Below are 144,179 nucleotides of genomic sequence, written 5' to 3' on the forward strand. Positions count from 1 at the left end.
GTTAGTCATGTTAGCACAGCCTGCTAGGGTTAGTCATGTTAGCACAGCCTGCTAGGTTAGTCATGTTAGCACAGCCTGCTAGGGTTAGTCATGTTAGCACAGCCTGCTAGGGTTAGTCATGTTAGCACAGCCTGCTAGGGTTAGTCATGTTAGCACAGCCTGCTAGGGTTAGTCATGTTAGCACAGCCTGCTAGGGTTAGTCATGTTAGCACAGCCAGTTCTTAACTGACTGTGCTAGTTAAAGGCTAAATTATATATATATTTTTTATGTTAGCACAGCCTGCTAGTTTAGTCATGTTAGCACAGCCTGCTAGTTAACATGAGGCTATGATACTGCACATAACTAATCAATCACAGATAGATCTAGACTTGAGAGAAGACTTGAAATAGACAAGATGGCGGTGTACACGTTGTTGGATTACTTCATGGAGCAAAAAATATATATTTTAACAGCATTTTAAAAAAAAAATTATAACGGACACCCCTGTACTTGGATACAGACATGTTATGAGACTTCCACGAATCGAGGACGACGATAGTGTCGCTGAAGCCAAGCTAAGGTTGGTCAAACATTTTACACTGTTACTCCCAGTAATGGATACCAAAATAATATTTGGTTAAATCCCATGATCTGGTGTAACACTCTGTAGCTTAGACAGTTTAGAGCAATATCACTATAAGTCTATCACCTTTGCCCAGACAGAAGGCAAACAAAGATTTAAAAATAAATAAAAACAACTGCCAATTGCCGCCAACTGCTGGCGACTCTGCCTGTCGTTTCATGTCCCATATTTTATAGTCTCACGTGTAAACTAGTCACAACAAGGCAGATGGAACCTAAACCATGAGGAGGGGGGGGGGGGGGGGGGGGGGAGTACACATACATTCTGCTTCAGACAACAATTCTACTGACAGATGACAACTTTCACTACATTTGTTAAAGGGGCAATCCAGGATTAATACATTATTATTTTTTATTTTTTTAACTTTAAAATGTGTGATATGGATGTTCAGTGCTTGGCTCTATAGCTCTGTCTAGGAATATGAGAGTAGTTAAATTTATCCCGTCTCATCCCTCAACTGTATATCGAAACAAAAGAGGTTTGTTGTTCGAATTTCAGATTGCCCCTCTGTCATTCTATGTACTTTCTACTAGTAACTCTCTCTATGGGATCTCAGCCAGTTACATCCTTCCCTCTAAACCAGACAGCCTTAGGGAACCAGTCTGTCATTTCCCTTCATGAACAGTAGAGAAACTGTCAGAAGGGGCCCTAAAAATGGTCAAAGACTCCAGCCACCCAAGTCATAGACTGTTCTCTCTGCTACCGCACGCCAAGCTGTACCGATGGACCAAGTCTGGAACCAACAGGAACCTAAAAACAGCTTCTACCGCCAAGCTTTAAGATTGCTAAATAGTTAAAATAGTTAACCAATAGCTACCCGGACTATCTGCATTGATCCTTTCTACACTCTTTTGACTCGTCACATACTGTTGTTACGGTTTATTAATCTGTCCTGTTACCTAGTCACTTTATCTACCTCCAGTGACCTCATAACCCCTGCACGTCGACTCGGCGCTGGTACCCCGTTCATTTAGCCGATGTTATCGCTACTCGTTGTGTATTTATCCCTGGTGTTATTTCTCTTTTCCTCTCTGTTTGGGAAGGACCCATCAGGAAGTATTTCACTGTTGGTCAACAACTGTTGTTTATAAAAGCGTGTGACAAATAACATTTGATTTTGATTTGTACTTGTCCCGTAACACTGACTACAAGAAGTCACATACAGTAACATTGATACACAATGTATTTTTTTTTCTCTACAACATATACTTGTGCATGCATGCAGCACAACTGAGACAGTATGCTGGTTTATGACTCATAACCAAAATGACTTCACATGTAGCCTATGCCTAGTAAAAAGTATATTTTTTTATATACAGAAACGAATTTGCAAAAACATATAATATGTGGCTAACGTTAGCTAGGTGGCTAACGTTAGCTAGGTGGCTAACGTTAGCTAGGTGGCTAACGTTTGCTAGGTGGCTAACGTTTGCTAGGTGGCTAACGTTAGCTTGGTGGCTAACGTTAGCTTGGTGGCTAACGTTTGCTAGCACTAGGGGTTAGGGGTTAAGATTATGGTTAAGATTAGGGTTAGTGAAGGGGTAACTAAAAGGGTTAAGGTTAGGGGAACAGTTAACTAACATAAGTAGTTGCAAAGTTGCAAGAAAATAAAAGTAGTAAGTAGTTGCTAATTAGTTAAAAATGATCAAATTGTCCGTGATGAGATTCGAACATGCAACCTTCGGGTTGCTCGACGTTTGCGTTACACGCACGCCGCCCATTCAGCCTTCTTTTAGCTTGCCTTAAAAGTAACCTTATATCTTATGTAATCATACCAAAACGTAACAAATCATACTAATTTGAGAGTCCCGGATTTAAATGAACTATGTTACGTCTATCATGAGACCAGTCTGAGACAACACTAAACCCTGTTTATCCTATCCAACAGATAGCACTGTAGGCCATGTGTAGCCTAGTCTGTGGTTTCCTCACAAGCGATAGCATACAGTAATCTATATGTGACCCCACAGAGGACTCTGGCCCCACAGAGGACTCTGGCCCCACAGAGGACTCTGGCCCCACAGAGGACTCTGGCCTCTTAGCCAATTAGGTAACACATGCAACTCTGGAAGGACAAATTAGGGCTTAATTGTCAGGAACGGGGCCTTGATTTGTTATAACACGACTTGTTATGGCTGTGGGTATGTAGAAAGTGTTTAAAAGTCTTGAGTATGGTTACACGCACACAATAATGATATATTTGTAGAAAGTCAGATTGATATAATGATTCAATTAAAACAGTTACATGCTTTGCGATTTCCCTAATAATGATGTTTACATGGAGACATCTGAGATCAGGCTACCTGATGGCACTCTGATAAATGCAGAAAATCACCAATCAAAATAAACATTCTACCACAGCGACCATGTTATTTTGTGAACCATATTTGATTCTGAGTTCGGACATATTAAGTTGGTATGTGGAAAACTAGCTCTATTACATTCAGTTTTTCCGAACTCACGACACTCGCACTAAAGAAAGCCCCATAGTGGAGGTGTCATGATACCCATAAAACCTTGCGGTCAAACAGGGAAATAGTTCCAATCGTTCATCCACCATTCATTTTGCTTTAAACTGCAAAACTGTTCTTTGCACCCCATGAACAAAAATGTGTCGAATTGCATGAAATACACTTTAGACCTGCTAAATGCCCTCCAACAAGATGGATGTGAACAGTTTGTGTCATGAACAGCGCTTTGTGCCCATAGAAATAGACGTGGCGTGTGCGCAGCGGGGCGCGGGATGTTCCCCAGAGCTGGATGGGGGAGATCAAGTGAAAAAGTTTGGGAACACCTGCGCTTGAAAGGCTTGCTCGGTTCTAGCACATGCGCAGATCAAACACACCGCTCGATCACAGTTTCGGGTGTTTACGTGTCTTTATAATTCGAAAGATTTAGAAAATCTGGTGTTTTAATCGGGATATGCTAACTTCGATTTTGCTCTTATGCGGATTAAGATAAACATAGTATGGTGTTTACATTACTATTATATAATCTCCCTAATGCCATAATCACTATCGATTTATTACTATGCATGTAAAGGTACTCACGACAGAAGTCCTTGCACGGGATCGTTATCTGTGGAATAAAATGAAGTGGGCCTGTAACGGGAGACAGACAGTGCGAATTGCCTTAGACCAAAGAAAGAAATGGTGTCTTTAGAAGTCTATTGATCCAACATACATATTTTGCCTAGAAACATTACATCATGTATTATGTCTGAGCATCTTATCTGCACGTCAGCCCTGGCTGTCCGATTGCTTCACTGCAGAGAAAAACACTGCAATGTTGCAGACGGAAATATCACTATAAAAAGAGGAAGGAGACCAATGCATTCTTATTGGGATGTTCTAATCATCTTTCAATGGACATAACACCTGTTCGTAAAATGGGAGATTGGGAGATAGGAAACGGTCTCTATCCTTGCGCTATAGACCCTGTGCAGAATGTAAACATGACTCTCTCTCTCTCTATCTATCTCCCCTTGCGAGATACAAAACAAGGAGGGGCTCAAGGCAGTCTAGGGGAAAAGACAAACAGCGAAGCCCAACGCAGCTCCTGGAAAAACTGCAAAGCCAGCTAGCACGCAAACAGAAACAGAACAGCCTATGCAAACTGTAGTGACAACTTGATAAATATAGTCCAACATCGTTACCTGATTTGTCAATTAGCAAGCATTTCATTTAATTATATTTATCCTTGTAATTCTTCATATCTCGTTCATATTTTCGGTGCGGCATTATCGTCAGCTGTTCCAATGTGGAATATTCCGTGGATTTCACCACTACTATAAAGAAAGGTACAAACATTATACCTTGTATTCCAAAACGCCCGAAACCAACATCCTACACGGGATTTCTGACTAGACGCCGCCAAATTGTAATCACAATATACTCCAGTTGATTGTACATGGCCGGTAGAAAACCCCGACACTTGTTTTGGGTTTGGCAGTAAACGTTTTACCCCCATTTGGGCGCATTTGAGAGAGCGCACTCCATCCTGTCTACTTTACCGTAATGACAGTATGAGTGTGACCGGAAAAACATCCCCAATGTCATGTGTCGGCGGTCAAGATCACTTGTATATAAGTAGGTCATTGGCCTCTAAAATCGAAGGGATTTTTACTTTATATTCCCATTTGTTTTAGTTTGTATGAATTCAACATCACTATCATGCACACGATGGTCATTAGTATCCTTCCAAGACTGTGGTAGAACAACCCTATAGTATTAAGCTACACAACACACACCCCAAAAGCACTACACTATACACATCCCTATAGAACTACACTACACACATCCCTATAGAACTACACTACACACATCCCTATAGAACTACACTACACACATCCCTATAGAACTACAATACACACATCCCTATAGTACTACACTACACACATCCCTATAGAACTACACTACACACATCCCTATAGTACTACACTACACACATCCCTATAGAACTACACTACACACATCCCTATAGAACTACACTACACACATCCCTATAGAACTACACTACACACATCCCTATAGAACTACACTGCACACATCCCTATAGTACTACACTACACTACACACATCCCTATAGAACTACACTACACACATCCCTATAGTACTACACTACACACATCCCTATAGAACTACACTGCACACATCCCTATAGAACTACACTACACTACACACATCCCTATAGAACTACACTACACACATCCCTATAGTACTACACTACACACAACCCTATAGTACTACACTACACTACACACATCCCTATAGAACTACACTACACTACACACATCCCTATAGAACTACACTACACACATCCCTATAGAACTACACTACACACATCCCTATAGAACTACACTACACTACACACATCCCTATAGAACTACACTACACACATCCCTATAGTACTACACTACACACAACCCTATAGTACTACACTACACTACACACATCCCTATAGAACTACACTACACACATCCCTATAGAACTACACTACACACATCCCTATAGTACTACACTACACACATCCCTATAGAACTACACTACACTATACACATCCCTATAGAACTACACTACACACATCCCTATAGAACTACACTACACACATCCCTATAGAACTACACTACACACATCCCTATAGAACTACACTACACACATCCCTATAGAACTACACTACACTACACACATCCCTATAGAACTACACTACACACATCCCTATAGTACTACACTACACACAACCCTATAGTACTACACTACACTACACACATCCCTATAGTACTACACTACACACATCCCTATAGAACTACACTACACTACACACATCCCTATAGAACTACACTACACACATCCCTATAGTACTACACTACACACATCCCTATAGAACTACACTACACACATCCCTATAGAACTACACTACACACATCCCTATAGTACTACACTACACTACACACATCCCTATAGTACTACACTACACACATCCCTATAGAACTACACTACACTACACACATCCCGCTAGTACTACACTACACACATCCCTATGGTACTAGACTACACACATCCCTATAGAACTACACTACACACATCCCTATAGTACTACACTACACTACACACATCCCTATAGTACTACACTACACACATCCCTATAGAACTACACTACACTACACACATCCCTATGGTACTAGACTACACACATCCCTATAGAACTACACTACACACATCCCTATAGTACTACACTACACTACACACATCCCTATGGTACTAGACTACACACATCCCTATAGAACTACACTACACACATCCCTATAGTACTACACTACACTACACACATCCCTATAGTACTACACTACACACATCCCTATAGAACTACACTACACTACACACATCCCGCTAGTACTACACTACACACATCCCTATGGTACTAGACTACACACATCCCTATAGAACTACACTACACACATCCCTATAGTACTACACTACACTACACACATCCCTATAGTACTACACTACACACATCCCTATAGAACTACACTACACTACACACATCCCTATGGTACTAGACTACACACATCCCTATAGAACTACACTACACACATCCCTATAGTACTACACTACACTACACACATCCCTATGGTACTAGACTACACACATCCCTATAGAACTACACTACACACATCCCGATAGTACTACACTACACACATCCCTATGGTACTAGACTACACACATCCCTATAGAACTACACTACACACACCCCTATAGTACTACACTACACGACACACATCCCAAAAGTACGACACTATACACATACCTATAGTACTACACTACACACACCCCTATAGTACTACACTACACAACACACATCCCTATAATACTACATCACACAACACACATCCCAAAAGTACGACACTATACACATACCTATACTACTACACTATACAGATCCCTATAGTGCACTACACTACACTACACTACACTACACTACACACATCCCTATAGTACTACACTACACACATCCCTATAGTACTACACTACACACATTCCTATAGTACTACACTACACTACACACATCCCTATGGTACTACACTACACACATCCCTATAGTACTACACTACACTACACACATCCCTATAGTACTACACTACACACATCCCTATAGTACTACACTACACACATCCCTATAGTACTACACTACACACATCCCTATAGTACTACACTACACTACACACATTCCTATAGTACTACACTACACGCATCCCTATAGTACTACACTACACTACACACATCCCTATAGTACTACACTACACACATCCCTACAGTACTACACTACACACATCCCTATAGTTCTACACTACACACATCCCTATAGTACTACACTACACACATCCCTACAGTATTACACCACACACAACGTAGGTAGTTGGGATTAGGATCCGTCTTGTTTGAGATTTATCTTTGACTTCCCATAATGCTTTGGCTCATTGGGCATACACAGAGGGGGGGGTGGGGGCACTCAGGAGATTCATGGTTCATCCCTGGTTTGTAACACAGTGTGTGCTTTTGACCTATACCTCCCTCTAGTGGACAAGTAGGTAATAACTTTGTCTTTCATCCGCTCATCTCAATGTGGGAGTGTGTGAGATGAGTTGAAATAGGTCTTACTTGTAAAAGTCTCATTATCCAGGAAGTACCATTGAGGTCACAATACATGTTTTACAATAGGATTTGGTCAAGACTAGAGGGCCCATGATCATGAATAGCTAGGCCTTTATAAAGCCTTAAATTACATAGTTATAACTGTAGGCTATAGGTCACATGAATAGCTAGGCCTTTATAAAGCCTTAAATTACATAGTTATAACTGTAGGCTATAGGTCACATGAATAGCTAGGCCTTTATAAAGCCTTAAATTACATAGTTATAACTGTAGGCTCTATATAGAATGAATAGCTAGGCCTTTATACAGCCTTAAATTCCATAGTTATAACTGTAGGCTATAGGTCACATGAATAGCTAGGCCTTTATACAGCCTTATATTACATAGTTATAACTGTAGGCTCTATATAGAATGAATAGCTAGGCGTTTTTTTCAACCCCAAATGATTGGTTGCATGTTTAGATGTATTTGGTCTTTAGGTAAATACTAACACAGTGTACTGATCATCGTTTTGATGTCTTCACTATTCTACAATGTAGAAAATAGTAAAAATAAAGAAAAAGCCTTGAATGAGTAGGTGTGTCCAAACTCTTGACTGCTACTGTATATTCACTATATTACAAATGTAGCATAAAAATGTAGTAGCATAATAAACTACATACATTTATTTATGTTTATTAATTTATAAGTTTAATCATTCATGTGGAATTCCCTATAGAAAGGGTAGGGTTGATCCAGGCAGTCTGGAAACCAGGTAGATTAGGGTTGATCCAGGCAGTCTGGAAACCAGGTAGATTAGGGTTGATCCAGGCAGTCTGGAAACCAGGTGGGTTAGGGTTGATCCAGGCAGTCTGGAAACCAGGTGGGTTAGGGTTGATCCAGGCAGTCTGGAAACCAGGTGGGTTAGGGTTGATCCAGGCAGTCTGGAAACCAGGTGGGTTAGGGTTGATCCAGGCAGTCTGGAAACCAGGTGGGTTAGGGTTGATCCAGGCAGTCTGGAAACCAGGTGGGTTAGGGTTGATCCAGGCAGTCTGGAAACCAGGTGGGTTAGGGTTGATCCAGGCAGTCTGGAAACCAGGTGGGTTAGGGTTGATCCAGGCAGTCTGGAAACCAGGTGGGTTAGGGTTGATCCAGGCAGTCTGGAAACCAGGTGGGTTAGGGTTGATCCAGGCAGTCTGGAAACCAGGTGGGTTAGGGTTGATCCAGGCAGTCTGGAAACCAGGTAGATTAGGGTTGATCCAGGCAGTCTGGAAACCAGGTGGGTTAGGGTTGATCCAGGCAGTCTGGAAACCAGGTGGGTTAGGGTTGATCCAGGCAGTATGGAAACCAGGTAGATTAGGGTTGATCCAGGCAGTCTGGAAACCAGGTGGGTTAGGGTTGATCCAGGCAGTCTGGAAACCAGGTAGATTAGGGTTGATCCAGGCAGTCTGGAAACCAGATAGATTGTGTTGTGTGACAAAACTGCACATTTTAGAATGATCATTCTGTTTAATCAGCTTCTTGACATGACACATCTGGTCAGGTGGATGGATTATCTTGGCAAAGGAGAAAGGCTCACTAACAGGGATGTAAACAAATGTGTGCACAACATTTAGAGAATTAAGCTTTTTGTGCGTATGGAACATTTCTGGGATGTTTTATTTCAGCTCGTGAAACATGGGACCAACACTTTACATGTTGTGTTTATATTTTTGTTCAGTATAATATCATTGTACACTGAGTGTACAAAACATGAATAAAATCTGCTCTTTCCATGATAGACTGACCAGGTGAATCCAGGGCAATGCTATGATTCCTTATTGATGTCCACTTCAATCAGTGTAGATGATAAATACGGGTTAAATAAGGGTCAAATAAGGGTAAATAAGGGTTAAATAAGGGTTAAATAAGGTTAAATACGGGTAAATAAGGGTAAATAAGGGTTAAATAAGGTTAAATAAGGGTCCAATAAGGGTCAAATAAGGGTTAAAAAAGGGTTAAATAAGGTTAAATAAGGGTTAAATAAGATTAAATACGGGTAAAATAAGGGTAAATAAGGGTTAAATAAGGGTCAAATAAGGGTAAATAAGGGTTAAATAAGGGTAAATAAGGGTTAAATAAGGGTCCAATAAGGGTCAAATAAGGGTTAAAAAAGGTTAAATAAGGTTAAATAAGGGTTAAATAAGGTTAAATACGGGTCAAATAAGGGTTAAATAAGGTTAAATAAGGGTTAAATAAGGGTTAAATATGGGTTAAATAAGGTTAAATAAGGTTAGATAAGGGTCAAATAAGGGCTAAATAAGGATTAATAAGGGTTAAATAAGGTCAAATAAGGGTTAAATAAGGGTTAAATAAGGTTCAATAAGGGTTAATTAAGGTTAAATAAGGTTAAATAAGGGTTAAATAAGGGTTAAATAAGGTTAAATAAGGGTTAAATACAGTTAAATAAGGTTAAATAAGGGTTAAATAAGGGTCAAATAAGGGTTAAATAAGGGTTAAATAAGGTTAAATAAGGGTTAAATAAGGTTAAATACGGGTTAAATAAGTGTTAAATAAGGTTAAATAAGGTTAAATAAGGATTAAATAAGGTTAAATACGGGTTAAATAAGGGTCAAATAAGGGTTAAATAAGGGTTAAATAAGGTTAAATAAGGTAAGTTAAAATGGGTAACTAGTATTTGTAACTAGTATGGGTTAGTTAGTTAGTAGTGGTTATCTTGTATGGGTAACTAGTATGAGTTAGTTCGTATGGGTAACTAGTATGGGTTAGTTAGTAGGGGTTATCTGGTATGGGTAACTAGTATGAGTTAGTTCGTATGGGTAACTAGTATGAGTTAGTTCGTATGGGTAACTAGTATGGGTTAGTTAGTAGGGCTTATCTGGTATGGGTAACTAGTATGGGTTAGTTAGTAAGGGTTATCTGGTATGGGTAACTAGTATGAGTTAGTTTGTATGGGTAACTAGCATGAGGTCGTTCGTATGGGTAACTAGTATGAGTTAGTTCGTATGGGTAACTAGTATGAGTTAGTTCGTATGGGTAACTAGTATGAGTTAGTTTGTATGGGTAACTAGTATGAGTTAGTTTGTATGGGTATCTAGTATGAGTTAGTTCGTATGGGGTAACTAGTATGAGTTAGTTCGTATGGGTAACTAGTATGAGTTAGTTCGTATGGGTAACTAGTATGAGTTAGTTCGTATGGGTAACTAGTATGGGTTAGTTAGTAGGCGTTATCTGGTATGGGTAACTAGTATGGATTAGTTAGTAAGGGGTTATCTGGTATGGGTAACTAGTATGAGTTAGTTCGTATGGGTAACTAGTATGAGTTAGTTCGTGTAGGTAACTAGTATCGGTTAGTTAGTAGGCGTTATCTGGTATGGGTAACTAGTATGGGTTAGTTCATATGGGTAACTAGTATGAGTTAGTTCGTATGGGTAACTAGTATGGGTTAGTTAGTAGGGCTTATCTGGTATGGGTAACTAGTATGGGTTAGTTAGTAGGCGTTATCTGGTATGGGTAACTAGTATGGGTTAGTTAGTAGGCGTTATCTGGTATGGGTAACTAGTATGGGTTAGTTCGTATGGGTAACTAGTATGAGTTAGTTCGTATGGGTAACTAGTATGGGTTAGTTAGTAGGGCTTATCTGGTATGGGTAACTAGTATGGGTTAGTTAGTAGGCGTTATCTGGTATGGGTAACTAGTATGGATTCGTTAGTAAGGGGTTATCTGGTATGGGTAACTAGTATGAGTTAGTTCGTATGGGTAACTAGTATGAGTTAGTTCGTATGGGTAACTAGTATGGGTTAGTTAGTAGGCATTATCTGGTATGGGTAACTAGTATGGGTTAGTTCGTATGGGTAACTAGTATGAGTTAGTTCGTATGGGTAACTAGTATGGGTTAGTTAGTAGGGCTTATCTGGTATGGGTAACTAGTATGGGTTAGTTAGTAGTCGTTATCTGGTATGGGTAACTAGTATGGATTAGTTAGTAAGGGGTTATCTGGTATGGGTAACTAGTATGAGTTAGTTCGTATGGGTAACTAGTATGAGTTAGTTCGTATGGGTAACTAGTATGGGTTAGTTAGTAGGGCTTATCTGGTATGGGTAACTAGTATGGGTTAGTTAGTAGGCGTTATCTGGTATGGGTAACTAGTATGGATTAGTTAGTAAGGGGTTATCTGGTATGGGTAACTAGTATGAGTTAGTTCGTATGGGTAACTAGTATGAGTTAGTTCGTATGGGTAACTAGTATGAGTTAGTTTGTATGGGTAACCATAAATAAAGTAAATATTTCCACAGCTACAGAACGAAGCTGAAGGCAGTTAAAGCCATGGTGATGACCGTGTGAAGATCAAAAAGACCTGTCGTGTCTGGAACCATCATCCGTGATGGGGGGAGTCCCTCCACTCATAGGGGGCATCTCAAAGGGCCCCCTATTCCTTACGTAGTGCACTAGTTTTGACTGGGTGTATCACAAATGTAATAGTAACACATCATTTTTTTAAAAAGCATTCCATCCTATCTATGCTTTCACAAAAAAAGAAAGTGTTGGAAACAGGTTATCAAGTAATTTCACATGTTAAAATCTGCTAAGGGAAGTAGGGAAGTAGGGTAGCCTAGCTGTGTTCTGTCCCTGTATTAGTGTTTTAGGGCTAACCCTGTGCTCAACCTGAACATCGACACAGCCGCAGACCTGGGCTTCGACGAGGAAGGATCTAACGCTGACAGAGTCAGGGCGGAAACCACCCGATGATGATTTTATTAAGTTACCAACGTGCGGACCCCGTGGACTGGTAGTAATGCCAACGGGCGTAACATCTGACGTGAACACTACACTACAGAGACACGTGAACATGTGTATTTACGCATCGCCGATAAATCCAGCATGTACTCTGATTTTCCAATCATGCAAACCGAAAACAGTGTTACAAAACGTCTGTACTGGTAATGTTCTGGGATAATGTCCTTCATTTTGTTTAATTATTGAGATATTTGTGGTGACGTTAATTAAGACGTCATCATTATGGCCTCCCTTGTATGACCTGTGACAGGCATTTTTTTTTGGGGGGGGGGGGGCAGTATCACTGACCTGTGACAGGCATTTGGGGGGGGGGGGCAGTATCACTGACCTGTGACAGGCATTTGGGGGGGGGGGCAGTATCACTGACCTGTGACAGGCATTTTTTGGGGGGGGGGGGGGGGGGCAGTATCACTGACCTGTGACAGGCATTTTGGGGGCAGTGTTACTGACCTTTTTTGGGGGCAGTACCACTAAGCTGTGACTGCCATCTTGGGATCTCAGACCAAACTGCGGGGTCATAAAATGGACTTCCCTCAGCTCTTGGAAAAGGATTGGTCAAACTCTGTGATAGAAAGACAATCTGTCTTTTGAGATGAAATCAAGCTCAATCAAATATTTATTGTTGTTGTTGTTGTTGTTGTGTTGATTCACTCATTTGCATGCTTTTTTTTTTTTTTAATCGAGGGAATATTTCCATGTGACCGTTTCTCACAACAACCAATAATACGGTGATCTTTAGATCAGTCGGTTGGCCAGAAGTTTTCTTTTGACAAGATTCCCAAATGTCTTCATTAATCCATTGTTTTGTTATTAGTTGAACAACATCACACCTAAAAAAAATAAAGGATATCGAAATCATTAACCTTTTGGATGAAAAGCCAAAAAAATAAACAATTTTCATTGTGAATCACTTTATTATTTTTCTAAATATGTAAAGATTTGATATTTAAAACATTTTGCTTTGCGATGGTATGTTTATATATTCATTTCATTCCGTGTTTTTCCGTTATTATGAAACTAAGCACTAAGTATTTAAAATCCTGTGTTTGTTATCTAATCTAATAAACACAACAAAACAATCTAGAGGGTTAACTTAAACACATGGAAATGTACATAGTATCACATCACAGTCAATAAGATAACTATCACCAAATGCGATTATCACTGAAGCTGACAATGCATACATTTTTAGCCGTAGGAATTATTACTTTTAAAAATGACTCTGATTGAACGTATTTTTAAAAAAAAATTTTTAAAGTAACATTTTCACGATAACACGAAGAGATAATGCAATTAACACAATAACCTTAAATTAGCACTATGTACCAAACAATCACAACATGACAACCATCATTTAGGAAAAATAAAGAAAACAAATTAAAGACCACATTTAAAAAAAAGAAAAAAGGCTGCCCAAATTTATTTATTTTTACAAAAAAAAAAAAAAAAAAAAAAACGAAGAAGAAAGTTTTTAAAGTCTTGAAAAGTTAGTGACGTGAATGGAATGTTTCGTTCTCGAATGCAACGTAGATTATAATCTGTTGACACAAGCCTCCCTGGCATTCATGACTTAGTTCCTCTTGCAGGATCTCACAAACAGTGAAAAAAAAAGGGGGGCGAGCGATGTGTTGGATAACCAAAAACACAACGCGTTACAAAGATGTTATTTGGCTTATAATAACTGTTATATGGAGGGTTGAACTAAGAGACGACCAAAGTAATGTAGTCAATCAATCATATAATTAGAGATACTTTAGTTAACCTACAGTCCTTATGTCACTGTGGTAGTGTAGGTATCCTGTTGCCCACTGACTGAGAGAAGTAGCCATGCAGTAGTCGTGTGGTAGACAAGATAAGGTAGTTAGACGTCACTGGGAACACGTATCGTCCTCTATCTGTTTTACTACAAAACATAGAAACCCACCATTTTCACATACTGTATGTTGATGTTGGGGTGGTGCTGGATATGAGCAATATGAATTTGAACAATTTTGAAGTTTCCCTTTAACGTCCTGAGTTTGAGTTTGAAAGGTTAGTTTTTAAATAATATTCTTAGAATGTTCTCTGAATGTTACTAATATTTTCTTGTGTTTTTTTTTTTTTTTATGGAACGTTTTCTTAATGTTCTCTGAACAATTTGAGAACATGATTTTAAATAAAATCACGAGGAAAACCTGTAGGAAACGTAATGCTGAAGTACTGATATTCCCACAGAAGAAAGTTGTTCCTTAACGTTCTCTGAACTATTGCCAATGTCAAACCAGTTTGAGGACGTTCCTAGAACATTACCAAAATTTAAATGAAATGTAACCATGTTTGAACTTTTAGGAAACGTTCTGTTAAACTAATGAAATACCAAGAATATAAAGTTTTTTTGGTCAAGTTCTTTAAATGTGCTGAGAATGTTCCAAAACCAACCAACTATCCTGCAACATTCCCAGATAGTTGTGGGAATGTTGTATGCAAAATAACCATAGGACAACCACGTTCTCACCAAGCTCTAAGAAACATATGGTTCTCAGAACGTTATGTGTTAGCTGGGATGTAGTTAGAAGATTAACTGCCTTGTGGGGCAAGGGTTAACTGTCTTGTGGGGGGTTACCTGCATTGTGGGGGTTTAACTGTCTTGTGGGGGGGGGGGTAACTGTCTTGTGGGGGGTTACCTGCGTTGTGGGGGTTTAACTGTCTTGTGGGGGGTTAACTGTCTTATGGGGGTTAACGGTCTAGTGGGGGGTTAATTGTCTAGTGGGGGGTTAACTGTCTTGTGGGGGGGTTAACTGTCTAGTGGAGGGGGGGGGGGTTAACTGTATTGTGGGGGGTTAACTGCGTTGTGGGGGTTTAACTGTCTTGTGGGGGGTTAACTGTCTTATGGGGGTTAACGGTCTAGTGGGGGGTTAACTACCTTGTGGGGGATTAACTGCCTTGTTGGGGGTTAACTGCCTTGTTGGGGTTTAACTGTCTTGTGGGGGGGTTAACTGTCTAGTGGGGGGGTTAACTACCTTGTGGGGGATTAAATGCCTTGTTGGGGTTTAACTGCCTTGTGGGGGTTTAGCTGCCTTGTGGGGGTTTAACTGCCTTGTGGGAGGTTAACTGTCTTGTGGAGGGGGGGTTTACTGTCAGGTGGGGGGGGGGTAACTGTCTTGTGGGGGATTAACTGCCTTGTGGGAGGTTAACTGTCTTGTGGAGGGGGGGTTTACTGTCAGGTGTGGGGGGGGGTAACTGCCTTGTGGGGGTTTAACTGCCTTGTGGGGGTTTTACTGCCTTGTTGGGGGTTAACTGTCTTGTGGAGGGGGGGTTAACTGTCTTGTGGGGGATTTACTGTCTTGTGGGGGATTTACTGACTTGTGGGGTTTAACTGCCTTGTGGGGTTTAACTGCCTTGTGGGGTTTAACCGCCTTGTGGGGGGTTAACTGTCTTATGGGGGATTAACTGCCTTGTGGGGGGGTAACTGTCTTGTTGGGGATTAACTGTCTTGTGGGGGATTAACTGCCTTGTGGGGGTTTAACCTTGTGGGGGTTTAACTGCCTTGTGGGGGATTAACTGCCTTGTGGGGGTTTAACTGCCTTGTGGGGGATTAACTGCCTTGTGGGGGTTTAACTGTCTTGTGGGGGATTAACTGCCTTGTGGGGGGGTTAACTGCCTTGTGGGGGGGTTAACTGCCTTGTGGGGGTTTAACTGCCTTGTGGGGGATTAACTGCCTTGTGGGGGTTTAACTGCCTTGTGGGGGATTAACTGCCTTGTGGGGGGGTTAACTGCCTTGTGGGGGGGGTTAACTGCCTTGTGGGGGTTTAACTGCCTTGTGGGGGATTAACTGCCTTGTGGGGGTTTAACTGCCTTGTGGGGGATTAACTGCCTTGTGGGGGGGTTAACTGCCTTGTGGGGGTTTAACTGCCTTGTGGGGGGTTAACTGCCTTGTATGGGTTTAACTGCCTTGTGGGGGTTTAACTGCCAGGTGGGGGTTTAACTGCCTTGTGGGGGTTAACTGCCCTGTGGGGGATTAACTGCCTTGTGGGGGATTAACTGCCTTGTGGGGGTTAACTGCCCTGTGGGGGATTAACTGCCCTGTGGGGGATTAACTGCCCTGTGGGGGATTAACTGCCTTGTGGGGGTTAACTGCCCTGTGGGGGATTAACTGCCCTGTGGGGGATTAACTGCCCTGTGGGGGATTAACTGCCTTGTGGGGGATTAACTGCCTTGTGCGGGGTTAATTGCCCTGTGGGGGATTAACTGCCTTGTGGGGGATTAACTGCCTTGTGGGGGTTAACTGCCTTGCTAAAGGGATAAATGACAGATATTTTCACCTTGTCAGCTAGGGGATACGAACTAGCAAGGAAGGAATGGGTGGTAGTGTAGTTAGCCTTCAGTCCAATGGCAGAAGAAGGAGGAATTGGGTGGTAATGTAGTTAGCCTTTAGTCCCGTGGCAGAGGAAGGAGGGAAGGGATGGTAATGTAGTTAGCCTTTAGTCCCGTGGCAGAGGAAGGAGGGAATGGGTGGTAATGTAGTTAGCCTTTAGTCCCGTGGCAGAGGAAGGAGGGAAGGGATGGTAATGTAGTTAGCCTTTAGTCCCGTGGCAGAGGAAGGAGGGAACGGATGGTAATGTAGTTAGCCTTTAGTCCAATGGGCGAGGAAGGAGGGAACGGGTGGTAATGTAGTTAGCCTTTAGTCCAATGGGCGAGGAAGGAGGGAACGGATGGTAATGTAGTTAGCCTTTAGTCCAATGGGCGAGGAAGGAGGGAACGGGTGGTAATGTAGTTAGCCTTTAGTCCAATGGGCGAGGAAGGAGGGAACGGATGGTAATGTAGTTAGCCTTTAGGCCAATGGGCGAGGAAGGAGGGAATGGATGATGCTCCTGCAGTGTCACTCAGTAGAATGAGCTCGGGAGCAACAGTTGGGCTGCTGCATGTTCTTCAACAGCAAACGGAAAGGGTTCCTCCGGCGCCTGCCTCTCTTCCCCTCCCGCTCCCCTCTCTTCCAGGCCAAGCCCTTACCCAACAACCCCTGGGTGGTCCCAGAGGCTGGTGGAGGGTTGGAAGTCAGGGGCATGGCAGCTGGGTTTAGGGGAGGAGGGGTGGTGGGCAGGGGCATGGGCATGGTGGCTGGGTTGAGGGGAGGAGGGGTACAGGGCAGGGTCATGGCGGCTGGGTTTAGGGGAGGAGGGGTGGAGGGCAGGGGCAAGGCGGCTGGGTTGAGGGGAGGAGGGGTGGAGGGCAGGGGCATGGCGGCTGGGTTTTGGGGAGGAGGGGTACTGGGCAGGGGCATGGCGGCTGGGTTGAGGGGAGGAGGCAGGGCAGGGGAGGGATGCTTTCTGAGCTTCTCAACCTGCTTCTCCAGGTGTTTCTGTATGGCTGAGCCCAGGACGGCTACCTCTACCACCGCTCCATACACCTCCCACGTCATCCCCCTCTCGTCCCACCTCACCTCCTGCACCGGCTCGTCTGACCTCTCCTCTTGCTTTGTCTGCTCCTCACCCTCTTTTGCTTTCACTTCAGATTTGTCTTCCCTTCTGTCCTCCTTCGTCTCTTTTGTACTCTCCCCCCTCTCTTGTTTCTCTTTCTTCTCCTCCCCCTCGCTCTCCTCTTTCTTCTCCTCCCCCTCTCTCTCGCTGAGCTCTGCGAAGGCTGTGGGGGTGGCGGGGGCCGTTTTTGGTGTCATGGGTGCCGTGGAGACAGAACGGAACTCCACCTGCTGGCCCACCTGCAGCTCAGCATCCTTAGTCTCCGCACCCGTCCTCCTAGAGGATGCTGGGAAGAGGAAGGCGTCGGCGCCAGCCCCCTGGGGTGGGGTCATGGGACTGGTGGCTACAGACTGGTACTGAACCACCTCCAGACACCTAGAGGATGCTGGGAAGGGGAAGGCGTTGGTGCCGACCCCCTGGGTTGGGGTGATGGGGCTGGAGGCTACAGAGTGGTGCTGTTCTGTCTGGTTGGGTTGGGCAGTTCCACTGTTGTCCACTAGGCTGTGCAGTTCTGTCTGGATGGGTTGGGCAGTTCCACTCCTGTCCACTAGGCTATGCAGTTCTGTCTGGGCAGTTCCACTCCTGTCCACTAGGCTGTGCTGTTCTGTCTGGATGAGTTGGGCAGTTCCACTCCTGTCCACTAGGCTGTGCTGTTCTGTCTGGATGGGTTGGGCAGTTCCACTCCTGTCCACTAGGCTGTGTTGTTCTGTCTGGATGGGTTGGGCAGTTACACTCCTGTCCACTAGGCTGTGCTGTTCTGTCTGGTTGGGTCGCTCCTCACTAAAGCGGAGCTTCGATTCCTCTCCTATTTGTTCAGGGTGCTTGTTTTTAGTCATAGATTGTGGTGATGTCATCTGCTTCGTTTCCGTTCGGATGTCTTCACCGGAAGGAGGGAGAGAATCTTCCCGTCTGTTTCCGTGTGAGTCGGGGTTCACGACCGTCTCTGCGCTTTCTGGTTGAGCTACGTCGTCACTTCTCCCATCGTCCAGGCTGTTTTGGGGCACCGGAGGAACGACCTTCGCCCCCTCAATGTTGTCTACCTCCACAGACGCCTCAGGCTCAGTGGAGTGAATAAATGACATCATCTCCTCCCTTCTCTCCTCCTCCTCCTCCTCTTCTTCCTCCTCCTCTTGTTCCTCCTCCTCTTGTTCCACAACTCCGATGCTGTCATGCTGGGTGACCAGAATGGTAATCTCTTGATCGACAGTGTCCCCAGTCGCCCCATGTCGCCCTCTCCTTTTAACCTCCTCTGGTTCACCAGCGTAGTTGTGACAGAGTCCGTCAGTCTGAGGATCTGAGTAAACAGAGCTATCTGGAGGGATGTTGGACTGAGACTTTGTCTCTTCAGCCACCTCCTCTTTCGGAGCGCTACATTTCAGTACCGGAGCTAACATCAGACGAGGAGTAACTACAACAGGGTCCGATGTCGTTTCCCTCTCGTCCCTCCCCTCTTTCTCTCTCCTCTCCTCCGTCCTCTCCTCCCCTTCTCTCCTGTTGAGCTCTGGGAAGGCAGAGGGGATGGTGGGGCTGTTGTTGTTTTTTGGAGTCATGGGTGCAGTGGCGACAGAACGGAACTCCACCTGGTGCACCACCTGCAGCTCTGCGTCCTTAGTCTCCGCACTCGGCCTAGAGGCTGCTGGGAAGGGGAAGGCGTCGGCGCCAGCCCCCTGGGGTGGGGTCATGGGACTGGTGGCTACAGAGTGGTTTTGTACCACCTTTAGACTCCTAGAGGATGCTGGGAAGGGGAAGGCGTCGGCGCCAGCCCCCTGGGGTGGGGTCATGGGACTGGTGGCTACAGAGTGCTGCTGAACCACCTTTAGACTCCTAGAGGATGCTGGGAAGGGGAAGGCGTCGGCGCCAGCCCCCTGGGGTGGGGTCATGGGACTGGTGGCTACAGAGTGCTGCTGAACCACCTTTAGACTCCTAGAGGATGCTGGGAAGGGGAAGGCGTCAGCGCCAGCCCCCTGGGGTGGGGTCATGGGACTGGTGGCTACAGACTGGCACTGAACCACCTTTAGACTCCTAGAGGATGCTGGGAAGGGGAATGCGTCAGCGCCAGCCCCCTGGGGTGGGGTCATGGGACTGGTGGCTACAGACTGGCACAGAACCACCTTTAGACTCCTAGAGGATGCTGGGAAGGGGAAGGCGTCGGCGCCAGCCCCCTGGGGTGGGGTCATGGGACTGGTGGCTACAGACTGGTACGGAACCACCTCCAGACTAACCTGGGTCTGCATGTGCTCTCTGTGTCTCTCTGTCTCTCTCTCCTTCTCTGTCTCTGTCTCTCTCTCCTTCTCGGTCTCTCTCTCTTTCTCTGTCTCTCTCTCCTTCTCGGTCTCTCTCTCCTTCTCTGTTTCTGTCTCTCTCTCCTTTTCTGTCTCTCTCTCCTTCTCTGTCTCTCTCTCCTTTTCTGTCTCTCTCTCCTTCTCGGTCTCTCTCTCCTTCTCTGTCTTTGTCTCTCTCTCCTTCTCGGTCTCTCTCTCCTTCTCTGTCTCTGTCTCTCTCTCCTTCTCGGTCTCTCTCTCCTTCTCTGTCTCTGTCTCTCTCTCCTTCTCGGTCTCTTTCTCTTTCTCTTCTCTGTCTTTTTTTATCTCTTCATCTATCCCTTTCTCTTTACCTAACTCCTTCTCTTTCTCTCTCTCTCCATCTTTCTTTCTGACATCCTCTTTCCCTATCTTCTCCACTTTCTCTCTCTCCTCCTCCTCCTCCTCCAGGGAGAACTCTCTGTGTGAAGCCTCACACTGTGGGTGGTGGTTATTCAGATATTTTTGGGGTAAGTAGAAGTCCTCTTCTGTTGCATGGCCCTGTACTGAGGGGAGTATTTGAACAGTGGGTGTTCCAAACTCAGCACTCCCTGTAATCTGAGTGCTTTCCACCACAGGGTGTGAGTCCAGCTGAACAGCAACATCACCTGAGTCCACTGCTCTAATAGCTGTGATAGGTATGATAGTTGTGTCTCCGTGCTCCAACGACTCCCCATCCAACCCCACACCAATCATAGTGTGCATGTGACGTTTTGGCTGACAGTCTTGATTGACAGACTGGTGACTGGTATCCATACGAGGCTCCTCAGGGGCAGTGGTGATGTCAGAGGTTCCTGTGCAAACAGCTGTGATGTCAGAGGTTCCTGTGTACACAGAGGTGATATCAGAGGATTATGTGCACGCAGAGGTTATATAGGAAATATTTACAGCAGTACAGTGATGCTCTACGGATACCATTTCAGCTTTGATGCATGTGAATCAAATACCATTTCAGCTTTAGGGCATGTGATTAAATATATCATTTCAGCTCTAAGAATTGAATCAAGATGCCATTTCAGCTCTAAGAATTGAATCAAGATGCCATTTCAGCTTTGAGGCATGTGATTAAAGATACCATTTCAGCTCTGAGGCATGTGAATCAAGTTCCCTTTCAGCTCTAAGCATTTAATCAAGATGCCATTTCAGCTTTAGGGCATGTGAAACAAGATGCCATTTCAGCTTTAGGGCATGTGAAACAAGATGCCATTTCAGCTTTAGGGCATGTGAAACAAGATGCCATTTCAGCTTTAAGGCATGTGAATCAAGTTCCCTTCCAGTCAGTCAACTTTGGTATAACATACCTACGGGGAGTCGCATTCTCGCGACCTCGGCTGAAGGGGGATCAAGGGGTATATCAATCTCCCCAAGGGTGAGAGTGACATGTTGGTTCACTGTCCACAAGGGGGAGCCCCTCACCCATAGGTGTCTCATTGCTGCGATTCATTGCTGATTCCTGCCTGTAGCTCACCAGTCCCTATGAGGCGTCTAGTGATACAGGTTCTGGGCTCCATCAAGGATTTGTTTTGGGTAGCGGAGTCGAGTGAACTAGCAGGGTTGGACACGGCCACGCTGTTATCCCACACGCAGTCTCTGTGGTTCACATGAGCCCCCAAATCAGCTGTGTCTCCAGTTCAAAGCTTTTCATTCCTGGGAATTAAATTAAAGTATGAACGAACGTTGCAACAAAAGGTGTCTGTCCCTTTCCCAGCTAGGTTACAAGGCGCATTGTCTCCAGTAACTATGACTGGTCGGTAGGGTAACGTCTACTTTTAATGCGTGCGCGATCCAGCACTGGCTGCCGGTCCTCATCTTACCGCCTAAACCGAGTGAGGCTCCTTGTGACCCATAGTGACCCATAGTGACCCAGAGTGACCCATAGTGACCCAGAGTGACCCATAGTGACCCATAGTGACCCAGAGTGACCCATAGTGACCCAGAGTGACCCATAGTGACCCATAGTGACCCAGAGTGACCCATAGTGACCCAGAGTGACCCAGAGTGACCCATAGTGACCCATAGTGACCCAGAGTGACCCAGAGTGACCCATAGTGACCCAGAGTGACCCATAGTGACCCAGAGTGACCCATAGTGACCCAGAGTGACCCATAGTGACCCGTAAACACATTTTTTTCCCAACAGTATTCACCTCTGTTAAAGTTCACCTCTGTTAAAGTTCACCTCTGCGAGTTCAGTGAAAAGTGTTATTTCTCCATGTTCAGACACACGGTTGTCAAGTGGTGGAAATGGAAGAGGAACCAATCTCTCCCAGTCCACAAGGTGGCGTCCCTAACCTTCAGCGCGTCTTGCTGTCAGCTCCGACCAATGGCTCCCTTCTCACTGTCAGCTCCGACCAATGGCTCCCTTCTCACTGTCAGCGGACACTGGTGTGGATTGCACTATATGTCAATTACCCAGAGTATCTGGCGCTCAGGCACTACCCCCTGTTTTTGTTGGACCGGCTTGTGCAGGTTAGAATCAACAATATGTCAGAGGTGGCATGCTTCAACAGATGGGGGGAGACTGTTTCTCTGTCTCTCTGGAGTGAAGGCTGATCTTATAACCAGGTGGGACTCTGTCTCTCTCTGGAGTGAAGGCTGATCTTATAACCAGGTGGGACTCTGTCTCTCTCTGGAGTGAAGGCTGATCTTATAACCAGGTGGGACTCTGTCTCTCTGGAGTGAAGGCTGATCTTTTAACCAGGTGGGACTCTGTCTCTCTGGAGTGAAGGCTGATCTTTTAACCAGATGGGACTCTCTCTCTCTCTCTCTCAGGAGTGAAGGCTGATCTTTTAGGTATGGGACACTTTTGGCCGTGCCAAAGTAAATCTTTACCCATCGCGAGAAGTGCAGTGTTGACTTTTTTTTCTCGATGAGGGACCCGAGTGACCCGTTGGGAACGGAAGCTCTCGCGCACCAGTGGCCTCAGAACCTCCTTTACGTGTCTCCGCCAGCGGTACTGATTTAGCCCCCGTTAGAGAGGGTGCACCAGGAGGGCTTGTTGTCCCAGGCGCACGGGCAGTTTTACCATTGATTCTTGTGGCTCACCGTTGGCCCAGGCAGCCTTGGTTAGCGGACCGTTGGCGGGGACCATTGGAAACTCCCGTTGCGCAGCAACCTATTGTCCCAGGCACACGGGCAGGTTTGGCAAATGAGGTCAGAGATTTGGTTCCTTTGGGCCTGGCCCCTAAGAGGGCCAATCTGATGGCTAGAGGATTACCTCTGAATGTAATTTGACCAACTTTTTGTCTGTTTTACTAATCCAGTTTACGGCAGGGTATCTCTCTAAGCACTGGATCGTGGGGGCTATCTCCCTGGGATATAGGAGAAAGAGGCCAGGGTTAGCTAGTGGTGTATGCGCCCACTCCACCAGGGGTCTGGCAGCGTCTTGGGCGTTGTTTAAAGGGTTGACTATAGGAGATATTTGTGGTGCAAAGAGTTGGGTATCACCACACACCTTCTCCTTTATCTCGTGGATCTCACTGCTCTCAGTATAGCCCACAGGGTGCTTACTGATGGGACAGGGGAACTGCTGCATCTGGCCAAGTCAGGTCTGGGTGGTCTGCTGTACCTGGAGGGGTCTGGGTGGTCTGCTGTACCTGAAGGGGTCTGGGTGGTCTGCTGTACCTGAAGGGGTCTGGGTGGTCTGCTGTACCTGAAGGGGTCTGGGTGGTCTGCTGTACCTGGAGGGGTCTGGGTGGTCTGCTGTACCTGAAGGGGTCTGGGTGGTCTGCTGTACCTGAAAGGGTCTGGGTGGTCTGCTGTACCTGGATGGGTCTGGGTGGTCTGCTGTACCTGAAGGTGTCTGGGTGGTCTGCTGTACCGGAAGGGGTCTGGGTGGTCTGCTGTACCTGGAGGGTTCTGGGTGGTCTGCTGTACCTGAAGGGGTCTGGGTGGTCTGCTGTACCTGGAGGGTTCTGGGTGGTCTGCTGTACCGGAAGGGGTCTGGGTGGTCTGCTGTACCTGGAGGGTTCTGGGTGGTCTGCTGTACCTGGAGGGTTCTGGGTGGTCTGCTGTACCTGAAGGGGTCTGTGTGGCCTGCTGTACCTGAAGGGGTCTGGGTGGTCTGCTGTACCTGAAGGGGTCTGGGTGGTCTGCTGTACCTGAAGGAGTCTGGGTGGTCTGCTGTTCCTGGATGGTACTGGGTGGTCTGCTGTACCTGAAGGGGTCTGGGTGGTCTGCCATTTCATTTAGTATCCGTTGGGGTCGGCTTGGGGCATGATTATATTATCCCATAGAATGTTCGGTCGAAGTTAACTGACTAAAATGGAACGTAACATTATGACTATACCTACTGTTCCCTTCAGGAGGGTTATGAGGTAAAACGACTATAACTACTGTTCCCCGCAGGAGGTTATGAGGTAAAACGACTGTGACTACTGTTCCCTGCAGGAAGTTATGAGGTAAAACGACTGTGACTACTGTTCCCTGCAGTAGGATTGAGATACAATTATTATAACTACTGTTTACTGCAGGAGGGTTATGAGGTAAAACAACTATAACCACTGTTACCTGCAGGAGGGTTATGAGGTAGAACAACTATAATGACTGTTCCCTGCAGGAGGGCTATTAGGTAAAACAACTATAACCACTGTTACCTGCAGGAGGGTTATGAGGTAAAACGACTATAACTATTGTTTCCCTGCAGGAGGGTTAAGAGGTTAAATGACTATAAATACTGTTCCCTGCAGTAGGATTGAGATAAAACGACTATACCTACTGTTTCCTGCAGGAGGGTTATGAGGTAAAACAACTATAACCACTGTTCCCTGCAGGAGGGTTATGAGGTTAAATGACTATAACTACTGTTCCCTACAGGAGGGCTATGAGGTAAAACAACTATAACCACTGTTACCTGCAGGAGGGTTATGAGTTTAAATGACTATAACTACTGTTTCCCTGCAGGAGGGTTATGAGGTAGAACAACTATAATGACTGTTCCCCGCAGGAGGTTATGAGGTAAAACGACTGTGACTACTGTTCCCTGCAGGAGATTATGAGGTAAAACGACTGTGACTACTGTTTCTTACAGGAGGTTATGAGGTAAAACGACTGTGACTACTGTTGCCGGCAGGAGGGTTATGAGGTAAAATGACTATAATGACTGTTCCCCGCAGGAGGTTATGAGGTAAAACGACTGTGACTACTGTTCCCTGCAGTAGGATTAAGATAAAATGATTATAACTACTGTTTACTGCAGGAGGGCTATGAGGTAAAACGACTATACCTACTGTTTCCTGCAGGAGGGTTATGAGGTAAAACAACTTTAACCACTGTTACCTGCAGGAGGGTTATGAGGTAAAACGATTATAACGGCTGTTACCTGCAGGAGGGTTATGAGGTAAAACGATTATAACGGCTGTTCCCTGCAGGAGGGTTATGAGGTAAAATGACTATAATGACTGTTCCCTGCAGGAGGGTTATGAGGTAAAACGACTATAATTACTGTTTCCCTACAGGAGGGTTATGAGGTAGAACAACTATAATGACTGTTCCCTGCAGTAGGATTGAGATAAAATGATTATAACTACTGTTCACTGCAGGAGGGCTATGAGGTAAAACGACTATACCTACTGTTTCCTGCAGGAGGGTTATGAGGTAAAACAACTTTAACAACTGTTACCTGCAGGAGGGTTATGAGGTAAAACGATTATAACGGCTGTTCCCTGCAGGAGGGTTATGAGGTAATTTGACTATAATGACTGTTTCCTGCAGGAGGGTTATGAGGTAAAATAACTGTAACTACTGTTCCCTGCAGGAGGTTATGAGGTAAAATAACTGTGACTACTATTCCCTGCAGTAGGATTGAGATAAAATTATTATACCTACTGTTTCCTGCAGGAGGGTTATGAGGTAAAACAACTATAACCACTGTTACCTGCAGGAGGTTTATGAGTTAAAACGACTGTAACTACTTTTCCCTTCAGGAGGGTGAGGTAAAACAACTATACCTACTGTTTCCTGCAGGAGGGTTATGAGGTAAAACAACTATAACTATTGTTTCCCTGCAGGAGGGTTATGAGGTAAAATAACTGTAATTACTGTTCCCTGCAGGAGGGCTATGAGGTATAAATCTAGAATCTAGAATTGGCTTCCTATTTCGCAACAAAGCATTCTTCATTCATGCTGCCAAACATACCCTTGTAAAACTGACCATCCTTCCAATCCTCGACTTCGGCGATGTCATTTACAAAATAGCCTCCAACAAATTGGATGCAGTCTACCACAGTGCCATCCGTTTTGTCACCAAAGCCCCATATACTACCCACCATTGCGAACTGTACGCTCTCGTTGGCTGGCCCTCGCTTCATACTCGTCGCCAATCCCATTGGCTCCATGTCATCTACAAGACCCTGCTAGGTAAAGCCCCCCCCCCTTATCTCAGCTCGCTGATCACCATAGCATCACCCACCTGTAGCACGCGCTCCAGAAGGTATATCTCTCTGGTCACCTCCAAAACCAATTCTTTCTTTGGCCGCCTCTCCTTCCAGTTCTCTGCTGCCAATGACTGGAACGAACTACAAAAATCTCTGAAACTGGAAACACTTATCTCCCTCACTAGCTTTAAGCACCAGCTGTCAGAGCAGCTCACAAATTACTGCACCTGTACATAGCCCACCTATAATTTAGCCCAAACAACTACCTCTTTCCCAACTGTATTTCATTTATTTATTTATTTTTCTCCTTTGCCCCCCATTATTTTTATTTCTACCTTGCACATTCTTCCACTGCAAATCTACCATTCCAGTGTTTTAATTGCTATATAGTATTTACTTTGCCACCATGGCCTTTTTTTTGCCTTTACCTCCCTTATCTCACCTCATTTGCTTACATTGTATATAGACTTGTTTATACTGTATTATTGACTGTATGTTTGTTTTACTCCATGTGTAACTCTGTGTCGTTGTATCTGTCGAACTGCTTTGCTTTATCTTGGCCAGGTCGCAATTGTAAATGAGAACTCAACTTGCCTACCTGGTTAAATAAAGGTGAAATAAATTTAAAAATAAATGTAAAAAATGACTATAATTACTGTTCCCTGCAGGAGGGCTATGAGGTAAAATGACTACAACTACTTTTTCCCTGCAGGAGGGCCTGAGGTAAAAACGACTGTAACTACTTTTCCCTGCAGGAGGGCCTGAGGTAAAACGAATGTAACTACTGTTACCTGCAGGAGGGTTATGAGGTAAAACGACTGTAACTACTGTTACCTGCAGGAGGGCCTGAGGTAAAACGACTGTAACTACTTTTCCCTGCAGGAGGGTTATGACGTAAAATCGACTACTGTGTAACGGCTGTCGTGGGTTGAAGAAGGAGTAGACCAAAGCGCATCATGGTACGTGTTCATATTTCCTTTAATTAACTGAACCCTAAATACAAAAGAACAAGAGAATAAATGAAAACCGAAACAGTCCCCCGTATGGTGCAAACACTGAAACGGAAAACAATTACCCACAACCCATAGTGGGAAAACAGGCTGCCTAAGTATGGTTCTCAATCAGAGACAACGATTGAAATCTGCCTTTGATTGGGAACCATACCAGGCCAAAACACCAGGAAATATAACACACAGAACCAAAACATAGAATGCCCACCCCCAACTCACGCCCTGACCAAACTAAAATAGAGACATAACAAAGGAACTAAGGTCAGGACGTGACATAATGTTATAGTCGTTTTACCTCATTACCCTCCTGCAGGGAACAGTAGTTATAGTCGTAACGTTACGTTCCCTGTTATAGTGATTCTGACATTCCTTTTAATATGTAATCTGTAATATGATTACATTGGTATTTACACGTGGAAATATTTCTTGCCAAACGAGCTGTATCGAAGATACAGAGACTGAAGGTCTCTGGAGTGTTTTTTTGTTGTTGTCCTAAATGACAAGCATTAAAACACATGTACTTATTATCGTCAGATACAGCTCTTCACAATACGCTAGAATTTGGTGAGAATATACATGCATTTTTTGGTAGGAATGATGTCTTTCAAATCTTTATTGTATCTTCAAAAAAATAACCTATGCGTCTTTACGATTCCAATCTTAGTTGACGTCTACATTTCTTAAACCTCCCACGTAGCGCATCATTCTTTGAGACATGCGAAGAAACGCACTCAGATGTCATAAAACCAAGACCTTATAGAGTCAGTGCAGAAAAGAAAACCGCTCAAACATGCACACGAGAGAAAACACGAGAGGAAACATGAACATTTGTCCTCGGAATATGACGCTGGAATCACAACACGGTGGAATCTCCACAGCCTACAGCTAATGATACATACCTCAGCAGTCCAACAGAGAGAGGACTCTTCCCATGGTCCACAGTGCAGGTCTCCTATAACAGCCACATCTCGTCTCTGTGAATCAAACTACGTAGCTCTTCCTTTTTCCCCCTCCTGCGTGTTGTTCATAGATTATGATTGCAGTGAGCTAGAGTTTGTGGTTCCAGAAGGATCTGTTTCTGCGTTTGTTTGGCAGGCAGACAGGCAGGCAGCCATGCAAGAGGCAGGCAGGCAGGAGGCAGGCAGGCAGGCAGGCAGGAGGCAGGCAGGCAAGAGGCAGGCAAGAAAGAGGCAGGCAAGAAAGAGGCAGGCAGGCAGGAGGCAGCTCTCCTTGTTATCTGCTGTGTGTGTGATAGTGTGTTGTATTGAAAAGGTTCTGATAGCCAGTTTCCCTGGAAACCGGTGTTCTACGTTCTGGCATGAAGTGAGTTTAAAGGTAACGACGAGAGAGCAGTTCTCTTCCTCATCAAGAGCAAATGATAGTCATTAAACCTCTGTTCTCATAGCAACGCCAAGGCTTTCATCGTGACAGGGCTATATTACAAAGAAATACAAGAATTAAAAAGTTACATCATTTATCTATGTATATGTATGTACGTGTGTATGTGTGTATGTATGTATGTATGTATGTATGTACAGTATGTATGTACAGTATGTATGTATGTATGTATGTATGTATGTATGTACGTGTGTATGTGTGTATGTATGTATGTATGTATGTATGTATGTATGTATGTATGTATGTACAGTATGTATGTATGTATGTATGTATGTATGTACAGTATGTATGTATGTATGTACAGTATGTATGTATGTACTGTATGTATGTATGTATGCATGTATGTATGTATGTATGTATGTACAGTATGTATGTATGTATGTATGTATGTATGTACAGTATGTATGTATGTATGTACAGTATGTATGTATGTATGTACAGTATGTATGTATGTATGTATGTATGTATGTATGTGTGTATGTGTGTATGTATGTATGTATGTATGTATGTATGTATCTATGTATGTATGTACAGTATTTATGTATGTATGTATGTATGTATGTATGTATGTATGTATGTATGTATGTATGTACAGTATGTATGTATGTATGTATGTATGTATGTATGTACAGTATGTATGTATGTATGTATGTATGTATGTACAGTATGTATGTATGTATGTACAGTATGTATGTATGTATGTATGTATGTATGTATGTATGTATGTATGTATGTATGTACAGTATGTATGTATGTATGTATCTATGTATGTATGTACAGTATTTATGTATGTATGTATGTATGTATGTATGTATGTACAGTATTTATGTATGTATGTATGTATGTATGTATGTATGTACAGTATGTATGTATGTATGTACAGTATGTATGTACAGTATGTATGTATGTATGTATGTATGTATGTATCTCTCTCTTGTAACAGTGGGTTATTAAGACCAATCTAAACCACCAGGTCAGAGTGTATGTCCTGTACTGTACTGTATGTGTGTGTGGGTATATGTATGCATGATCATGCGTGTGTGCTTGCTTGTGTGTATGTTTGTGTGTGTACATATACACTGTGAGGTAACCGTAGCCAAGGAGACCTCGTTGATGACGCCCAATAGCCAAGCAGCCCTGCATCCTTCCTACCGTGTGCTATAATTCACTCACTTCCTTCAATCCCACCTTCTTGGAGAGAAATAATCACAACAGCTGGATGGACACACACACACACACACACACACACACACACACACACACACACACACACACACACACACACACAGGTGGCTGGTATTAGGGCTTTTGTTTGTATGTATGTATGTATGTATGTATGTATGATTTAACTTCCTGACTGATGTCTTGAGATGTTGCTTCAATATATCCACACAATTTTCCTTCCTCATGATGCCATTTATTTTGTGTAGACCAGTAGACCAGTCCCTCCTGCAGCAAAGCACCCCCACAACATGATGATGCCACCCCCATGCTTCACGGTTGGGATGGTGTTTTTCAGCTTGCAAGCCTCCCCCTTTTTCCTCCAAACATGACGATGGTCATTGTGGCCAAACAGTTCTATTTTTGTTTCATCAGACCAGAGGACATTTCTCCAAAAAGTACGATCTTTGTTCCCATGTGCAGTTGCAAACTAGTCTGTCTTTTTATGGCGGTTTTGGAGCCGTGGCTTCTTCCTTGCTGAGCGACCTTTCAGGTTATGTCGATATAGGACTTGTATTACTGTGGATATAGATACTTTTGTACCTGTTTCCTCCAGCATCTTCACACGGTCATCTGCTGTTGTTCTGGGATTGATTTGCACTTTTTTCACCAAAGTACGTTCATCTCTAGGTGACAGAACACATTTCCTTCCTGAGCGGTATGATGGCCGCCTGGTCCCACGGTGTTTATACTAGCGTACTATTGTTTGTACAGATGAATGTGGTACCTTCAGACGTTTGGAAATTGCTCCAAAGGATGAACCAGGCTGATTTATTTTGATTTTCCCATGATGTCAAGCAAAGAGGCACTGAGTTTGATGGTAGGCCTTGAAATACATCCACAAGTACACCTCCAATTGACTCAAATGATGTAAATTAGCCTATCAGAAGCTTCTAAAGCCATGACATAATTTTCTGGAATTTTCCAAGCTGTTTAAAGGCACATTCAACTTAGTGTATGTAAACTTCTGACCCACTGAAATTGTGATACAGTGAATTATAAGTCAAATAATGTGCCTGTAAACAATTGTTGGAAAGATTACTTGTGTCATTCACAAAGTAGATGTCCTAACCGACTTGCCAAACTGTCGTTTGTTAACAAGAAATTTGTGGAGTGGTTGAAAAACAAGTTTTAATTACTCCAACCTAAGTGTATGTAAACTTCCGACTTCAACTGTAGGTCCTGAATGGCAGGAAGCTTAGCTCCAGTGATGTACTGGGCCGTACGCACTACCCTCTGTGGCGCCTTATGGTCAGATGCCGAACAGTTACCATGCCATGCGGTGATGCAACCGGTCAGGATGCTCTCGATGGTGCAGCTGTAGAAATTTTTGAGGATCTGGGGACCCATGCCAAATCTTTTCAGTCTCCTGAGGGGAAAAAGGTGTTGTCGTGCCCTCTTCACAACTGTCTTGGTGTGTTTGGACCATGATAGTTTGTTAGTGATGTGGACATCACCAACGACCCGCTCCACTACAGCCCCGTCGATGTTAATGGGGGCCTGTTCAGCCCTCCTTTTCCTGTAGTCCACGATCAGTTCCTTTGTCTTGATCACGTTGAGGGAGAGGTTGTTGTCCTGGCACCACACTGCCAGGTCTCTGACCTCCTCCCTATAGGTTGTCTCATCATTGTCGGTGATCAAGCCTACCACTGTTGTGTCGTCAGCAAACTTAATGATGATGTTGGAGTCGTGCCTGGCCACGCAGTCAGGGGTGAACAGGGAGTACAGGAGGGGACTTAGCACACACCTCTGATGGACCCCATTGTTGAGGATCAGCGTAGCAGATGTGTTGTTGCTTATCTACCCTTACTACCTGGGGGCGGCCCGTCAGAAAGTCCAGGATCCAGTTGCAGAGGGAGGTGTTTAGTCCCAGGGTCCTTAGCTTAGTGACGAGCTTCGTGGGCACTATGGTGTTGAACGCTGAGCTGTAGTCCATGAACAGCATTCTCACATAGGGGTTATTTTGCCCAGGTGGGAAAGGGCATTGTGGTGAACGATTGAGATTGTGTCATCTGTGGTTCTGTTTTGGCGGTATGAGAATTGGAATGGGTCTAGGGTATCCGGGAGGATGCTGTTGATGTGAGCAATGACCAGCCTTTCAAAGCACTTCATGGCTACAGACGTGAGTGCTACGGGGCGGTAATCATTTGGGCAGGTTACCTTCGCTTCCTTGGGCACAGGTTCGTCTGAGGGCTCGTCTGAGGGCTCGTCTGTGGGCATGGCGGGATTTCTTCTAAGCATCCGGATTAGTTTCCCGCTCCTTGAAAGCAGCAGCTCTAGTCTTTAGCTCGATGCGGATGTTTCCTGTACTCCATGGTTTCTGGTTGGGATTTGTACGTATGTTCACTGTGGGGATGACATCATCGATGCACTTATTGATGAAGCTGATGACTGAGGTGGTGTACTCCTTAATGCCATTGGATGAATCCCGGAACATATTCCAGTCTGTGCTAGCAAAACAGTCCTGTAGCGTAGCATCCATGTCATCTGACCACTTCTGTATTGAGCGAGTCACTGGTACTTCCTGCTTTAGTTTTGCTTGTAAGCAGGAATCAGGAGGATATAATTATGGTCAGATTTGCCAAATGGAGGGTGAGGGAGAGTTTTATAAGCGTCTCCGTGTGTGGAGATGCATACAAACATCCAATGGATTTGGATACGGCTTTAGAGCAGATTTCTGCAGCATTAGTAAAGATGTGATCAATATACAGTATGTGAAGGATTTAATTCCTGTGCTGTTTGTAAATACCCTGGTAAATTGACTGATAACCTGAACCAGGTTGCAGGCACTAGTTACAGTTTGAAACTTTTTCTTGAGTGGGGCAGCTTGATGAAAGTCCGTCAATATTTAGGTCACCCAGAGAATATACCTCTCTGTTGATATCACATACAGTGCCTTGCGAAAGTATTCGGCCCCCTTGAACTTTGCGACCTTTTGCCACATTTCAGGTTTCAAACATAAAGATATAAAACTGTATTTTTTTTGTGAAGAATCAACAACAAGTGGGACACAATCATGAAGTGGAACGACATTTATTGGATATTTCAAACTTTTTTAACAAATCAAAAACTGAGAAATTGGGCATGCAAAATTTTTCAGCCCCTTTACTTTCAGTGCAGCAAACTCTCTCCAGAAGTTCAGTGAGGATCTCTGAATGATCCAATGTTGACCTAAATGACTAATGATGATAAATACAATCCACCTGTGTGTAATCAAGTCTCCGTATAAATGCACCTGCACTGTGATAGTCTCAGAGGTCCGTTAAAAGCGCAGAGAACATCATGAAGAACAAGGAACACACCAGGCAGGTCCGAGATACTGTTGTGAAGAAGTTTAAAGCCGGATTTGGATGCAAAAATATTTCCCAAGCTTTAAACATCCCAAGGAGCACTGTGCAAGCGAAAATATTGAAATGGAAGGAGTATCAGACCACTGCAAATCTACCAAGACCTGGCTGTCCCTCTAAACTTTCAGCTCATACAAGGAGAAGACTGATCAGAGATGCAGCCAAGAGGCCCATGATCACTCTGGATGAACTGCAGAGAGCTACAGCTGAGGTGGGAGACTCTGTCCATAGGACAACAATCAGTCGTATATTGCACAAATCTGGCCTTTATGGAAGAGTGGCAAGAAGAAAGCCATTTCTTAAAGATATCCATAAAAAGTGTCGGTTAAAGTTTGCCACAAGCCACCTGGGAGGTACACCAAACATGTGGAAGAAGGTGCTCTAGTCAGATGAAACCAAAATTGAACTTTTTGGCAACAATGCAAAACGTTATGTTTGGCGTAAAAGCAACACAGCTCATCACCCTGAACACACCATCCCCACTGTCAAACATGGTGGTGGCAGCATCATGGTTTGGGCCTGCTTTTCTTCAGCAGGGACAGGGAAGATGGTTCAAATTGATGGGAAGATGGATGGAGCCAAATACAGGACCATTCTGGAAGAAAACCTGATGGAGTCTGCAAAAGACCTGAGACTGGGACGGAGAATTGTCTTCCAACAAGACAATGATCCAAAACATAAAGCAAAATCTACAATGGAATGGTTCAAAAATAAACATATCCAGGTGTTAGAATGGCCAAGTCAAAGTCCAGACCTGAATCCAATCGAGAATCTGTGGAAAGAACTGAAAACTGCTGTTCACAAATGCTCTCCATCCAACCTCACTGAGCTCGAGCTGTTTTGCAAGGAGGAATGGGAAAAAATGTCAGTCTCTCGATGTGCAAAACTGATAGAGACATACCCCAAGCGACTTACAGCTGTAATCGCAGCAAAAGGTGGCGCTACAAAGTATTAACTTAAGGGGGCTGAATAATTTTGCACGCCCAATTTTTCAGTTTTTGATTTGTTAAAAAAGTTTGAAAAATCCAATAAATGTCGTTCCACTTCATGATTGTGTCCCACTTGTTGTTGATTCTTCACAAAAAAATAACGTTTTATATCTTTATGTTTGAAGCCTGAAATGTGGCAAAAGGTCGCAAAGTTCAAGGGGGCCGAATACTTTCGCAAGGCACTGTACACTATCAAGCATTTCACACATGTTATCCAGATACTGACTGTTAGCACTTGGTGTAGCTTCCCACCAGCATGGGCTTTAGGTGAGGCAGATGAACCTGTGGAGTGGTTGAAAAACAAGTGATGATAGTTATATTACTTCAACAGTATTTAACATTATCCAGATACTGACTGTTAGCACTTGGTGGTCTATAGCAGCTTCCCACCAGAATGGGCTTTAGGTGAGGCAGATGAACCTGTAGCCATATTACTTCAACAGTATTTAACATTAGATCCTCTCTAAGCTTCACAGGAATATACACAGCAACACCCACACAATCCTGTCTCTCCTGTAGATGTTGAAACCATGTCTTGCTACCGCTGTATCATCAAAGGTATGATCTAAGTGAGTTTCAGAGATTGTCAGAATATGAATGTCATCTGTTACTAGCAACTTATTAGCTTCATGAACCTCGTTTCCTAGGCTACACATGTTAACGCGGGGGCTATTTTTGAGCACTTTTCTTGGATGCTTGATTGTTGTGTTTGTTTCACTGAGCGGTTCATCAGCAGTAGACATGACGGGGACATTTATTTATATTTGAGCCGATAGTGCAGGGTGAGCATCACACAGTGGACAGACGTCCTACCAGGGCACATCACCTCAGTGCTAACAGCATAACTCTGGTTCATAGGCTCATGATTACAGCATACAATAGCTGTAGGATTAACTAGGGGCATTCGGGAAGGGGGGGGGGGGGGGGTTAGAGGGACATACATTAGGTTACTTACGTTATGACTGCCAACGTCCCTGGGACAATGTACATATGCCGCAGCACTACGACAACTCAGTGACGCAATGGCAGGGCTTGGGTCACTGATAAGTCATTGTCTCAATGCAGCCTTGAAATGTGGGGCTCCAGGAGCCAAGATCATCTTGATAAATTAGTCTCAGCTTTACCGATAAGAACTAAGCCAAGCTTTCATATTGTTACAGGTAACAATAAATTGCAAAGGCAGCATTTTGTATTTATTTTGTCTTGTTCCTGCCTGCATCCTCTGGTATTTTCTTTCTGGAAGTGTGCACATTTTAAACAAGCTAAGGTTTTACCGATAAGAACTAAGCCAGGCTTTTTTCATTGTTACAGGCATCAGTACATTGTGTAGGCAGCGGCAGCAGCGTTTCTTGGGGGGCCACAAGCTTGGCCGGAACGCCGTGTTCCAATGTTGGCACAGTCAAAATCCTCACTATATCACTTTCCAAGGCCTCAGCCAATCCCTGGCCGCCTCACAGCTCTCTGAATTCTGTTGCTTAGCAACCGGCGCTGTGATAGGAGGGAGGTGTGTGTGTGTGTGTGTGTGTGTGTGTGTGTGTGTGTGAGGAGCGCTGAAGTAAACAACTCAGATAAAATGCTCATCAGGAGTCTGATGCCCAAAAGACAGTTAACATAGTGATGATAGTTATCATAGTGATGATAGTTATGATAGTGATGATAGTGCTGATAGTGCTGATAGTTATGATAGTTATGATAGTGCTGATAGTTATGATAGTAATGATAGTGCTGGTAGTGCTAATTGTTATGATAGTGATGCTAGTTATAATAGTGATGATAGTGATGAAGGTGCTGATAGTTATGATAGTGCTGGTAGTGATGATAGTGATGATAGTTCTGTTAGTTATGATAGTGCTGGTAGTGATGATAGCGCTGATAGTTATGATAGTGATGATAGTTATGATAGTGCTGATAGTGCTGGTAGTGATGATAGTGCTGATAGTGCTGATAGTGCTGGTAGTGATGATAGTGATGATAGTGCTGATAGTTATGATAGTGATGATAGTGATGATAGTTATGATAGTGCTGACAGTTATGATAGTTATGATAGTGCTGGTAGTGATGATAGTACTGATAGTGCTGATAGTTATGATAGTGCTGGTAGTGATGATAGTGCTGATAGTTATGATAGTGCTGATAGTGCTGATAGTAATGATAGTGATGATGGTGCTGATAGGGCTGATAGTGCTGGTAGTGATGATAGTGATGATAGTGCTGATAGTTATGATAGTGATGATAGTGAAGTTAGTGCTGATAGTGCTGATAGTTATGATGGTGATGATAGTGATGATAGTGATGATAGTGCTGATAGTTATGATAGTGCTGATAGTGCTGATAGTTATGATAGTGATGATAGTGATGATAGTGAAGTTAGTGCTGATAGTGCTGATAGTTATGATGGTGATGATAGTGATGATGTGCTGATAGTTATGATGGTGAAGATTGTGATGAGTGTGCATCTATTAAACACACTTAGCATACAAATAATTGTATATATATATATATATATATATATATATATATATATATATAAATATCACTGTATGTCCCTTTCTGAATTGTTGATAATGTCAACAGTTTATTTGCATGATAAATGCATTAAGTGAAGTGTTTAATGTAGTGAGATACAGTGCCTTCAGAAAGTATTCATACCCCTTGACTTATTCTACATTTTCTTTTGTGTTACAGCCGGAATTCAAAATAGATTAAATATATTTTTTTCTCACCTATTTACACACGATATCCCATAATGAAAAAGTGAAAAAATGTTTTTAGACATTTTTGAAAATGTATTGAAAATTAAATGCCTGTGCTTAGCTCTATTCCATACATTTTTGTCCTAAAACATCTCTCTAGTCCTTGCCAATGACAAGCATACCCATAACATGATGCAGCCACCACCAGGCTTGAAAATATGGAGAGTGGTACTCAGTGATGTGTTGTGTTTGCCCCAAACATAATGCTTTGTATTCAGGACATGGAAGTTAATTTTTTTTGTAAAATGTTTTGCAGTTTTACTTTAGTGCCTTCTTACAAACAGGATGCATGTTTTGGAATATTTTTTATTCTGTACAGACTTCCTTTATTTCACTCTGTCATTTAGGTTAATATTGTGGAGTAACTACCATATTGTTTTCTCCTATCACAGCCATTAAACTCTGTAACTGTTTTAAAGGTCACCCTTCCCCGAGTGGTTTCCTTCCTCTCCGGTAACTGAGTTAGGAAGGATGCCTGTATCTGGGTGTATTGATGCAGCATCCAAAGTGACATTTATAACTTCACCATACTCAAAGGGTATTCAATGTCTGCTTTTTTATGTTTACCCATCGACCAATAGGTGTCCTTCTCTGAGAGGCATTGGAAAACCTCCCTGGTCTTTGTGGTTGAATCTGTGTTTGAAATTCACTGCTCGACTGAGGGACATTACAGATCGTGTGGGGTACAGAGATGAGGTAGTCATTCAAAAATCATGTTAAACACTATTATTGCACACAGAGTGAGTCCATGCAACTTATTATGTGACTTGTTAAGTACATTTTTACACCTGAACATATTTAGGCTTGCCATAACAAACGGGTTGAATACTAATTGACTCAAGACATTTCAGCTTTTACATTTTTAATTAATTTGTAAAAATTGTTTAAAAAAAAAACATAATTCCATGTTGACATTATGGGGTGTTGTGTTTTTATTGTGACACAAAATCTAAATTTAATCAAATTTAAAAAATGAATGCTGTAATACAACAACATGTCTCTCTCTCTGTAGGCTCTGTCCCCTGTTGCTATGGTAGTGTACAGTATGTGTTGCTGTAGATACCCTTGCTATGGTAGCTCTGTTCATACAGGTACAGTAGCTAGTCTTTGTGTGAGGTTCCTGTGAAAGGTGAATATCTCTGATTCAAGAGAACTCATGTCTTTATTATCTTTGGTAAAAAAAATAATCAGATATAATGAAACACTAGGAAAACAAAAAGAAAGCGTCACATTGTGGAAAAGAAGCCGTTTGAAAACAATTTCAAGAACATCTTTCAGTGTGGAACGTTTGTTCTGCGTTGTGTACGATTTTAAAAATTTTTATTTTCTTCTGGCGTAAGGATTTGTATTAAATAGCACCCTATTCCCTTAGTACTGCACTACTTTCAACAGGTAGTGCAGGATAGGGTGCCAGGATAGGGTGCCACTTATGAAGATTTCCCTCTGTAAAGGAAAGGCTGGAGGGATCATTTAGTCCCCAGCTTCTGTCCAAACTCCTTGATGGTGTCGGTTGCCTTGTCTGCTGCCGTTCCAATGACCGCATGTGTCTGTCGGCTGGCCTCTGTGGCCGCTAGAGAGAGAGAGAGAGAGACAGAGAGAGAGAGAGAGAGAGAGAGAGAGAGAGAGAGAGAGAGAGAGAGAGAGAGAGAGACAGAGAGAGAGAGAGAGAGAGAGAGACAGAGAGAGAGAGATAGACAGAGAGAGAGAGAGAGAGAGAGCGAGAGAGAGAGAGAGAGAGAGACGAGAACACCTTAGTGTATTACATGGTCCTGTTGTTAGAGGTAAACAGATGTCTCATCAATGCCTCAACGGGGTTTTTTAAAATGGATAAACTACATGTGTGTGTGTGTGTGTGTGTGTGTGTGTGTGTGTGTGTGTGTGTGTCTGTATGTGTGTGTGGTGTGTGTGTGTGTGTGTGTACTGTACCTATGTTGGTTGTTTCCTTGGAGGACTCTGCCACCTGCTGTACAGTTTCCTGAGCTGCCTGGACTGAACACAACACAGTAGCTATGTTATAACAGGTTATATGACAGGTTCTGTCAGCTGTCATCACATGACAGGTTATGACAGGTTATGACAGGTTATGACAGGTTATGACAGGTTCTGTCATCACATGACAGGTTATGACAGGTTCTGTCATCACATGACAGGTTATGACAGGTTATGACAGCTGTCATCACATGACAGGTTTTGACAGGTTCTGTCAGCTGTCATCACATGACAGGTTATGACAGGTTATGACAGGTTATGACAGGTTATGACAGGTTATGACTGTTTTTAGCAGGTATGCCGGTATGTTTCAAACAGTGTTACTCAACATTCTCCTTCAACAAGACTGAACATTAGACAGGGGTTATAGTGAATTTTGTATATTGTTCTTTCCACTCACAACAGGATTTTCGCAGACTGCTGTATCAAGTAGGATTTTCACAGACTGCCTTATCAAGTAGAATTTTCGCAGACTGCTGTATCAAGTAGGATGTTCACAGACTGCTGTATCAAGTAGGATGTTCACAGACTGCTGTATCTAGTAGGATATTCACAGACTGCTGTATCAAGTAGGATTTTCACAGACTGCTGTATCAAGTAGGATTTTCACAGAGTGCCTTATCAAGTAGGATTTTCACAGACTGCTGTATCAAGTAGGATATTCACAGACTGCTGTATCAAGGTGGATTTTCTGTCTCAGGAGAAATGATATACAAAATAAATCCTCTAACTTCACAGATTAAAAGATAGATGATTTCAAGGCTTTATAAGGCAAATACAACGTAATGGTTTTTGCATTCACTGACTTGAGACAGAGATAATGAATATTATCCAGACGACCTGTTGAACTTTAAGAGGTTATGATGCGAGATCTATTTCCTGGGTCACCCAGTTCGAAACATCAAGCAAATCCCATCAAGTTAACGAGGTAGCTGTTCAATGGTATTTATCTAATTGCCTGCACAGCAGAAGGAGATAGTTGGCATCCTTTCTACACGGATACTACTAAGTTACTAAAGTTAAGTTCTCCGACACCGTCTAACGAAGAGAACAGCTCTAGCGTCATACCATTACCTGCATGCTCTGTGACTCCCTTGGCTGCTGATTGAGTGGAGCCCTTCAGCCCTTCAAAAGATTTCTTAAAAGAGGCCATGATGTTTTTCAATCTCTCTGTCTCTCCCTGGTCCTCTGTCTCCTTGGAGGCTCTTGTCCTCTGTCTCCTTGGAGGCGCTGGTCCTCTGGTTCTGGTCCGGACAGCAGCAGTGGTACAGTAGAGCGGGTTAGAGAGGGGCAGTACAGAGAGCACTGGTGCAGAGAGGGGGAGGTTTAATACCCTCTGTTAGTGGCCCGGGGCTACTGGATGTTCCGGATGGATTAACCAGACTAAACCTCACTACACAGCCTAGATTACACAGGCATCCCAGCTATGACAGGGCCCCACCTCAGCAGATTCTAAACACTCTGTTGGTCTGTCTGCTAGCACAGAGGCACAGACACCCATAGTCACACCATACAGAATGGGAGAAAGGGATGTAGAGACAAAGAGAGAGAGATTGTGTATGACAGAGACTCACTGATATGACAGACAGAGAGAGAGAGAGAGAGAGAGAGAGAGAGAGAGAGAGAGAGAGAGAGAGAGAGAGAGAGAGAGAGAGAGAGAGAGAGAGAGAGAGAGAGAGAGAGAGAGAGAGAGAGAGAGAGAGAGAGAGAGAGAGAGAGAGAGAGAGAGAGAGAGAGAGAGAGAGAGAGATAGATAGATAGATAGATAGATAGATAGATAGATAGATAGATAGATAGATAGATAGATAGATAGATAGATAGATAGATAGATAGATAGATAGGGAGGGGGCGGACGGACGGACGGACAGACAGGGGGGCGGGCGGACACAGACAGACAGACAGACAAATAGATAGATAGATAGATAAATAGAGGGTGTGTGTGTAAAGAGGTCTGTACTTCCTGGTTTGAACATTCTAATAAACAACCCACACTTAGTTTCTTTTTTCTGACGTTTTTATTTACAGAAGGTGTGTTAGTTTGTCTGCATTGACACATAAACCTTTATATTGACAAGTCCTGCACTTTAAAGCACATATTGATCTGACAACCATTATGATTTCAAGACATAATATATTGACTTTAACTTGTTAAAATCTTCAGTACACACACACACACACAAACACACACACACACACACACACACACACACACACACACACACACACACACACACACACACACACACACACACACACACACACACACACACACGTAGTTTATCCATTTCTAACAGATAGTTCCACCAAGAATGATTTCACAAGCAACTATAAAGATACAATGTATAAAACTCTGACTTAAAAATACATTAAATTAATATAAACGTGCTCCAAAAGTAAATCCAAAAGAGAGAACCCACAAACAGACATTGTACACACTTATAGAATGTTATTGGTAGTAGTCATATCTATATCTGCAATCGGATTAATTATTTTCTAACGCCCCCAACGTTGTTGTTGGAAGATGAGAAAAATACACCTATTATTATCTCACATTTATAAATACAGAAAACACACAAAGAGTCACACGCATAGAAATAGAGTCCAGTCTTGAATGGGGAGGCCTGTTCTATGGATCGTATTTCTATGGTCACAAGCCATATAAGGCCTGGTCCGGGGGTCTCGTTTCCATTGGGAGGGAATCAAGGAAACGAGACTCGAGACAGCGGGCGGCTCTTCTACACCTCAAGAAACAACTACACGACCCAACACATTACAGCGGTAACATGACATTTACAATATAGCATCGATTATCAGAAAAGATTCGTCTTGAAGAGGAGGAGGAATGTTTTGTCTCAGGTGGAATTCTTGTTTGTGGATTTTGTACATTTTTTTTTTTTGCAACGGGATCAGATTTGTTTTGTTGTCGTAGTTTCAGCATCTGTTCTTTTTGTTTGAATACATGTCGGTATTGTGCTGCTGGTTGGATGGAGAACTGGACTGGTGGATTTATGCCTCTTGTTCGTAGTCCTGCTCCTGCTCCTTGGAGAGAAGAGAGAGACACAGAGCTCAGAGAGGGAGACAGTATTTAAATAGAGAGGAGAGACAGAGCTCAGAGAGAGGGATACAGTATTTAAATAGAGACAGACCTCAGAGAGAGGGAGACAGTATTTAAATAGAGAGGAGAGACAGAGCTCAGAGAGGGAGACAGTATTTAAATAGAGAGGAGACACAGAGCTCAGAGAGAGGGATACAGTATTTAAATAGAGAGGAGAGACAGAGCTCAGAGAGAGGGATACAGTATTTAAATAGAGACAGACCTCAGAGAGAGGGAGACAGTATTTAAATAGAGAGGAGAGACAGAGCTCAGAGAGGGAGACAGTATTTAAATAGAGAGGAGACACAGAGCTCAGAGAGAGGGATACAGTATTTAAATAGAGAGGAGAGACAGAGCTCAGAGAGAGGGATACAGTATTTAAATAGAGACAGACCTCAGAGAGAGGGATACAGTATTTAAATAGAGACAGATCTCAGAGAGAGGGAGACAGTATTTAAATAGAGAGGAGAGACAGAGCTCAGAGAGGGAGACAGTATTTAAATAGAGAGGAGAGACAGAGCTCAGAGAGAGGGATACAGTATTTAAATAGAGACAGACCTCAGAGAGAGGGAGACAGTATTTAAATAGAGAGGAGAGACAGAGCTCAGAGAGGGAGACAGTATTTAAATAGAGAGGAGAGACAGAGCTCAGAGAGGGAGACAGTATTTAAATAGAGAGGAGAGACAGAGCTCAGAGAGAGGGATACAGTATTTAAATAGAGACAGACCTCAGAGAGAGGGAGACAGTATTTAAATAGAGAGGAGAGACAGAGCTCAGAGAGGGAGACAGTATTTAAATAGAGAGGAGAGACAGAGCTCAGAGAGGGAGACAGTATTTAAATAGAGAGGAGACACAGAGCTCAGAGAGGGAGACAGTATTTAAATAGAGAGGAGAGACAGAGCTCAGAGAGAGGGATACAGTATTTAAATAGAGACAGACCTCAGAGAAAGGGAGACAGTATTTAAATAGAGAGGAGAGACAGATCTCAGAGAGAGGGAGACAGTATTTAAATAGAGAGGAGAGACAGAGCTCAGAGAGAGGGATACAGTATTTAAATAGAGACAGACCTCAGAGAGAGGGAGACAGTATTTAAATAGAGAGGAGAGACAGATCTCAGAGAGAGGGAGACAGTATTTAAATAGAGAGGAGAGACAGATCTCAGAGAGAGGGAGACAGTATTTAAATAGAGAGGAGAGACAGAGCTCAGAGAGGGAGACAGTATTTAAATAGAGAGGAGAGACAGAGCTCAGAGAGGGAGACAGTATTTAAATAGAGAGGAGACACAGAGCTCAGAGAGAGGGATACAGTATTTAAATAGAGACAGACCTCAGAGAGAGGGAGACAGTATTTAAATAGAGAGGAGAGACAGAGCTCAGAGAGGGAGACAGTATTTAAATAGAGAGGAGACACAGAGCTCAGAGAGAGGGATACAGTATTTAAATAGAGACAGACCTCAGAGAGAGGGAGACAGTATTTAAATAGAGAGGAGAGACAGAGCTCAGAGAGGGAGACAGTATTTAAATAGAGAGGAGACACAGAGCTCAGAGAGGGAGACAGTATTTAAATAGAGAGGAGAGACAGAGCTCAGAGAGAGGGATACAGTATTTAAATAGAGACAGACCTCAGAGAGAGGGAGACAGTATTTAAATAGAGAGGAGAGACAGAGCTCAGAGAGGGAGACAGTATTTAAATAGAGAGGAGACACAGAGCGCAGAGAGGGAGACAGTATTTAAATAGAGAGGAGAGACAGAGCTCAGAGAGAGGGATACAGTATTTAAATAGAGACAGACCTCAGAGAGAGGGAGACAGTATTTAAATAGAGAGGAGAGACAGAGCTCAGAGAGGGAGACAGTATTTAAATAGAGAGGAGACACAGAGCTCAGAGAGGGAGACAGTATTTAAATAGAGAGGAGAGACAGAGCTCAGAGAGAGGGATACAGTATTTAAATAGAGAGGAGAGAGAGACAGAGAGAGGGAGACAGTATTTAAATAGAGAGGAGAGAGAGACAGAGAGAGGGAGCCAGTATTTAAATAGAGAGGAGAGAGAGACAGAGAGAGGGAGACAGTATTTAAAAAGAGAGGAGAGAGAGACAGAGAGAGGGAGCCAGTATTTAAATAGAGAGGAGAGAGAGACAGAGAGAGGGAGACAGTATTTAAATAGAGAGGAGAGAGAGACAGAGAGAGGGAGACAGTATTTAAATGGAGACAGACCTCAAAGAGAGGGAGACAGTATGTAAATAGAGAGGAGAGGGAGACAGAGAGAGGGAGACAGTATTTAAATAGAGACAGACCTCAGAGAGAGGGAGACAGTATTTAAATAGAGAGGAGAGAGAAACAGAGAGAGGGAGACAGTATGTAAATAGAGAGGAGGGGGAGACAGAGAGAGGGAGACAGTATTTAAATAGAGACAGACCTCAGAGAGAGGGAGTGTCTGTGTCCCTATAGAGAGGCCGTGTCTGTGTCCCTATAGAGAGGCAGTGTCTGTGTCCCTATAGAGAGGCAGTGTCTGTGTCCCTATAGAGAGGCAGTGTCTGTGTCCCTATAGAGAGGTAGTGTCTGTGTCCCTATAGAGAGGTAGTGTCTGTGTCCCTATAGATAGGCAGTGTCTGTGTCCCTATAGAGAGGCAGTGTCTGTGTCCCTATAGAGAGGTAGTGTCTGTGTCCCTATAGAGAGGTAGTGTCTGTGTCCCTATAGAGAGGTAGTGTCTGTGTCCATATAGAGAGGAAGTGTCTGTGTCCCTATAGAGAGGTAGTGTCTGTGTCCCTATAGAGAGGTAGTGTCTGTGTCTCTATTCCCTTTATAGGGAGCAACCCACAGGACACTGGTGACACCTTAATTGTGGAGGACGGGCTCATGGTAATAACTGGAGTGGAGTCTGTGTCCCTATAGAGGACAGGCTCATGGTAATAACCGGAGTGGAGTCTGTGTCCCTATAGAGGACAGGCTCATGGTAATAACCGGAGTGGAGTCTGTGTCCCTATAGAGGACAGGCTCATGCTAATAACCGGAGTGGAGTCTGTGTCCCTATAGAGGACAGGCTCATGGTAATAACCGGAGTGGAGTCTGTGTCCCTATAGAGGACAGGCTCATGGTAATAACCGGAGTGGAGTCTGTGCCCCTATAGAGGACAGGCTCATGGTAATAACCGGAGTGGAGTCTGTGTCCCTATAGAGGACAGGCTCATGGTAATAACCGGAGTGGCGTCTGTGTCCCTATAGAGGACAGGCTCATGGTAATAACCGGAGTGGAGTCTGTGGAGTGGTAAAGAATATATCGAACACGTGGTTTCCATGGTTTCCAGGTGTTCGATGCCATTCCATCTGCTCCGTTCCATTCTCCTGTGTCGCACACAGAGTGATCAAACCAGACCAATCACATCAAGTCCAAAATGAAGACAATCAGGCAATAAGGACACAATGTTCTCTTTTTAACCTGACAGGGAAAAATGGTCATTACACTACAGTATAACAAGTACAATGTTAGCGACCTTAACACAACACCAAGCTAAGATCTTCAGATCTCTTGACAGTGCTCTGGAGCCCAGTTAGCTCTGGAGCCCGGTTAGCTCTAGAGCCCAGTTAGCTCTGGAGCCCGGTTAGCTCTGGAGCCCGGTTAGCTCTGGAGCCCGGTTAGCTCTGGAGCCCGGTTAGCTCTGGAGCCCAGTTAGCTCTGGAGCCCGGTTAGTCCTGGAGCCCGGTTAGCTCTGGAGCCCGGTTAGCTCTGGAGCCCGGTTAGTCCTGGAGCCCGGTTAGCTCTGGAGCCTGGTTAGTCCTGGAGCCCGGTTAGCTCTGGAGCCCAGTTAGCTCTGGAGCCCGGTTAGCTCTGGAGCCTGGATAGCTCTGGAGCCTGGTTAGCTCTGGAGCCCGGTTAGCTCTGGAGCTTGGATAGCTCTGGAGCCTGGTTAGTCCTGGTCGAGTTAGTTAGAATATGTTCAGCTTGAATCCTGTGGCAATACTCCACTCCATCCACCAGAGGGAAGCACTAGCTAATGTAAACTATAACAGCTGCTCCAAGGACACAGTAGAGACAGACATACTTTTTATTTATTTAACTAGGCAAGTCAGTTAAAGAACAAATTCTTATTTACAATGACGGCCTACTGGGGAACAGTGGGTTAACTGCCTTCTTCAGGGGGCAGAACGACAGATTTTTTAAAACTTTTTGTCAGCTCAGGGATTCGATCCAGCAACCTTTGGGGTTACTGTCCCAACACTCTAACCACTAGGATACCAACAGCCCCATATAGCAGCATCCTCTCATTAGCATACTAGCGCTAATATCTTCATGTCAACAGAATGTCATGTCTGGTACTCACATAATGATGCCTTAAGGGCATTTATCTACGGAAAAGAACGCGTGGATATGGATGGGACATTACACCCACATCCTCACTACGACTATGTGGAAGCAAGACAAAGAGAAAATACGTCATGTTTACAGCAACGCAGGGAATCCTCTGATACTACCCATAATGCTTTGCAACTCTTGACATCACCACCACTGGAGGGAGGGGGAGAGAGAGGGGGGGAGGGAGAGAGAGAGAGAGAGAGGGAGAGAAAGAGGTGGGAGAGAGAGAGAGAGAGAGAGGGGATAGAGGGGGAGGGAGAGAGAGAGAGAGAGAGAGGGAGAGAGAGAGGGGGAGAGAGAGAGAGGGGGGGAGAGAGAGAGAGAGGGAGAGAGAGAGAGAGAGAGAGAGAGGGAGAGAGAGGGAGAGAGAGAGAGAGAGAGAGAGAGAGAGAGAGAGAGAGAGAGAGAGAGAGAGAGAGAGAGAGAGAGAGGGGGGAGAGGGAAAGAGAGAGAGAGAGAGAGAGAGAGAGAGACAGAGACGTGCAGATGTGGAGACGGAGGTTACGAGAGCGATGGGGGGGATCGTAGAGAGTGAGAAAGAGTGATATATGGAGGAGGGAGAGACAAGGATGGAAAGAAAGAAAGAATGAGCTAGAAATGGAGGAGAGTGTGTGTTGCTTCTCCATGACATGAGGTTATACATTCTAATATCACAGGAGTCACTTGCGTTAAACAGTAGAGAGTTTAAATGTAATCTTCTTTTCTATAATTGATTTCTATGATCAGAAGGACATCACAGTTAATAAACCACTGAATTGGTTCTGAACCGTTCGTTTAAGATTGCTCCACTGAGAGTATTTGATTCGTCATTGGTTCCCTGCTGATTCTCAGGTTTCAGATGATTCGATTCGGGACAGTGTGTTTTGCCCTTGAGAGCTGACTTCCCAAAATAACCACCAGTCTCAGTCTATGACACACACACACACACACACACACACACACACACACACACACACACACACACACACACACACACACACACACACACACACACACACACACACACACACACACACAGACCATACAAAATATTGGAGGTGTTATGTCCACCTGTCTATCGGGCATTTTAATTGACAAATATCTCTCTCAGGTCAAAACCTATTGAAAGAAACAAAGCGCCAACTCACACAGAGTGCTACTGGTTAGATTCCCCAGTTCTACTGGTTAGATTCCCCTCTACTGGTTAGATTCCCCTCTACTGGTTAGATTCCCCAGTTCTACTGGTTAGATTCCCCTCTACTGGTTAGATTCCCCTCTACTGGTTAGATTCCCCAGTTCTACTGGTTAGATTCCCCAGTTCTACTGGTTAGTTTCCCCTCTACTGGTTAGATTCCCCTCTACTGGTTAGTTTCCCCAGTTCTACTGGTTAGATTCCCCTCTACTGGTTAGTTTCCCCTCTACTGGTTATATTCCCCAGTTCTACTGGTTAGTTTCCCCTCTACTGGTTAAATTCCCCTCTACTGGTAATTTTCCCCAGTTCTACTGGTTAGATTCCCCAGGTCTACTGGTTAGATTCCCCTCTACTGGTTAAATTCCCCAGTTCTACTGGTTAGTTTCCCCTCTACTGGTTAGATTCCCCAGTTCTACTGGTTAGTTTCCCTCTACTGGTTAGATTCCCCAGTTCTACTGGTTAGTTTCCCGTCTACTGGTTAGTTTCCCCAGTTCTACTGGTTAGATTCCCCTCTACTGGTTAGTTTCCCCAGTTCTACTGGTTAGATTCCCCTCTACTGGTTAGTTTCCCCTCTACTGGTTACATTCCCCAGTTCTACTGGTTAGATTCCCCTCTACTGGTTAGATTCCCCAGTTCTAATGGTTAGATTCCCCAGTTCTACTGGTTAGATTCCCCAGTTCTACTGGTTCGAATCTCCAGTTCTACTGGTTAGATTCCCCAGGTCTACTGGTTAGATTCTCCAGTTCTACTGGTTAGATTCCCCTCTACTGGTTAGATTCCCCAGTTCTACTGGTTAGTTTCCCCAGTTCAACTGGTTAGTTTCCCCTCTACTGGTTAGATTCCCCAGTTCTACTGGTTAGTTTCGCCTCTACTGGTTAGATTCCCCTCTACTGGTTAGATTCCCCAGTTCTACTGGTTAGATTCCCCAGTTCTACTGGTTAGATTACTCAGTTCTACTGGTTAGATTACCCAGTTCTACTGGTTAGATTCCCCTCAACTGGTTAGATTCCCCAGTTCTACTGGTTAGATTACCCAGTTCTACTGGTTAGATTCCCCAGTTCTAATGGTTAGATTCCCCAGTTCTACTGGTTAGAATCTCCAGTTCTTCTGGTTAGATTCCCCAGGTCTACTGGTTAGATTCCCCAGTTCTACTGGTAAGATTCCCCTCTACTGGTTAGATTCCCCAGATCTACTGGTTAGTTTCCCCAGTTCAACTGGTTAGTTTCCCCTCTACTGGTTAGATTCCCCAGTACTACTGGTTAGATTCCCCTCTACTTGTTAGATTCCCCTCTACTGGTTAGTTTCCCCTCTACTGGTTACATTCCCCAGTTCTACTGGTTAGATTCCCCAGTTCTACTGGTTAGATTCCCCAGTTCTACTGGTTAGATTCCCCTCTACTGGTTAGATTCCCCAGTCCTACTGCTTAGATTCCCCAGTTCTACTGGTTAGATTCCCCAGTTCTACTGGTTAGATTCCCCAGTTCTACTGGTTAGTTTCCCCTCTACTGGTTAGATTCCCCTCTACTGGTTAAATTCCCCAGTTCTACTGCTTAGATTCCCCAGCTCTACTGGTTAGATTCCCCAGTTCTACTGGTTAGATTCCCCAGTTCTACTGGTTAGATTCTCCAGTTCTACTGGCTAGATTCCCCAGTTCTACTGGTTACATTCCCCAGTTCTACTGGTTAGATTCCCCAGTTCTACTGGTTAGATTTCCCAGTTCTACTGGTTAGATTCCCCAGTTCTACTGGTTAGATTCCCCAGTTCTACTGGTTAGATTCCCCAGTTCTACTGGTTAGATTCCCCAGTTCTACTGGTTAGATTCCCCTCTACTGGTTAGATTCCCCAGTTCTACTGGTTAGATTCCCCAGTTCTACTGGTTAGATTCCGCAGTTCACTGGTTAGTTTCCCCAGTTCTACTGGTTAGATTCCCCAGTTCTACTGGTTAGTTTCCCCTCTACTGGTTAGATTCCCCTCTACTGGTTAGTTTCCCCAGTTCTACTGGTTAGATTCCCCTCTACTGGTTAGTTTCCCCTCTACTGGTTAGATTCCCCAGTTCTACTGGTTAGTTTCCCCTCTACTGGTTAAATTCCCCTCTACTGGTAATTTTCCCCAGTTCTACTGGTTAGATTCCCCAGGTCTACTGGTTAGATTCCCCTCTACTGGTTAAATTCCCCAGTTCTACTGGTTAGTTTCCCCTCTACTGGTTAGATTCCCCAGTTCTACTGGTTAGTTTCCCTCTACTGGTTAGATTCCCCAGTTCTACTGGTTAGTTTCCCGTCTACTGGTTAGTTTCCCCAGTTCTACTGGTTAGATTCCCCTCTACTGGTTAGTTTCCCCAGTTCTACTGGTTAGATTCCCCTCTACTGGTTAGTTTCCCCTCTACTGGTTACATTCCCCAGTTCTACTGGTTAGATTCCCCTCTACTGGTTAGATTCCCCAGTTCTACTGGTTCGAATCTCCAGTTCTACTGGTTAGATTCCCCAGGTCTACTGGTTAGATTCTCCAGTTCTACTGGTTAGATTCCCCTCTACTGGTTAGATTCCCCAGTTCTACTGGTTAGTTTCCCCAGTTCAACTGGTTAGTTTCCCCTCTACTGGTTAGATTCCCCAGTTCTACTGGTTAGTTTCGCCTCTACTGGTTAGATTCCCCTCTACTGGTTAGATTCCCCAGTTCTACTGGTTAGATTCCCCAGTTCTACTGGTTAGATTACCCAGTTCTACTGGTTAGATTACCCAGTTCTACTGGTTAGATTCCCCTCAACTGGTTAGATTCCCCAGTTCTACTGGTTAGATTACCCAGTTCTACTGGTTAGATTCCCCAGTTCGAATGGTTAGATACCCCAGTTCTACTGGTTAGAATCTCCAGTTCTACTGGTTAGATTCCCCAGGTCTACTGGTTAGATTCCCCAGTTCTACTGGTAAGATTCCCCTCTACTGGTTAGATTCCCCAGATCTACTGGTTAGTTTCCCCAGTTCAACTGGTTAGTTTCCCCTCTACTGGTTAGATTCCCCAGTTCTACTGGTTAGATTCCCCTCTACTTGTTAGATTCCCCTCTACTGGTTAGTTTCCCCTCTACTGGTTACATTCCCCAGTTCTACTGGTTAGATTCCCCAGTTCTACTGGTTAGATTCCCCAGTTCTACTGGTTAGATTCCCCAGTTCTACTGGTTAGATTCTCCAGTTCTACTGGCTAGATTCCCCAGTTCTACTGGTTAGATTCCCCTCTACTGGTTAGATTCCCCAGTCCTACTGCTTAGATTCCCCAGTTCTACTGGTTAGATTCCCCAGTTCTACTGGTTAGATTCCCCAGTTCTACTGGTTAGTTTCCCCTCTACTGGTTAGATTCCCCTCTACTGGTTAAATTCCCCAGTTCTACTGGTTAGATTCCCCAGTTCTACTGGTTAGTTTCCCCTCTACTGGTTAGATTCCCCTCTACTGGTTAAATTCCCCAGTTCTACTGCTTAGATTCCCCAGCTCTACTGGTTAGATTCCCCAGTTCTACTGGTTAGATTCCCCAGTTCTACTGGTTAGATTCTCCAGTTCTACTGGCTAGATTACCCAGTTCTACTGGTTACATTCCCCAGTTCTACTGGTTAGATTCCCCAGTTCTACTGGTTAGATTTCCCAGTTCTACTGGTTAGATTCCCCAGTTCTACTGGTTAGATTCCCCAGTTCTACTGGTTAGATTCCCCAGTTCTACTGGTTAGATTCCCCAGTTCTACTGGTTAGATTCCCCTCTACTGGTTAGATTCCCCAGTTCTACTGGTTAGATTCCCCAGTTCTACTGGTTAGATTCCGCAGTTCACTGGTTAGTTTCCCCAGTTCTACTGGTTAGATTCCCCAGTTCTACTGGTTAGTTTCCCCTCTACTGGTTAGATTCCCCTCTACTGGTTAGTTTCCCCAGTTCTACTGGTTAGATTCCCCTCTACTGGTTAGTTTCCCCTCTACTGGTTAGATTCCCCAGTTCTACTGGTTAGTTTCCCCTCTACTGGTTAAATTCCCCTCTACTGGTAATTTTCCCCAGTTCTACTGGTTAGATTCCCCAGGTCTACTGGTTAGATTCCCCTCTACTGGTTAAATTCCCCAGTTCTACTGGTTAGTTTCCCCTCTACTGGTTAGATTCCCCAGTTCTACTGGTTAGTTTCCCTCTACTGGTTAGATTCCCCAGTTCTACTGGTTAGTTTCCCGTCTACTGGTTAGTTTCCCCAGTTCTACTGGTTAGATTCCCCTCTACTGGTTAGTTTCCCCAGTTCTACTGGTTAGATTCCCCTCTACTGGTTAGTTTCCCCTCTACTGGTTACATTCCCCAGTTCTACTGGTTAGATTCCCCTCTACTGGTTAGATTCCCCAGTTCTACTGGTTCGAATCTCCAGTTCTACTGGTTAGATTCCCCAGGTCTACTGGTTAGATTCTCCAGTTCTACTGGTTAGATTCCCCTCTACTGGTTAGATTCCCCAGTTCTACTGGTTAGTTTCCCCAGTTCAACTGGTTAGTTTCCCCTCTACTGGTTAGATTCCCCAGTTCTACTGGTTAGTTTCACCTCTACTGGTTAGATTCCCCTCTACTGGTTAGATTCCCCAGTTCTACTGGTTAGATTCCCCAGTTCTACTGGTTAGATTACCCAGTTCTACTGGTTAGATTACCCAGTTCTACTGGTTAGATTTCCCTCAACTGGTTAGATTCCCCAGTTCTACTGGTTAGATTACCCAGTTCTACTGGTTAGATTCCCCAGATCTACTGGTTAGTTTCCCCAGTTCAACTGGTTAGTTTCCCCTCTACTGGTTAGATTCCCCAGTACTACTGGTTAGATTCCCCTCTACTTGTTAGATTCCCCTCTACTGGTTAGTTTCCCCTCTACTGGTTACATTCCCCAGTTCTACTGGTTAGATTCCCCAGTTCTACTGGTTAGATTCCCCAGTTCTACTGGTTAGATTCCCCTCTACTGGTTAGATTCCCCAGTCCTACTGCTTAGATTCCCCAATTCTACTGGTTAGATTCCCCAGTTCTACTGGTTAGATTCCCCAGTTCTACTGGTTAGTTTCCCCTCTACTGGTTAGATTCCCCTCTACTGGTTAAATTCCCCAGTTCTACTGCTTAGATTCCCCAGCTCTACTGGTTAGATTCCCCAGTTCTACTGGTTAGATTCCCCAGTTCTACTGGTTAGATTCTCCAGTTCTACTGGCTAGATTCCCCAGTTCTACTGGTTACATTCCCCAGTTCTACTGGTTAGATTCCCCAGTTCTACTGGTTAGATTCCCCTCTACTTGTTAGATTCCCCTCTACTGGTTAGTTTCCCCTCTACTGGTTACATTCCCCAGTTCTACTGGTTAGATTCCCCAGTTCTACTGGTTAGATTCCCCAGTTCTACTGGTTAGATTCCCCAGTTCTACTGGTTAGATTCTCCAGTTCTACTGGCTAGATTCCCCAGTTCTACTGGTTAGATTCCCCTCTACTGGTTAGATTCCCCAGTCCTACTGCTTAGATTCCCCAGTTCTACTGGTTAGATTCCCCAGTTCTACTGGTTAGATTCCCCAGTTCTACTGGTTAGTTTCCCCTCTACTGGTTAGATTCCCCTCTACTGGTTAAATTCCCCAGTTCTACTGGTTAGATTCCCCAGTTCTACTGGTTAGTTTCCCCTCTACTGGTTAGATTCCCCTCTACTGGTTAAATTCCCCAGTTCTACTGCTTAGATTCCCCAGCTCTACTGGTTAGATTCCCCAGTTCTACTGGTTAGATTCCCCAGTTCTACTGGTTAGATTCTCCAGTTCTACTGGCTAGATTACCCAGTTCTACTGGTTACATTCCCCAGTTCTACTGGTTAGATTCCCCAGTTCTACTGGTTAGATTTCCCAGTTCTACTGGTTAGATTCCCCAGTTCTACTGGTTAGATTCCCCAGTTCTACTGGTTAGATTCCCCAGTTCTACTGGTTAGATTCCCCAGTTCTACTGGTTAGATTCCCCTCTACTGGTTAGATTCCCCAGTTCTACTGGTTAGATTCCCCAGTTCTACTGGTTAGATTCCGCAGTTCACTGGTTAGTTTCCCCAGTTCTACTGGTTAGATTCCCCAGTTCTACTGGTTAGTTTCCCCTCTACTGGTTAGATTCCCCTCTACTGGTTAGTTTCCCCAGTTCTACTGGTTAGATTCCCCTCTACTGGTTAGTTTCCCCTCTACTGGTTAGATTCCCCAGTTCTACTGGTTAGTTTCCCCTCTACTGGTTAAATTCCCCTCTACTGGTAATTTTCCCCAGTTCTACTGGTTAGATTCCCCAGGTCTACTGGTTAGATTCCCCTCTACTGGTTAAATTCCCCAGTTCTACTGGTTAGTTTCCCCTCTACTGGTTAGATTCCCCAGTTCTACTGGTTAGTTTCCCTCTACTGGTTAGATTCCCCAGTTCTACTGGTTAGTTTCCCGTCTACTGGTTAGTTTCCCCAGTTCTACTGGTTAGATTCCCCTCTACTGGTTAGTTTCCCCAGTTCTACTGGTTAGATTCCCCTCTACTGGTTAGTTTCCCCTCTACTGGTTACATTCCCCAGTTCTACTGGTTAGATTCCCCTCTACTGGTTAGATTCCCCAGTTCTACTGGTTCGAATCTCCAGTTCTACTGGTTAGATTCCCCAGGTCTACTGGTTAGATTCTCCAGTTCTACTGGTTAGATTCCCCTCTACTGGTTAGATTCCCCAGTTCTACTGGTTAGTTTCCCCAGTTCAACTGGTTAGTTTCCCCTCTACTGGTTAGATTCCCCAGTTCTACTGGTTAGTTTCACCTCTACTGGTTAGATTCCCCTCTACTGGTTAGATTCCCCAGTTCTACTGGTTAGATTCCCCAGTTCTACTGGTTAGATTACCCAGTTCTACTGGTTAGATTACCCAGTTCTACTGGTTAGATTTCCCTCAACTGGTTAGATTCCCCAGTTCTACTGGTTAGATTACCCAGTTCTAGTGGTTAGATTCCCCAGATCTACTGGTTAGTTTCCCCAGTTCAACTGGTTAGTTTCCCCTCTACTGGTTAGATTCCCCAGTACTACTGGTTAGATTCCCCTCTACTTGTTAGATTCCCCTCTACTGGTTAGTTTCCCCTCTACTGGTTACATTCCCCAGTTCTACTGGTTAGATTCCCCAGTTCTACTGGTTAGATTCCCCAGTTCTACTGGTTAGATTCCCCTCTACTGGTTAGATTCCCCAGTCCTACTGCTTAGATTCCCCAGTTCTACTGGTTAGATTCCCTAGTTCTACTGGTTAGATTCCCCAGTTCTACTGGTTAGTTTCCCCTCTACTGGTTAGATTCCCCTCTACTGGTTAAATTCCCCAGTTCTACTGCTTAGATTCCCCAGCTCTACTGGTTAGATTCCCCAGTTCTACTGGTTAGATTCCCCAGTTCTACTGGTTAGATTCTCCAGTTCTACTGGCTAGATTCCCCAGTTCTACTGGTTACATTCCCCAGTTCTACTGGTTAGATTCCCCAGTTCTACTGGTTAGATTTCCCAGTTCTACTGGTTAGATTCCCCAGTTCTACTGGTTAGATTCCCCAGTTCTACTGGTTAGATTCCCCAGTTCTACTGGTTAGATTCCCCTCTACTGGTTAGATTCACCAGTTCTACTGGTTAGATTCCCCAGTTCTACTGGTTAGATTCCGCAGTTCACTGGTTAGTTTCCCCAGTTCTACTGGTTAGATTCCCAAGTTCTACTGGTTAGTTTCCCCTCTACTGGTTAGATTCCCCTCTACTGGTTAGTTTCCCCAGTTCTACTGGTTAGTTTCCCCTCTACTGGTTAGTTTCCCCTCTACTGGTTAGATTCCCCAGTTCTACTGGTTAGTTTCCCCTCTACTGGTTAAATTCCCCTCTACTGGTAATTTTCCCCAGTTCTACTGGTTAGATTCCCCAGGTCTACTGGTTAGATTCCCCTCTACTGGTTAAATTCCCCAGTTCTACTGGTTAGTTTCCCCTCTACTGGTTAGATTCCCCAGTTCTACTGGTTAGTTTCCCTCTACTGGTTAGATTCCCCAGTTCTACTGGTTAGTTTCCCGTCTACTGGTTAGTCTCCCCAGTTCTACTGGTTAGATTCCCCTCTACTGGTTAGTTTCCCCAGTTCTACTGGTTAGATTCCCCTCTACTGGTTAGTTTCCCCTCTACTGGTTACATTCCCCAGTTCTACTGGTTCGAATCTCCAGTTCTACTGGTTAGATTCCCCAGGTCTACTGGTTAGATTCTCCAGTTCTACTGGTTAGTTTCCCCAGGTCTACTGGTTAGTTTCCCCAGTTCAACTGGTTAGTTTCCCCTCTACTGGTTAGATTCCCCAGTTCTACTGGTTAGTTTCGCCTCTACTGGTTAGATTCCCCTCTACTGGTTAGATTCCGCAGTTCACTGGTTAGTTTCCCCAGTTCTACTGGTTAGATTCCCCAGTTCTACTGGTTAGTTTCCCCTCTACTGGTTAGATTCCCCTCTACTGGTTAGTTTCCCCAGTTCTACTGGTTAGTTTCCCCTCTACTGGTTAGTTTCCCCTCTACTGGTTAGATTCCCCAGTTCTACTGGTTAGTTTCCCCTCTACTGGTTAAATTCCCCTCTACTGGTAATTTTCCCCAGTTCTACTGGTTAGATTCCCCAGGTCTACTGGTTAGATTCCCCTCTACTGGTTAAATTCCCCAGTTCTACTGGTTAGTTTCCCCTCTACTGGTTAGATTCCCCAGTTCTACTGGTTAGTTTCCCTCTACTGGTTAGATTCCCCAGTTCTACTGGTTAGTTTCCCGTCTACTGGTTAGTTTCCCCAGTTCTACTGGTTAGATTCCCCTCTACTGGTTAGTTTCCCCAGTTCTACTGGTTAGATTCCCCTCTACTGGTTAGTTTCCCCTCTACTGGTTACATTCCCCAGTTCTACTGGTTCGAATCTCCAGTTCTACTGGTTAGATTCCCCAGGTCTACTGGTTAGATTCTCCAGTTCTACTGGTTAGTTTCCCCAGGTCTACTGGTTAGTTTCCCCAGTTCAACTGGTTAGTTTCCCCTCTACTGGTTAGATTCCCCAGTTCTACTGGTTAGTTTCGCCTCTACTGGTTAGATTCCCCTCTACTGGTTAGATTCCCCAGTTCTACTGGTTAGATTCCCCAGTTCTACTGGTTAGATTACCCAGTTCTACTGGTTAGATTACCCAGTTCTACTGGTTAGATTCCCCTCAACTGGTTAGATTCCCCAGTTCTACTGGTTAGATTACCCAGTTCTACTGGTTAGATTCCCCAGTTCTAATGGTTAGATTCCCCAGTTCTACTGGTTAGAATCTCCAGTTCTACTGGTTAGATTCCCCAGGTCTACTGGTTAGATTCCCCAGTTCTACTGGTAAGATTCCCCTCTACTGGTTAGATTCCCCAGATCTACTGGTTAGATTACCCAGTTCTACTGGTTAGATTACCCAGTTCTACTGGTTAGATTCCCCAGTTCTACTGGTTAGATTACCCAGTTCTACTGGTTAGATTCCCCAGTTCTAATGGTTAGATTCCCCAGTTCTACTGGTTAGAATCTCCAGTTCTACTGGTTAGATTCCCCAGGTCTACTGGTTAGATTCCCCAGTTCTACTGGTAAGATTCCCCTCTACTGGTTAGATTCCCCAGATCTACTGGTTAGTTTCCCCAGTTCAACTGGTTAGTTTCCCCTCTACTGGTTAGATTCCCCAGTTCTACTGGTTAGATTCCCCTCTACTTGTTAGATTCCCCTCTACTGGTTAGTTTCCCCTCTACTGGTATCATTCCCCAGTTCTACTGGTTAGATTCCCCAGTTCTACTGGTTAGATTCTCCAGTTCTACTGGCTAGATTCCCCAGTTCTACTGGTTAGATTCCCCTCTACTGGTTAGATTCCCCAGTCCTACTGCTTAGATTCCCCAGTTCTACTGGTTAGATTCCCCAGTTCTACTGGTTAGATTCCCCAGTTCTACTGGTTAGTTTCCCCTCTACTGGTTAGATTCCCCTCTACTGGTTAAATTCCCCAGTTCTACTGGTTAGATTCCCCAGTTCTACTGGTTAGTTTCCCCTCTACTGGTTAGATTCCCCTCTACTGGTTAAATTCCCCAGTTCTACTGCTTAGATTCCCCAGCTCTACTGGTTAGATTCCCCAGTTCTACTGGTTAGATTCCCCAGTTCTACTGGTTAGATTCTCCAGTTCTACTGGCTAGATTACCCAGTTCTACTGGTTACATTCCCCAGTTCTACTGGTTAGATTCCCCAGTTCTACTGGTTAGATTTCCCAGTTCTACTGGTTAGATTCCCCAGTTCTACTGGTTAGATTCCCCAGTTCTACTGGTTAGATTCCCCAGTTCTACTGGTTAGATTCCCCAGTTCTACTGGTTAGATTCCCCTCTACTGGTTAGATTCCCCAGTTCTACTGGTTAGATTCCCCAGTTCTACTGGTTAGATTCCGCAGTTCACTGGTTAGTTTCCCCAGTTCTACTGGTTAGATTCCCCAGTTCTACTGGTTAGTTTCCCCTCTACTGGTTAGATTCCCCTCTACTGGTTAGTTTCCCCAGTTCTACTGGTTAGATTCCCCTCTACTGGTTAGTTTCCCCTCTACTGGTTAGATTCCCCAGTTCTACTGGTTAGTTTCCCCTCTACTGGTTAAATTCCCCTCTACTGGTAATTTTCCCCAGTTCTACTGGTTAGATTCCCCAGGTCTACTGGTTAGATTCCCCTCTACTGGTTAAATTCCCCAGTTCTACTGGTTAGTTTCCCCTCTACTGGTTAGATTCCCCAGTTCTACTGGTTAGTTTCCCTCTACTGGTTAGATTCCCCAGTTCTACTGGTTAGTTTCCCGTCTACTGGTTAGTTTCCCCAGTTCTACTGGTTAGATTCCCCTCTACTGGTTAGTTTCCCCAGTTCTACTGGTTAGATTCCCCTCTACTGGTTAGTTTCCCCTCTACTGGTTACATTCCCCAGTTCTACTGGTTAGATTCCCCTCTACTGGTTAGATTCCCCAGTTCTACTGGTTCGAATCTCCAGTTCTACTGGTTAGATTCCCCAGGTCTACTGGTTAGATTCTCCAGTTCTACTGGTTAGATTCCCCTCTACTGGTTAGATTCCCCAGTTCTACTGGTTAGTTTCCCCAGTTCAACTGGTTAGTTTCCCCTCTACTGGTTAGATTCCCCAGTTCTACTGGTTAGTTTCGCCTCTACTGGTTAGATTCCCCTCTACTGGTTAGATTCCCCAGTTCTACTGGTTAGATTACCCAGTTCTACTGGTTAGATTACCCAGTTCTACTGGTTAGATTCCCCTCAACTGGTTAGATTCCCCAGTTCTACTGGTTAGATTACCCAGTTCTACTGGTTAGATTCCCCAGTTCTAATGGTTAGATTCCCCAGTTCTACTGGTTAGAATCTCCAGTTCTACTGGTTAGATTCCCCAGGTCTACTGGTTAGATTCCCCAGTTCTACTGGTAAGATTCCCCTCTACTGGTTAGATTCCCCAGATCTACTGGTTAGTTTCCCCAGTTCAACTGGTTAGTTTCCCCTCTACTGGTTAGATTCCCCAGTTCTACTGGTTAGATTCCCCTCTACTTGTTAGATTCCCCTCTACTGGTTAGTTTCCCCTCTACTGGTTACATTCCCCAGTTCTACTGGTTAGATTCCCCAGTTCTACTGGTTAGATTCCCCAGTTCTACTGGTTAGATTCCCCAGGTCTACTGGTTAGATTCCCCTCTACTGGTTAAATTCCCCAGTTCTACTGGTTAGTTTCCCCTCTACTGGTTAAATTCCCCAGTTCTACTGGTTAGTTTCCCCTCTACTGGTTAGATTCCCCAGTTCTACTGGTTAGTTTCCCTCTACTGGTTAGATTCCCCAGTTCTACTGGTTAGATTCCCCTCTACTGGTTAGTTTCCCCAGTTCTACTGGTTAGATTCCCCTCTACTGGTTAGTTTCCCCTCTACTGGTTACATTCCCCAGTTCTACTGGTTAGATTCCCCTCTACTGGTTAGATTCCCCAGTTCTACTGGTTCGAATCTCCAGTTCTACTGGTTAGATTCCCCAGGTCTACTGGTTAGATTCTCCAGTTCTACTGGTTAGATTCCCCTCTACTGGTTAGATTCCCCAGTTCTACTGGTTAGTTTCCCCAGTTCAACTGGTTAGTTTCCCCTCTACTTGTTAGATTCCCCAGTTCTACTGGTTAGTTTCACCTCTACTGGTTAGATTCCCCTCTACTGGTTAGATTCCCCAGTTCTACTGGTTAGATTCCCCAGTTCTACTGGTTAGATTACCCAGTTCTACTGGTTAGATTACCCAGTTCTACTGGTTAGATTTCCCTCAACTGGTTAGATTCCCCAGTTCTACTGGTTAGATTACCCAGTTCTACTGGTTAGATTCCCCAGATCTACTGGTTAGTTTCCCCAGTTCAACTGGTTAGTTTCCCCTCTACTGGTTAGATTCCCCAGTACTACTGGTTAGATTCCCCTCTACTTGTTAGATTCCCCTCTACTGGTTAGTTTCCCCTCTACTGGTTACATTCCCCAGTTCTACTGGTTAGATTCCCCAGTTCTACTGGTTAGATTCCCCAGTTCTACTGGTTAGATTCCCCTCTACTGGTTAGATTCCCCAGTCCTACTGCTTAGATTCCCCAGTTCTACTGGTTAGATTCCCCAGTTCTACTGGTTAGATTCCCCAGTTCTACTGGTTAGTTTCCCCTCTACTGGTTAGATTCCCCTCTACTGGTTAAATTCCCCAGTTCTACTGCTTAGATTCCCCAGCTCTACTGGTTAGATTCCCCAGTTCTACTGGTTAGATTCCCCAGTTCTACTGGTTAGATTCTCCAGTTCTACTGGCTAGATTCCCCAGTTCTACTGGTTACATTCCCCAGTTCTACTGGTTAGATTCCCCAGTTCTACTGGTTAGATTTCCCAGTTCTACTGGTTAGATTCCCCAGTTCTACTGGTTAGATTCCCCAGTTCTACTGGTTAGATTCCCCAGTTCTACTGGTTAGATTCCCCTCTACTGGTTAGATTCACCAGTTCTACTGGTTAGATTCCCCAGTTCTACTGGTTAGATTCCGCAGTTCACTGGTTAGTTTCCCCAGTTCTACTGGTTAGATTCCCCAGTTCTACTGGTTAGTTTCCCCTCTACTGGTTAGATTCCCCTCTACTGGTTAGTTTCCCCAGTTCTACTGGTTAGTTTCCCCTCTACTGGTTAGTTTCCCCTCTACTGGTTAGATTCCCCAGTTCTACTGGTTAGTTTCCCCTCTACTGGTTAAATTCCCCTCTACTGGTAATTTTCCCCAGTTCTACTGGTTAGATTCCCCAGGTCTACTGGTTAGATTCCCCTCTACTGGTTAAATTCCCCAGTTCTACTGGTTAGTTTCCCCTCTACTGGTTAGATTCCCCAGTTCTACTGGTTAGTTTCCCTCTACTGGTTAGATTCCCCAGTTCTACTGGTTAGTTTCCCGTCTACTGGTTAGTTTCCCCAGTTCTACTGGTTAGATTCCCCTCTACTGGTTAGTTTCCCCAGTTCTACTGGTTAGATTCCCCTCTACTGGTTAGTTTCCCCTCTACTGGTTACATTCCCCAGTTCTACTGGTTCGAATCTCCAGTTCTACTGGTTAGATTCCCCAGGTCTACTGGTTAGATTCTCCAGTTCTACTGGTTAGTTTCCCCAGGTCTACTGGTTAGTTTCCCCAGTTCAACTGGTTAGTTTCCCCTCTACTGGTTAGATTCCCCAGTTCTACTGGTTAGTTTCGCCTCTACTGGTTAGATTCCCCTCTACTGGTTAGATTCCGCAGTTCACTGGTTAGTTTCCCCAGTTCTACTGGTTAGATTCCCCAGTTCTACTGGTTAGTTTCCCCTCTACTGGTTAGATTCCCCTCTACTGGTTAGTTTCCCCAGTTCTACTGGTTAGTTTCCCCTCTACTGGTTAGTTTCCCCTCTACTGGTTAGATTCCCCAGTTCTACTGGTTAGTTTCCCCTCTACTGGTTAAATTCCCCTCTACTGGTAATTTTCCCCAGTTCTACTGGTTAGATTCCCCAGGTCTACTGGTTAGATTCCCCTCTACTGGTTAAATTCCCCAGTTCTACTGGTTAGTTTCCCCTCTACTGGTTAGATTCCCCAGTTCTACTGGTTAGTTTCCCTCTACTGGTTAGATTCCCCAGTTCTACTGGTTAGTTTCCCGTCTACTGGTTAGTTTCCCCAGTTCTACTGGTTAGATTCCCCTCTACTGGTTAGTTTCCCCAGTTCTACTGGTTAGATTCCCCTCTACTGGTTAGTTTCCCCTCTACTGGTTACATTCCCCAGTTCTACTGGTTCGAATCTCCAGTTCTACTGGTTAGATTCCCCAGGTCTACTGGTTAGATTCTCCAGTTCTACTGGTTAGTTTCCCCAGGTCTACTGGTTAGTTTCCCCAGTTCAACTGGTTAGTTTCCCCTCTACTGGTTAGATTCCCCAGTTCTACTGGTTAGTTTCGCCTCTACTGGTTAGATTCCCCTCTACTGGTTAGATTCCCCAGTTCTACTGGTTAGATTCCCCAGTTCTACTGGTTAGATTACCCAGTTCTACTGGTTAGATTACCCAGTTCTACTGGTTAGATTCCCCTCAACTGGTTAGATTCCCCAGTTCTACTGGTTAGATTACCCAGTTCTACTGGTTAGATTCCCCAGTTCTAATGGTTAGATTCCCCAGTTCTACTGGTTAGAATCTCCAGTTCTACTGGTTAGATTCCCCAGGTCTACTGGTTAGATTCCCCAGTTCTACTGGTAAGATTCCCCTCTACTGGTTAGATTCCCCAGATCTACTGGTTAGATTACCCAGTTCTACTGGTTAGATTACCCAGTTCTACTGGTTAGATTCCCCAGTTCTACTGGTTAGATTACCCAGTTCAACTGGTTAGATTCCCCAGTTCTAATGGTTAGATTCCCCAGTTCTACTGGTTAGAATCTCCAGTTCTACTGGTTAGATTCCCCAGGTCTACTGGTTAGATTCCCCAGTTCTACTGGTAAGATTCCCCTCTACTGGTTAGATTCCCCAGATCTACTGGTTAGTTTCCCCAGTTCAACTGGTTAGTTTCCCCTCTACTGGTTAGATTCCCCAGTTCTACTGGTTAGATTCCCCTCTACTTGTTAGATTCCCCTCTACTGGTTAGTTTCCCCTCTACTGGTTACATTCCCCAGTTCTACTGGTTAGATTCCCCAGTTCTACTGGTTAGATTCTCCAGTTCTACTGGCTAGATTCCCCAGTTCTACTGGTTAGATTCCCCTCTACTGGTTAGATTCCCCAGTCCTACTGCTTAGATTCCCCAGTTCTACTGGTTAGATTCCCCAGTTCTACTGGTTAGATTCCCCAGTTCTACTGGTTAGTTTCCCCTCTACTGGTTAGATTCCCCTCTACTGGTTAAATTCCCCAGTTCTACTGGTTAGATTCCCCAGTTCTACTGGTTAGTTTCCCCTCTACTGGTTAGATTCCCCTCTACTGGTTAAATTCCCCAGTTCTACTGCTTAGATTCCCCAGCTCTACTGGTTAGATTCCCCAGTTCTACTGGTTAGATTCCCCAGTTCTACTGGTTAGATTCTCCAGTTCTACTGGCTAGATTACCCAGTTCTACTGGTTACATTCCCCAGTTCTACTGGTTAGATTCCCCAGTTCTACTGGTTAGATTTCCCAGTTCTACTGGTTAGATTCCCCAGTTCTACTGGTTAGATTCCCCAGTTCTACTGGTTAGATTCCCCAGTTCTACTGGTTAGATTCCCCAGTTCTACTGGTTAGATTCCCCTCTACTGGTTAGATTCCCCAGTTCTACTGGTTAGATTCCCCAGTTCTACTGGTTAGATTCCGCAGTTCACTGGTTAGTTTCCCCAGTTCTACTGGTTAGATTCCCCAGTTCTACTGGTTAGTTTCCCCTCTACTGGTTAGATTCCCCTCTACTGGTTAGTTTCCCCAGTTCTACTGGTTAGATTCCCCTCTACTGGTTAGTTTCCCCTCTACTGGTTAGATTCCCCAGTTCTACTGGTTAGTTTCCCCTCTACTGGTTAAATTCCCCTCTACTGGTAATTTTCCCCAGTTCTACTGGTTAGATTCCCCAGGTCTACTGGTTAGATTCCCCTCTACTGGTTAAATTCCCCAGTTCTACTGGTTAGTTTCCCCTCTACTGGTTAGATTCCCCAGTTCTACTGGTTAGTTTCCCTCTACTGGTTAGATTCCCCAGTTCTACTGGTTAGTTTCCCGTCTACTGGTTAGTTTCCCCAGTTCTACTGGTTAGATTCCCCTCTACTGGTTAGTTTCCCCAGTTCTACTGGTTAGATTCCCCTCTACTGGTTAGTTTCCCCTCTACTGGTTACATTCCCCAGTTCTACTGGTTAGATTCCCCTCTACTGGTTAGATTCCCCAGTTCTACTGGTTCGAATCTCCAGTTCTACTGGTTAGATTCCCCAGGTCTACTGGTTAGATTCTCCAGTTCTACTGGTTAGATTCCCCTCTACTGGTTAGATTCCCCAGTTCTACTGGTTAGTTTCCCCAGTTCAACTGGTTAGTTTCCCCTCTACTGGTTAGATTCCCCAGTTCTACTGGTTAGTTTCGCCTCTACTGGTTAGATTCCCCTCTACTGGTTAGATTCCCCAGTTCTACTGGTTAGATTACCCAGTTCTACTGGTTAGATTACCCAGTTCTACTGGTTAGATTCCCCTCAACTGGTTAGATTCCCCAGTTCTACTGGTTAGATTACCCAGTTCTACTGGTTAGATTCCCCAGTTCTAATGGTTAGATTCCCCAGTTCTACTGGTTAGAATCTCCAGTTCTACTGGTTAGATTCCCCAGGTCTACTGGTTAGATTCCCCAGTTCTACTGGTAAGATTCCCCTCTACTGGTTAGATTCCCCAGATCTACTGGTTAGTTTCCCCAGTTCAACTGGTTAGTTTCCCCTCTACTGGTTAGATTCCCCAGTTCTACTGGTTAGATTCCCCTCTACTTGTTAGATTCCCCTCTACTGGTTAGTTTCCCCTCTACTGGTTACATTCCCCAGTTCTACTGGTTAGATTCCCCAGTTCTACTGGTTAGATTCCCCAGTTCTACTGGTTAGATTCCCCAGTTCTACTGGTAATTTTCCCCAGTTCTACTGGTTAGATTCCCCAGGTCTACTGGTTAGATTCCCCTCTACTGGTTAAATTCCCCAGTTCTACTGGTTAGTTTCCCCTCTACTGGTTAGATTCCCCAGTTCTACTGGTTAGTTTCCCTCTACTGGTTAGATTCCCCAGTTCTACTGGTTAGATTCCCCTCTACTGGTTAGTTTCCCCAGTTCTACTGGTTAGATTCCCCTCTACTGGTTAGTTTCCCCTCTACTGGTTACATTCCCCAGTTCTACTGGTTAGATTCCCCTCTACTGGTTAGATTCCCCAGTTCTACTGGTTCGAATCTCCAGTTCTACTGGTTAGATTCCCCAGGTCTACTGGTTAGATTCTCCAGTTCTACTGGTTAGATTCCCCTCTACTGGTTAGATTCCCCAGTTCTACTGGTTAGTTTCCCCAGTTCAACTGGTTAGTTTCCCCTCTACTGGTTAGATTCCCCAGTTCTACTGGTTAGTTTCGCCTCTACTGGTTAGATTCCCCTCTACTGGTTAGATTCCCCAGTTCTACTGGTTAGATTCCCCAGTTCTACTGGTTAGATTACCCAGTTCTACTGGTTAGATTACCCAGTTCTACTGGTTAGATTCCCCTCAACTGGTTAGATTCCCCAGTTCTACTGGTTAGATTACCCAGTTCTACTGGTTAGATTCCCCAGTTCTAATGGTTAGATTCCCCAGTTCTACTGGTTAGAATCTCCAGTTCTACTGGTTAGATTCCCCAGGTCTACTGGTTAGATTCCCCAGTTCTACTGGTAAGATTCCCCTCTACTGGTTAGATTCCCCAGATCTACTGGTTAGTTTCCCCAGTTCAACTGGTTAGTTTCCCCTCTACTGGTTAGATTCCCCAGTTCTACTGGTTAGATTCCCCTCTACTTGTTAGATTCCCCTCTACTGGTTAGTTTCCCCTCTACTGGTTACATTCCCCAGTTCTACTGGTTAGATTCCCCAGTTCTACTGGTTAGATTCCCCAGTTCTACTGGTTAGATTCCCCAGTTCTACTGGTTAGATTCTCCAGTTCTACTGGCTAGATTCCCCAGTTCTACTGGTTAGATTCCCCTCTACTGGTTAGATTCCCCAGTCCTACTGCTTAGATTCCCCAGTTCTACTGGTTAGATTCCCCAGTTCTACTGGTTAGATTCCCCAGTTCTACTGGTTAGATTCCCCTCTACTGGTTAAATTCCCCAGTTCTACTGGTTAGATTCCCCAGTTCTACTGGTTAGTTTCCCCTCTACTGGTTAGATTCCCCTCTACTGGTTAAATTCCCCAGTTCTACTGCTTAGATTCCCCAGCTCTACTGGTTAGATTCCCCAGTTCTACTGGTTAGATTCCCCAGTTCTACTGGTTAGATTCTCCAGTTCTACTGGCTAGATTACCCAGTTCTACTGGTTACATTCCCCAGTTCTACTGGTTAGATTCCCCAGTTCTACTGGTTAGATTTCCCAGTTCTACTGGTTAGATTCCCCAGTTCTACTGGTTAGATTCCCCAGTTCTACTGGTTAGATTCCCCAGTTCTACTGGTTAGATTCCCCAGTTCTACTGGTTAGATTCCCCTCTACTGGTTAGATTCCCCAGTTCTACTGGTTAGATTCCCCAGTTCTACTGGTTAGATTCCGCAGTTCACTGGTTAGTTTCCCCAGTTCTACTGGTTAGATTCCCCAGTTCTACTGGTTAGTTTCCCCTCTACTGGTTAGATTCCCCTCTACTGGTTAGTTTCCCCAGTTCTACTGGTTAGATTCCCCTCTACTGGTTAGTTTCCCCTCTACTGGTTAGATTCCCCAGTTCTACTGGTTAGTTTCCCCTCTACTGGTTAAATTCCCCTCTACTGGTAATTTTCCCCAGTTCTACTGGTTAGATTCCCCAGGTCTACTGGTTAGATTCCCCTCTACTGGTTAAATTCCCCAGTTCTACTGGTTAGTTTCCCCTCTACTGGTTAGATTCCCCAGTTCTACTGGTTAGTTTCCCTCTACTGGTTAGATTCCCCAGTTCTACTGGTTAGTTTCCCGTCTACTGGTTAGTTTCCCCAGTTCTACTGGTTAGATTCCCCTCTACTGGTTAGTTTCCCCAGTTCTACTGGTTAGATTCCCCTCTACTGGTTAGTTTCCCCTCTACTGGTTACATTCCCCAGTTCTACTGGTTAGATTCCCCTCTACTGGTTAGATTCCCCAGTTCTACTGGTTCGAATCTCCAGTTCTACTGGTTAGATTCCCCAGGTCTACTGGTTAGATTCTCCAGTTCTACTGGTTAGATTCCCCTCTACTGGTTAGATTCCCCAGTTCTACTGGTTAGTTTCCCCAGTTCAACTGGTTAGTTTCCCCTCTACTGGTTAGATTCCCCAGTTCTACTGGTTAGTTTCGCCTCTACTGGTTAGATTCCCCTCTACTGGTTAGATTCCCCAGTTCTACTGGTTAGATTCCCCAGTTCTACTGGTTAGATTACCCAGTTCTACTGGTTAGATTACCCAGTTCTACTGGTTAGATTCCCCTCAACTGGTTAGATTCCCCAGTTCTACTGGTTAGATTACCCAGTTCTACTGGTTAGATTCCCCAGTTCTAATGGTTAGATTCCCCAGTTCTACTGGTTAGAATCTCCAGTTCTACTGGTTAGATTCCCCAGGTCTACTGGTTAGATTCCCCAGTTCTACTGGTAAGATTCCCCTCTACTGGTTAGATTCCCCAGATCTACTGGTTAGTTTCCCCAGTTCAACTGGTTAGTTTCCCCTCTACTGGTTAGATTCCCCAGTTCTACTGGTTAGATTCCCCTCTACTTGTTAGATTCCCCTCTACTGGTTAGTTTCCCCTCTACTGGTTACATTCCCCAGTTCTACTGGTTAGATTCCCCAGTTCTACTGGTTAGATTCCCCAGTTCTACTGGTTAGATTCCCCAGTTCTACTGGTTAGATTCTCCAGTTCTACTGGCTAGATTCCCCAGTTCTACTGGTTAGATTCCCCTCTACTGGTTAGATTCCCCAGCCCTACTGCTTAGATTCCCCAGTTCTACTGGTTAGATTCCCCAGTTCTACTGGTTAGATTCCCCAGTTCTACTGGTTAGTTTCCCCTCTACTGGTTAGATTCCCCTCTACTGGTTAAATTCCCCAGTTCTACTGCTTAGATTCCCCAGCTCTACTGGTTAGATTCCCCTGTTCTACTTGTTAGATTCCCCAGTTCTACTGGTTAGATTCTCCAGTTCTACTGGCTAGATTCCCCAGTTCTACTGGTTACATTCCCCAGTTCTACTGGTTAGATTCCCCAGTTCTACTGGTTAGATTTCCCAGTTCTACTGGTTAGATTCCCCAGTTCTACTGGTTAGATTCCCCAGTTCTACTGGTTAGATTCCCCAGTTCTACTGGTTAGATTCCCCAGTTCTACTGGTTAGATTCCCCTCTACTGGTTAGATTCCCCAGTTCTACTGGTTAGATTCCCCAGTTCTACTGGTTAGATTCCGCAGTTCACTGGTTAGTTTCCCCAGTTCTACTGGTTAGATTCCCCAGTTCTACTGGTTAGATTCCCCAGTTCTACTGGTTAGATTCCCCTCTACTGGTTAGTTTCCCCTCTACTGGTTAGTGTCCCCAGTTCTACTGGTTAGATTCCCCTCTACTGGTTAGATTCCCCTCTACTGGTAAGTTTCCCCAGTTCTACTGGTTAGATTCCCCAGTTCTACTGGTTAGATTCCCCAGTTCTACTTGTTAGATTCCCCAGTTCTACTGGTTAGATTCCCCTCTACTGGTTAGTTTCCCCTCTACTGGTTAGTTTCCCCTCTACTGGTTAGATTCCCCTCTGCTGGTTAGATTCCCCAGTTCTACTGGTTAGATCCCCCAGTTCTACTGGCTAGATTCCCCTCTACTGGTTAGATTCCCCAGTCCTACTGCTTAGATTCCCCAGTTCTACTGGTTAGATTCCCCAGTTCTACTGGTTAGATTCCCCTCTACTGGTTAGTTTCCCCTCTACTGGTTAGTTTCCCCTCTACTGGTTAGATTCCCCTCTGCTGGTTAGATTCCCCAGTTCTACTGGTTAGATCCCCCAGTTCTACTGGCTAGATTCCCCTCTACTGGTTAGATTCACCAGTTCTACTGGTTACATTCCCCAGTTCTACTGGTTAGATTCCCCAGTTCTACTGGTTAGATTCCCCAGTTCTACTGGTTAGATTCCCCAGTTCTCCTGGTTAGATTCCCCTGTTCTACTGGTTAGATTCCCCTCTACTGGTTAGATTCCCCCAGTTCTACTGGTTAGATTCCCCAGTTCTACTGGTTAGATTCGATCCCCCAGTTCTACTGGTTAGATTCCCCAGTTCTACTGGTTAGATTCCCCAGTTTTACTGTTTAGATTCCCCAGTTCTACTGGTTAGATTCCCCAGTTCTACTGGTTAGATTCCCCAATTCTACTGGTTAGATTCCCCAGTTCTACTGGTTAGATTCCCAGTTCTACTGGTTAGATTCTCCAGTTCTACTAGTTAGATTCCCCTCTACTGGTTAGATTCCCCAGTTCTACTGGTTAGATTCCCTCTGTTCTACTGGTTAGATTCCCAGTTCTACTGGTTAGATTCTCCAGTTCTACTAGTTAGATTCCCCTCTACTGGTTAGATTCCCCAGTTCTACTGGTTAGATTCCCAGTTCTACTGGTTAGATTCTCCAGTTCTACTGGTTAGATTCCCCAGTTCTACTGGTTAGATTCCCCAGTTCTACTGGTTAGATTCCCCAGTTCTACTAGTTAGATTCCCCAGTTCTACTGGTTAGATTCCCCAGTTCTACTGGTTAGATTCCCCAGTGCTACTGGTTAGATTCCCCAGTTCTACTGGTTAGATTCACCAGTTCTACTAGTTAGATTCCCCATTTCTACTGGTTAGATTCCCCAGTTCTACTGGTTAGATTCCCCTCTACTTATTAGATTCCCCTCTACTGGTTAGATTCCCCAGTTCTACAGGTTAGATTCCCCAGTTCTACTGGTTAGTTTCCCCTCTACTGGTTAGATTCCCCTCTACTGGTAAGTTTCCCCAGTTCTACTGGTTAGATTCCCCAGTTCTACTGGTTAGATTCCCCAGTTCTACTTGTTAGATTCCCCAGTTCTACTGGTTAGATTCCCCTCTACTGGTTAGTTTCCCCTCTACTGGTGAGTTTCCCCTCTACTGGTTAGATTCCCCTCTGCTGGTTAGATTCCCCAGTTCTACTGGTTAGATCCCCCAGTTCTACTGGCTAGATTCCCCTCTACTGGTTAGATTCCCCAGTCCTACTGCTTAGATTCCCCAGTTCTACTGGTTAGATTCCCCAGTTCTACTGGTTAGATTCCCCTCTACTGGTTAGTTTCCCCTCTACTGGTTAGTTTCCCCTCTACTGGTTAGATTCCCCTCTGCTGGTTAGATTCCCCAGTTCTACTGGTTAGATCCCCCAGTTCTACTGGCTAGATTCCCCTCTACTGGTTAGATTCACCAGTTCTACTGGTTACATTCCCCAGTTCTACTGGTTAGATTCCCCAGTTCTACTGGTTAGATTCCCCAGTTCTCCTGGTTAGATTCCCCAGTTCTACTGGTTAGATTCCCCAGTTCTACTGGTTAGATTCCCCAATTCTACTGGTTAGATTCCCCAGTTCTACTGGTTAGATTCCCAGTTCTACTGGTTAGATTCTCCAGTTCTACTAGTTAGATTCCCCTCTACTGGTTAGATTCCCCAGTTCTACTGGTTAGATTCCCCCTGTTCTACTGGTTAGATTCCCAGTTCTACTGGTTAGATTCTCCAGTTCTACTAGTTAGATTCCCCTCTACTGGTTAGATTCCCCAGTTCTACTGGTTAGATTCCCAGTTCTACTGGTTAGATTCTCCAGTTCTACTGGTTAGATTCCCCAGTTCTACTGGTTAGATTCCCCAGTTCTACTGGTTAGATTCCCCAGTTCTACTGGTTAGATTCCAGTAGAACTGTAAGTGCGTGTGTAGTGTTGGGATTCGTTACTTGAAAAGGTAGTTTATTCCATATGATTTGTAACAAAAGTAGTTTATTCCATATTACTCGATATATAAAACAAGATGGCGCCGACAGACATGGCAGCTTTGCTTCTTGCTCCAAAGCAAATTTGCAGCATTTATTTATTTTTGTTGTGTTGTTGTTTATTTTTATTGTGTTGTTGTTTATTTTTGTTGTCCGGAGTGGACCATCGCTTCTGAGTATATTACTCGCTAATGTTCAGTCTCTGGACAATAAAGTAGACGAGCTCAGGGCGAGGATCTCCTTCCAGAGAGACATCAGGGACTGTAACATGCTCTGTTTAACAGAATCATGGCTCTCTCTGGATATACTGTCCCCATCCATACAGCCAGCTGGGTCCTCAGTACATCGTGCAGAAAAGAATAAAGAACTCTCCTGGAAGAAGAAAGTCGGTGATGTTGTCAGGGAAATTGCAAGATTATGTTATAATGCAATACGCATTATAATGGTTGTTTTATTCGTCAGAACAGAGTATTCTGTTAACTATTGTGTGTGTGTTCTACTGAGGATGGGCCTCTATGAGATAACCCTGACAGAGGAGATTTACGATGTCTTTGGGTGATAAAACCTAAAGAGCATTCCAGAGAACATGAGTTAATGTTTCTGCTCTATACCGTACCAGGAAGAGATGGTTCCAGTTCGGAGTCGGAGGGCCAGACACTGGTCTATACAATGAAAACCGTTGACACAGCATATACTGCCTTCTATGTATTATAGATATCTTTCATATAGATCTTAACCTTGTGACCCATTCTATGTATCTGTTGTTCGTCATGTCGGTTGGAAGGGGAGTATCTTGGCTATAAAACATCTTTGTACTTTTGTTTTATCACTCTCAACGGATCGTTATAAATGGTGAATCGTTGACAAGTCATTGCTATTGCAAAGCTCTTATTATTAAAGATGTAGTTTAAGTATAACTCTGACTTGTGTGATACGTTTGTCTCTCCTCATTTGATAATACAGAAATAAATCACCACAGTGTATGTTTCATGATTTAACTACTCATGGTGTGATTGTGATAACGTACAGAAACTCAAGTCCTTTTTTTCATCCTGACCAAGAATACCTCACAATCAAATGCAGACCGTATTACCTCCCAAGATAATTATCTTTGGTTATAGTCACAACTGGGTCCTGGACTTCCTGATGGGCCGCCCCCCAGGTGGTGAAGGTAGGAAACAACACCTCCACTACACTGATCCTCAACACAGGGGCCCCACAAGGGTTCGAGCTCAGCCCCCTCCTGTACTCCCTTTTCAGCCATGACTGCGTGGCCAAGCACACCTCCATCTCAATCATCAAGTTATCAGACGACACAACAGTAGTAGACCTGATTACCAACAATGACGAGACAGCCTACAGGGAGGAGGTGAGGGCCCTGGCACCATAACCGCTCACTCAACGTCAACAAAACGAAAGAGCTGATCGTGGACTTCAGTAAACAGCAGAGAGAGCAACCCCCTATCCACATCGACGGGACCACAGTGGAGAAGGTGGAAAGCTTCAATTTCCTCGGCGTACACATCACTAACAAACTGAAATGGTCCACCCACACAGATAGTGTGGTGAAGAAGGCGCAACAGCTGCAACCTCAGGAGGCTCATTAACTTTTACAGATGCAAAATTGAGAGCATCCTGTCGGGCTGTATCACCGCCTGGTACGGAAATTGTACCACCCGCAACCACAGGGATCTCCAGAGGGTAGTGAGGTCTGCACCGTTCACCAGGGGTAAACTACCAGCCCTCCAGGACACATACACCACCTGATGTCACAGGAAGGCCATAAAGATCATCAAGGACAACAACCACCCGAGCCACTGCCTGTTCACCCCGCTATCATCCAGAAGGCGAGGTCAGTACAGGTGCATCAAAGCTGGGACCGAGAGACTGAAAAACAGCTTCTATCTCAAGGCCATCAGACTGTTAAACAGCCACCACTAACATTGAGTGGCTGCTGCCAACACACTGACTCAACTCCAGCCACTTTAATAATGGGAATTGATGGGAAATGATGTAAAATATATCACTAGCCACTTTAAACAATGCTACCTAATATAATGTTTACATACCCTACATTATTTATCTCATATGTATACGTATATACTGTACTCTATATCATCTACTGCATCTTTATGTAATACATGTATCACTAGCCACTTTAACTATGCCACTTTGTTTACATACTCATCTCATATGTATATACTGTACTCAATACCATCTACTGTATCTTGCCTATCCCGCTCTGTACCATCACTCATTCATATATCTTTATGTACATATTCTTTATCCCCTTACACTTGTGTCTATAATGTAGTAGTTTTGGAATTGTTAGTTAGATTACTTGTTGGTTATTACTGCATTGTCGGAACTAGAAGCACAAGCATTTCGCCACACTCACATTAACATCTGCTAACCATGTGTATGTGACAAATAAAATTTGATTTGATTTGATTTGATTTGCTGCAGATTGTCTATTGTCCAAAATGTCATTATCACATTGACCGGTCAGTCCTGCTGGCTATCCCGGCGATGGGAAACTTATTAAACCACTGGAATAGTGATGGATAGAGAGCACACTTCTCACTAGACACTGAATCACTAACGGCCTTTGCTATTACAGAAGAGATCAGAGGTACGTCCTCATTCCATTTATATGGACGTCTGTCATGACATTCTCTAAACAGCTATTCTACGTTCGCTCGATAAGTAGTGGGCACGTTACTAGAAAAAGTAGCAGTAATAATATGACAATATTAAAGACAGTAACTCGTTATATTAAAGACAGTAACGCGTTATATTAAAGACAGTAACTCGTTATATTAAAGACAGTAACTCGTTATATTAAAGACAGTAACGCGTTATATTAAAGACAGTAACGCGTTATATTAAAGACAGTAACTCGTTATATTAAAGACAGTAACGCGTTATATTAAAGACAGTAACTCGTTATATTAAAGACAGTAACTCGTTATATTAAAGACAGTAACACGTTATATTAAAGACAGTAACTCGTTATAGTAAAGACAGTATATTAAAGACAGTAACTCGTTATAGTAAAGACAGTATATTAAAGACAGTAACGCGTTATATTAAAGACAGTAACGCGTTATATTAAAGACAGTAACGCGTTATATTAAAGACAGTAACTTGTTATATTAAAGACAGTAACTCGTTATATTAAAGACAGTAACGCGTTATATTAAAGACAGTAACTCGTTATATTAAAGACAGTAACTCGTTATATTAAAGACAGTAACTCGTTATATTAAAGACAGTAACTCGTTATATTAAAGACAGTAACGCGTTATATTAAAGACAGTAACTCGTTATATTAAAGACAGTAACTCGTTATATTAAAGACAGTAACACGTTATATTAAAGACAGTAACTCGTTATAGTAAAGACAGTATATTAAAGACAGTAACTCGTGTGTGTGTGTGTGTGCGTGTGTCTGCGTGTGTGAGCTTTTGAGCTCAACCCAACCTGATCCGACAGGGCCTAGACACATGGTCATAGGGCCGTGTAGGGTCTGTTTTCTCATCAATATCTAGGGCCGTGTAGTGTCTGTTTTCTCATCAATATCTAGGGCCGTGTAGTGTCTGTTTTCTCATCAATATCTAGGGCCGTGTAGTGTCTGTTTTCTCATCAATATCTAGGGCCGTGTAGTGTCTGTTTTCTCATCAATATCTAGGGCCGTGTAGTGTCTGTTTTCTCATCAATATATAGGGCCGTGTAGTGTCTGTTTTCTCATCAATATCTAGGGCCGTGTAGTGTCTGTTTTCTCATCAATATCTAGGGCCGTGTAGTGTCTGTTTTCTCATCAATATCTAGGGCCGTGTAGTGTCTGTTTTCTCATCAATATCTAGGGCCGTGTAGGGTCTGTTTTCTCATCAATATCTAGGGCCGTGTAGTGTCTGTTTTCTCATCAATATCTAGGGCCGTGTAGTGTCTGTTTTCTCATCAATATCTAGGGCCGTGTAGTGTCTGTTTTCTCATCAATATCTAGGGCCGTGTAGTGTCTGTTTTCTCATCAATATCTAGGGCCGTGTAGTGTCTGTTTTCTCATCAATATCTAGGGCCGTGTAGTGTCTGTTTTCTCATCAATATCTAGGGCCGTGTAGTGTCTGTTTTCTCATCAATATATAGGGCCGTGTAGTGTCTGTTTTCTCATCAATATCTAGGGCCGTGTAGTGTCTGTTTTCTCATCAATATCTAGGGCCGTGTAGGGTCTGTTTTCTCATCAATAACTAGGGTACGGGTAGGGCTCGACTATCACTAATTTGATCACTAACATTTAAAAGCTGAGTCATTTCCTCTGCTGCGTAGTACAGTCCTATCTGACTAAGATCATAACATGATGTCAGAAGTCCTTCAATTTTAGTCAAATAAGTCAGGAGAGATTACTTCGCAGAAAATAACGTTGCTTGAGTTTAGAGGTGACGAAAAGTAGTTAACAGCTAAGCGCTCTCTTATGTCTGGTCATTGAGCATAGCAGCCGAAGTGGAGCATAGGCAATCGGGCATGGGTAGGGTGTGTGTGTGTGTGTGTGTGTGTGTGTGTGTGTGTGTGTGTGTGTGTGTGTGTGTGTGTGTGTGTGTGTGTGTGTGTGTGTGTGTGTGTGTGTGTGCGTGTGCGCGCGTGCGTGCGTGCGTGCGTGCGTGTGTGTGTGTGTGTTATCCCTCTTACCTGCTGGTTCTCGTCATATGTCTCTCCTTCCAGATGATCTCTTTGTGTCTCTCCTTCCATGGCTTCCTGCCCATACTCCTCAGGCTGTGGACAAACATAATATTGTAAAACAAAACGAACAACACGTCCTATTTCACCAGAACACTATTTTTTTGTATTTTTTTTTTGTGGACCAGGGTTGGAGTCAATTCCATTTCAATTCAGGAAATACACTGAAATTACAATTTCACTTGTCTTCCATGCTTGTCAACGAAGATGATTTGGAATTTGGTTAACTTTCTGAATTGACTGGAACTGAAATGGAATGGACCCCAACCCTGGCACAGATCTAATGGAAACACATATAGTAGCATAGGGGCTAACCCCCAAGGATCCTACACTAATAGATGTACCCAGAGGACAGGTCACCCCCCAGTATCCTACACTAAGAGATGTACCCTGAGGACAGGTCACCCCCCAGTATCCTACACTAATAGATGTACCCAGAGGACAGGTAACCCCCCAGTATCCTACACTAATAGATGTACCCAGAGGACAGGTAAACGTCAGTATCCTACACTAATAGATGTACCCAGAGGACAGGTAAACCTCAGTATCCTACACTAATAGATGTACCCAGAGGACAGGTCACCCCCCAGTATCCTAAACTAATAGATGTACCCAGAGGAAAGGTCACCCCCCAGTATCCTACACTAATAGATGTACCCAGAGGACAGGTCACCCCCCAGTATCCTACACTAATAGATGTACCCAGAGGACAGGTCACCCCTCAGTATCCTACACTAATAGATGTACCCAGAGGACAGGTAAACCTCAGTATCCTACACTAATAGATGTACCCAGAGGACAGGTCACCCCCCAGTATCCTAAACTAATAGATGTACCCAGAGGAAAGGTCACCCCCCAGTATCCTACACTAATAGATGTACCCAGAGGACAGGTCACCCCTCAGTATCCTACACTAATAGATGTACCCAGAGGACAGGTAAACCTCAGTATCCTACACTAATAGATGTACCCAGGGGACAGGTCACCCCTCAGTATCCTACACTAATAGATGTACCCAGAGGACAGGTAACCCCCCCCCCCCCCAGTATCCTACACTAATAGATGTACCCAGAGGAAAGGTAAACCTCAGTATCCTACACTAATAGATGTACCCAGAGGACAGGTCACCCCCCCCCAGTATCCTACACTAATAGATGTACCCAGAGGACAGGTCACCCCTCAGTATCCTACACTAATAGATGTACCCAGAGGACAGGTAAACCTCAGTATCCTACACTAATAGATGTACCCAGAGGACAGGTAACCCCCCCCCCCCCCCCAGTATCCTACACTAATAGATGTACCCAGAGGACAGGTCACCCCCCAGTATCCTACACTAAGAGATGTACCCAGAGGACAGGTCACCCCCCAGTATCCTACACTAATAGATGTACCCAGAGGACAGGTCACCCCCTAGTATCCTACACCAAGAGATGTACCCAGAGGACAGGTCATGGCGTAGGGGTCTGAAAGCTACTGGTAGATCACCAAGGTACATGGATACTTCAGTCATTTTAGTAATTAACATGAAATCTATCTCAGTCTATCATAACATTGAATATCTTTTAAGAAATGTATTCATATATATATATATATATATATATATATATATATATATATATATTATAATTAGTTTTATATCTGTGTCCATATTGTCACTGAGTTTCTAGTAGAGTTTCAAAATGTATGTTTTATTGTCAAGTGCACAAGTACAGTCGTGGCCAAAAGTTTTGAGAACGACACAAATATTAATTTCCACAAAGTTTGCTGCTTCAGTGTCTTTGTGCAGGGTAGCCTTAGAGTTCTTGGGAACAGGAATGATGGTGGTTACCTTGAGACATGTGGGGATTACAGACTGGGACAAGGAGAGGTTGAAAATGACCGTGAATATGCCTGCCAGCTGTACTGGACATGAAATGAAATGCTGACTTAGAAGTTCTTAACCAACAATGCAGTTTTAATAAAAACAAGTGTTACGTAAAAATATATAAGTACAAAATAATACAAATTAAAGAGCAGCAGTAAAATAACAGTAGTGAGGCTATATACAGGGTATTACGGTACAGAGTCAATGTGGAGGCTATATACAGGGTATTACGGTACAGAGTCAATGTGGAGGCTATATACAGGGTGTTACGGTACAGAGTCAATGTGGAGGCTATATACAGGGTGTTACGGTACAGAGTCAATGTGGAGGCTATATACAGGGTGTTACGGTACAGAGTCAATGTGGAGGCTATATACAGGGTGTTACGGTACAGAGTCAATGTGGAGGCTATATACAGGGTGTTACGGTACCGAGTCAATATGGAGGCTATATACAGGGTGTTACGGTACCGAGTCAATATGGAGGCTATATACAGGGTGTTAGGGTACCGAGTCAATATGGAGGCTATATACAGGGTGTTACGGTACAGAGTCAATGTGGAGGCTAAATACAGGGTGTTACGGTACAGAGTCAATGTGGAGGCTATATACAGGGTGTTACGGTACCGAGTCAATATGGAGGCTATATACAGGGTGTTACGGTACCGAGTCAATATGGAGGCTATATACAGGGTGTTACGGTACCGAGTCAATATGGAGGCTATATACAGGGTGTTACGGTACCGAGTCAATATGGAGGCTATATACAGGGTGTTACGGTACAGAGTCAATGTGGAGGCTATATACAGGGTATTACGGTACAGAGTCAATGTGGAGGCTATATACAGGGTGTTACGGTACAGAGTCAATGTGGAGGCTATATACAGGGTGTTAGGGTACAGAGTCAATGTGGAGGCTATATACAGGGTGTTACGGTACAGAGTCAATGTGGAGGCTATATACAGGGTGTTACGGTACAGAGTCAATGTGGAGGCTATATACAGGGTGTTACGGTACAGAGTCAATGTGGAGGCTATATACAGGGTGTTACGGTACCGAGTCAATATGGAGGCTATATACAGGGTGTTACGGTACCGAGTCAATATGGAGGCTATATACAGGGTGTTACGGTACCGAGTCAATATGGAGGCTATATACAGGGTGTTACGGTACCGAGTCAATGTGGAGGCTATATACAGGGTGTTACGGTACCGAGTCAATGTGGAGGCTATATACAGGGCGTTACGGTACAGAGTCAATGTGGAGGCTATATACAGGGTGTTACGGTACCGAGTCAATATGGAGGCTATATACAGGGTGTTACGGTACCGAGTCAATATGGAGGCTATATACAGGGTGTTACGGTACAGAGTCAATGTGGAGGCTATATACAGGGTGTTACGGTACAGAGTCAATGTGGAGGCTATATACAGGGTGTTACGGTACAGAGTCAATGTGGAGGCTATATACAGGGTGTTACGGTACAGAGTCAATGTGGAGGCTATATACAGGGTGTTACGGTACAGAGTCAATATGGAGGCTATATACAGGGTGTTACGGTACAGAGTCAATGTGGAGGCTATATACAGGGTGTTACGGTACAGAGTCAATGTGGAGGCTATGTACAGGGTGTTACGGTACCGAGTCAATATGGAGGCTATATACAGGGTGTTACGGTACCGAGTCAATATGGAGGCTATATACAGGGTGTTACGGTACCGAGTCAATATGGAGGCTATATACAGGGTGTTACGGTACCGAGTCAATATGGAGGCTATATACAGGGTGTTACGGTACCGAGTCAATATGGAGGCTATATACAGGGTGTTACGGTACCGAGTCAATATGGAGGCTATATACAGGGTGTTACGGTACAGAGTCAATGTGGAGGCTATATACAGGGTATTACGGTACAGAGTCAATGTGGAGGCTATATACAGGGTGTTACGGTACAGAGTCAATGTGGAGGCTATATACAGGGTGTTACGGTACAGAGTCAATGTGGAGGCTATATACAGGGTGTTACGGTACAGAGTCAATGTGGAGGCTATATACAGGGTGTTACGGTACAGAGTCAATGTGGAGGCTATATACAGGGTGTTACGGTACAGAGTCAATGTGGAGACTATATACAGGGGTGTTACGGTACAGAGTCAATGTGGAGGCTATATACAGGGTGTTACGGTACAGAGTCAATGTGGAGGCTATATACAGGGTATTACGGTACAGAGTCAATGTGGAGGCTATATACAGGGTGTTACGGTACAGAGTCAATGTGGAGGCTATATACAGGGGGTACCGGTACAGAGTCAATATGGAGGCTATATACAGGGTGTTACGGTACCGAGTCAATGTGGAGGCTATATACAGGGGGTACCAGTACAGAGTCAATGTGGAGGCTATATACAGGGTGTTACTGTACAGAGTCAATGTGGAGGCTATATACAGGGTGTTACGGTACAGAGTCAATGTGGAGGCTATATACAGGGTGTTACAGTACAGAGTCAGTGTGGAGGCTATATACAGGGTGTTACGGTACAGAGTCAATGTGGAGGCTATATACAGGGGTGTTACGGTACAGAGTCAATGTGGAGACTATATACAGGGTGTTACGGTACAGAGTCAATGTGGAGGCTATATACAGGGTGTTACGGTACAGAGTCAATGTGGAGACTATATACAGGGTGTTACGGTACCGAGTCAATGTGGAGGCTATATACAGGGTGTTACGGTACAGAGTCAATGTGGAGGCTATATACAGGGTGTTACAGTACAGAGTCAGTGTGGAGGCTATATACAGGGTGTTACTGTACAGAGTCAATGTGGAGGCTATATACAGGGTGTTACAGTACAGAGTCAATGTGGAGGCTATATACAGGGTGTTACTGTACAGAGTCAATGTGGAGGCTATATACAGGGTGTTACGGTACAGAGTCAATGTGGAGGCTATATACAGGGTGTTACGGTACAGAGTCAATGTGGAGGCTATATACAGGGTGTTACGGTACCGAGTCAATATGGAGGCTATATACAGGGTGTTACGGTACCGAGTCAATATGGAGGCTATATACAGGGTGTTACGGTACCGAGTCAATATGGAGGCTATATACAGGGTGTTACGGTACCGAGTCAATATGGAGGCTATATACAGGGTGTTACGGTACAGAGTCAATGTGGAGGCTATATACAGGGTATTACGGTACAGAGTCAATGTGGAGGCTATATACACGGTGTTACGGTACAGAGTCAATGTGGAGGCTATATACAGGGTGTTACGGTACAGAGTCAATGTGGAGGCTATATACAGGGTGTTACGGTACAGAGTCAATGTGGAGGCTATATACAGGGTGTTACGGTACAGAGTCAATGTGGAGGCTATATACAGGGTGTTACGGTACAGAGTCAATGTGGAGACTATATACAGGGGTGTTACGGTACAGAGTCAATGTGGAGGCTATATACAGGGTGTTACGGTACAGAGTCAATGTGGAGGCTATATACAGGGTATTACGGTACAGAGTCAATGTGGAGGCTATATACAGGGTGTTACGGTACAGAGTCAATGTGGAGGCTATATACAGGGGGTACCGGTACAGAGTCAATATGGAGGCTATATACAGGGTGTTACGGTACCGAGTCAATGTGGAGGCTATATACAGGGGGTACCAGTACAGAGTCAATGTGGAGGCTATATACAGGGTGTTACTGTACAGAGTCAATGTGGAGGCTATATACAGGGTGTTACGGTACAGAGTCAATGTGGAGGCTATATACAGGGTGTTACAGTACAGAGTCAGTGTGGAGGCTATATACAGGGTGTTACGGTACAGAGTCAATGTGGAGGCTATATACAGGGGTGTTACGGTACAGAGTCAATGTGGAGACTATATACAGGGTGTTACGGTACAGAGTCAATGTGGAGGCTATATACAGGGTGTTACGGTACAGAGTCAATGTGGAGACTATATACAGGGTGTTACGGTACAGAGTCAATGTGGAGGCTATATACAGGGTGTTACGGTACAGAGTCAATGTGGAGGCTATATACAGGGTGTTACAGTACAGAGTCAGTGTGGAGGCTATATACAGGGTGTTACTGTACAGAGTCAATGTGGAGGCTATATACAGGGTGTTACAGTACAGAGTCAATGTGGAGGCTATATACAGGGTGTTACTGTACAGAGTCAATGTGGAGGCTATATACAGGGGGTACCGGTACAGAGTCAATGTGGAGGCTATATACAGGGTGTTACGGTACCGAGTCAATATGGAGGCTATATACAGGGTGTTACGTTACCGAGTCAATGTGGAGGCTATATACAGGGGGTACCGGTACAGAGTCAATATGGAGGCTATATACAGGGTGTTACGGTACCGAGTCAATGTGGAGGCTATATACAGGGGGTACCAGTACAGAGTCAATGTGGAGGCTATATACAGGGTGTTACTGTACAGAGTCAATGTGGAGACTATATACAGGGTGTTACGGTACAGAGTCAATGTGGAGGCTATATACAGGGTGTTACAGTACAGAGTCAGTGTGGAGGCTATATACAGGGTGTTACAGTACAGAGTCAATGTGGAGGCTATATACAGGGTGTTACTGTACAGAGTCAATGTGGAGGCTATATACAGGGTGTTACGGTACAGAGTCAATGTGGAGGCTATATACAGGGTATTACGGTACAGAGTCAATGTGGAGGCTATATACAGGGTGTTACGGTACAGAGTCAATGTGGAGGCTATATACAGGGGGTACCGGTACAGAGTCAATATGGAGGCTATATACAGGGTGTTACGGTACCGAGTCAATGTGGAGGCTATATACAGGGGGTACCAGTACAGAGTCAATGTGGAGGCTATATACAGGGTGTTACTGTACAGAGTCAATGTGGAGGCTATATACAGGGTGTTACGGTACAGAGTCAATGTGGAGGCTATATACAGGGTGTTACAGTACAGAGTCAGTGTGGAGGCTATATACAGGGTGTTACGGTACAGAGTCAATGTGGAGGCTATATACAGGGGTGTTACGGTACAGAGTCAATGTGGAGACTATATACAGGGTGTTACGGTACAGAGTCAATGTGGAGGCTATATACAGGGGTGTTACGGTACAGAGTCAATGTGGAGACTATATACAGGGTGTTACGGTACAGAGTCAATGTGGAGGCTATATACAGGGTGTTACGGTACAGAGTCAATGTGGAGGCTATATACAGGGTGTTACGGTACAGAGTCAATGTGGAGACTATATACAGGGTGTTACGGTACAGAGTCAATGTGGAGGCTATATACAGGGTGTTACGGTACAGAGTCAATGTGGAGGCTATATACAGGGTGTTACAGTACAGAGTCAGTGTGGAGGCTATATACAGGGTGTTACTGTACAGAGTCAATGTGGAGGCTATATACAGGGTGTTACAGTACAGAGTCAATGTGGAGGCTATATACAGGGTGTTACTGTACAGAGTCAATGTGGAGGCTATATACAGGGGGTACCGGTACAGAGTCAATGTGGAGGCTATATACAGGGTGTTACGGTACCGAGTCAATATGGAGGCTATATACAGGGTGTTACGTTACCGAGTCAATATGGAGGCTATATACAGGGTGTTACGGTACAGATTCAATATGGAGGCTATATACAGGTTGTTACGGTACCGAGTCAATATGGAGGCTATATACAGGGTGTTACGGTACCGAGTCAATATGGAGGCTATATACAGGGTGTTACGGTACCGAGTCAATGTGGAGGCTATATACAGGGTGTTACGGTATAGAGTCAATGTGGAGGCTATATACAGGGTGTTACGGTACCGAGTCAATATGGAGGCTATATACAGGGTGTTACGGTACCGAGTCAGTGTGGAGGCTATATACAGGGTGTTACGGTACAGAGTCAATGTGGAGGCTATATACAGGGTGTACCGGTACAGAATCAATTTGCAGGCTATATACAGGGTATTACGGTACAGAGTCAATGTGGAGGCTATATACAGGGTGTTACGGTACCGAGTCAATATGGAGGCTATATACAGGGGGTACCAGCATAGAGTCAATGTGGAGGCTATATACAGGGGGTACCGGTACAGAGTCAATGTGGAGGCTATATACAGGGGGTACCGGTACAGAGTCAATATGGAGGCTATATACAGAGGGTACCAGTACAGAGTCAATGTGGAGGCTATATACAGGGGGTACCGGTACAGAGTCAATGTGGAGGCTATATACAGGGTGTTACAGTACAGAGTCAATGTGGAGGCTATATACAGGGTGTTACGGTACAGAGTCAGTGTGGAGGCTATATACAGGGTGTTACGGTACAGAGTCAATGTGGAGGCTATATACAGGGGGTACTGGTACAGAGTCAATGTGGAGGCTATATACAGGGGGTACCGGTATCGAGTCAGTGTGGAGGCTATATACAGGGGGTACCAGTACAGAGTCAATGTGGAGACTACAGTGCCTTGCGAAAGTATTCGGCCCCCTTGAACTTTGCGACCTTTTGCCTCATTTCAGGCTTCAAACATAAAGATATAAAACTGTATTTTTTTGTGAAGAATCAACAACAAGTGGGACACAATCATGAAGTGGAACGACATTTATTGGATATTTCAAACTTTTTTAACAAATCAAAAACTGAAAAATTGGGCGTGCAAAATTATTCAGCCCCTTTACTTTCAGTGCAGCAAACTCTCTCCAGAAGTTCAGTGAGGATCTCTGAATATTCCAATGTTAACCTAAATGACTAATGATGATAAATACAATCCACCTGTGTGTAATCAAGTCTCCGTATAAATGCACCTGCACTGTGATAGTCTCAGAGGTCCGTTAAAAGTGCAGAGAGCATCATGAAGAACAAGGAACACACCAGGCAGGTCCGAGATACTGTTGTGAAGAAGTTTAAAGCCGGATTTGGATACAAAAAGATTTCCCAAGCTTTAAACATCCCAAGGAGCACTGTGCAAGCGATAATATTGACATGGAAGGAGTATCAGACCACTGCAAATCTACCAAGACCTGGCCGTCCCTCTAAACTTTCAGCTCATACAAGGAGAAGACTGATCAGAGATGCAGCCAAGAGGCCCATGATCACTGGATGAACTGCAGCGATCTACAGCTGAGGTGGGAGACTCTGTCCATAGGACAACAATCAGTCGTATATTGCACAAATCTGGCCTTTATGGAAGAGTGGCAAGAAGAAAGCCATTTCTTAAAGATATCCATAAAAAGTGTAGTTTAAAGTTTGCCACAAGCCACCTGGGAGACACACCAAACATGTGGAAGAAGGTGCTCTGGTCAGATGAAACCAAAATGGAACTTTTTGGCAACAACGCAAAACGTTATGTTTGGCATAAAAGCAACACAGCTCATCACAGCTGAACACACCATCCCCACTGTCAAACATGGTGGTGGCAGCATCATGGTTTGGGCCTGCTTTTCTTCAGCAGGGACAGGGAAGATGGTTAAAATTGATGGGAAGATGGATGGAGCCAAATACAGAACCATTCTGGAAGAAAACCTGATGGAGTCTGCAAAAGACCTGAGACTGGGACGGAGATTTATCTTCCAACAAGACAATGATCCAAAACATAAAGCAAAATCTACAATGGAATGGTTCAAAAATAAACATATCCAGGTGTTAGAATGGCCAAGTCAAAGTCCAGACCTGAATCCAATCGAGAATCTGTGGAAAGAACTGAAAACTGCTGTTCACAAATGCTCTCCATCCAACCTCACTGAGCTCGAGCTGTTTTGCAAGGAGGATTGGGAAAAAATGTCAGTCTCTCGATGTGCAAAACTGATAGAGACATACCCCAAGCGACTTACAGCTGTAATCGCAGCAAAAGGTGGCGCTACAAAGTATTAACTTAAAGGGGGCTGAATAATTTTGCACGCCAATTTTTCAGTATTTGGTGTGTTAAAAAAGTTGGAAAAATCCAATAAATGTTGTTCCACTTCATGATTGTGTCCCACTTGTTGTTGATTCTTCACAAAAAAATACAGTTTTCTATCTTTATGTTTGAAGCCTGAAATGTGGCAAAAGGTCGCAAAGTTCAAGGGGGCCGAATACTTTCGCAAGGCACTGTATATACTGGGGGCCATGCAGTGATAGTCTATAGTGATATAGGGCCTGGTGATAGTCTATAGTGATATAGGGGTTGGTGATAGTCTATAGTGATATAGGGCCTGGTGATAGTCTATAGTGATATAGGGGCTGGTGATAGTCTATATACTAGTAATGCAGGGGTTTTCAGAGAACAGTATGACATTAACAAGGCTTGATGTGACAGGTTGTCGTTGTGTCACAACAGTGATATAGAGTATGATTGGTCAAGATGAAGCATCCTATGGAGAGAGATACTGTAGCTCAAATAAAGTGGATTCACCCTGGAAACAAGGTGTCATGTGAATGTTTTCTGGGGGTTTTAGTGTGACAGCTAGTCACCATGTCAAAGATGAAAAGCAATCAACCCCCACCATCTCTGAAGGAACAGCCATAACCTCTTCCCCCACACACCCACACCGACCCCGGTGGCCACCTGTGTGTTTTAATTGATAGTGCAACCCATAGAGAGTAATGACATTGGACAAGGTTGCCTGGGAGCAAAGCAGCTGGGGGAGGAGAGGAAAGGGGAGGAGAGGAGAGAGGATGCGGGCAAAGAGGGGAGGAGAGGGGATGGGAGGGGGGATGAGAGGAAAGGATAGGAGAGGAGAGGAGAGGAGAGGGAATGAGAGGAGAGGAGGGGGAGAGGAGAGGAGAGGAGAGGGAATGAGAGGAGAGGAGAGGAGAGGAGAGGAGATGAGAGGAGAGGGAATGAGAGGAGAGGGGAGAGGAGAGGAGAGGAGAGGAGATGAGAGGAGAGGAGAGGAGAGGGAATGAGAGGAGAGGAGGGGGAGAGGAGAGGAGAGGAGAGGAGAGGAGAGGAGAGGAGAGGGAATGAGAAGAGAGGAGAGGAGAGGAGAGGAGAGGAGAGGAGAGGAGAGGAGAGGAGAGGAGAGGAGAGGAGAGGAGAGGAGAGGGAATGAGAGGAGAGGAGAGGTTGATAGTCCTAGTGAAGGGTTTATTACACTTCACCTGTCCTGGTTGACTGGCTGTAACTGGCTGACTGGCTGGCTGACTGGCTGACTGACTGACTAGCTGACTAGCTGACTGACTGACTGGCTGACTAGCTGACTGGCTGACTGACTGACTAGCTGACTGGCTGACTGACTGACTGGCTGACTAGCTGACTGGCTGACTGACTGACTAGCTGACTAGCTGACTGACTGACTGGCTGACTAGCTGACTGGCTGGCTGACTGACTAACTGACTGGCTGACTGACTGGCTAACTGACTGACTGGCTGACTAGCTGACTGATTGGCTGACTGGCTGACTGACTGACTGACTGGCTAACTGACTGACTAGCTGACTGATTGGCTGACTGGCTGACTGACTGACTGACTGGCTAACTGACTGACTAGTGTGTGTGTGTGTGTGTGTGTGTGTGTGTGTGTGTGTGTGTGTGTGTGTGTGTGTGTGTGTGTGTGTGTGTGTGTGTGTGTGTGTGTTAGTCGTACGTTCATGTCAGATGGGAACTCGTCCTTCTTCCCCAGGCCGGTGGCCGCAGCGATATTCCCCATGGCTCCACCAGCAAGGTCCTTCGCTGCATCATCACACACACACGTTAAAACACACACACACACACACACATTATTAACACACACAAACACACACACATTATTAACACACACGCACATTATTAACACACACAAACACACACACATTATTAACACACACACATTATTAACACACACACATTATTAACACACACACACACACGTATTAACACACACACATTATTAACACACACATTAACACACACACATTATTAACACACACACATTAACACACACACATTATTAACACACACATTAACACACACACATTATTAACACACACACACATTATTAACACACACACACAATATTAACACACACACATTATTAACACAAACACACATTAACACACACACATTATTAACACACACACATTAACACACACACACACACACACACACACACACACACACACACACACACACACACACACATTAACACACACACATTATTAACACACACACATTATTAACACACACACACACACATTATTAACACACACACACACATTATTAACACACGCACACACACATTATTAACACACACACATTATTAACACACACGCACATTATTAACACACACACACAATATTAACACACACACATTATTAACACAAACACACATTAACACACACACATTATTAACACACACACATTATTAACACAAACACACATTAACACACACACACATTAACACACACACACACACACACACACACACACACACACACACACACACACACACACACACACATTATTAACACACACACACACACATTATTAACACACACACACACACACATTATTAACACACACACACACATTATTAACACACACACACACACATTATTAACACACACACATTATTAACACACACACACATTAACACACACACATTATTAACACACACACACATTAACACACACACACATTATTAACACACACATTAACCCACACACATTATTAACACACACCCATTATTAACACACACATTAACACACACACATTATTAACACACACCCATTATTAACACACACATTATTAACACACAGACACACACATTATTAACACACACACACAGATTAACACACACACATTATTAACACAAACACACATTAACACACACACATTATTAACACACACACATTATTAACACACACACACACACATTATTAACACACACACATTATTAACACACACACACACACATTAACACACACACACATTAACACACACACACACATTAACACACACACATTATTAACACACACACACATTAACACACTCCTGTTTGGTTCAACATCTGAACTAAAGACTTAACAGTAAACAGTCAACATACCTGAACCAACACCATCTTTGGCCTTGGTGCCTGAAAAGGGAGAACAACACATCTGTTACCAGATTACAATGCTACATTACCCCAACCATTATCACGCATCATGTGTTACCACATTAAAATGCTACATTACCCCACCATTATCATGCATAATGTGTTACCACATTAAAATGCTACATTACCTAACCATTATCATGCATAATTACCCCACCATTACCCCACTTTAAAATGCTACAGCATCCATACCTTATCACGCATCATGTGTTACCACATCCAAATGCTACATTATCCCTACATTATCACGCATCACGTGTTACCACATTACAATGCTACAATATCCCTCCATTATCATGCATCATGTGCTACCACATTAAAATGCTACATTATCCCGCCATTATCATGCATCACCACATTAAAATGCTACATTATCCCTCCATTATCATGCGTCATGTGTGATCACATTAAGATGCTACATTATCTGTCCATTACCATGCATCATGTGTTACTTCATTCCAAATCCTATGTTTTCATCCATAATGATAATTATCTCAATAGCGTTACCAACACATTCCTCTTTAATACACACACAGTAAATGAGGCATTACCGTATAAACAACGCCTCGACATACTATATTAGCCATTTCTGAGAATGCATTATTAGAGGACAAACGTTCAACTTCTACCAGACCATTTACAGGTGAGTGTATAGCCACAGCAAGCAGCAGGTTTGATGTGCTGCCCTGTTAATCCCAGACGTTGGGAGCTGCACTCTCCTTATCTTCCTGTGGGAATTCACTGAGGTCTGCCCAGTCTGCCCACACACGCTAGCACGCACGCACACACGCGCGCACACACACACACACACACACACACACACACACACACAGACAGACAGCGAGAGACCAGATATGTTCATATCCCTAGTCTCTAGTTCAGGTCCTGACGTCTCCAGTGAGTTGAGATCCAATTACCCCAGATGTCTAGCTAGGCTATCACCACCACTGTGTCTGTCTGTCTGTCTGTCTGTCTGTCTGTCTGTCTGTCTTGTCCTCATCATAACCCATGAAACAGTACCAGGACCAGGGGTGGTGGTGCTGGGGGGGGGGTGGTAGTGCTGGGGGGGGGGTGGTGCTGGGGTGGTGGTGCTGGGGGGTGGTGGTGCTGGGGGGTGGTGGTGGTGGTGCTGGGTGGGGTGGTGGTGGTGCTGGGTGGGGTGCTGGGGGGTGGTGGTGCTGGGAGGGTGGTGGTGCTGGGGGGGTGGTGGTGCTGGGGGGGTGGTGCTGCTGGGGGGGTGGTGGTGCTGGGGGGGTGGTGGTGCTGGGGAGGGTGGTGGTGCTGGGAGGGTGGTGGTGCTGGGGGGGGTGGTAGTGCTGGGGGGGTGGTGGTGCTGGGGAGGGTGGTGGTGCTAGGGGGGGTGGTGGTGCTGGGAGGGTAGTGGTGTTGGGGGGGTGGTGGTGGTGCTGGGGGTTGGTGGTGCTCGGGGGGGTGGTGGTGCTGGGAGGGTGGTGGTGCTGGGGGGGTGGTGGTGCTCGGGGGGGTGGTGGTGCTGGGGGGGTGGTGGTGCTCGGGGGGGTGGTGGTGGTGGGGGGGTGGTGCTGCTGGGTGGGGGGGGTGGAGCTGGGGGGGTGGTGGTGCTGGGGGAGGGGGGTGGTGCTGGGGGGTGGTGGTGCTCGGGGGGGTTGGTGGTGCTGGGGGGGTGGTGGTGCTGGGGGGGTGGTGGTGCTCGGGGGGGTGGTGGTGGTGCTTGGTCCGATGTCCTGGTTTGTCTCTAAGGCCTTATATATCTTTACCAGTCTAATCCTGTTTGGTTCGATGTCCTGGTTTGTCTCTAAGGCCTTATATATCTTTACCAGTCTAATCCTGTTTGGTTTGATATCCTAGTTTGTCTCTAAAACATTATATATCTTTACCAGTCTAATCCTGTCTAATCCTGTTTGGTTCGAAGTCCTGGTTTGTCTCTAAGACATTATATATCTTTACCAGTCTAATCCTGTCTAATCCAGTCTAATCCAGTCTAATCCTGTCTAATCCAGTCTAATCCTGTCTAATCCAGTCTAATCCAGTCTAATCCTGTCTAATCCAGTCTAATCCAGTCTAATCCTGTCTAATCCAGTCTAATCCAGTCTAATCCTGTCTAATCCTGTCTAATCCAGTCTAATCCAGTCTAATCCTGTTTGGTTTGTGCACATCCCCTGATATACCAGTCTAATCCAGTCTAATCCAGTCTAATCCTGTCTAATCCTGTCTAATCCAGTCTAATCCAGTCTAATCCTGTTTGGTTTGTGCACATCCCCTGATATACCAGTCTAATCCTGTCTAATCCTGTCTAATCCTGTTTGGTTTGTGCACCAGAAGCAGGTCACAGTCTTATTATCTGATCCAGACTAACTTGATTGTGACTTGGAGTCTAAGTATCTTACTGTTGTGATACTGTAGCGCTGATGTCAACATCTGAACTAAAGCCAATTTGTTGTGACCATGCAGGACATAATAATTGGTTATATTTCCTCGCGGTCAAAATGAGCAAAATAATTATGCTATCCATCGTTTTTTTGAATTTCTGATGCTTCCTGACTGTCTAGTGTTCATTTAGGTGATTATTAGAGAGCTGTTCTAGTTTGTCTCTGTCATGACCATGACCTATCATGATCCCTGACCTAACTACCATGACCCCTGACCATGACCTATCATGACCTCTGACTAACTATCATGACCCCTGATCTCACTATTGTGACCCCTGACCTAACTATCATGACCCCTGATCTAACTATCATGACCCCTGACCTAACTATCATGACCCTTGATCTAACATGACCCCTGATCTAACTATCATGACCCCTGACCTAACTATCATGACCCCTGACCTAACTATCATGACCCCTGACCTAACAATCATGACCCCTGATCTAACTATCATGACCCCTGATCTAACTATCATGACCCCTGACCAAACAATCATGACCCCTGACCTAACTATCATGACCCCTGACCTAACAATTATGACCCCTGACCTAACTATCATGACCACTGACCAAACTATCATGACCCCTGACCTAACTATCATGACACCTGACCTAACTATCATGATCCCTGACCTATCACGACCCTTGATCTAACTATCATGACCCCTGACCTAACTATCATGACCCCTGATCTATCATGACCCCTGATCTCACTATCGTGACCCCTGACCTAACTATCATGACCACTGACCTAACTATCATGACCCCTGATCTATCATGACCCCTGATCACACTATTGTGACCCCTGACCTAACTATCATGACCCCTAACCTAACTATCATGACCCCTGATCTAACTATCATGACCCCTGATCTAACTACCATGACCCCTGACCTAACTATCATGACCCTTGATCTATCATGACCCCTGACCTAACTGTCATGACCCCTGATCTAACTGTCATGACCCCTGAACTAACTATCATGACCCCTGACCTAACTATCATGACCCCTGACCTAACTATCATGACCCTTGATCTATCATGACCCCTGATCTAACATCATGACCCCTGACCTAACTATCATGACCCTTGACCTAACAATCATGACCCCTGACCTAACTATCATGACCCCTGACCTAACTATCATGACCCCTGACCTAGCTATCACGGATAGCTTTCATTTCAGTGAATATCAGCGTTCTGGACACAGCGAAGAAACCGTAAGAAACCCTCTCCTCACCTCGTATGTCCGTTATCATTTCTATTTGGTTTTAGTCATTTTTAAGTATATTGAGTTCATTACCCTCCACCCCATCCACCTACACTGAGTGGTCAAAACATTAAGAACACCTTCTTAGTATTGAGTTGCAACTGCCCCTTTGGCTCTCAGAACAGACTCAATTCGTTGGGTCATGGACTCTACAAGTTGTCGATACCGTTCCACAGGGATGCTGACCCATGTTGACTACAATGTTTCCCACAGTTGTGTCAAGATGGCTTAATGTCCTTTGGGTGGTGGACCATTCTTGACACACACAGGAAACTGTTTGAGCGTGAAAAACCCATGACACAAACCGGTGTTCCTGGCACCAACTACTATACCCAGTTTAAAGGCACTTAAATATTTTGTCTCACCCTTTCACCCTCAATGGTACATATACACAATTCATGTCTCAATTGTCTCAAGGTTTAAATATACATATTTAACCCGTCTCCTCCCCTTCATATACACTGATTGAAGTAGATTTAACAAGTGACATTAATACGGGACCATAACTGTATACTCTATAACTGTCACGACTTCTGCCGAAGTTGGCTCCCCTGCCTGTTCGGGCGGTGCTCGGCGGTCGTCGTCACCGTCCTACTAGAAGTTGGCTCCCCTGCCTGTTCGGGCGGTGCTCGGCGGTCGTCGTCACCGTCCTACTAGAAGTTGGCTCCCCTGCCTGTTCGGGCGGTGCTCGGCGGTCGTCGTCACTGTCCTACTAGAAGTTGGCTCCCCTGCCTGTTTGGGCGGTGCTCGGTGGTCGTCGTCACCGTCCTACTAGAAGTTGGCTCCCCTGCCTGTTCGGGCGGTGCTCGGTGGTCGTCGTCACCGTCCTACTAGAAGTTGGCTCCCCTGCCTGTTTGGGCGGTGCTCGGTGCTCGGTGGTCGTCGTCACCGTCCTACTAGAAGTTGTCTCCCCTGCCTGTTCGGGCGGTGCTCGGCGGTCGTCGTCACCGTCCTACTAGAAGTTGGCTCCCCTGCCTGTTCGGGCGGTGCTCGGCGGTCGTCGTCACCGTCCTACTAGAAGTTGGCTCCCCTGCCTGTTCGGGCGGTGCTCGGTGGTCGTCGTCACCGTCCTACTAGAAGTTGTCTCCCCTGCCTGTTTGGGCGGTGCTCGGTGGTCGTCGTCACTGTCCTACTAGCCGATACCGATCCCTTTTTCGTTTGTCTGTTGGTTTTGTCTTATTAGTTTCACCTGTGTGTATTTTAGTTTAATTAGCTTCCCTATATGTAGTAGGTTGACCCGCCCTTGTTTTGTGCTGGTGTGTTTTTTGTTACTCTGTTGGATTGTGGTTTTCATGTGTGTATTCTCCGGACTGTTTGGTCCTGTGTTTGGGCTGGTCAATTCTATGCGCCCTGTGTGTTGGCGTGACCGTTTGTTTGCCGGAGAATAAATTCACGATATACTGAACCCTGCTCTCTGCGCCTGATTCCAACCCACCACTCCTAGTATCCCGTGACAATAACCTACTGCAGGTAAAGCCTATTTTACACACATCTCTGTTAGCAGCTAATTAGTCAGCTCTGTAGAAGGCAACATAAAGGCCTGTAACTGTCCCTCTGGTCCCCTGGAGACAGTCTCTCACTGTGTCCCTGACATAAAGGCCTGTAACTGTCTCTCGGTTCCCCTCGAGACAGCCTCTCACTGTGTCCCTGTAACTGTCTCTCGGTTCCCCTGGAGACAGTCTCTCACTGTGTCCCTGACATAAAGGCCTGTAACTGTCTCTCGGTTCCCCTCGAGACAGCCTCTCACTGTGTCCCTGTAACTGTCTCTCGGTTCCCCTGGAGACAGCCTCTCACTGTGGCCCTGTAACTGTCTCTCGGTTCCCCTGGAGACAGCCTCTCACTGTGTCCCTGACATAAAGGCCTGTAACTGTCTCTTGGTTCCCCTGGAGACAGCCTCTCACTGTGTCCCTGTAACTGTCTCTCGGTTCCCCTGGAGACAGCCTCTCACTGTGTCCCTGACATAAAGGCCTGTAACTGTCTTTCGGTTCCCCTGGAGACAGCCTCTCACTGTGTCCCTGTAACTGTCTCTTGGTTCCCCTGGGGACAGCCTCTCACTGTGTCCCTGACATAAAATCCTGTAACTGTCTCTCGGTTCCCCTGGAGACAGCCTCTCACTGCGTCCCTGACATAAAATCCTGTAACTGTCTCTCTGGTCCCCTAGAGAAGTCTCTCACTGTGTCCCTGACATTAAGGCCTGTAACTGTCCCTCTGGTCCCCTGGAGACAGCCTTTCACTGTGTCCCTGTAACTGTCTCTCGGTTCCCCTGGAGACAGCCTCTCACTGTGGCCCTGTAACTGTCTCTCGGTTCCCCTGGAGACAGTCTCTCATTGTGTCCCTGACATAAAGGCCTGTAACTGTCCCTTAGTTCCCCTGGAGACAGCCTCTCACTGTGTCCCTGACATTAAGGCCTGTTACTGTCCCTCTGGTCCCCTGGAGACAGCCTCTCACTGTGTCCCTGTAACTGTCCCTCAGTTCCCCTGGAGACAGTCTCTCATTGTGTCCCTGACATAAAGGCCTGTAACTGTCCCTTAGTTCCCCTGCAGACAGCCTCTCACTGTGTCCCTGACATAAAGGCCTGTAACTGTCTCTCGGTTACCCTCAACACTCAACGTCAACAAAACTAAGGAGATGATTGTGGACTTCAGGAAACAGCAGAGGGAACACCCCCCTATCCACATCGATGGAACAGTAGTGGAGAGGGTAGCAAGTTTTAAGTTCCTCGGCATACACATCACAGACAAACTGAATTGGTCCACTCACACAGACAGCATCGTGAAGAAGGCGCAGCAGCGCCTCTTCAACCTCAGGAGGCTGAAGAAATTCGGCTTGTCACCAAAAGCACTCACAAACTTCTACAGATGCACAATCGAGAGCATCCTGGCGGGCTGTATCACCGCCTGGTATGGCAACTGCACCGCCCTCAACCGTAAGGCTCTCCAGAGGGTAGTGAGGTCTGCACAACGCATCACCGGGGGCAAACTACCTGCCCTCCAGGACACCTACACCACCCGATGTCACAGGAAGGCCATAAAGATCATCAAGGACATCAACCACCCGAGCCACTGCCTGTTCACCCCGCTATCATCCAGAAGGCGAGGTCAGTACAGGTGCATCAAAGCTGGGACCGAGAGACTGAAAAACAGCTTCTATCTCAAGGCCATCAGACTGTTAAACAGCCACCACTAACACTGAGTGGCTGCTGCCAACACACTGACACTGACTCAACTCCAGCCACTTTAATAATGGGAATTGATGGGAAATGATGTAAATATATCACTAGCCACTTTAAACAATGCTACCTTATATAAATGTTACTTACCCTACATTATTCATCTCATATGCATACGTATATACTGTACTCTATATCATCGACGGTATCCTTATGTAATACATGTATCACTAGCCACTTTATACTATACTATGCCACTTTGTTTACATACTCATCTCATTTGTACATACTGTACCCGATACCATCTACTGTATCTTGCCTATGCTGCTCTGTACCATCACTCATTCATATATCCTTATGTACATATTCTTTATCCCCTTACACTGTGTACAAGACAGTAGTTTTGGAATTGTTAGTTAGATTACTTGTTATTACTGCATTGTCGGAACTAGAAGCACAAGCATTTCGCTACACTCGCATTAACATCTGCTAACCATGTGTATGTGACAAATAAAATTTGATTTGATTTGATTTGAGACAGTCTCTCATTGTGTCCCTGACATAAAGGCCTGTAACTGTCCCTTAGTTCCCCTGGAGACAGCCTCTCACTGTGTCCCTGACATTAAGGCCTGTAACTGTCCCTCTGGTCCCCTGGAGACAGCCTCTCACTGTGTCCCTGTAACTGTCCCTCAGTTCCCCTGGAGACAGTCTTTCATTGTGTCCCTGACATAAAGGCCTGTAACTGTCCCTCAGTTCCCCTGGAGACAGCCTCTCACTGTGTCCCTGACATAAAGGCCTGTAACTGTCTCTCGGTTTCCCTGGAGACAGCCTCTCACTCGGTTCTTTGTAAGGCAAAATGTTATACCTAGAACCTTTAACATCAGAATAACCCTTCTTAGTTCCAGCTCGAGGGAAATCTTACTGCTACAGCATACAATGACCTTCTAGATTATTCTATGCTCCCAACTTTGTGGCAACAGTTTGGGGAAAGCCTTCTCTGTTTCAGCATGACAATGCCCCAGTGCTCAAAGCGAGGTCCATACAGAAATGGTTTGTCGAGATCTTCACTCGCCTGCACAGACCCTTTGAACACTGCGAGCCAGTTCTAATCACACGACATCAGTGGTCGACCTCACTAATGTTTGTGGCTGAATGAAAGCAAGACCCCACAGCAATGTTCCAACATCTAGTGAAAAAAACCTTCCCAGAAAATTGGAGGCTGTTATCGCAAACAAAGGGGGGACCAACTCCATATTTTGAAATTAGATGTTTGACGAGCAGGTGTCCACATACCTTTGGTCATGGAGTGTATCTGTGAGCACATATTTTTAATTTGCCAATATGCATATTTTCCTTGTAAATTATATCCATATCATAATGCCCTGCATATAATGTAGACTGCCACTGCCAACCACCTACTTCCATACATTCATAGTGCAAAATCCACAGTAACCTACAGAATGAACCCATAGTAGCCTGCAGAATGAACCCATAGTAACCTACAGAATGAACCCATAGTGGCCTACAGAAGGAACCCATAGTAGCCCGCAGAATTAACCCATAATAACCTGCAGAATGAACCCATAGTAGCCTACAAAATGAACCCATAGTAGCCTGCAGAATGAACCCATATTACTCTACAGAATGAACCCACAATAGGCTACAGAACAAACCAAAAGTAGGCTACAGAATGAATCCACAGTAGGCTACAGAATGAATCCACAGTAGGCTACAGAATGAATCTACAATAGGCTACAGAATGAACCCACAATAGGCTACAGAATGAATCCACAATAGGCTACAGAATGAATCCACAATAGGCTACAGAATGAATCCACAATAGGCTACAGAATGAATCCACAGTTGGCTACAGAATGAATCCACAATAGGCTACAGAATAAACCCACAATAGGCTACAGAATGAATCCACAATAGGCTACATAATGAATCCACAGTAGGCTACAGAATGAACCCACAACAGGCTACAGAATGAATCCATAGTAGGCTACAGAATGAATCCATAGTAGCCTGCAAAATGAACTCACATTAACCTACAGAATGAACCCATAGTGGCCTACAGAAGGAACCCATAGTAGCCCGCAGAATGAACCCATAATAACCTGCAGAATGAACCCATAGTAGCCTGCAGAATGAACCCATATTACTCTACAGAATGAACCCACAATAGGCTACAGAATGAACCCACAATAGGCTACAGAATGAATCCACAATAGGCTACAGAATGAATCCACAATAGGCTACAGAATGAACCCACAATAGGCTACAGAATGAATCCACAATAGGCTACAGAATGAATCCACAATAGGCTACAGAATGAATCTACAATAGGCTACAGAATGAACCCACAATAGGCTACAGAATTAATCCACAATAGGCTACAGAATGAACCCACAATAGGCTACAGAATGAATCCACAATAGGCTACAGAATGAACCCACAATAGGCTACAGAATGAATCCACAATAGGCTACAGAATGAATCCACAATAGGCTACAGAATGATTCCACAATAGGCTACAGAATGAATCCACAATAGGCTACAGAATGAATCCACAATAGGCTACAGAATGAATCCACAATAGGCTACAGAATGAATCCACAGTTGGCTACATAATGAATCCACAATAGGCTACAGAATAAACCCACAATAGGCTACAGAATGAATCCACAATAGGCTACAGAATGAATCCACAGTAGGCTACAGAATGAACCCACAACAGGCTACAGAATGAATCCACAGTAGGCTACAGAATGAATCCACAATAGGCTACAGAATTAATCCACAGTAGGCTACAGAATGAATCCACAATAGGCTACAGAATGAATCCACAGTAGGCTACAGAATGAATCCACAATAGGCTACAGAATGAATCCACAGTAGGCTACAGAATGAATCCACAATAGGCTACAGAATGAATCCACAGTAGGCTACAGAATGAACCCACAACAGGCTACAGAATGAATCCACAGTAGGCTACAGAATGAATCCACAGTAGGCTACAGAATGAACCCATAATAACCTGTAGAATGAATCCATAGTAGCCCACAGATGAACCCACAGTAGTCTGCAGTAGCCTGCAGAATGAACCCACAGTAGCCTACAAAATGAACCCACAGTAACCTACAAAATGAACCCACAGTAGCCTGCAGAATGAACCCATATTACTCTACAAAATGAACCCACAGTAGCCTACAAAATGAACCCACAGTAGCCTGCAGAATAAACCCAGAGTAACCTACAGAATGAAACCACAGTAGTCTGCAGTAGCCTGCAGAATGAACCCAGAGTAACCTACAGAATGAAACCACAGCAGTCTACAGAATGAAACCATAGCAGCCTACAGAATGAAACCATAGCAGTCTACAGAATGAAACCATAGCAGCCTACAGAATGAAACCATAGCAGTCTACAGAATGAACCCACAGTAACCTACAGAATGAAACCATAGCAGTCTACAGAAGGAACCCACAGTAGCCTACAGAATGGAACCATAGCAGCCTACAGAATGAAACCATAGCAGTCTACAGAATGAACCCACAGTAGCCTACAAAATGAACCCACAGTAGCCTACAGAATGAACCCACAGAAGCTTACAGAATGAACCCACAGTAGCCTACAGAATGAACCCACAGTAGCCTACAGAATGAACTCAGAGTAGCCTACAGAATGAACACTTAGTAGCCGACAGAATGAACCGTAGAAGCATGTAGAATGAGTCCAGAGTAGCCAACAGAGTGAACCCATAGTAGACTACAGAATGAACCCATAGTAACCTACAGAATGAACCCTTAGTTGCCTGCAGAATGAACACATGGTTGCCTACAGAATGAACCAATAGTAGCCAACAGAATGAATCCACAGTGGCCTACAGCATGAACCCACATTAGCCTACTGAATGAACCCAAAGTAGCCTGCAGTAGCCTAGAGAATGAACCAATAGCAGAGAAAATGCCTTGTTGGCATTGATGGATTAAGATGACAAAAAAGACCCACCCATTTTTCAACCAATCAAGGAAAAATACATTATCTTTGGACCTATAGCGTCGCTTTACGAGGCATTCCATATGTCAGCGTTCTCAACGCTCATTGGTTGCTGCATCCATCAAGCAATCTCTGTTGAACACGACTCGCTCGCTTGGCAGGCACTCGTGATATGCATGCATTACATTGAAGCCCTGGATATCACAGGGACCGGATAATCCAATTCAGATTGCTTTCGGTCTAACGTTTCTAAAGTTCGGATCTTACCGATAAACATGGCTCCTTCCTTGGTCTTTTCCGCCGCCAGCGCAGCTCCCTCCTTAGTCTTCTCCGCGGCGATAGCCATGCCGTCTTTAGCTTTGGACAACCCTTTCATGAACACATCCATCTCGACCCTGGTCCTGGAGCTCTGGAGAGATGCAAAGAACCATGAATCACGTCCCATGTAGTCTATTGTATCGGCCTATAGTCGTATACCGTAGTAATGTGGTAGGCCTAGTACTAGTCACATGCTAACGGCTACCCATATCGACTCCAAATGTAGACACTGTCCATGGTCCTGAAACAGAGCATTTTTTAATGAATTATTTGGTATGGTCCTGGAGAGAAGGAAATGAGATCCATTACAGCACTGATTGTCAGAAGTTTATCATGCGTCATTATACACAAATATGTGGTACAATTATGTGGTGTTATTAATTACATGGTAATTAATGATTGTTTTTGAGGGATTGATTGCTCTGCATAGATACGAACCATGAATTATCATTACTACGTATGTATTATAGGCCCTGCCGTAGTTATTTTACCCTACATGGTGATGGATAGCAATTGCCGACAGAAAAAATAACTGTCCGTGGTGCTGAAAGAGTGTGTTTCAATTGTGTATTCTGAACGATTTTTATTCGGTATGACTCGGTTAAGGGGCGGCAGGGTAGCCTAGTGGTTGGAGCGTTGGACTAGTAACCGGAAGTTTGCAAGTTCCAACCCCCGAGCTGACAAGGTACAAATCTGTCGTTCTGCCGCTGAACAAGGCAGTTAAGCCACTGTTCCTAGACCAGTTAACCCACTGTTCCTAGACCAGTTAACCCACTGTTCCTAGACCAGTTATCCCACTGTTCCTAGACCAGTTAACCCACTGTTCCTAGACCAGTTAACCCACTGTTCCTAGACCATTTAACCCACTGTTCCTAGACCAGTTAACCCACTGTTCCTAGACCAGTTAACCCACTGTTCCTAGACCAGTTAACCCACTGTTCCTAGACCAGTTAACCCACTGTTCCTAGACCAGTTAACCCACTGTTCCTAGACCAGTTAACCCCACTGTTCCTAGACCAGTTAACCCACTGTTCCTAGACCAGTTAACCCACTGTTCCTAGACTGTCAGTTAAATAAAGGTTAAATAAAGGTAAAATAAATCAATAAAATGGACTGTGGTTGATTCATTGACAGAAGTCAAGATGTTAGTAGTTTAACTGAACTAAAGTATAAACACAACATGCAACAATTTCCCCAAATTTTACTGAGGTACAGTTCATGTAAGGAAATCAGTCAATTGAAATAAATTCATTAAGGCCTTAATCTATGGATTTTACATGACCTGGGCAGGGTTGCAGCCATGGGTGGGCATGCCAGGAGATAAGCCTACCCACTTTGGAGTCAGGCCCTGCCAATCAAAATGAGTTTTTCCACTACAAAAGGGCTTTATTACAGACAGAAATTCTCCTCAGTTTCATCCGTTGTCTGGGTGACTGGTCTCAGAGTATCCCCCAGGTGGAGAAGCCGGATGTGGAGATACCGCGGTGGCCTGGTTTCATGTGGTCTGCGGTTGTGAGGCAGGTTGAACTCACTGACAAATTCTCTAGAAAGATGTTGAAGGCGACTTAAGGTAGAGAAATGAATGTTAAATTATCTGGCAACAGCTCTGGTGGATGTTCCTGCAGTCAGCATGCCAATTGCACGCTCCCTCAAAACTCGAGACATCTCTGGCATTGTGTTGTGTGACAAAACTGCACATTTTAAAGTGGCCTTTTACTGTCCCCAGCATAAGGTGCACTTGTGTAATGATCATGCTTTTTAATAATCTTCTTGATATGCCATAACTGTCAGGTGGATGGATTATCTTGGAAAAGTAGAAATATTCACTAACAGTGATGTAAATGCGAGACAGAATGTGACAGAACGTTTTCTGGGATCTTTTACCTCAGCTCATCAAACGTGGGACCAACACGTTGCATGTCGCGTTTATATTTTTTGTTCAGTATAGCTTTCACTGTTTCCCCTTTTCTCTTCAGTTGTTTTCTTTCTAATACCCTAGCTGTCACTTTGTGTCTTGGCTGTCATTTAAAGCGATGACGGAAGAATGGGGACGGATAGAAGCAACGCCCTCCCTCCCGTTTCACCATAGGCTGCGATAGCCAAACCCTCCGCCATAGACCAGCAATTATAGTAAATGCATTATTCACTCAAACCGTTTAACACGTTTTTTTTTTCTCTCCATCTCCCTACCCTTTTTCTCCAATGGCATGAAATATTCAGAGAGAGAGAGAGAGAGACAACATTTTTCAATGAAATGGTTAAATGTGCACGCGCTCATGAATTATTACTGTGGTAATATTACTCTCAATGGCGACGCGATCTGAGGACAAGCCAGGAAGTTGCCTTTGAAATAGCGCGTATCTGATGTACTTGTATCCTATTTAAACAAGCGCATTACCTGTAATATAGCCTAGCCCTACTACTATATGTGGGGGAAGGGGAGGGGGGAAAAAACTAGATGCACGATATTTTCTCATCACCGTCACCAAGGAGAATATATATTTTGTCAATAAATATGTATATGTCTACAGGGTAGAATTCGACATAAAAATAAATATTTCGATTAAAAATTTAAAAAAATACACGATTTAAATCAATAATTTCGATGTGTTAATATTATAATACTTATTAGGCTACTATACCTTATAGAGAACGGTCATTCAAGGAAATGATGTGTCGAGTAGAATTTTATCATCAAATGCAACAATTGCTCTTTCTGCCTTTCATTAAACGGATTGAATTCAACGTGTTGGTTATCTTTAATTTACATATTTTTACACTTCTCAGTTACATCACACACACACATATTTGTAGCCTTGTAGTCTTATTTTTCTCTCTATCCCTATAACAACGTCCTATAACAACGTCCTGTTAACATGTCGATATGTTTTCCGTACAACCTCTAACCCGTTGTTTCTTTCTATCGACGCCAGAGAAAAATATCACAGAAAACATCATTAAAAAAATCCTCTTACCTTTTTACAAATATGACTTGTTTCCTCAAGGTTCCACTGCCCAGCTGATTCAAATATCGCCTGAACGGGAGCTGCTATCACAGACTGATCGCTGGGTAGGAGGGTTTTCCTCGGGATACTCTGTCTGTCGACCAATAGGGAGCGGCCGACCACGTAGCCCCCTTTTCATTGATCATTCCAACAGCACCAGCTAGGCTTTCTGTCTAACAGTTAACAGCTACGTGTCCTGGATGCTCGGACTGACGGGCATAATGGCAAAATAAGCTTACCTTTAATTCAAGAGAGCTCACCGTCTAGACCTACCCTATTTTCTGCTAAATTTTAGTCTCTTGTTCACTACCACCATTGTGGAGGACTTATAAAGCCTGTATCTCCGCCATTTCCCCCTTCCCAGTCCATTGCCATAGGCTACACTATGTACACTATGTAATGATGCTGATGGAAGAACGTGTATACAACAGCTAGCTGAATCATTTGAATAGTAATTCGCTCTGATAAGTTTTACCAAATGAAGGACCGAGTAAAAACAATGCAGAACACACAAAATCATCGGTATCATCATCATCATCATCATCATCACCATCATCATCATCATCATCATCATCACCACTACTGTCTTCATCATCAACACCATCATCATCATCATCATCACCACTACTCACTTCATCATCACCACCATCATCATCACCACTACTATCTTCATCATCACCACCATCATCATCACCACTACTGTCTTCATCATCAACACCATCATCATTATCATCATCATCATCACCACTACTGTCTTCATCATCAACACCATCATCATCATCATCATCATCATCACCACTACTGTCTTCATCATCACAACCATCATCATCACCACCACCACCATCACCATCATCATCATCGTGACCATCAATCACATAGTCTTTACCCCTTTAAAATAGAAGAAACAGGAAATAACGAGTCATTATATTCATTCTCAGAGCACGTGTCCGACAAGGACTTAGTAATAGCAGTATAATCAGCAGCAGTAGTAGTATGAGCAGTCCTGCTAATTACAAGATTAGTATGAATGATTTGAAAATGTGCTCTAACAGAATATGGGGGAATAACGGATTATACTGTTTTGTAGTTACGGGCAGATTCTGAGATTCGCATTTCTAGGTCCACGCAAGAGGAGGCGAATACAGTGCACTAGGAATAGACTGTTTATTTTCCTGAATGAAATTATAGCAAATGGCGCTCGATGTGCGCTTGTTAAAAACATTTTTTTTTGGGGGGGGGGGGGGGGGTGTATAGTGACGTGATGACATCAGGCCATCCAGCTGAAGGTTATGTGTCTCATTGATTACTGTGACATTAGGAGAAATAGAAAAGCTTTCGCGCAATGCCCCAGGTGTGACTTTAAAACTATCCGATCAGTGAAGTATTGTCACGTGGCCATCCCTTAGGACACGCTGTAGATCACACAGAATGGACGAGAAAACATAAATCATCTGTTTCTAGCTGCTTCTTTAACTACTTCAGCCAGAACTGCGTTGTCCAAGGTTCTGTGATATATAAACTAATTACTCTAGGCTCGCAGGTCGCTTCTTAATAAAAGGTATATTATTGAATCGGGCAGGTGGTGTTGAACCCGATGACGCTTTTCACGCTGTCCGTGGTTCTGAAAGTTAGAACGTGATCCCGGGCAGTTTTGTTCACGGTGCTGAAATGTGAAGTAGAATGTAGGTCCTATGGTCTCAGGTGGTGCTGTCAAGGGTCCTGAACGTTATGTAATAGAATCGCAGGTGGGTCTAAACGGACAATAAGGACAGGCGCTGTCCATGGTGCTGATTTTTGTATTTGTCTTTTTGTATTTATCTGCCAAAATAAAGGAAACGCCAACATAAAGTATCTTAATAGGCGTTGGGTCACTAAGAGCCAGAACAGCTCCAATGCACCTTTGGCATTGTGTCTGGAACTCAATTGGAGGTATAAGACACCATTATATTGGAGGGATGAGACACCATTCTATTGGAGGGATGAGACACCATTCTATTGGTGGGATGAGACACCATTCTATTGGAGGGATGAGACACCATTCTATTGGAGGGATGAGACACCATTCTATTGGAGGGATGAGACACCATTCTTCTATTGGAGGGATGAGACACCATTCTATTGGAGGGGTGAGACACCATTCTTCTATTGGAGGGATGAGACACCATTCTTCTATTGGAGGTATGAGACACCATTCTATTGGAGGGATGAGACACCATTCTTCTATTGGAGGGATGAGACACCATTCTATTGGAGGGATGAGACACCGTTCTATTGGAGGGATGAGACACCATTCTATTGGAGGGATGAGACACCATTCTTCTATTGGAGGGATGAGACACCATTCTTCTATTGGAGGGATGAGACACCATTCTTCTATTGGAGGGATGAGACACCATTCTTCTATTGGAGGGATGAGACACCATTCTTCTATTGGAGGGATGAGACACCATTCTTCTATTGGAGGTATGAGACACCATTCTTCTATTGGAGGGATGAGACACCATTCTATTGGAGGGACGAGACACCATTCTTCTATTGGAGGGATGAGACACCATTCTTCTATTGGAGGGATGAGACACCATTCTATTGGAGGGACGAGACACCATTCTTCTATTGGAGGGATGAGACACCATTCTTCTATTGGAGGTATGAGACACCATTCTTCTATTGGAGGTATGAGACACCATTATATTGGAGGGATGAGACACCATTCTATTGGAGGGATGAGACACCATTCTATTGGTGGGATGAGACACCATTCTATTGGAGGGATGAGACACCATTCTATTGGAGGGACGAGACACCATTCTTCTATTGGAGGGATGAGACACCATTCTTCTATTGGAGGTATGAGACACCATTCTTCTATTGGAGGGATGAGACACCATTCTATTGGAGGGACGAGACACCATTCTTCTATTGGAGGGATGAGACACCATTCTTCTATTGGAGGTATGAGACACCATTCTTCTATTGGAGGGATGAGACACCATTCTATTGGAGGGACGAGACACCATTCTTCTATTGGAGGGATGAGACACCATTCTTCTATTGGAGGTATGAGACACCATGCTTTGTTGATGGTGATAGAAAACGTTCCAGAATCTCCTGGAAGTGTTCAATTGGGTTGAGATCAGAATCTCCTAGAAGTGTTCAATTGGGTTGAGGTCTGGTGACCGAGACGGCCATGACATAAGGTTTACATCGTTTTCATGCTCATCAAACCATTCAGTGACCACTCGTACCCTGTGGATGGGGGCATTGTGATCCTATGGGGGTGGGGGGCATAGCCATGGTAGCCAAAATAATGGCCCCAGGAGCCACACCTGTGTGGAAGCACCTGCTTTCAATGTACTTTGTTAACCTCATTTACTCAAGTGTTTTCCATTATTTTGGCAGTTACCTGTATATGGATCACTTTTGGGCAGGAAGACGTAATGTGAACCTCCGCTGAACAGGTTAAAGCTACGGGAGTCACTGTGCAACTCAAGCTAATTAAGTTACACTCATTACAAGTGTTTTATGTGCAGTGGTTAGTGAATGTGACGAATGGGTACATTTCTTCCTTAGTCACAGCTGCCCTCTGGTGGTACAACCTCAACATTACACATAATGTCGCTACGCCACCCCCCCCCCCTCCCCCAATGTGTACTACACAGAAACGTGACATTGTGATGTTTACTCCAGACTCTGAGTAGATTGTTACAGAGAGAATCACACACATTTTCTAGGTCTGACTTTAGACTTGGCGGTGACGTTGTGACAGAACACTGAGCCAATCACGGCGCAGCGCTTCGTATTTTCTGCCGGCTTGCTTGTTTTTTTTCTGTTTTGTCCTCTGTTATGTGAGTGACATTAACATAATTCACTAAACGCCAGCAGAATGGAAGACACTCCAATGACTTCACTGTGTATGAGGATCAATCATTGATCCCATGTCGATTAATAGATAGAGTCACGGTAAAGGTCAACAACACCTCTGAGTTGGGTTCAGTGGTTCTGATGCAGACAGATGTGGTGAAGATATGCCTGCAGCTTCCTGTCCCCTCTACTGAAGATATACCTGCAGCTTCCTGTCCCCTCTACTGAAGACATACCTGCAGCTTCCTGTCCCCTCTACTGAAGATATACCTGCAGCTTCCTGTCCCCTCTACTGAAGACATACCTGCAGCTTCCTGTCCCCTCTACTGAAGACATGCCTGCAGCTTCCTGTCCCCTCTACTGAAGACATACCTGCAGCTTCCTGTCCCCTCTACTGAAGACATACCTGCAGCTTCCTGTCCCCTCAACTGAAGACATGCCTGCAGCTTCCTGTCCCCTCTACTGAAGACATACCTGCAGCTTCCTGTCCCCTATCAACTGAAGACATACCTGCAGCTTCCTGTCCCCTATCAACTGAAGACATACCTGCAGCTTCCTGTCCCCTCTACTGAAGACATACCTGCAGCTTTCTGTCCCCTATCAATTGAAGACATACCTGCAGCTTCCTGTCCCCTATCAACTGAAGACATACCTGCAGCTTCCTGTCCCCTATCAACTGAAGACATACCTGCAGCTTCCTGTCCCCTCTACTGAAGACATGCCTGCAGCTTCCTGTCCCCTCTACTGAAGACATGCCTGCAGCTTCCTGTCCCCTCTACTGAAGACATGCCTGCAGCTTCCTGTCCCCTCTACTGAAGACATACCTGCAGCTTCCTGTCCCCTCTACTGAAGACATGCCTGCAGCTTCCTGTCCTAATCTGCTGACTGGTTCATGATCTAGAGGAGACAGTAATCTGATGACTGGTTTATGATCTAGAGGAGACAGTGTTAATATGATGACTGGTTTATGATCTAGAGGAGGCAGTGTTCATCTGCTGACTGGTTTATGATCTAGAGGAGACATTGTTAATCTGATGACTGGTTTATGATCTAGAGGAGACAGTGTTGTTAATCTGCTGACTGGTTTATGATCTAGAGGGGACAGTAATCTGCTGACTGGTTTATGATCTAGAGGGGACAGTAATCTGCTGACTGGTTTATGATCTAGAGGGGACAGTAATCTGCTGACTGGTTTATGATCTAGAGGGGACATTAATCTGATGACTGGTTTATGATCTAGAGAGCAGAGAGAGAGCAGAGACAGTCAGAGGGAGAATGAGGGAGATAGAGGGGAGGGAGAGAATGAGAGAGAGACGGAGGGAGGAGGGAGAGAATGAGAGAGAGACGGAGGGGGGAGGTAGAGAGAAAAGGGAACGGGAGAGAGGGAGAGAGAGAGAGAGAGAGAGGGGGGGGGGGGAGAGAGATAGAGATAGAGAGATAGAGAGGGGAGAGAAAGAGAGAGAGAGAGAGAGAGAGAGAGAGAGAGAGAGAGAGAGAGAATGAAAGAGAGATAGAGAGAGAGAGAGAGAGAATGAGAGAGAGAGAGAGAGAGAGAGAGAGAGACGAGAGAGAGAGAGATAGATAGAGAGATAGAGGTAGAGAGAGAGAGAGATAGAGAGAGAGATAGAGATAGAGAGAGAGAGAGAGATAGAGAGAGGGGAGAGAAAGAGAGCTGAGAGTTAATAACACACCGACAGCTGTATGTGTTTGAAGGGACATTAGAGTAATGTTTCATCTGTCTAAGCCCTGTTGGAAATCTTTCAAATGCACTCCCTTCCACAGTAGTTAGTATGCACAGACAGCGGCCATCTTGGAGTGGGACAAGCTCTTACGCTTCCGATACGAATCCTTCCTCTTTTCCTCTCTTCCTAACAGTGATCACTGATCTCGATGAAAGCAAGGATCCTCACACCTATCCTTTGGTGTTAGATCAGTGCTGACTCTCAGGCAGGGAGGAAGGGAGACAGGAAGAGAGGATGTGTGTTAAATCTATTCAAACTGCAGAACCAGAACCAGACATGCTGCAGGATGGGGAGGAGAGAGCAGGGTATTACAGGTACAGCAGAAGCAGAACCAGACATGCTGCAGGATGGGGAAGAGAGAGCAGGGTATTACAGGCACAGCAGAAGCAGAACCAGACATGCTGCAGGATGGGGAGGAGAGAGCAGGGTATTACAGGCACAGCAGAAGCAGAACCAGACATGCTGCAGGATGGGGAGGAGAGAGCAGGGTATTACAGGCACAGCAGAAGCAGAACCAGACATGCTGCAGGATGGGGAAGAGAGAGCAGGGTGCTACAGGCATACTAAAAGGCCTGTGCTGGTGTGTACTACCAGCAGCCACCACTAGGGGGAGACAAACACCGATCCTTCATCTGAAGGCCTGTGATTTGTCATTGACAGAGACCAGTGGTGACCAGACCAGCGGTGACCAGACCAGTACAGTCTAAACCAACCGGTAACAGATGATTGATTGCAGAGGTGTGAAATGTTTCTATGCTGTGGTGTTGTACTACCCTCGACACTCAGTCATGCTAACTGGCTTCGAAGGATACAGTCCATAGCCCTATTTATATTAGATACAGAGTCCATAAGATGCTACTCTGTCAAGTGACCGTGTTGATCTGAGCAGTACAGTGACCATGTTGATCTGAGCAGCACAGTGACCATGTTGATCTGAGCAGCACAGTGACCACGTTGATCTGAGCAGCACAGTGACCATGTTGATCTGAGCAGCACAGTGACCATGTTGATCTGAGCAGCACAGTGGCCATGTTGATCTGAGCAGCACAGTGACCATGTTGATCTGAGCAGCACAGTGACCATATTGATCTGAGCAGCACAGTGACCATGTTGATCTGAGCAGCACAGTGACCATATTGATCTGAGCAGCACAGTGACCATGTTGATCTGAGCAGCACAGTGACCATGTTGATCTGAGCAGCACAGTGGCCATGTTGATCTGAGCAGCACAGTGACCATGTTGATCTGAGCAGCACAGTGACCACATTGATCTGAGCAGCACAGTGACCATGTTGATCTGAGCAGCACAGTGGCCATGTTGATCTGAGCAGCACAGTGACCATGTTGATCTGAGCAGCACAGTGACCATGTTGATCTGAGCAGCACAGTGACCATGTTGATCTGAGCAGCACAGTGACCATGTTGATCTGAGCAGCACAGTGACCATATTGATCTGAGCAGCACAGTGACCATGTTGATCTGAGCAGCACAGTGACCATGTTGATCTGAGCAGCACAGACTGGAAAGGAGAGGGGTAGTTGAGTAGTAGAACGTTGACTAGGTCTGCGTCACAAATGGCACCCTATCCCCTTCATAGTGCACTACTTTTAACCAGGGTGGCACCCTATCCCCTTTATAGTGCAGTACTTTTAACCAGGGTGGCACCCTATCCCCTTTTTATAGTGCACTACTTTTAACCAGGGTGGCACCCTATCCCCTTTTTATAGTGCAGTACGTTTGACCCATAAATTGTGAACTATATAATAAATAGGGTGCCATTTGGGACACATGCTAGGTTAATTGACCTTTTAGTCCTAAAACCCCTGATTGTCTCTCCACCACATCCATATCTGACCCATATATGGCCGTTTCCCAGACACAGATTAGACAGAAAGCATCTTGGTCAATGGATCTTCTCCCAAAGTGCTTTTTTAGTGCAGAATATATTTTGAGTGCAGAATTAACTTAATCTGGGCGTGGGTTATCAACCGTGACAGTCCTTAAAATATCAATCAGGTCAAACTGATCTGAGATGCAATTACTACTCTCAGAGTGCAGATAGAGTGATAGGCCTTTCTTCTCAGTACTACTCTCAGAGTGATAGGCCTTTCTTCTCAGTACTACTCTCAGAGTGATAGGCCTTTCTTCTCAGTACTACTCTCAGAGTGATAGGCCTTTCTTCTCAGTACTACTCTCAGAGTGATAGGCCTTTCTTCTCAGTACTACTCTCAGAGTGATAGGCCTTTCTTCTCAGTACTACTCTCAGAGTGATAGGCCTTTCTTCTCAGTACTACTCTCAGAGTGCAGATAGAGAGATAGGACTAGCTTCTCAGTACTACTCTCAGAGTGCAGATAGAGAGATAGGACTAGCTTCTCAGTACTACTCTCAGAGTGCAGATAGAGAGATAGGACTAGCTTCTCAGTACTACTCTCAGAGTGCAGATAGAGAGATAGGCCTTTCTTCTCAGTACTACTCTCAGAGTGCAGATAGAGAGATAGGACTAGCTTCTCAATACTACTCTCAGAGTGCAGATATAGAGATAGGACTAGCTTCTCAGTACTACTCTCAGAGTGCAAATAGAGAGATAGGACTAGCTTCTCAGTACTACTCTCAGAGTGCAGATAGAGATATATGCCTTTCTTCTCAATACTACTCTCAGAGTGCAGATAGAGAGATAGGACTAGCTTTGCAGTACTACTCTCAGAGTGCAGATAGAGAGATAGGACTAGCTTCTCAATACTACTCTCAGAGTGCAGATAGAGAGATAGGACTAGCTTCTCAGTACTACCCTCAGAGTGCAGATAGAGAGATAGGACTAGCTTCTCAGTACTACTCTCAGAGTGCAGATAGAGAGATAGGACTAGCTTCTCAGTACTACTCTCAGAGTGCAGATAGAGAGATAGGACTAGCTTCTCAGTACTACTCTCAGAGTGCAGATAGAGAGATAGGACTAGCTTCTCAGTACTACTCTCAGAGTGCCGATAGAGAGATAGGACTAGCTTCTCAGTACTACTCTCAGAGTGCAGTTAGAGAGATAGGACTAGCTTCTCAGTACTACTCTCAGAGTGCCGATAGAGAGATAGGACTAGCTTCTCAGTACTACTCTCAGAGTGCAGATAGAGAGATAGGACTAGCTTCTCAGTACTACTCTCAGAGTGCCGATAGAGAGATAGGACTAGCTTCTCAGTACTACTCTCATAGTGCAGATAGAGAGATAGGACTAGCTTCTCAGTACTACTCTCAGAGTGCGATAGATAGATAGGACTAGCTTCTCAGTACTACTCTCAGAGTGCCGATAGAGAGATAGGCCTTTCTTCTCAGACTAAATGAATACATGCAAGCTTTCCTTTATTCCAACTTTATCACCTTGTCTATACCCAACTTCTATATAATTCTATTTTTATTTCAGTTGCAGGGTCACAGAGTCACCAAACAAAGATCATGTTTAAGTGCTGACTGAGGGGCTCCCGATTGGCGCAGTGGTCTAAGGCACTGCATCTCAGTGTAAGAGGTAACATTACAGTCCCTGGTTTGAATCCAGACTGAATCACATCCTGCCGTGATTGGGAGTTCCGTAGGGCGTCCCAGCGTCATTTGAGTTTGGCTGAGGTTTGCCGTCATTGTAAATAAGAATTTGTTCTTAACTGATTTGCCTAGTTAAATACTTTTAAAAAAATCATTAGCTGTTGAATCTGAATCTGAATCACTAGCTGTTGAATCTGAATTGTAATCTGAATCACTAGCTGTTGAATCTGAATCATTATCTGTTGAATCTGAATCACTAGCTGTTGTATCTGAATTTCTAGATGTTGTATCTGAATCATTATCTGTTGAATCTGAATCATTATCTGTTCAATCTGAAACACTAACTGTTGAATCTAAATCACTAGCTGTTGAATCTGAATCTAAATCTGAGTGTCATGCGAGAGTTCATGCAAAGTGTCAATACCAGGAGGAAGCAGCTGTTGGATGTTGGAACCAGGCTGAATGCTTGAGGCTCAGTTGAACATTCCCAGTTGATATGGAGCTGACATTTAGCCTCCACTTCAGCAGTGGTCAAGGAGGTCATCTCCTGGGGATAAGAAGCCCAACGGAAGGCATCTTGGACTTCATCATTCAGCATCCCAACAGCCTCACACAGAAGTTCTTCGTAGGACTCCCTCGTCATTCTCTGCGCAACAGTAGCTGCGAAGGGGTCGTGGCCCAGTGCATCTGCTACGGTATTCTTGCTGCCTGGGACACACTTCAGATTTAAGTTATAGGGTGCCAGCTTGGCAACCCTTCTTCGCTTGCAAGCATCCAGCCTGTAACTGAATTTCTCACACGCTCTCCATTTCAGCGCTAGAAATTCAAGTCTATGTGCCGGATAACTTCTCTGCGACTTGCTCGGGGTCTCGCTTGCGAATGCTATGGGCCTTGCTTTATCTTCACCTTCAGGCACTTGAAGAAGCACAGCCCGGAGAACATCCAAAGAGGTGTCAGTGCAGAGAATGAACGGCTTCTCAAAATCAGGGTGAGCCAGCACGACACAGTTCAGAAGAGCGTCCTTCAACTTCTTCTTCAATCCGAAGCGTCAGCTTCCGGGAAAATTCCACTGTAGCCTTTGTTCTTCCCGTCTCTTCTTTGTTGACCCACAGTGAGTGGAGTCAAATGTCTGGCAGAAATGGCGGAACAGTCAAGAATGAACAGTCAGGAATGAAGGGCTGGTAATATAATACCATAACCAAGAAGGATTTCAGCCTCCGAACAGAGGGGGTGGATCCGTCTGACTCCCATCTGCTGAGCTTGGCTCATCTTGGCATCGTCCTCCACCTTTCTCAGCGTCCACCGACACACCGTCCTCTTTAATGATGTGTCAGAGGAATTTCACTGTTCTTCGTAGGAAGTGACATTTCTTGTTGGCACATAGACGGCTAAACACAACTTCAAGTCACTGCAGAAAGTCAGTTCCTCGGTGGGTGCAAAGACCAACAAGTCATCCAGGTAACAAAGGAGGTTTGAGAAATGTAGATCCTCAAATATAATTGAAGAGGCCGGGCTGTTACACAGACCCTGTGGCCATGCGAATGTACTTATAAAGTCCCATAGGCTTTGTACTTCTTGTCCTCTTCGTGAACTGGAATGTTATAAAATCCTGAGGTCAAGTCCATGGTGCTGAATTAAATGCACTGCCACCAAGGGCTGCGAGGCAAACTGCTCGATGAAGAAGGGGATGAGTGTCCTTCACCGTTCGTGCAGTGCTGCCTGGAGACAATGACACATTTCTAGGAAGTTTACCCCAAACTAAGTGTTCAGTCTTAGGGGAAAAAAAGAGTCACAACTTGAGTGAGCTTCACTGTCCCAATCTTGCCATCAATTTCCTGTCCCTTCCATCTTGTCATCATCTGTAGAATCTGCTCACACTCTGGTGAGTGAGTCTGGCCATCCATGTTGTTGACTAGCTTCCAGTATTCGTCAGTGCCCTTCATCTCATGCAAGAGATGCTTAATGACATTCGATCCCAGGATAATATCATTGTGCTGTCCAGGAACAACTAGGGTGGGCACATCAACATCAATCCCATAGATTTGAATCTCCAAGTCATAGAAACGCTTTTGTTGAGGCCTTCTTCCCCCCACAACCCCACTAACACTAACTCTGTGGGAGGCTGATAATACTGAGGAAGGGCAGCTGCTTCCAAAAGTCTCTGCACAGCATGTGTCAATCATACCCTTAAGCTGCACTTTCCCATATTCAGACAGAGGTGTAAAACAAACCTGAAAGAAAAATCCTCTTGTGAACCTCTTGTGAACCTCTTGTGAACCTCTTGTGAACCTCTTGTGAACCTAACAACAATTTTCTCTCCTTCTTTTGCACAAACGCTCAAGTGTTTTCTCGAGATCATCAGAGTCTTTCTTGGGGCCAGACAGTTGAACACCCCCCTTTTCCCACTTCACCTGTGGGCGTGTCAGTTTCACGGTTGCTGCTGTGTTGGATGTCTCGCACGTCTCTTCCCCCTGTTTTGGACAATTTGACTTCCAATGATCTGGGGAAAAGCACCAGAGGCACAGGTTCTCATGTCTACAGTGCATCACAGTGGAGTGATCTGTTGAGCCACAAACCCTGCATTCCTCACGCCTGAAGGGCTGGGCGGGTGAAAGATGACACCTTGGCCCGTGAAACCATAACAGGGGTTATGCTCTTCTCTAAAGGTACGTTTTGGAGCAGGTGAATGAGATGAACCTCTTTGCCCATCTTGTTTGGCATTTGATGTGAGAGAAGTGTCACTGCACACACCCGTGTTGGACCCCGTCTTCAAACGGAGTTGTCTCGGGGAATGTCCCTTGTTTTGAGGACACAGTGGTAGATTGACACCATGGTGGAGCCATTCTCTCCTGTACTTCGCTCGTAGTCTATATCTCAGCAGACTTGGAGTTGGAATACTGCTGCCAGTTTTTGGATACTGCTGCCAGTTTTTGGATACTGCTGCCAGTTTGGAATACTGCTGCCAGTTTGGAATACTGCTGCCAGGTTGGAATACTGCTGCCAGTTTGGGGTACTGCTGCCAGTTTGGAATACTGCTGCCAGTTTGGGGTACTGCTGCCAGTTTGGAATACTGCTGCCAGTTTGGGGTACTGCTGCCAGTTTGGGGTCAAGGCAGTAATGTTACAAACATCGTGACGACATCTGAGTTGGAGGCGTCAATCTTCAGGCCCTCGTCAGCAACATCTATGGCTTTGTTCAATCCAAACCCAATTCTCTATAACAACCTCTCCAGGTTTGGTGTTGTCGAAATCAGCTAAAGGCAAGTGTGAATAGGCCAAATCACTGAAATTCTGTTTCAGAATGTCAAATACAATCTCTGCTTTCTCTTTAGGATCAACGGATATTTCATTGAGTAAATGTATCTTTACCATGTCTCTTGAGTTGCCAGATAATTGACTAATTATCTCATCCGATTGTTCCCCCAACAGGACATCCCTCCTCTATATGTAGGAGGTTCCTTCACGTCTGAATGCTGAAGAGCTTCATTTTTTACTGAGGTCTACAGTATATATCCCACTGACCCACTGATCACGTATCTTCTACTGTATTGGTTTTACTGGTGGCTCGTGGGTAATGAACCTCCCTATTTCCCGGGTTAGCCGAGGGACCAGCTCAGCTAAGCCATCAACAAGGGGAGTTTTTTGATTAGCACTAGATGAAACACTTCCATCAATTATGTTTAGTGGCGAAAAACATAGGGGGGAACCTACTGCACCTAGATGCCTTACAGGGGCGTGATCAGGGTATGAGGACCCCCCGCCCCCCCGTCTCAGCAGTGAATTTGGGTTCATCATCATCAACCATTATAAGATGCCATGTCACAAAACCCATTAATGTTATGTTGAAAGGTTAACGCTTCAGTTGACTCCCAGCGTCATAACCGTGTCATAATATGTAATAACAGTTGACATAACCGTGTCAAAATATGTAATAACAGCTGGCATAACCATGTCAAAATAAGTAATAACAGTTGACATAACCATGTCTTAATATGTAATAACAGTTGACATAACCGTGTCTTAATATGTAATAACAGTTGACATAACCATGTCTTAATATGTAATAACAGTTGACATAACCATGTCTTAATATGTAATAACAGTTGACATAACCATGTCTTAATATGTAATAACAGTTGTCATAACCGTGTCAAAATATGTTAACAAAGTTGACATAACTGTCATAATATAATAATATAATATAATACTGTCATGACCCATGTATTTACACCTGTTGTGACATATATTGGGTTATTTTCCTGGCTGGTTATAACACCTACATTGCAGTGTCAAATCCCACATGGATTCAAATAAATGTTTTCCATGCCAAGAAGATTCCTTTCCTTTGAACGTTTCTTAAATCCTTTGATGTTGTAATGAATTTTTAATTGTTTTTATTTCACCTTTATTTAACCAGGTAGGCCAGTTGAGAACAAGTTCTCATTTACAACTGCGACCTGGCCAAGATAAAGCATAGTAGCGTGAACAGACAACAACACAAAGTTACACATGGGGTAAACGATTAACAAGTCAATAATACAGTAGAAAAAAAAAGAGTATATACATTGTGTGCAAAAGGCATGAGGAGGTAGGCGAATAATTACAATTTAGCAGATTAACACTGGAGTGATAAATGATCAGATGGTCATGTGCAGGTAGAGATATTGGTGTGCAAAAGAGCAGAAAAGTAAATCAAATATAAACAGTATGGGGATGAGGTAGGTAAATTGGGTGGGCTATTTACCGACAGACTATGTACAGCTGCAGCGATCTGTTAACTGCTCAGATAGTAGATGTTTAAAGTTGGCGAGGGAGATAAAAGTCTCCAACTTCAGCGATTTTTGCAATTCGTTCCAATTCTTTACAGTCCTGTTTTTTTTTCTCCCTTTCTCATAAATGTAAATAACTTGTAGAGAATACACTTTATGACACTGTCAAGAAGCATTATGACATCATAATCAGATAAGCCAGATAGGCCAATCACGTACATGAGCTCACGTCTGTCATCAGTCAAAAAGTCTTGTCCTGTTCCTGAATTCTGCTCCCATATTCATCCCAGTCATCAGCAACATTTGAACATCTTGGCCATGTTCTGTTATAATCTCCACCCGGCACAGCCAGAAGAGGACTGGCCACCCCTCATAGCCTGGTTCCGCTCTAGGTTTCTTCCTAGTTTTTGACTTTCTAGGGAGTTTTTCCTAGCCAACGTGCTTCTACACCTGCATTGCTTGCTGTTTGGGGTTTTAGGCTGGGTTTCTGTACAGCACTTTGAGACATCAGCTGATGTACTAAGGGCTATATAAATCAATTTGATTTGATTTATTTTTTTTTGTTCTAGTCAGGATTCTAGCAGCCGTATTTAGCACTAACTGAAGTTTATTTAGTGCTTTATCCGGGTAGCCGGAAAGTAGAGCATTGCAGTAGTCTAACCTAGAAGTAACAAAAGCATGGATTCATTTTTCTGCATAATTTTTGGACAGAAAGTTTCTGATTTTTGCATTGTTACGTAAATGGAAAAAAGCTGTCCTTGAAACAGTCTTGATATGTTCGTCAAAAGAGATATCAGGGTCCAGGATAACGTCGAGGTCCTTCACAGTTTTATTTGAGAGGACTGTACAACCATCAAGATTACTGATCAGATTCATCAGAAGATCTCTTTGTTTCTTGGGACCTAGAACTAGCATCTCTATTTTGTCCGAGTTTAAAAGTAGAACGTTTGCAGCCATCCACTTCCTTATGTCTGAAACACATGCTTCCAGCGAGGGCAATTTTGGGGCTTCACCATGTTTCATTGAAATGTACAGCTGTGTGTCATCCGCATAGCAGTGAAAGTTAACATTATGTTTTCGAATGACATCCCCAAGCGGTAAAATATATAGTGAAAACAATAGTGGTCCTAAAACGGAACCTTGAGGAACATCAAAATGTACAGTTGATTTGTCAGAGGACAAACCATTCACAGAGACAAACTGATATCTTTCTGACAGATAAGATCTAAACCAGGCCAGAACTTGTCCGTGTAGACCAATTTGGGTTTCCAATATCTCCAAAAGAATGTGGTGATCGATGGTATCAAAAGCAGCACTAAGGTCTAGGAGCACGAGGACAGATGTAGACCCTCGGTCTGACGCCATTAAAAGGTAATTTACCACCTTCACAAGTGCAGTCTCAATGCTATGAAGGGGTCTAAAACCAGACTGAAGCATTTTGTATACATTGTTTGTATTCAGGAAGGCAGTGAGACAGCTTTTTCAATTATTTTTGAGAGGAATGGAAGATTCGATATAGGCCGATAGTTTAAAAAATATATTTTCTGGGTCAAGGTTTGACTTTTTCAAGAGAGGCTTTATTACTGCCACCTCTAGTGAGTTTGGTGCACATCCGGTGGATAGAGAGCCATTTATTATGTTCAACATAGGAGGGCCAAGCACAGGAAGCAGCTCTTTCAGTAGTTTAGTTGGAATAGTGTCCAGTATGCAGCTTGAAGGTTTAGGGGCCAAGATTATTTTCATCATTGTGTCAAGAGATATAGTACTAAAACACTTGAGCGTCTCTCTTGAGCCTAGGTCCTGGCAGAGTTGTGCATACTCAGGACAACTGAGCTTTGGAGGAATACGCAGATTTAAAGAGGAGTCCGTCATTTAACGTAATCTAATGATAATGATCTTTTCCTCAAAGAAGTTCATGAATTTATTACTGCTGAAGTTAAAGCCATCCTCACTTGGGGAATGCTGCTTTTTAGTTAGCTTTGCGACAGTATCAAAAATAATTTTCAGATTGTTCTTATTTTCCTCAATTAAGTTGACATGTTATGACATATTATGACATGGTTATGACATTATGACAGGCTATGACAGGCTATGACATATTATGACATATTATGACAGGTTATGACATGGTTATGACATTATGACATGGTTATGACAGTCTATGACAGGTTATGACATGGTTATGACATCATGACCGGTTGTGACATGGTTATGACATATTATGCCATCATTATGACAGGTTATGACATATTATGACATGGTTATGACATCATGACAGGTTATGACATGGTTATGACATATTATGACAGGTTATGACATGGTTATGACATCATGACAGGTTATGACATCATGACAGGTTATGACATGGTTATGACATATTATGACAGGTTATGACATGGTTATGACATCATGACAGGTTATGACATGGTTATGACATATCATGCCATCATTATGACAGGTTATGACATTGTTATGACATATTATGCCATCATTATGACAGGTTATGCCAACTAAAGTGTCACCCTCTTCGTTGTGTGTGATTGATTGAGACTGAAGACGTTCAACTTCAGAAGATCAGGTTATTTTAATGTATCGGAGGACTCTGCATCCAAAATAAATAAAAAAATAAAATAAAACATTCGTAGAGCACAAATAGGTTCTGCCAATCGTGTTATCCTCTTTCTCCTAGTGCGTGAAACTGAGAATACATGACTTAGTGACTTCAGTAATCAACATTAACAGCTAGCTCAACTAGCTGTCTTAACGTGGCTTCGTCCGTCAACAAGCCAGCTGAAAACAATGGCTCGTTGCGGAATAAAGCTAACTATAACATTACCTGTACGCAGCTAGCTAGCAGCTAGCAATGAAAACAAGTTTTTGATACAGATGAGACGTATGTACTTGTAGCCATCTCTGCATTTTCATTGTAAACTCTTACAACTCTCTTGGGTGTCAGGGTAGCCTAGTGGTTAGAGCGTTGGACTAGTAACCGGTTGGAAGGTTGCAAGTTCAAACCCCCACAAGGTATCTGTCGTTCTGCCCCTGAACAGGCAGTTAACCCACTGTTCCTAGGCCGTTGAAAATAAGAATTTGTATATAATAAAATAAATAAAATAAAATGACCGGTGTATGGATTATGATGATTCATGGCAGACTGAAAAACCTTCAAAAATAATCCCTGCCACTTGGTTTCAACCAGACTGCTTTAGCCACAGAAGACAGAGCTGTCTCTATACCATTATATGTTTTCAGGACAACACCATTATTGAAAGCTGTTAGCTACACTTTGTATGTTGTCCATGATGAAAATATGAGTAAATGCTATGGATCTTTCAAATATCCATGGTAACAGAGACCAGGATGTGCCCATTTGACAGAGAAGCTTTGAGTGACAGAATGGACACTCTTTCTCGTGAATGTCCCAGCCCCCTTCATTATCTCAACCAATCATGGCTAGGTACGCTTCTGTATTTTTCTCTGTCTTTAACAGCTTTGTGATTTCACATTTTATTTTACAGAATACAGTTGGTTATTAAGGCATTTCTGAAGAAGAAAACAATGCCTCTCCTGTGAAGTAGTGAGGTCAAACACCCAGCTTTCTATAATGGGTGACAAATGTACTGGTATACACAGTGACTTCACATGTAGTATATACAGTGACTTCACATGTAGTGTATACAGTGACTTCACATGTAGCATATACAGTGACTTCACATGTAGTGTATACAGTGACTTCACATGTAGCATATACAGTGACTTCACATGTAGTATACACAGTGACTTCACATGTAGTATATACAGTGACTTCACATGTAGTGTATACAGTGACTTCACATGTAGTATATACAGTGACTTCACATGTAGTATACACAGTGACTTCACATGAGTCTTCTTGGGTATGATGCTACAAGCTTGGCATACCTGTATTTGGGGGTTTCTCCCATTCTCTCAAGCTCTGTCAGGTTGGATGGGGAGAGTCGCTGAAGAGCTATTTTCAGGTCTCTTCAGGGATGATCGATCATGTTCAAGTTCCGGGCTCTGGCTGGGCCACTCAAGGACATTCAGAGACTTGTCCCGAAGCCACTCCTGCGTTGTCTTTGCTGTGTGCTTACAGTAGGGTCGTTGGCCTGCTGGAAAGTGAACCTTCACCCCAGTCTCAAGTCCTGAGCGCTCTGGAGCAGGTTTTCACCAAGGATCTCTCTGTACCTGGCTCCGTTCATTGTTCCCTCGATCCTGACTAGTCTCCTTGTCCCTGTCGCTGATGCTGCCACCACCATGCTTCACTGTAGGGGATGGTACCAAGTTTTCTCCAGACGTGAGGCTTGGCATGCAGGCCAAAGAGTTCAATCTTGGTTTCATCAGACCAGAGAATCTTGTTTCTTACGGGCTGTCATGTGCCTTTTACTGAAGAGTGGCTTCCGTCTGGCCACTCTACCATAAAGGCCTGATTGGTGGAGTGCTGTAGGGATGTTTGTCCTTCTGGAACGTTCTCCAAACTCCACAGAGGAACTCTGTAGCTCTGTCAGAATGACCGTTGGGTTCTTGGTCACTGACCAAGGCCCTTCTCCCCTGATTGCTCAGTTTGGCCGGGCGGCCAGCTCTAGGAAGAGTCTTGGTGGTTCCAAACTTCTTTAATATAAGAATGATGGAGGCCACACTGTCTTGGAGCTCTACGGACAATTCCTTCGACCTCATGACTTGGGTTTCGCTCTGACATTCACTGTCAACTGTGGGACCTTATATAGACAGGTGTGTGCCTTTCCAAATCATGTCCAATCAAGTTAATTTACCACAGGTGGACTCCAATCAAGTTGTAGAAACATCTCAACAATGATCAATGGAAACAGGATGCACCTGAGCTCAATTTCGATATTTATAGCACAGGGTCTGAATACTTACGTAAATAATATAATTAAGTTTTTTATATTTAATACATTTCACTTTATTCCATTATTAATGTTCTATTTTTAAAGTATATAGGGCAGCAGCCTTTAAGGTGCAGGGTTGAATAACCAGGTGGTAACCAGCTAGTGATGGCTATTTGACAGTCTGATGGCCATGAGATAGAAGCTGTTTTCAGTCTCTCAGATTTACCTGTACTGACCTCCCCTTCTGGATGGTAAGTGGGGTGAACAGGCCATGGTGTTTTTTATCTTTATTGAACTAGGCAAGTCAGTTAAGAACAAATTCTTATTTTCAATGACAGCCTAGGAACAGTGGATTAACTGCCTTGTTCAGGGGTAGAATGAGAGATTTTTATGCTGTTAGCTCGGTGATTTGATCTTGCAACCTTTCGGTTATTAGTCCAACGTTATAACCACTAGGCTACCTGCCTGTTGATGTCCTTGATTATTTTCTTGACCTTCCTGTGACATCGGGCGCTCTAGGTGTTCTGGAGGATAGGCGGTGTGCCCCAGGTGATGCGTTGGGCAGACCGCACCACCCTCTGGAGAGCCACGCAGTTGCCGTACCAGGAGGTGATACAGCCCAACAAGATGCTCTCAGCATCTGTAAAAGATTTTGAGGATCTTAGGGTCCAAGCAGTGGGTCCAAGCGATGGATGGTGTTCCAGCCTCCTGAGTCGGACTAGAAGTCCACTCCGAATATCTCTTCTCCGCCGGTGGCGTCTTGGAGCAGCCTCTGGGATAAGTTCAATATCCCTGGAGGTTACGAACAAAGGATCCAATTCGGGGAAGTGGTATTCCTGGTCGTAATGCTGGTGAATTTCCGCCGTTCTGATATCCCAAAGTTCTTTCCTGCTGTATGTGGGCTAATAATGTAAGAAATAACACGTGAAAAAACAAAATGACTTCAAAGGTACTTAAGAGCTAGAAGCAGAGCTGCCATGACTCTCAGGCACCATCTTGGTCAAGGCCCTGACATCTCACCACCCAAATGTTATATATTGCAGACTGTTTTTTGTGTGTTTATTGTTCAGAGAAAATAGTATATACTAATGCTAAGCTAACTGCGATAACGCTAGCCTGTCAAGCCTATGAGGGTTGCTATTACCTTAGCGGGTAGCGTTAGCTGGCTCAGTATTGACATGGCTGTACTATGAACCAGTATCTGTCTGATAGAGATGTCGATGATGAGTATGACATGTCTCCTCTCTAACGCCCAGGAAGCTCAAATTCAAACTCCCATTAGACAGCTCTGTAAGCGTCAGTCGGTGAATCCCAAACCTACTCACCACCCTTAACAACTTGCGATCAAATTAATGCGACACACAGTATTACCCACGGTATTACCCACAGTATATTCACAGTATTACCCACGGTATTACCCACAGTATATTCACAGTATTACCCACAGTATTACCCACGGTATTACCCACATTATATTCACAGTATTACCCACGGTATTACCCACAGTATATTCACAGTATTACCCACAGTATATTCAGAGTATTACCCACGGTATTACCCACAGTATTACCCACAGTATTACCCACAGTATATTCACAGTATTACCCACAGTATTACCCACTCTATTACCCACAGTATTACCCACATTATTACCCACAGCATTACCCACAGTATTACACACAGTACACACATTGTTTAACATGTATTGTGACATATATGGGACATGTGTAATACACATTTGAATACTTTGAGTCGCACGTACATGAGCATATAAGCTAACATATAGGCAGACACATTAAGTATTTTATTAGGATCCCCAAAGCTACTCTTTCTGGTGTCCGATCAGGAAACAAAACACAAAAAAAATGATATGTCAAAATGTCTGTGTCTCTTTACAGTCGCTGTGGTTTCATACAGTGTTCTTTATTTTATCTGGGGGTTTTTTCAAATGTGTTTTTTCTTGAGTTATCTGGGCTGGCAGACAGTTCCCAGCCTCTTGTTCTGAACCTGGGGACTGGGAAGAGACCTCTGGTTGCATGTCTTGTGTTCTACCGATGAGTTTTATTTTACCTTTAATTAACTAGGAAAGTCAGTTAAGATCAAATTCTTATTTTCAATGACGGCCTAGGAACTCTGGGTTAACTGCCTATTCAGGGGCAGCTCGGGGGTTTGAAATTGCAACCTTCCGGTTACTAGTCCAACGCTCTAACCACTAGGCTACGCTGCCGCCCCTGTGTCTGAACTGTGTGACCAACGGCTTGAACAAACAGTTTGGTGCCTTCAATCCATTAACATCGCTCACAAAGACCAACAGCAAATCAAATCAAATCAAATGCATTTATATAAAGCCCTTCTTACATCAGCTGATATCTCAAAGTGCTGTACAGAAACCCAGCTTAAAACCCCAAACAACAATAGTGATGCAGTCAATCTCTCCTCAACTGTGTGGCATGTAGACATGCATAACCCCTGATATAACCACTGACATAACCACTGATATAACCACTGATATAACCACTGATATAACCACTGACATAACCACTGACATAACCACTGATATAACCACTGACATAACCACTGACATAACCACTGATATAACCCCTGATATAACCACTGACATAACCACTGATATAACCACTGACATAACCAGTGACATAACCCCTGACATAACCACTGATATAACCACTCATATAACCACTGACATAACCACTGACATAACCACTGACATAACCACTGACATAACCACTGATATAACCACTGACATAACCACTGACATAACCACTGACATAACCACTGACATAACCCCTGACATAACCACTGACATAACCCCTGACATAACCACTGACATAACCACTGACATAACCACTGATATAACCACTGATATAACCACTGATATAACCACTGACATAACCACTGATATAACCACTGACATAACCCCTGACATAACCCCTGACATAACCCCTGACATAACCACTGACATAACCCTGATATAACCCCTGACATAACCACTGACATAACCCCTGACATAACCCCTGACATAACCCCTGACATCACCCTTGACATAACCGCTGACATAACCGCTGACATAACCGCTGACATAACCCCTGACATAACCCCTGACATAACCCCTGACATAACCACTGACATAACCCCTGACATAACCCCTGACATAACCCCTGACATAACCACTGACATAACCGCTGACATAACCGCTGACATAACCCCTGACATAACCGCTGACATAACCCCTGACATAACCCCTGACATAACCCCTGACATAACCCCTGACATAACCCCTGACATAACCACTGACATAACCGCTGACATAACCACTGACATAACCCCTGACATAACCACTGACATAACCCCTGACATAACCCCTGACATAACCCCTGACATAACCCCTGACATAACCCCTGACATAACCCCTGACATAACCCCTGACATAACCGCTGACATAACCCCTGACATAACCCCTGACATAACCCCTGACATAACCACTGACATAACCCCTGACATAACCCCTGACATAACCCCTGACATAACCACTGACATAACCACTGACATAACCGCTGACATAACCCCTGACATAACCACTGACATAACCGCTGACATAACCCCTGACATAACCCCTGACATAACCACTGACATAACCGCTGACATAACCCCTGACATAACCACTGACATAACCACTGACATAACCACTGACATAACCCCTGATATAACCCCTGACATAACCCCTGACATAACCACTGACATAACCGCTGACATAACCGCTGACATAACCCCTGACATAACCCCTGACATAACCCCTGACATAACCCCTGACATAACCGCTGACATAACCCCTGACATAACCCCTGACATAACCCCTGACATAACCGCTGACATAACCCCTGACATAACCCCTGACATAACCCCTGACATTACCGCTGACATAACCCCTGACATAACCCCTGACATAACCCCTGACATAACCCCTGACATAACCCCTGACATAACCGCTGACATAACCCCTGACATAACCACTGACATAACCCCTGACATAACCCCTGACATAACCCCTGACATAACCCCTGACATAACCACTGACATAACCACTGACATAACCCCTGACATAACCACTGACATAACCCCTGACATAACCCCTGACATAACCACTGACATAACCGCTGACATAACCACTGACATAACCCCTGACATAACCCCTGACATAACCCCTGACATTCTCCCTCATGTACAAGTGCATTACGTGCAGCTCTGTTCTGAACCAACTGCAATTTGACCATGTCCTCCTGTGACCACACAACTGGGCAGTAGTCCAGGTGTGATAAAACTAGGGTCCCCTAGGACCTGCCTGGTTGATTTGGATGTCAAGAAAGAAATGTGTAAAGGACATATGTGTAATTAACATCTGTAGTAGATGTGTCACACATATATATATATATATATATATATATATATATATATATATATATATATATAAGGTAAAACACTGTATACAAATTGTGACATGTGGCAGTCTCCCTTTCCCACTCTCTCTCTCTCTCTCTGTCCCTCTCTCTCTCTCTCTCTGTCATCTCTCTCTCCCTTCCTCCCTCTCTCTTTCTGTCTCTCTGTCTCTCTCTGTCTCTCTCTGTTTCTGTCTCTCTCTCTCTCTCTCTCTCTCTCTCTCTCTGTCTCTCTGTCTCTCCTTCACTCTCTCTCATCTCTCTGTCTCTGTCTCTCTGTCTCTCTCTCTCTCTCTCTCTCTCTCTCTCTCTCTCTCTCTCTTCACTCTCTCTCTCTGTGTAGTAGAAGCAGCTACTCATAAAGAGACTGTCCATCCTTTCACTTCTGTCATTTTTTGGCAGTTATATAAAGCTCTTCCAGCTGGCTGGCTGCCGGAACAATTGGCTGCTATTAATGCCTGTGCATAATTACCTTACGTAATACATGTTCTGTTAGTGTGTTTTTAGAGGCCAAACAGCTGGGGAAATTGACTGTTTCCACACTAACACAACACATTGAGTTGGATGCCATCTAGCTACTGTAGCATTGACATTCATTTCATAGGAAGAAGAACTTACCATTGGTTAAATTAACGCTAACAACGCTTATTTAACTGTTCAAAATGTTTCACATCGTTCTGCGTTGATCATCAAACACTTGTTATTCAGCTCAAGTGAGGTTTGGTCATTTTAATTCCCGTACCCTCTATCATTTGAGACCATGGAACCGTCTAATTCACACCGTAATATTCCTAACGGCTCCTGTTGTTAGTGACTAAGAGTTATATTGTAATATTCTCTCTGGCCACCAGAGGGCGACACAGGTTCACGGTACATCTCTATCTCTGAGTCTGTCTAGGCAGTCGTCACAGTGTTGAATGGCAAGGGCAGAATTGGAGGCACCACTTCTCACACACAAACGCACACATCTAATAGGGTGATAGGGGAATATCTTGGTTACATAAGACAGATGATTACTAAAGGCACGAAGGAGGTTGGTCAGGATGGATGGGTAAGCATTCAATGCGAACGTCAAGCAACCCATATCTCATCAAGGACAACTTTAGCATTTAAGCTAATTAGCAACTTCTTAACTATTTAGCATTTAAGCTAATTAGCAACTTCTCAACTACTTAGCATTTAAGCTAATTAGCAACTTCTCAACTACTTAGCATTTAAGCTAATTAGCAACTTCTCAACTACTTAGTACTTTTGAGCTGTTTTGCTATTTAGCATTTTAGCTAACCCTTCCCCTAACCCCAACCCCTAACCGTAACTATTTTAGCTAACCCTTCCCCTAACCCTAACCCCTAACCTTAACCCTAACCCCTAACCGTAACTCTTTTAGCTAACCCTCCCTTACCCCTAACCTTAACCTCAACCCTAATCCCTAACCTTAACTAATTTAGCTAACCCATCCCCTGATCCTAACCTTAACCTTAACCCTAATCCCTAACCCTAACTAATTTAGCTAACCCTCCCCTAACCTTAACATTAACCCTAACCCTAACCTTAACATTAACCCTAACCCTAACCTTAACTCTTTTAGCTAACCCTCCCCTAACGTTAACATTAACCCTCCCCTAACCTTAACATTAACCCTAACCCTAACCTTAACATTAACCCTCCCCTAACCTTAACATTAACCCTAACCCTAACCTTAACTCTTTTAGCTAACCTTCCCTTAACCTTAACCCTTTAACCTAGCTCTTAAACTTAACCCCTAGCCTAGCTAATGTTGGGATGGCAAGTAGCCTAGTACATTGGGCCAGTAACCAAAAGGTTGCTGGATCGAATCCCTGAGCTGACAAGGTAAAAATCTGACATTCTGCCCCTGAACAACGCAGTTAACCCACTGTTCCCTGGTAGGCAGTCATTGTAAATATGAATTTGTTCTTAACTGACTTGCCTAGTTAAGTAAAGGTTAAATTAACATTTTAAAAAAAAGAGTGAGCTAGCTAACCTTAGCAACCTAGCCAGCTAGCTAGAATTCGTAACATATCATACATTTTGGTGAATTTGTAACATTGTACATTTATCAAATTCATAACACATTCATCCGAAATAGGTGATGGACATCCGCAAATGAATAGCTATCATCCGAAACCTAACATGTCACACTAAAAAGAATGTCTCGGATTTACGTACAGAATAAAACGAAATAGTCTGAGACCAGGTTGTAGCACGAGGCATCACATTTTCATACAAATGACAGAATGACAAATGACAACAGTATGTCTTTCCAACATCTTCCGTACCGGTCGTACCTCGTCAGGGGGGGGGGGGGGGGGGATTAGACAGGAGAACATGTTGTAGATAGCTGGGTGGAGACAGGAGAGATGTACAGGTCGTAACGTAACATAATGTGGGACAAAACGGAAGGGTTCTGAATACAATGTGTATGAACGGTACAGTATACACGGCCGGTGTTGTGTAACACATCGCTTAGACAGATGCAAGTTGGATTCTAATAATAACAGTTCCACCCACAGATTATCAACTCTGGTTACGTCCTACATTGTTACCCATATTCTGGTCAAAAGTAGTGCACTAGATAGGGAATAGGGTGCCATTTTGGACTCGGGTCCTAACAACACCAGACAGACGAGAGGTGCCAGAGAACAATGTGTTTTGCAGCGATAAGTTCCAACAACAACAAAAAAAGTGAGCTTGTTTTGTTTACAAAGGATGTAGTTATTTGCACTACAACATAATGGCAAAATGGCAGCTGTTCCAGCCAATGCTTTTGTAGTTCAGGGTCTTGTCGTGTAGAATTAAACGCATCCAGCAACTTGTTTATGTTACGTCTATGTGTCAATCAAACTGAAGATCATTTTAATTTTTCAGAAGAGCACAGAAGAAGCATCTGGAATCCTGAGTTCTCATATCTCTCTGTAACCAAAACAAGACCCATGAACAATATTTACTTTATATGGTAATAGTGACCGTTTCTAATTCCTCTTTCCTCTCCACCGTTCAGCACTACACTGTATGGAAAACGAGAGTGAGGATGGCTCAACTAGCAGCAGGGTAGCCTAGTGGTTAGAGTGTAGAGGCGGCAGGGTAGCCTAGTGGTTAGAGTGTAGAGGCGGCAGGGTACCCTAGTGGTTAGAGTGTAGAGGCGGCAGGGTACCCTAGTGGTTAGAGTGTAGAGGCGGCAGGGTACCCTAGTGGTTAGAGTGTAGAGGCGGCAGGGTAGCCTAGTGGTTAGAGTGTAGAGGCGGCAGGGTAGCCTAGTGGTTAGAGCATTGGACTAGTAACTGAAAGGTTGCGAGTTCATATCCCAGAGCTGACAAGGTACAAGTCTGTTGTTCTGCCCCTGAACAAGGCTGTTAACCCACTGTTTCTAGACCGTCATTGAAAATAAGAATTTGTTCTAGTTAAATAGAAGTAGCTAGGTGCACCCAATGAAAGTATATCTGTCTGTTTGTTCACAAAAGGAAGGAAGCAATTCAAAACAAACAGGGAATAAATGGTTTTATAGTAATAGCTTAATACTTGTGTGTACCTTCGCTCACCGAAAATAAAACTCGAAGAGAGAATGCAGTGCATTTGGAGGAGGAAGTTCAGGGCGAGTTCACACGGTCTCCGTCTGTCCGTTTGAGATGGAAGTTTTTTTTTTATTTTTTTTTTTTAAAGTTAAGCGGATAGAAAAATGTACTTGCTAATTGCTAACACATCTGTGTCCAGACTAAATATGAAGTCACGCGTAGAGAGAGTAGGGATCAGACTGAGGTTGTGTTCCAAACGCTACCCTATTGTGCTAAGAATGTGTATAATGTTAACCAATGGGGCTCCAACGACAAGCTGCATATGCCACCCTATCACCATACTTTGACCCCTACCTTTGACCAGAGGCCAATATAGGGAATATAGGGTGCCATTTTGGACTCAGACAGAGTGAACTTCAATGAACCGATGTTAAGTGCACTACTTTTGACTACTGGCTCTGGTTAAAATAAGTAGTGCACAACATGAGAAATAGGGTGCTATTTGTGGATGCCGGTCTCAGACTGAAGTTCAACGTGAGAACTAGGAGAGGAGTCTTTGAAGTGATGCATTGTGGGTTGTAAAATCAGATGAGAAGTCCGAGAGGACATGACACACTCAACGGAGACAGACGCCTGCCTCTCTTCCCTTCCCTGCTATGTTTAAAACACAGTGTGTGTGTTGCAAATGGTGCCTCATTCCCTTTACAGTGCACTATTTTTGATTGACCCATAGGGGGCTCTGGTCAAAAGTAGTGCACTATATAGGGAATAAGGTGCAATTGGGGATACAGTCAGAGATTGGGAACCTGGTTAGAAAACCACTAATGAGTTTCCTCTTCAATCTCCTTCAATTTGTTCATCCTTTGTGTTTTGGGGGCCGGGGAGGGTTCTCTGTGCCAAGTCCTGTAATGGTGTATTCATTGATCCCCACTGTGAATCTTAACCCCTGTTCTACTGAATCCCAATAGAACACAATTTCACATGGAAAATACAATAGGACTTGGCGAATAGGAAGTGAATTATGGATTTGCTGCAGTGAAATTAAGATGACAAAGAAAGGGAGAGGAGGAGGGAGGGAGGGGGGGGGGAGGGAGACAAAACTGGGGGAAAAACAAGCCTTTAAATGGCTCCAAAGGGATGTAATTTGGGAAATGGCAATGGAGCTGCATTGCAGCGTAACAAGTCACCAGATATTCCCTTATAAAAGACTACTGCTTTCTACTCCTCTCTCTCTCTCTGTCTCTGTCTCTCTCTCTCTCTGTCTCTCTCTCTCTCTCTCTCTGTCTCTCTCTCTCTCTCTCTCTCTCTCTCTGTCTCTCTCTCTCTCTGTCTCTCTCTCTTTCTCTCTCTCTCTCTCTCTGTCTCTCTCTCTCTCCTCTCTCTCTCTCTCTCTCTCTCTCTCTCTCTCTCTCGTTCTTGCTCCTCTGTTCCCCCCTGCCCCCCCCCCCCCTTCCACCCTCTGCCCCCCCCCCCTCCTCTGTCCCCCCCATGTCCTCCGCCCCTGCGCTATATATATAAGGGAGTTCTATGCTCTCATGGCTCTGTATATGTTTATGTTTTTTTGAATTTTTTTCTGGACCTGGGGACTGTGAAAAGACCCCTGGTGTCATGTCTGGTGGGGTAAGTGTGTGTGTCAGTGCTGAGTGTATGTTTTCTACGGAATCAATTTGTCAATTTGGAATTTCTAACACATTGTTTCTTGTAAAAACAAGAAGTGACGCAGTCAGTCTTTACTCATCTCTTAGCCAATGGCATGCACTGTATTTATATCAGCCCTCTGATTACAATGAAGAACAAAACGTGCCACTCTGTTCTGGGCCAGCTGCAGCTTAACTAGGTCTTTCCTTGCAGCACTGGACCATATGACTGGACAATATTTAAGATAAGATAAAACTAGTGCCTGCAGGACTTGCTTTTTGGAGTGTGGTGTCAAAAAAGCAGAGCATCTCTTTATTACGGACAGACCTCTCTATATCTTAACAAACATTGGATCTGTATGTTTTGACCATGACAGTTTACAATCTAAGGGTAACACCAAGTCATTTAGTCTCCTCAACTTGTTCAACAGCCACACCATTAATTACCAGATTCAGCTAAGGTGTAGAGCTTTGGGAATGATTTGTACCAAATACAGGACAAGTATATTACTGGCCACCCATTCCAAAAACAGACTGCAACTCAGTGACTTCATTAGTTGTGCTTTCTGATGCATATATGGTTGAATCATCATCATACATGGACACACATGCTTTGTTTAATGCCAGTGGCAGGTCATTGGAAAAAATAGAAAAGAGCAGAGAGCCTAGAGAGCTGCCCTGCGGTACACCACACTCTACATGTTTGACATTAGAGAAGCTTCCATGAAAGAAAACCCTCTTAATTGTATTAGAAAGATAGCTTTGAATCCACGATATGGCAGAGGTTGAATGGCCATAACACATACATTTTTCTCAACAACAGGTTATGGTCAATAATATCACATGCTGCACTGAAATTACCACTCCCACAATCTTCTTATTATCAATTTCCTTCAACCAATCATCAGTCATTTGTGTCAGTACAGTACATGTTGAGTGCCCTTCTCTATAAGCATGCTGAACGTCTGTTGTTAATTTGTTTACAGAGAGTAGCTTTGTATTGGGTCAAACGCATGTTTTTCCAACAGTTTGTTACGAGCTGGCAGGAAGCTGATCAGTAAACAGAAACAGTAAAAGCTGTTTTACCACTCTTGGGTAGTGGAATGACTTTGGCTTCCCTCCAGGCCTGAGGACAAAGACTTTGGCTTCCCTCCAGGCCCGAGGACAAAGACTTTGGCTTCCCTCCAGGCCTGAGGACAAAGACTTTGGCTTCCTTCCAGGCCGGAGGACAAAGACTTTGGCTTCCTTCCAGGCCGGAGGACAAAGACTTTGGCTTCCCTCCAGGCCTGAGGACAAAGACTTTGGCTTCCCTCCAGGCCCGAGGACAAAGACTTTGGCTTCCCTCCAGGCCTGAGGACAAAGACTTTGGCTTCCTTCCAGGCCGGAGGACAAAGACTTTGGCTTCCTTCCAGGCCGGAGGACAAAGACTTTGGCTTCCCTCCAGGCCTGCGGACAAAGACTTTGGCATCCCTCCACGCCTGAGGACAAATACTTTGGCTTCCCTCCAGGCCTGAGGACAAAGACTTTCCTCTAGTCTCAGATTAAAGATATGACAGATAGGAGTGGCTATATATTCAGCTACCATCCTCAGTAGCTTTCCATCTAAGTTATCAATGCCAGGAGGTTTATCATTTTTCCTCCTATCTCACACTAACTTAACAAAATTCAAACTTGTAATTATTTTCTTTCTTGACATTTTTTATTCGTATTTTTTTTTTTTTATACCTGAGTACAATGGCTCGCTGTTCATTGTTAGCATTTCGTGCCTAAGTTTGCCCACTTTTCCAATAAAGCAATCATTCAAATAATTGGCAAAATCAAATGTTTTTGTGATGAATAAGCCATCTCATTCGATGAAAGATGGAGTTGAATTTGTCTTTCTGCCCATCATTTCATTTAAAGTACTCCAAAGTTTGTTTTCCCATCATTCTTTATATCATTGATCTTGGCTTCATAACTCAGTTTCTTCTTCTTTTTGTTGAGTTTAGTCACATAAATTCTTAAATTTGCAGTAAGTAAGTCAGTCAGCCAAACGCATTAGCCACTTCCTTTTGTCCCATCTCTTTCAACCGTACAGCCATCCACAGCTCTAACAGTCAGTTTCTTAATAGGTAAATGTTTATCAATAATTGGAGGAAGCAATTTCAAAAATTGTATAAATTAATCAAGTGCAGCGTCTGGATGTTCCTGATTAATCACATCAGACCAACACATATTTTTAACATCATCCACATAAGAGTCACAGCAAAATCTGAATGATCTCTTATACACTATTTTTAAGCCCAGTTTTTGGAACTTTGGCTTTCCTGGATAGAGCCACTATATTGTGATCACTGCATTCTATGGGTAAGGATATAGCTTTAGAACAAAGTTCTACATTATTAGTAAAGATGTGATCGATACATGTGGATGATCCTGTTCCTGTAGTGTTTGTAAACACCCTGGTAGGTTGATTGATAACCTGAACCAGATTACAGACACTGGTTTCAGTAAGAAGCCTCCTCTTGATCGGAAAGCTTGATGAAAACCAGTCAATATTCAGGTACCCAATAAAGTAGACCTCTTGGGTCTACTGCACTACTGTTCTCCACTACTGCACTACTGTTCACCACTACTGTACTACTGTTCACCACTACTGCACTACTGTTCTCCACTACTGCACTACTGTTCACCACTACTGTTCACCACTACTGTACTACTGTTCACCACTACTGTTCACCACTACTGTTCACCACTACTGTACTACTGTTCACCACTACTGCACTACTGTTCACCACTACTGCACTACTGTTCACCACTACTGTCCTCCACTACTGCACTACTGTTCACCACTACTGCACTACTGTTCACCACTACTGTACTACTGTTCACCACTACTGCACTACTGTTCACCACTACTGCACTACTGTTCACCACTACTGCACTACTGTTCACCACTACTGTTCTCCACTACTGCACTACTGTTCACCACTACTGTTCACCACTACTGCACTTCTGTTCACCACTACTGTTCACCACTACTGCACTTCTGTTCACCACTACTGTTCACCACTACTGTACTACTGTTCACCACTACTGTACTACTGTTCACCACTACTGTTCACCACTACTGCATTACTGTTCACCACTACTGCACTACTGTTCACAACTACTCTACTACTGTTCACCACTACTGCACTTCTGTTCACCACTACTGTTCACCACTACTGCACTACTGTGCACCACTACTGCACTACTGTTCACCACTACTGTTCACTACTACTGCATTACTGTTCACCACTACTGCACTACTGTTCACCACTACTGTTCACCACTACTGTACTACTGTTCACCACTACTGCACTTCTGTTCACCACTACTGTTCACCACTACTGCACTACTGTTCACCACTACTGCATTACTGTTCACCACTACTGCATTACTGTTCACCACTACTGTTCACCACTACTGCATTACTGTTCACCACTACTGCACTACTGTTCACCACTACTGTTCTCCACTACTGCATTACTGTTCACCACTACTGCACTACTGTTCACCACTACTGCACTACTGTTCACCACTACTGCATTACTGTTCACCACTACTGTTCACCACTACTGCATTACTGTTCACCACTACTGCACTACTGTTCACCACTACTGTTCTCCACTACTGCATTACTGTTCACCACTACTGAATTACTGTTCACCACTACTGTTCACCACTACTGCATTACTGTTCACCACTACTGCACTACTGTTCACCACTACTGTTCTCCACTACTGCATTACTGTTCACCACTACTGCACTACTGTTCACCACTACTGCATTACTGTTCACCACTACTGCATTACTGTTCACCACTACTGCACTACTGTGCACCACTACTGCACTACTGTTCACCACTACTGTTCACCACTACTGCATTACTGTTCACCACTACTGCACTACTGTTCACCACTACTGTTCACCACTACTGTTCACCACTACTGTTCACCTCTACTGCATTACTGTTCACCACTACTGCATTACTGTTCACCACTACTGCATTACTGTTCACCACTACTGCACTACTGTGCACCACTACTGCACTACTGTTCACCACTACTGTTCACCACTACTGCACTACTGTTCACCACTACTGCACTACTGTTCACCACTACTGCACTACTGTTCTCCACTACTGCACTACTGTTCACCACTACTGCACTACTGTTCACCACTACTGTTCACCACTACTGTTCTCCACTACTGCATTACTGTTCACCACTACTGTACTACTGTTCACCACTACTGCACTTCTGTTCACCACTACTGTTCACCACTACTGCACTACTGTTCACCACTACTGCACTTCTGTTCACCACTACTGTTCACCACTACTGCACTACTGTTCTCCACTACTGTTCACCACTACTGTACTACTGTTCACCACTACTGTACTACTGTTCACCACTACTGCACTTCTGTTCACCACTACTGTTCACCACTACTGCACTACTGTTCACCACTACTGCACTACTGTTCACCACTACTGTTCACCACTACTGTACTACTGTTCACCACTACTGCACTTCTGTTCACCACTACTGTTCACCACTACTGCACTACTGTTCACCACTACTGCACTTCTGTTCACCACTTCTGTTCACCACTACTGTTCACCACTACTGCACTACTGTGCACCACCACTGCACTTCTGTTCACCACTACTGTTCACCACTACTGCACTACTGTGCACCACTACTGCACTTCTGTTCACCACCACTGTTCACCACTACTGCACTACTGTTCACCACTACTGCACTTCTGTTCACCACTACTGCACTACTGTGCACCACTACTGCACTTCTGTTCACCACTACTGTTCACCGCTACTGTACTACTGTTCACCACTACTGCACTACTGTTCACCACTACTGCACTACTGTTCACCACTACTGCACTACTGTTCACCACTACTGCACTACTGTTCACCACTACTGCACTACTGTTCACCACTACTGTTCACCACTACTGTTCTACTGTTCACCACTACTGTACTACTGTTCACCACTACTGTTCTCCACTACTGCACTACTGTTCACCACTACTGTACTACTGTTCACCACTACTGTACTACTGTTCACCACTACTGCACTACTGTTCTCCACTACTGCACTACTGTTCACCACTACTGTACTACTGTTCTCCACTACTGTTCTCCACTACTGCACTACTGTTCACCACTACTGTACTACTGTTCACCACTACTGCACTACTGTTCACCAGGGCCCCATACCAGGTCAAACGTAGTGCACTGTAGGGGGTATTGTGTGTAGATTGCTGAGGGCATTTTTTATTTAATCCATTTTAGAATAAGGCTGTAACCGAAAGGCTGTAACCAATCAGTCCCCCGAGGACTGGAGGTTCCCAGGCCTGCGAGTGTAACGTAACATTAATCAATTGGTATGTGTGTGTGTGTGTGTGTGTGTGTGTGTGTGTGTGTGTGTGTGTGTGTGTGTGTGTGTGTGTGTGTGTGTGCGTGCTGCGTCGTTGAAGCTACAAACCAATAGACTTGGCTCTCTCATCCCTTCCAGGCTTCTGGGAGGGAGGGGGGACAATGAGCCTGTCATAGCAGATGGAAGCCATGTCCCCACGCGCTCTTGCAACTTTCATGGCTGGGATCCGTTATTTCCTCTTCTGGCACACAGCTTCAGAAGAAGAAGATATATGTTCCGCTTAGGTTCCTGAGGTTCTGGAAAGAGCCAAGAACTTAAGGCACACCGCCTCAGTGCTTTTATGCTTTTACATCTAGTCAGTAGGCACATGACCGCTGCATTCAATAGCTGTAGGATCAGCAGAGGCATTCAGGGTCAGTCAGGGGGACGTGAAATAGGTTACTTACATTGTATCTACCAACGCCCCTGGGATAATGTACATTTGCTAAAGCATTAAGACGACTCAGCGACACAATGGTGGGGATTAACTGAGCTGTGCTTGAGTCATTGATAAGTCATTGTCTCAACGCAGCCTTATAATGCAGTGAAAGGATCCAGCAACCCAAATGATTTGGGTGAATTCCATCCTCCTTATAAAACGTGTTTTAGTTTCCAAAAGGTATTGAAATTGTCAACAAAAGTTAATCACGTAGCCAGTTGTGAAGAGAAAGAATCCTTCTAAAGCGGTCAATGCCACGATTCAGAGAGGGCACAAGGCCAGATATGATGAGTCTTTTATTAGTGTCTAGCAGAGAGTCAATCAGCTCTTTAAAATCCAGTTTCAACTGTTCAGAGCTGCCCTTCATAATGTCATTAAAACCCAGATGGACTACGATAAAATCGATGTCAGTGTCCTGAAATAGTGCATCCGTGAGCAGCTTAGTAATGTCACTTACTCAAGCTTCAATTGTTTTTTCACCAAGAACAATCACATTTCTTACCATGGAGCTGCCAAAATAACGGCTGGCGAGAAGGACGAGGAAATCCACCCACTCCCATGCGTCACAGGATTTGGAGAACCCTTTAAGGACGGGCGAGAGAGGCAGGATAACTTGAGCCCGCAGCTCCCGACGTCTGGTGCAGGCCTCCTCCAACAGATGGAGAAGCCCCACTCGAACCAGAGAAGGGACTGAATGGTGCCGACGTATGAGTAGGCACAGCAGACACAGGTACCCCCAGCGACGACGATGCAGGAAGATCAGGCTTGAGGGTGGCAAAAGCTACTCGTTGCTCAGTGCCTCTGGTTGGGAGTGTAGACTGCTTTGCTGGAGCCTGCTGTATGCTGGCTTCCACGGATCGTGATTTGCGACCATTGTTTATTGCCATGCTCCTTCGACTCTGCTATCAGATGGGAGAGGCGAGGCAATAGATTACAGTTTATGGGCCCTGGTCAAAAGTAGTGAAGGGAATAGGGTGCCATTTTGGACTTATCCATGGACTTGGCCACATCTCTTCCTGTTCCCAGCCTTTAGTACAATTCCAGAGTTTTTTACAGTCCATGGAAAACAGTCTGTCTACAGAGTGCTCTTACAACTCTAACTTACAACTTTAATTAATTAAGCTGTTGGGTGGGGTGCTAATCTGACATGTGGAATTGTTTTAAGACATTCATAAATGGCCAAAAAAAAGGACAATAACAAAAACAATCATGTGAAACAAGTTTTTGAACATCCTGTTCTAAATCAAGTAGATATAAAACAAATCAGTAAAGATACAGTACGAGACAAAAGTTTGGACACACCTACTCATTCAAGGCTTTTTCTTTATTTTTACTATTTTCTACATTGAAGAATAAAAACTATGAAATAACACATATGGAATCATACATATCGTAAGCAAAAAACTGTTAAATAAAGCAAAATATATTTGAGATTTGAAATTTTTCAAAATAGCCAACCTTTGCCTTGATGACAGCTTTGTACACTCTTGGTATTCTCTCAACCAGCTTCATCTGGAATGCTTTTCCAACAGTCTTGAAGGAGTTCCTACATATGCTAAGCACCTGTTGGCTGCTTTTCCTTCACTCTGCGGTCCAACTCATCCCAAACCATCTCAATTGGGTTGAGGTCGGGTGATGGGGAGGCCAGGTCATCTGATGCAGCACTCCATCACTCTCCTTCTTGGGAAAATAGCCCTTACACAGCCTGGAGGTGTTTTGGGTCATTGCCCTGTTGAAAACCAAGTCCAAACCAGATGGAATGGCGTGTTGCTGCAGAATGCTGTGATAGCTATGTTGGTTAAGTGTGCCTTCAATTCTAAATAAATCACTGACAGTGTCACCAGCAAAGAACCCTCACACCATCACACCACTTCTTCCATGTTTCACGGTGGGAACCATACATGTGGAGATAATCCGTTCACCTACTCACATAGACACGGAGGTTGGAACCAAAAGAAGCCACTACTAACGGAAACCAATAAGCAAGAATTTTGCTAGGACTGTCTGGGAGTGGTCTGAGTGGGGAGGGGTAAAATGAACACTAGCTGTTATTGGCAGAGAGGTTTGGAACTCTTTGTTATTGGTCTAGTAACCAACTTACCACATGGTGATGTCACCATGGAAAGCAGAAACTCACGCCCATCCAAACCTGCTGATTAGCAGGTCCTGTACAGATTAGATTTTCAACCAGAATCACATTTTTTCACACCACTTTTACAGTTTCAGTTTCAGCAGCTGTTCATCAGCTAGCCATCGCCAGTGCGATCGAGTCAATGCACGGGGCGCGCTTCTTCACAAAATTGGATCTCAGGAGCGATTACAACTGGGTGCGTATACGGGAGGGGGACGAGTGGAAGACAGCATTTAGTACCACCTCTGGGCACTATGAGTACCCAGAGGTGCTCCATCAGTCTTCCAGGCCTTTGTTGACGAGATTTTTCCGGGATCTGCATGGGCAGGGTGTAGTATATCGACAACATTCTGATATACTCCGCTACACGTGTCCCTGGTACGCAGGGTGCTTCAAATCAAAATGTATTTGTCACGTGCACCGAATGCAACAGGTGTAGTAGACCTTACAGTAGACCTTACAGTGTGTGTGTGTGTGAGAGTAGGTAAGAAAATAAATTAAAACAACAGTAAAAAGACATTTGAAAATAAGAGTAGCGAGGCTATATACAGACACCTGTTAGTCAGGCTTATTGAGGTAGTATGTACATGTAGATATAGTTAAAGTGACTGTGCATATATGATGAACAGAGAGTAGCAGTAGAGTAAAAAGAGGGGTTGGCGGGTGGTGGGACACAATGCAGATAGGCCAGTTAGCCATCATGCGGGAGCACTGGTTGGTCGGGCCAATTGAGGTAGTATGTACATGAATGTATAGCTAAAGTGACTACGCATATAAGATAAACAGAGTAGCAGCAGGTCGACTGTTGGAGCATGACCTGTATGTCAAGGCTGAGAACTGTTTGTTCTTCCAACAGTCCATCTCCTTCCTAGGGTACTGCATTTCCACCTCAGGGGTGGAGATGAAGAGTGACCGCATTTCAGCCTTGCGTAATTGGCCGACTCCCACCACGGTAAAGGAATTGCAGCGGTTTCTAGCGTTTGCCAAACCTCCCGGCTTTTGGTCAGGTAGCAGCTCCCATTACCTCACTGCTGAAGGGGGAACCAGTGCGGCTGCAGTGGTCGGCTGAGGTGGACAGGGCTTTAAGTCACCTGAGGTCTCTGTTTACCTCGGCTCATCCGGATCCCTCTTTACCATTCACAGTGGAGGTGCTCTCTCAGGGCTCGGGCGCGCCACCAAAGCTCCGCCATTGTGCTTTCTTTTCGAAGAAGCTCAGCCCGGCGGAGCAAAACTATGATGTGCGGGACCGGGAGTTATTGGCTGTTGTCAGGGCTTTGAAGGCGTGGAGGCATTGGCTTGAGGGGGCTAAACACCCTTTTCTCATTTGGACTCATTTGGACTGACCACCGCTATAATTTAGCACGCCCAATTTTTCAGTTTTTGATTTGTTAAAAAAGTTTGAAATATCCAATAAATGTCGTTCCACTTCATGATTGTGTCCCACTTGTTGTTGATTCTTCACAAAAAAATACAGTTTTATATCTTTATGTTTGAAGCCTGAAATGTGGCAAAAGGTCGCAAAGTTCAAGGGGGCCGAATACTTTCGCAAGGCACTGTATCTTCCACTAATATGTCCTTTGACCAATCAATTCCGATTTTTTCACACCAGATCTTTTTCGGAGCTTACGATTAGTCTAAATACCAATTAGTGACAAAAAAGTAATTGGGCTGCCGGGTTAAAACGCAGCCAAAGGAATGTTGGACTATTTGACATCATCAGTTTGTAAATAGGGGGCGCTGTATCTAACTGAAACAAAAACAAGGAAAGCCATGTGCTCAGAGAGAAACAAAGCAACAACAAAGGACGAGGAGTTAGCGTGCTAAATAAGTAGCAATAATAGATTTGTTTCACACTTCAATAAGACAGGCATACATCGATAAAGCATCTAACATTACATTTCTATTTTAGTTTCAAGTTGCATTGCTGATATTCCATGATGCTAACGCATTTAGCCTCAAAAAGCACAAAGGCATTGCTTGCAATGGACACAGGAGCTAGCTAGCCGTTATAAGCCAAGGAGGTAGTCATCCACCGTCAACCACAGTTTTACAGTGTGCAACACATGCACAAAATAATCTCAAGCTTTTCAATTCATATTTCACAATTATGCTAGCTATTATCAATAGCTAAATTAATGAAAGGAACACATGATTAGCGAGCTAGGTAACTGTAGCCAGGTTAGCTAATCATGTTTTCCTTTTAGCTAACTGAGCATGCAGAACTAGCTAGACATCTTTAGCTTACTTGCTTTAGTCTCAAGTCGAAAGACGAGGGATGCACGACCCGAGGTTATGTTAGCTATGAGATGGAGAGTGCAAATGCAGAGTCGTTTTCAAGTTTGACAGGCACCCTTGGTGTCTGAAGTTTCTGCTGCGACGACAAGGCAAATATCATTGCTAGCTAGCTAGCATGCAAATATCGTTAGCTTAGCTAGCTACCTCCAAATCAAAATATAGCCTAAGGCTACTTAGCTAACTGGTTCATGTTAGCTGGCCCCCACAGCTCCCCAGCCCCTTCAACTCTTCACCTCCACAGCCAGCACCTCAGCCTCCTAAATTATTATCTATCACAATCAACACCAGGCCATACTAATAAACTCACACTACTTCAATTTAAATAAACAACCCGTTACCTCAACTTTAGCCCCTGCCCCTCACCACCATCTATCCCTATAATCAACACCAGTTCAACTGATAAAGTCCAGATATATGTGAGGTCTAGTAGCCACAGAGAAACTCCAGCCTCCTCCTCCTGACTCTAAACCACTGCATCCTCCACCTCCATGATAGGCCTCCTACATCATCACCCTGCTCCTCTATGATAAGTCAGCTACATCATCGCCCCTCCTCCTCTATGATAGGTCAGCCACATCACCCCTCCTCCTCCATGATAGGTCAGCTACATCGTCACACCTGATCCTTCATGATAGGTCAGCTACAACCCCCTCCTCCTCCATGACAGGTGAGCTACATCACCCCTGATCCTCTATGATAGGTCAGCTACATCACCCCTCCTCCTCCATGATAGGTCAGCTACATCATCCTCCTTCTCCTCCATGATAGGTCAGCTACATCATCTTCCTTCTCCTCCAAGACAGGTCAGCTACATCATCACCCCTGATCCTCTATGATAGGTCAGCTACATCATCACCCCTGATCCTCCATGATAGGCCAGCTACATCATCTTCCTTCTCCTCCATGATGGGTCAGCTACATCATAATCAACACCTACCTCATCTGTATAACTGCCAGAGATCATTGACTAAGTCAGTCCTGTGTGGTTGCGGTTTGCTGTAGTGTGGCTACTGTAGGCTTGTGTCCCAAATGGCCCACTATTACCTGTGTAGTGCACTACTTTTGACCAGACCCCTATGAGCCCTGGTCAAAAGTTGTGCACTGCATAGGGAATAGGGTGCCATTTGGGACCAAGATGCATCCTCTGACCTGTTTAAAGGGCCCGTGAGGACGTTTCTCTCCAGATCATCCTGATGTCCTGGTTGTGTGTTGATACAGTACGCTTCACACAGGATCAATTCTCTGCTGAGAACATAATGGAGTCTCTCTGAGGGTGACTGTACTGGTCTGGCTGAGAACATAATGGAGTCTCTCTGAGGGTGACTGGACTGGTCTGGCTGAGAACATAATGGAGTCTTTCTGAGGGTGACTGGACTGGTCTGGCTGAGAACATAATGGAGTCTCTCTGAGGGTGTCTGGACTGGTCTGGCTGAGAACATAATGGAGTTTCTCTGAGGGAGACTGGACTGGTCTGGCTGAGAACATAATGGAGTCTCTCTGAGGGTGACTGGACTGGTCTGACTGAGAACATAATGGAGTCTCTCTGAGGGTGACTGGACTGGTCTGGCTGAGAACATAATGGAGTCTCTCTGAGGGTGACTGGACTGGTCTGGCTGAGAACATAATGGAGTCTCTCTGAGGGTGACTGGACTGGACTGGCTGAGCAACTAACGTTTAGAGGTCCACACACACACACGCACACACGCACACACGCACACACACACACACACACTTCCACGCAACACACACGCACACAAACACAAACACACACACACACACACACACACACACACACACACACACACACACACACACACACACACACACACACACACACACACAGACAGACTGAAGTTTAGAGGCCCATTGGATGGATGCTGCCTATATCTACTATATCCATCATGACTCTGTCCAAACTGTTTTAATTAGCATCTAATTAGTGGCGGTTCATTGGTTGACAGTTCTATAGTTGGCAGGATTCATTCATTAATTAAGTAAAATTGTCTAAAGCATCTGCCTGATGAAAGGTTTTGAAATGTTTAAACGAGCAAATTATTGACCCCAATCAGAAAGATGGCAAAAATAAACAAATATTCTCAACAGCTTGTTATTGAATGTTGTCCAAAGACTGCTGTTTCAGTGAAGTAACTCTTGGTTAAATGTCATTCTAAAGGCTGTTATCTAATATAATTACATCGTGGTTACGTCAACAGAGTTCTTGGTGTTTGAAGATGTTTGTGTGATAACTCTGTCAACATCATGGTCTAGTCCACCATTAAGTAAGTACATGAACTTCTAATCTCAACAAAACTCAACAACTAACTGTTGTATTAAATTTAAATATTTAAATATTAATGAATTGCTACAGGGAGCAGTTACAGACCCACATCACTGTTACAAAATAGTGCCGTTCCAGAAACTATTCTAGTCCATACAAACATTCCAGGAAGATTCAGACATTCTAGAACACACTGATATTCTAGATTGAACACCCAGACATTCTAGAGGATTCAGACGTTCCAGAACACACTGAAATTCTAGATAGAACACCCAGACATTGTAGAAGATTCAGACATACTAGAACACCCAGATATTCTAGATAGAACACCCAGACATT

At 44.3% G+C, this 144,179-nt stretch overlaps 4 protein-coding genes across 12 annotated transcripts in view; all 4 read right to left on the reverse strand.

Moving 5' to 3' along the window:
- LOC110504518 (RING finger protein 44) overlaps positions 1-4,623 on the reverse strand; it is a 60,327-nt gene extending 55,704 nt beyond the window's left edge. The window contains exons 1-2 of one of the 7 annotated variants that reach the window (XM_090220073.1): positions 4,438-4,621; positions 3,674-3,724 (exon numbers count right to left, since the gene is read on the reverse strand). The gene's annotated coding sequence lies outside the window, so the exon portion shown is untranslated. Of the gene's footprint in view, positions 1-3,673; positions 3,725-4,278 lie in introns of all 7 variants that reach the window. The other 6 variants (XM_036970244.2, XM_090220074.1, XM_036970243.2 and 3 more) reach the window with 6 other exon arrangements.
- A 12,261-nt stretch (positions 4,624-16,884) lies between these two features.
- Positions 16,885-29,029, reverse strand: LOC149971517 (uncharacterized). Its single transcript, XM_090220076.1, has 2 exons — positions 28,589-29,029; positions 16,885-21,130 (listed from the first exon to the last, which is right to left on the reverse strand). Exon 2 carries the CDS (start codon positions 21,060-21,062, stop codon positions 17,409-17,411), a length of 3,654 nt encoding a protein of 1,217 aa, XP_090076202.1. The 5' UTR covers positions 21,063-21,130; positions 28,589-29,029; the 3' UTR covers positions 16,885-17,408.
- A 9,213-nt stretch (positions 29,030-38,242) lies between these two features.
- On the reverse strand, positions 38,243-40,771 carry adirf (adipogenesis regulatory factor). Its single transcript, XM_090221060.1, has 3 exons — positions 40,461-40,771; positions 39,324-39,386; positions 38,243-38,967 (listed from the first exon to the last, which is right to left on the reverse strand). The coding sequence occupies exons 1-3, from the start codon at positions 40,537-40,539 to the stop codon at positions 38,864-38,866; spliced, it is 246 nt and encodes an 81-aa protein (XP_090077186.1). The 5' UTR covers positions 40,540-40,771; the 3' UTR covers positions 38,243-38,863.
- Positions 40,772-41,382: 611 nt separating this feature from the next.
- Positions 41,383-103,431, reverse strand: sncb (synuclein, beta). Of its 3 annotated transcripts, none has more exons than XM_036970241.2 (6): positions 102,823-103,431; positions 99,797-99,938; positions 88,629-88,658; positions 87,192-87,277; positions 75,713-75,796; positions 41,383-42,422 (listed from the first exon to the last, which is right to left on the reverse strand). In XM_036970241.2, the coding sequence occupies exons 2-6, from the start codon at positions 99,915-99,917 to the stop codon at positions 42,393-42,395; spliced, it is 351 nt and encodes a 116-aa protein (XP_036826136.1). In that variant the 5' UTR covers positions 99,918-99,938; positions 102,823-103,431; the 3' UTR covers positions 41,383-42,392. The 3 variants fall into 3 exon arrangements, with proteins under 3 accessions (XP_036826136.1, XP_036826137.1, XP_036826135.1); XM_036970242.2 differs by having other exon boundaries at positions 41,383-42,419; positions 102,823-103,394; XM_036970240.2 differs by having other exon boundaries at positions 41,383-42,425; positions 102,823-103,222.
- Between the last annotated feature and the right edge of the window lie 40,748 nt (positions 103,432-144,179).

The sequence above is a fragment of the Oncorhynchus mykiss genome, chromosome 25, assembly GCF_057628025.1.
Source record: "Oncorhynchus mykiss isolate SJ-2025 chromosome 25, ASM5762802v1, whole genome shotgun sequence".
Classification (NCBI taxonomy): domain Eukaryota; kingdom Metazoa; phylum Chordata; class Actinopteri; order Salmoniformes; family Salmonidae; genus Oncorhynchus; species Oncorhynchus mykiss.

Coding starts and splice junctions, on each gene's coding strand:
- LOC149971517 (XM_090220076.1), bottom strand. CDS start 21,062: ATGGATACCAGTCACCAGTCTGTCAATCAAGACTGTCAGCCAAAACGT.
- adirf (XM_090221060.1), bottom strand. CDS start 40,539: ATGGCCTCTTTTAAGAAATCTTTTGAAGGGCTGAAGGGCTCCACTCAA. Junction 39,387..40,460: donor GGGAGTCACAGAGCATGCAG/GTAATGGTATGA, acceptor TGTTGTGTTCAG/TCCAGGCAGCTCAGGAAACT. Junction 38,968..39,323: donor CAAGGAAACAACCAACATAG/GTACAGTACACA, acceptor CTCTCTCTCTAG/CGGCCACAGAGGCCAGCCGA.
- sncb (XM_036970240.2), bottom strand. CDS start 99,917: ATGGATGTGTTCATGAAAGGGTTGTCCAAAGCTAAAGACGGCATGGCT. Junction 88,659..99,796: donor GGAAGGAGCCATGTTTATCG/GTAAGATCCGAA, acceptor CTCCCTTTTCAG/GCACCAAGGCCAAAGATGGT. Junction 75,797..87,191: donor AGTTCCCATCTGACATGAAC/GTACGACTAACA, acceptor GTTTGTCCACAG/CCTGAGGAGTATGGGCAGGA.